General features: G+C 38.2%; 5 protein-coding genes across 23 annotated transcripts in view; 3 read left to right on the plus strand and 2 right to left on the minus strand.

The window, feature by feature from the left end:
• The window catches only part of CCDC88A (coiled-coil and HOOK domain protein 88A), a 109,833-nt gene extending 93,651 nt beyond the window's left edge, over window positions 1-16,182 (plus strand). Inside the window, exons 26-33 of one of the 6 annotated variants that reach the window (XM_039887113.1) lie at window positions 3,319-3,402; window positions 4,393-4,596; window positions 5,162-5,233; window positions 6,186-6,266; window positions 8,181-8,449; window positions 8,636-9,101; window positions 12,537-12,636; window positions 13,156-16,182. In XM_039887113.1, coding sequence (XP_039743047.1) covers window positions 3,319-3,402; window positions 4,393-4,596; window positions 5,162-5,233; window positions 6,186-6,266; window positions 8,181-8,449; window positions 8,636-9,101; window positions 12,537-12,601 — 1,241 coding nt within the window. In that variant the 3' untranslated portion in view covers window positions 12,602-12,636; window positions 13,156-16,182. Of the gene's footprint in view, window positions 1-3,318; window positions 3,403-4,392; window positions 4,597-5,161; window positions 5,234-6,185; window positions 6,267-8,180; window positions 8,450-8,635; window positions 10,589-12,536; window positions 12,637-13,155 lie in introns of those variants that run through there. The other 5 variants (XM_039887114.1, XM_039887112.1, XM_039887109.1 and 2 more) reach the window with 5 other exon arrangements.
• Window positions 16,183-17,946: 1,764 nt separating this feature from the next.
• On the minus strand, window positions 17,947-19,726 carry LOC120621636 (prolyl-tRNA synthetase associated domain-containing protein 1). 2 transcript variants are annotated; one of them, XM_039887146.1, is made up of 2 exons: window positions 19,560-19,726; window positions 17,947-18,463 (listed from the first exon to the last, which is right to left on the minus strand). In XM_039887146.1, the coding sequence occupies exons 1-2, from the start codon at window positions 19,641-19,643 to the stop codon at window positions 18,032-18,034; spliced, it is 516 nt and encodes a 171-aa protein (XP_039743080.1). In that variant the 5' UTR covers window positions 19,644-19,726; the 3' UTR covers window positions 17,947-18,031. The 2 variants fall into 2 exon arrangements, with proteins under 2 accessions (XP_039743080.1, XP_039743079.1); XM_039887145.1 differs by lacking the exon at window positions 19,560-19,726 and adding an exon at window positions 19,174-19,533.
• A 9,144-nt stretch (window positions 19,727-28,870) lies between these two features.
• On the plus strand, window positions 28,871-48,024 carry MTIF2 (mitochondrial translational initiation factor 2). 4 transcript variants are annotated; one of them, XM_039887123.1, is made up of 14 exons: window positions 28,871-29,202; window positions 31,007-31,232; window positions 31,603-31,714; window positions 35,320-35,491; window positions 35,951-36,111; window positions 37,003-37,179; window positions 38,933-39,072; window positions 40,966-41,090; window positions 42,236-42,440; window positions 42,805-43,057; window positions 43,715-43,855; window positions 45,278-45,442; window positions 47,096-47,236; window positions 47,803-48,024. In XM_039887123.1, the coding sequence occupies exons 2-14, from the start codon at window positions 31,014-31,016 to the stop codon at window positions 47,973-47,975; spliced, it is 2,184 nt and encodes a 727-aa protein (XP_039743057.1). In that variant the 5' UTR covers window positions 28,871-29,202; window positions 31,007-31,013; the 3' UTR covers window positions 47,976-48,024. The 4 variants fall into 4 exon arrangements, with proteins under 4 accessions (XP_039743057.1, XP_039743058.1, XP_039743054.1 ...); XM_039887124.1 differs by having other exon boundaries at window positions 29,196-29,386; XM_039887120.1 differs by lacking the exon at window positions 28,871-29,202 and adding an exon at window positions 29,209-29,403.
• An 855-nt stretch (window positions 48,025-48,879) lies between these two features.
• On the minus strand, window positions 48,880-51,233 carry RPS27A (ribosomal protein S27a). Its single transcript, XM_039887147.1, has 6 exons — window positions 51,117-51,233; window positions 50,952-51,016; window positions 50,419-50,473; window positions 49,928-50,013; window positions 49,427-49,558; window positions 48,880-49,067 (listed from the first exon to the last, which is right to left on the minus strand). Exons 2-6 carry the CDS (start codon window positions 50,997-50,999, stop codon window positions 48,918-48,920), a joined length of 471 nt encoding a protein of 156 aa, XP_039743081.1. The 5' UTR covers window positions 51,000-51,016; window positions 51,117-51,233; the 3' UTR covers window positions 48,880-48,917.
• Window positions 51,234-51,492: 259 nt separating this feature from the next.
• On the plus strand, window positions 51,493-108,802 carry CLHC1 (clathrin heavy chain linker domain containing 1). Of its 10 annotated transcripts, XR_005658222.1 has the most exons (13): window positions 51,503-51,582; window positions 56,010-56,252; window positions 61,734-61,921; window positions 64,587-64,720; window positions 66,253-66,454; window positions 66,569-66,681; window positions 67,060-67,144; window positions 68,544-68,650; window positions 71,467-71,641; window positions 74,508-74,710; window positions 76,962-77,132; window positions 80,385-80,571; window positions 108,702-108,802. XR_005658222.1 is itself a non-coding variant. In XM_039887128.1 (12 exons), exons 2-12 carry the CDS (start codon window positions 56,076-56,078, stop codon window positions 80,429-80,431), a joined length of 1,602 nt encoding a protein of 533 aa, XP_039743062.1. In that variant the 5' UTR covers window positions 51,503-51,582; window positions 56,010-56,075; the 3' UTR covers window positions 80,432-81,045. The 10 variants fall into 10 exon arrangements, 9 of the variants coding, with proteins under 9 accessions (XP_039743061.1, XP_039743062.1, XP_039743059.1 ...); XM_039887128.1 differs by lacking the exon at window positions 108,702-108,802 and having other exon boundaries at window positions 80,385-81,045; XM_039887125.1 differs by lacking the exons at window positions 80,385-80,571; window positions 108,702-108,802 and adding an exon at window positions 78,463-78,796.
• The last annotated feature ends 35,377 nt before the right edge of the window (window positions 108,803-144,179 follow it).

A 144,179-nucleotide genomic window follows, 5' to 3' on the forward strand; every position in this document is an offset into this window, starting at 1 on the left:
TCTGTTGATTTAGAATGCTTTCCAAAGATTTCTTTTAAATAATTCAACAGTCCTTTGGGATAATAGTCTAATGAATGCATTTATTTTTAACTCCATACAATTATAAAATTCATTGCATACTACAATAATCTATAAACACATTGATTTTCTATATTGTGTGTTTAGAGATATCCCATACACAGAGACACCATCATTTGCCCAGGGAGGTAAAACATTAAATAACATTAAATAAGAGCCAGAATACTACTGCTGCTCTCCAGTTCTTTGTATGGCAGGCGTTTTACCTTTGCATCATACTTAACAAGGTGATTGTGAGGAGCAAGTGAGAAATATTTATAAGAGCTTATTTTCATAATTACTTAGAAATATATTTTATATATAATGAGGTTTTACGCATATACTTTGATGATATCAAATTGGAGTAAAGTTACATTGTAGGGGAAGCAAAGAAAAATAGGTATGAATTTGAAGAGAATGTTTAGATTTGGAAATAATTGAAGGTTATGAAATTTATTGAGAGATTGCTTGATAAAGGATCAGTTAAAATGGAGAGATATAAGTTGTGCATAAACTTTGATTCAATTTTTTTAATTACAAATATAGATGTATTGCATCTTAATGTGCCCTATACAATTCATAATCTTTTAATTTCATTACTAATGTGCTTAGCTAAACAGCAAGAGTGAAGTAAAAGCCTAAATGTATTTTAAGTGAAAGATTAAAGAATCCAATGCTAGGCCTTTTGAAGATGTTTAGGAAGTTGACAACTATCAGTGTTCTTAAAAAATATGTAAACAGGCTTCTTTGAATGCTGTATCACCAGTCATTAAATTTAAAAAATAGATTTATATCTATAAATTTCTTATATATTTATATACTTATATGTTTATATTATATACATATATATGTATATAAATTTCACTGCTGTTCTTTTGAAGTAAATAGCAGGCAAAAACAGCTGCTACTTCCCCAAGGGGTAGACTATTCATACGGGTAACTCAAAACACTCAAAAAACTATAAACAGTGTTTTGACCTTGGGAGAATTATCTCTGAAAAGGCAGTATTTTCAGGTGTAGGATATTAGACATTGACTGTAGAGTAAATATATTTCAGAATGCAGCTTTAGCACCCTAACACCTAGAATCCATAAGCAGGCAACAAAAAAAGTGATATGCATACATATGTACATATTTATATGTACGTACACATTTAATGTGTCTGTGTCTGTGAAATGTGTGTGTGTGTGTGTGTGTGTGTGTGTGTGTGTGTGTGTGTAGTAGGCTCAAGAAAGTTGTTTAATTCTATATCCTCACATAAGATTATTGTTTAAAAAACATGGGTTTTTTCTTATCTAGTCTTGTCAGCCAAATCTACATGAAACCTCTGAGTATTACTGTAGGGAGATCATCAAGTTTTTCTTAAGAAGGTGCCAGATAATTTAAGAAGATGCTTTTGATTTAAAATACCTGACATTTTACTAAATCAGAATGGTAATGGGTATACTCAGTTTTTTTAATTAAAGGAAGATATTTCAATTCAGATAGGAGAGCATACATTAGAAAGGCATGACAGTCTTTTTTTGAGGTCATATTGTTTGTTTTAAATATAAATCCGTCATTCCTTCATACTCTTTGCTGAAACATCCAGAATAAGAATCCGAAAGAAATAATAGGCTCCTTTCCTGCAATTTTTCAGTTTTAGAATTTTAAAAATAAACACAAAACCAATGTTCCCTTAATTTCATTATAGTTTGGGAAAAGAACATTGTCGATCTAAAAATAGATTGCTGTAGAGGGATCACATTCCACTACTGGCAAATTTAAAACTCCTTTTATCCTGTCCCTTTTGGAAGAGTATCTGTTAGTAAAGCAGCCTTTGTTAAACAGTTGAAAACAGAAAAAGAAAGTATCTAAACAAGACAACATGTGCATGCTGCAACCACTCTGCTTTGTTTTAGCTAAGTGTCCATTTTTACATTGCTTTCAGTTCATTTCTTTTCAATCATTGAAAATAGCTGTGTTTTACCAAGCTAGAAAAGAAATAAGTCAAATTAAAAGCTTAAATGAATCGTGACTATTCCTAATAGCAATCAAGTAAGTTAAAAAGCTGAATTTCCGTTGCATTCTCATTAATGAATGATACTTGTCAGTTTGTCAAGAGTTTTATTTACAAAAGAATGATAGACCCTGAGAAATAGCATAGTTATTAAGGCTGTGTACAACATGTCTTTAAGTCTTTATGCAGGTTTCCCTAGCTCCTAAACTGTAGTTCCAAAAAGGTGTAACAATTTTTTGTATTTAAATCTTATTAAAATGTAGCTTATGTTAATGACTCTAGTGAATATTTTTTTTGTTTTTGTGCTAATGATTTCTACTATAGTTATAACCCTATTTCTCATTTACAAAACTTTTTGCAGTGCTAGCTTTGATTTTTTTCAATAACCTTGCCTAAAAAACCTTTCCAAATATCTAAAAATGTCATATGTAAATATTTTTTTGTCTATTTTGCTCCTTAGGGTGTCTCCTTATTTTTTAGCTGTATCACAATTTAGTGCTAGCATTTATTACTACTCTCAAAATACCCATTTATTTTTTCCCCAGCCTTTTGTAAAATGAAATTAATATAATTGCTCATTTCATCTTTTGACCTTGTTTGAAAGAATATATATTTCCATGGTGCCTCTAAATAATGCACCAGAATTCAGTTTAAGCCAAGAAGTAATTTCCTGCTTATTAAAGTTTAAAAAAATAATGAAAGTTTTAAAGGTTTCTTTAGATTGTTTTAAACATACCCTGGGCACCTTAGTTTCTGTTGATGTATATTATTAAAATACCCTTAATAGAATTTGCATTTTCATAAATTATTTTTTTCTATAAAGCCTTATAATTTAAAAAGTTAAGTGAAATAGAGGATTGAAAAGCCTTGTACATTTTCATCACTTGTACTCTGTGGCCCACCAGTAGCCCTAATTTTAAAGTTATGCATTTACAACTTAACTAGGAAAATTGTTTCTTCCATAAGTAATTCTAACCAGTTCTTACATTTATAGGAATTAGCCAGTCTAAACTTTCAAAATACATGTTCCTCATCATTGTCTTCAGTGCTTTTCCAAGTATTTTAAGTATCAGAGTGCTTATTTCATATTTCATTATCACTCAGCAGCACAAAAATAATAAATAGCTTTAGTATAGTGTACATAAGCTGAAACTCAGACATTCATTTCTGTCCTTAATTTCAACATTTAACTCCCATCTGTTCTTCTCCCTTTTTTCTTTCATTTTTCTGTTTCTGTTTTTTCTCATGCTCTGACATAAAAGTGGTTGCACTGAAAAGACTGCCCTTTTTGAGGAACAGACCGAAGGATAAAGACAAAACGAAGGCCTGCTACCGTCGTTCCATGTGTAAGACTTTATGACAGTTCAGCTTCTTTCAAATGACTACACTGGCTTCCATTACTAATTTTTCACTAACCTTTCTCTGGACTGTACCAGTTCTCTTATTTTGCAAAGTGCAGTCTTCTAATTCAAGGAGCTGGAAGAATTTTTTTTTCAAAACTGGCACCGAATTCGCATTATATGTATGTTCACTGATACATATACATGCATATGTTTAATCATACATGTAATAATATATTTGTAAATCTCCAGCGCTTTCCAAAGTTGGCAGAAAAACCCTTTAATTTTACATGCCATATAGATTTTTTTTCCCAAAGAAATTTACTTAAAGAAAATATAACAAAATCTTTAGCATTAGGATTTTATTTCCTTAATGAACCAGATTAAATAAATAAATAAAATGGCCTGTAACCCTTAAAAATGTTTGTCATTCTTTATATAATAATACTCTGGTTTTCCTTTTTTTAAGTAGAATGGGTAATTACATAATCACATTAAATGTCTATCACTTGGTTATCATCTCTTTCAGGTTTTTATTGAATGGTATGCTTACTTGATTCATAAAGTGAATATTTTCTTCAGTAACCTGCTCTGACCAAGGACTCTTTATCATTTTCAATAATGATGATGTATAAGAACTGCTCTTCATTTTACTTTTATTCATTCCATTTTTGTTTCCCCAAAACCACATTATGAAGGCTTTTAATTATATTGCATATCACTGCACAAACGCATGGCAGTTGTACAGAGTAAAATTCCTTTTTTCTATCTGTAAAGGGGTTGGAGGTGGGTTAAAAATATTTGCTGAAATTTATCAGCCTTTGGCCTACTCATTTCATTCAGCTGAATGCATGTCATAATTCCAGTGACCTTGTGGTTATAGTTTTTTTATTTCACTTGCATTAATCCATAGACAAAAACCAGATCATTTATAATACAGAAATAAGAGCAAATACATTAACCATGCTGATTCATTTGCTTTCATTTGCATCCCAGCCATGAATGACCTGGTGCAGTCCATGGTCCTAGCAGGAGGACAGTGGACAGGTAGTACTGAGAATTTGGAGGTTCCTGATGATATTTCAACGGGTAAAAGGAGAAAAGAATTGGGAGCTATGGCCTTCTCTACTACAGCCATCAACTTTTCAACTGTCAACTCTTCTACAGGCTTCAGATCCAAGCAGTTGGTTAATAATAAAGGTATAGGCCGTCTGCTATTTGCACTGTTGTGTAACTGTTGGCAACAGGAATTTTAATTTGACTTTCTCATGTGTACTTTTTTGACAGCAACAACCTGAAATAATTATCAAAACAATCCGGCTTTGATTTAAGGAAATTCTCAAATCATTTCAAAAATTTAAAACATAAAATAACAAATCTTTCCTAGGCCTTTCATAATAAACAGCTAATGAACTAACTGTAAAAAGTTAAGTGTGAGAAAAGGAGAGAGTGATAGCTTTTTTTAGAAACCTAAAAACATGACTTCAAGCCATATAGAAAACCATGTAAGAACAACCCAAACTCTTGCTTTGCAGGGTCACAGGGGAAATTGTTTCATTGCTTCTGGTGTTTTCCCTAAGCAAGTCAGCGCTCATCAGAGATATTCTATTTCTTACGCCTAGATCCAGATTCTGATTGAGTCTATGAAATCTGTTAAATCCAGGTGTATTATATGTGATTAAAAAAGAATTTCCATATTCTGTGTAAATAAAATTTTATTTTTTGTTAAAATATATTTCTATATCCATTTTGCTATTTTATGTAGATGCCACATCCTTTGAAGACATAAGTCCACAAGGTATTAGTGATGATTCTAGTACGGGATCAAGAGTTCATGGTAAGATATGAACTTTATTTAGAGAATACATATTACATACAGAATGAGAATGCTAAGACTCTTGCATTGAATCCCTGAATGTGGCATTGCCAGCAAGCATGTTTTATCTGACCTGCATCTCATAGCTAGCTACCTCTGCCATTTCTTCAAACCTAATAAAACTCCCTTTGTCTCTTTTTAAGGTTGCTGCTTCATCTAAATTGTCTCTGTTTTAGTCAAGGTCATTTATAAAGTATACCTGCACAATGCTTAAAAGTAATTTTTTTGCCATTTTGGTGTAAGTTTAAAGTTTTAAGAGTTATTTTTTATCATTGGTTTAGAAAGATACTTTGGTAAAGGGTGAACCTCTAAGAAACCACATTTTCTGCAGCGTTGACCATTTTAGGTTTTTAAATTTCTGTCTGAAAAATATACCGAAAAAATCTTACCAAACTAAATAATTAACAATAAATAGATAACATATTAAAGGAATTTCATGAGTAAGCAGGATTTTAAGAAGCAGGATAGGGCTGTGTTCACTGTGCAGTTGTGTCCCTTGTATGGCTAGGAATACAAGACATTAAATGTGCAGATAGATGCTCATAGTCCTCCTGTTCATGGCATCTCTGCAATGTGCAGGGTTCCTTGTCTGATTTGTTGTAAGTGACCTAATCACTAACTCTTTTTTTTTTGGCCTGTCACTCTATTCAACTAAAACAGTCCTCATTTCCATCTAGAAATTATACTCTAAATGTGCACTTAATCTTGTTTCAGATGTGTTGTATTCTGAAATGTCTTACTGAACTGTGGAAATGTCTTTGCTTCTAATCTATAAAATTCCACTGTCTTTGGGCATGCTCAGCCTGTGAAAATATGCATGATTGCTTCCTCAAATCATTCTGTGATCAGAACGTAAAGTTTAGTGTCACCAACTAGAAGTTTTATCGCACTGTCTCCTGATTTTTTCATTTAGCTTCAAGACCAGCCAGCCTTGATAGTGGCAGAACATCCACTAGCAATAGCAATAATAATGCTTCACTCCATGAAGTCAAAGGTACGCTGTAGGTAAATTTATTAATGTGCTCAATCCATTTCCAGATTTAAAAGGGAGATTGATCAAGTTTCTGGGGTAAAGTATGAAATCCAAATCGTCTGGAACATCATTCTTTTGAACATTTTATACTTTTCACATTGTAATACAAATGTATTTCAATGTATACAAATGTAAAAACAGGAGCAGTTATATTGGTTTCCATTTTTCATCTTCACAGATAAAATATTTTTATTACAATATTTATACTTCAAAAAATACCTGTAGGTCCTTATTTTACTTATGTTTTGTCTTGTCATTAAAATGGTTGTCCTTAATTTTCTCATGATGCATGTACATCGAATTCACATCATAAAAAGTGTTTTAGAAATACTTAATTTGTCCATGTAATAAGGGGAACTGTTTGAGAAGGCAATTGTGTGTGTGTGTAACAAGAGCCAAGTGGTTGCCTATAGCTCATAAAAGAATTATTTCAAGATTTTTCCCCTTAATTTTTTAATATGCATTCCAAGGTGAGGTTTTTATGTGATGTCTGGAACTCTTGACTAATACCTATTTCCTTAAAGGTATACTGCCTACTCAGGTCTGGAATTGTTTAATAGATTATAAAAATTAGTTAAAATAGTTATTCTCTACAGTCCAGAATTGTCAAATAATAATGAATGCAATTGTTCTATTGCTTTTTGTATTATAAAATTCTTTTGTCTCAGTTTTAGTTTTATTTTATCATTAATGCTATGACTTTGTTATTATGATAAAAAATCCAATTTCAAAGAGGGATTATTTTTTCATTTTTATAATCATGTTTATATATCTAGTACAAAAATGTAGTCTAAAAATGTAACAAAGTATTTCTTTTCTGATTTGAAAATTTAAGAAAATACTATTTTTATAAAATTGTTATATAACTTGAGCCAAATTCTTTCATGACCTACTTTACTCTCTCGGATTAAGAAACTATAGAAAGTTATATTTTCTATCTCAATACTATACCTGTATATACATGTGTAGTTTGCTGTTAATCAAAATGAATCAGTACTCAAGGAATAGCATAAACTTTAGAGAGTTTTTTTTCCTAGAACTAGTAATTTGCATCCTCTGCAGTTCCTCAACCTCAATTGAGTCTTAAGGCTTAGAGCCACCATACCAGCAATGGAAAGCAGGAACAGTCAGATGATTCAGACATTAAATAAAGAATAAAATACTGCATATTTTATTTTATTTTTTTACTAGAATTTTCTAAGTAATTATATCTTATCTCCTTGCTATTTAAGTTAAAAAAAAATTTTAAGGTTATTCATTAAGGATGAACAGAGAAACCGTCAAACAAGGAGTAAAGACTATCAAAAGGCAAAGAATTAGAATTTTTAGCACTTAGAACAGTTTCTGGTTTTAACATTCTGAAATAATTTAAAATTCATATAATCATGTTTACTAAATTGTGTGGTATTTTACAATTATAGTTGACCCTTGAACATATATGGAGAGGGTTGTGGGGTCAGCACCCCTAACTTCCATGTTGTTCAAAGGTCAACTTGTATTCAAACCTGAATTTTAAAAAATGTGTTATTATTTATTCATTTACTCACTCATTAAATGTATTAAGTACCTGCTTTGTATGTTTAGGCTCTGAGTATAGTGGTGAAAGCAAGTCTTTGACCTTGCAGAGCTTATAATTGTCAAATTGACCAAATAAGGAAACAGGCTTTGGTAGTCTGATAAGAAAGTCGATGGTAGACAAAATAAGCAAGCAGTTGTTAGACTGATGAAAGATAAACATAGTTTACTAAGCATTTCTAAATAAAGCTTGAAAGTCAGTTTAGCTCTTCATAAGAATCTAGTCAGCAAATGTTATTCCTATGTAGTTTTAATTTCATTTCTATTACTGAACTTTTAACACATCATCTACTCCAAAAGCAGGTGCAGTTACTATCCAAAGCAGGCCACAAAGCCATAGCAGTGGAGAATTTAGCCTGCTTCATGATCATGAGGCTTGGTCCAGCAGTGGTAGCAGTCCGATTCAATATTTGAAAAGACAGACCAGATCAAGTCCAATGCTCCAGCACAAAATGCCCGAAACACTAGAGAGTCGAGCACATCATAAGATCAAAACTGGTTCCCCTGGAAGTGAAGTTGTTACTCTACAACAGTTTTTGGAAGAAAGCAACAAACTTACCTCAATACAGGTCAGTAACCTTAATTTAGGTGGACATTACATGTTAAATTTCTGTGATTGAACTTTAGAGCTTTTTTTTTAAAGTTAAAAGTGTGTTTAGATACACTAGCAATTTTATATCACAGTTTAATATATCAGGAAAGTAAAAGCATGGCTGCTATTCATTAAACTGCTTTGATTTTTTTTCTTTTAACAGATAAAGTCCTCAAGTCAAGAGAATCTTTTAGATGAAGTAATGAAAAGTTTGTCTGTCTCTTCCGACTTTTTGGGAAAAAGCAAACCAGTTAGCTGTGGTCTGGCCAGGTCAGTAAGTGGAAAATCCCCAGGAGACTGCTATGATAGATGGACAACTAAGCCAGAACAATTTGTGAGACCTGGTCCTCGAAAGACTGAAGATACCTACTTCATTAGTTCTTCAGGAAAACCTATACCGGGAACTCAAGGAAAGATAAAATTAGTAAAAGAAACTTCTTTGTCACGACAATCAAAAGATAGTAATCCTTACGCCACTTTACCTCGTGCAAGCAGTGTGATCTCTACTGCTGAAGGAACTACTCGAAGGACAAGCATCCATGATTTTTTGACCAAGGACAGTAAACTACCTATGTCAGTTGATTCATCACCAGCTACTGCTGCTGATAGCAACATCACTGCAGCATCTAGTGAGTACCGTTTACACCAGTGGTCCTCTCATACACTTCACAACCCAATACATGCTGTAGGTTCTCATGCACGAAATGATTTAGCTACAGATATGCCTCAGTCTCCATATGCCCAGGCTAGAAACTCAACAACAGAAAGGTCACATTTTCTAAACCAAACTTTTGCTGCTATTAATATGTCTAATGATGCATTTGGAATATCAGCTAAAGATAGCATAGAGTCATTTACTGTGGCTCATCCATCTCAGCCATTTTTATCCCTGAATACAGAGTTAGTTAGTAACATAAGTGGGTTACCTCCTAGGCCAATCATCAGAGTAATTGATCAGGCTTCTGCCTCTTTGGATAAAGCTGAACAGAAAGATAATGGACAGTTTTCTGATAATCAGAACCCTAGTAAAAGTAACCCACAGTCTTCTGTAGATAACAGTGATCTTATTACTCCTGCATGCCTCTATCCTTATGACACAGAAGCTGCATTGTTGGTTTCTGAGGATAATCAAACTGTTTGGTATGAATATGGTTGTGTATGATCAAAACTGCACAATATAATACTGATGTTATTTGACATGCACTATACTTCTCTAATCTGATTTGAAGAGCTGCTTTTGAAAAGTATCATTTGTCTAGGTTCATATTTTTATTTTGAATTTGTGGCATAGTGTTTGGCTGTACATGATGGCTTGTGTATAAATGTGAATGTGTAACCACACTCAAAGCCTGCATGAAATATTAATTGCATTGTACATTTTCTGCATGACTTTAAAACCTTAACAATACATGTTCCTCTTTCACATTTCTTGTTGCCCGATAAGAGATTGTTACTTTTAGGAGCATGTTAAAATAGTTGCATGCTATAATTACCAAGAAAGCATTTCCAAGTCATATTTACTTCATTGCTTCCAAAAAAGAATGCTCATTTCTCTCCCTTTCTCCCTTTTACTTCCCTTCCCTCCCACCCACTCTTCTTCTCACTACTTTTTTTCCCAGAATGTGCACTTCATATTGCACATGTATAGGAAAATAAGTAAAAAATGTGATTTTTTTTTGCCATTTAATGTCTTCTGTTTTATTTTCAAAGAAATAGCTAATAACTCAATCCTTTATGCAGCAAATATTAAATACTGCTCATATTTATAAAATTATTCAGATTTAAAACGTCGTTAATACTTATAAATCTAGTGTAATTCTTAAAAAACCCCATCTATTTTTAATGTGACTTATACAGTGACTAGGAGCATTTGTAGTAATTCGATTTCTTCTTTGCACTTCATTTTCTTTCAAGATTACTTTTTTACTTAGAATCAGTTAACACAGTAGTTTTTCCAGGTTTTTTTAATATAGAGTCAAAAAATAAACTAATCATACTCAGTGTGTTGGAAATTTGCATTTTTTGTCCAAAAAAGGGTAGCAAGTTTACAAAGTGGTGATTGTTACTTCTATAATTCTGTAATTTATTATTAAATTATATATGTCCTTAAAACAATTTTCTAAAATGAGTACTTTTGTGCTAAAATAAAATTAGGATTTGTAACCATTTAAACAAACAGGTATGTGTTTAGTAGAATACATTTAACTCTAGTATCATAAACTTTAAAATTATCTTGCTGTGGTCAAGCACTTTTAAAGCAGAATCAGCTAAACTCGAATCTCTATCTCCCAGAATTAAACAAAAAGATAGTCTATTTTATTGTCATAGCCCTGATCCACTTACTTCCAGAGGAGTATAATTTCACTTTGTCTCTAGAATATTTTTACCATTTTGACTCAGCCTATATATTACTAATAATAACAACCTGGCATCTGGAAGGAATGCTTTGAAATGTAACTTTCTAAAGAGGGAGAAAATTATTATTTACTACATGTTGTTATATTAATTATTGTTATTAATTGGGTCAGAGAAAATCAATAGAGAATCTTTACCTAGTGAAATTTGCATCCTTTGTAAATTAAGCCATCCTTTTACTTACACGAGATCATTTCAGGGGGTAGGTCCATTCCATTTATATCTTTGACCATACTTCTCATAACCAGCTATTACTAAATATGGTGCTAGAGCAGGTAGACAAATGAGCATAATCAGAAATGTTCATATTTTTTAGTATCACCTAATATATTTTCTATGTGAATATATCAATCTATTTTATTGTCATTTGTTTCACAGTCAGTTCTAACATTTTAACTGTTTCTGTGTCCCTTTTTTTTTCATAACCTGGTAATAAAACTTAAAGATAAATATAGGTAATATTAGATGGAGGCTATATATGATGCAAATATAATAGTTATTATTATTTCTTTTCCACATCGAGTCAAATTTTATTTCACAATTCAACTTTTTAAAGATTATAAATCTGATACTTTAAATTTAAAATATTAAATTTATGCAGAATACATTGAAAAATCATGTGTGTTATATTAAAAACTATAATTATTTTAGAAAATTACACTTGCAGGAAAGAAGTATTTGCAACCCAAATGGCTATATTTATATTTGCAGCATGATTTCAAAATGCACATGCACACTGTGCATGCAAGATAGATATATATCATGTCCATGTGTCTTGATGATTGAGAATACAGACTAGACTTCCTCCAGAAACTATCACTAGGTGTGGAATCGTAAAACTCCCAAAACACTAGTTTCTTACCTATTTCTTCATAGCACGGAGAATCAAATGTTTAATGGCGGGAAGAACCTTAGAAATCATAAAGAGCCAGTGTTTCCAAACTTCAAAATATCAGCATAGTACTTTCTATAAGTGAAATCTTACAAAGATGCCCCCAATTTAAAAAAAAAAATTTAAGATAAAAGTGATGCAACACTGACTCAGTTGAGCAGCTGTACATTTTTCCTCTGAGACATCTTCATGAATATCCTATTGCTTCACAAAGGATTATTTGAAAAAGTGTGTGGAGATTCAGTACACTAATTTTAGATGAAACTGAATAGCTTTCATATTCTTGGCTTAGGTTTCTAGAAATTATACCCTTATTATTTGTGTGACATTGTAAACTTACACTGTTCAGCTCTGGGTCCTCTTTGACCAAAACAATTTTCACTCTAAAAAGCGTAAGTAGGTATGTTATTTGCCCATGAAATATGTCTCAAACCCAGGCTTTCTTAGTACATAATACAAGTATATCATTGTAGATATTTTTGCCAATGCTTATAAGATTCCTTTTTACCTTACCAACTGTAAGTGACCATTTAGTAAATAAACATAAGTAAACCTATCTGACACTAAGAAGGCATATTTATAGTATTTAAAATATAAAAATCAGTCTTTAAGTAATGAGATGTCTATCCAATTAAGAAATTTCCCAGAGTTAGATTCCTTCTCCTTGCCCTACTCAATGAGAACTTTTTTTCTTATCTTCATGAATTGCGTTATGTTTAACCTTGATTAAATAACATGAAATGCTTTTTTCCTGCAGATGTGGACAAAGTACAAGAAAACAGAAATACAAAAAGCAGGTCTAGGGAGCAACAAAGCTCCTAATTCTTTTACCCACTACATGACATGTGGGCCAAGTGGTGAGTTTCTTGCTTAAAATGTAAATGAGATTAGTCTCATTTATACAAACTAACTGTATTAAGTATAAGAACAAGTGCATATTGCATTAACAGATGTAAATATTGCTTGCTTATTAATTCACGGCTTCTGTCTTAACTAGTAAAGCAAGATTATTTGATTGCTGTAAGTTTTTGCTTGTGAGACAGGAAACAAACCTTTAAAAATTATTTTCCTTTTTTCCCTCAATTTAAATTTGATTTCAGTAGTAAAGAATGTTTTAGGACGTCCTTTTTTAGTTTGAAGTCTTTTTTTCTGTATTAGGAATATGACTTTCCCACAATGTTCTTGATAATTAAAGAGGACAAACTAAATGCCATTCCTATGAAAAGCCACTCAGATAACTTGTCTCTTTCTGTCACTCCTTCCTATAGAAATATCTTGTGCATGCTGTTCTTATAGTGGCTGCTTCTCTGTATTTTATATCTCTCATCTTCAATCTTATATTTTCTTTCTTCTTTCTGCCTTTTAACTAAATACAGAGAGAAAAGTGTCCTTCGGTTTCTCAATATGAAGCCTTTATTTCTGAAGTAACAAGACACCCAACTATAGAAATCATTTTTTAAAATCTTTAAGGAGACTTTATGCAACCCTGCGTGACTAGATCAGGCAAGAAATACAAACCTTCATTCCTTCCTTGAATCAAGGAGCACTACTGGAGTCAACTGCCAAAATTTTTAGAAGGTTTTAGGACTTACTATATATTGTACTGTTAAGATCTACTGAATAAAGGATGTTCTCTCACTAAAGACCAAGTGTTTTAAGGTTTCAAGAAGTACGCCAAGAACAGTCGTCTTCTGTCATTTGTTTATGAATTTATCCATGTTTGCTTAATGCTTCTGCTAAGTGTTAGCCGAAATCTAGCCATTTATATTTAGTGTGTAAATCTAAATTAAATGCTGTAGTATGTTGTGGAATGTACTATCTATCAAGATCCAGAAAACATTGTTTTGGCATGCCAGAGCCTTATTTGATTAGCAGACTGCATGTGTTGGTATTCTTTAATTTTAAGCCAGTTATTTTGATGCACTGCAAAAGAAATTCATTTTACTAGGTAAATCTGATAAATCCATAATGAGATAGGAATTATAAAAAGTTTACCGTAATATTAATCTTTCTATATTCTCCATTAAGCAGCACTAAGCATTCACACATGGATCCCAGTTAGAGTGTTTTTCTGAAACTTTTTTTTTTTTTTAGTAAAGTGGTTTTCCAGAAAATGGCATTCCCAAGATAAAGCTGTTGTATTTTAACTCATTCCCTTCTTTAGTATTGGGTTGTATATGTGTTTGTTTTTTTTTAACTTGAGAGCTGACTGTTGCTTAAGAAGTATTCTTACGGCAAAAATAATGTAAATAATTTACTGTGATCTGCATTTTTCCAGGAACTCACTTATTATTAAGGTTATCACTTATTAATAGGAATTTTTGTTTTTGTCCTTTATAATATTGCATTAAACTTGGTAACTATTATTGGTACTTTTGAAATATTTGTATGCATTTGTTACCTTAAACATTTGAAAGAAGCACAAAAAAGTAGACTTAGTTAACCCAGGGAAACATCAATTTTTTTGTAGTTCCAATTTTATATGTTTTATTTTCTTATATCAAAAAATGCATTGATACCTCTTAATGCAAATTCATTATTTAACATAAATATCAGAATAATATTAAAGATCTGAAATGAGAAAGGTACTTTTTTAATTTTAACAGTATACTTCTTAGGCTCTCCTTACCAGCTCTAAAAATCTTTTTGGAATAATTCCATATTCCACATTGTGTGGTTTATGAACTGTTTTATCACTAATGTAGCTCCCATGAGAAATGTGTCTCCTGCTCTCCCTCTTACATATATATACATATATTTTTTTCGTACACCAGTAGCATTGTTGTGTTCATAGTCTACTTTCAGAAAGACCATTAATGAAAAGACAATGTATCGTTGACCAGAAATTGAAATGGAAGTTAGCGAACTTGGATTTACTAACTTAATGCCACCATTAACTTAGGTTTGCCACCAAATTATGCTGTAAAGTTCTTTTAAACTCTTGGATGAAAGGTGCTATGTAATGTAAATACAAAGGATTCTTACTAAAGTACAAATGTTGCACAACAGACATATTTAAAACCTATTCTCTAGACTTTGAAAAATCTCTCCATCATGACTCCCTAGATTCAAGTATCAAATTGATAATGGGCATCATGGCAGTCTAGAGACACTTGCATGTAAAAAATGTAAATTCATTTTTAGGTGGATAAATGGAAAGTAAAAATAGAAATTATGTTTTAGCTAAAATATAGTGAGTAACTTAGATTTATATTAACTAGCTTCTAATTTGCACAACTAGGACACATCCCGGGACAATTACTGAAAGTTGAAATTTAATGAGTAGGAGGTGGCCCAGTGAAGGTGAATGATATCACAGCTTGACCTGTCCAGGACACTAATATCCTAAAATAGAGAACTTGCTAACTTAAATAGCATATTATTGCTTCTAGTAGAAAATGCTATAGGGCAGCCTATAAAGTACTGAATCTCAGTCAGCTGACCCTGTTAGAGATACAACCAAGGGAACATTTGAGACTGCAAAAATAGGAATATTCTCAATTATATTCATCACCTTCTTCATACCATTTCAAGAAAGGACCAGATAATAACCACATGAATATTTTGCTTGCTCCAAAAGATACCATCAGAAGCAAACTTAGTAGGAAGTCATTCTTTTCCTTTAGATAAACTATGTCTGCCAAACAAAATAGTATGGCCAACTAGAAACTAACTGGGGCCACTTTACTGATTGGGGTCTGACATGCTTTTAATTATATGTCTCTATTCTACATCTACACCTAAGCCCCCTAGAAAACGGAAGAATTCAATATACAGGGTAAGAGCTGCAGCCCAGAGCTCGAGTTAAGGGCTTCAGATCTGGCCATGTGGAAATGTTTGGTCCAAGTGTTTGAACTGGTGGTTACCAAAGAGTTCATGAAACAGGTTTGTATGTAGCACCTTTCATGCAACGCATAGTAAGAGCCTATTTAAATCACTGTGCATATTACAGAATTGCAGCCACCTCACAAATGAAATATTACAGCCTGTAACTTCTTAACAGTTTATGTCAGGAAGTGAAAAGGAAATTGTACCAAATCTGGAATTACAATAAGGAGTAATAATGTATGCTAAATGACTTTTGTATTTTAAGTTACTTATGAGAAAAATGGTGAATTTTTGTGCTTTTCTTTTCTGCTACACTTAGTCCTAAGATGTATTTTTTCTTTAAGCCTTGACTGAATAATACAAAAGGAGCCCATTTTATAATATAAACCTTGATGTACATGTTGAAATATCTGGACAATGAAAATGCCTTAAAAGGAATGCTTATGGATAAAGTTGCACTTACAACACCCTTTAACAAAACCTGATTTTAAATTGTCTTTGTTTTCTACTAAGGATTCTCTTTCAATGTTTGCCATTGTACTTATAACTGTTATTAAATACCAAATCAAATAATATAAAAGCTGTAACATTTCCTTTAAAAGAAATGCCACTGACGGATTTGGAGTTGAAGAGCAAAACGTTTATTACTTGGCAGCAGCAAACATCAGCCAGATAAGTCTAGTTTATAACAAGAGACACCATCATCTGATTTATCTTTTTAAAAGCATTCATTATTTTTTACTTTAGTTTTTTAACTTTATTTTTTAAAAAATTTGGTTGGTTTAACATTCACTTTTCAAACTGATATAAAAATAAAACAAAAGTGATTTTTTATAACAAGTGGTTAGTAATCATTTAAAAATTATAAAGTATAACTTAGCCAAATATTCTTTCCTTTCCCTTTGCCTGGAAAACCTATTTTCAGACATAACCCATAACCCTTTTGGATGATCTGTCCTCATCATTTTGTGATGAGTATTGGAAATTTTAGGAGAAAGAGAATTTAGCAGTTCTGTCACTCCTAAAATAGGTTTAAACATATTAATAGATTGTGCAAATCGGTATCGCTCATTTTCACTTACAGCCTAAGGAGGCAGAATGTTGGCGATGCCAACCAGCCTTGTGTTCTTGGGCAGGTCTGTCTGTCTGGGCCTTTTAATCCACCAAAAGTTGGGGAAGACCAGTTATCTAAGGTCCTCAGTGTCTGATTCTATTCATTAAACCTTATATGCAGAGCAACCTAAAACTTACTCTTTAGAGATATAGTACAGATTAGGTAAAACTAATATGGCAACTCAGAATAAGGTTATCATTTATGGAAAGTATTTCCATAAGATTTCTGCCATGAATAGACTTATAATTTCTAATCATATATATCAAGAAATGACAAGTTTTTACTTTTATTTTTGCCTTCTAGTAGCAAATCGATATAAACTAAGTATAGTACCTCTACTACATGGAAATTATTTTTTGAGTGATCAAATTTAGGAAAACATGAGAATTTTCATGACAAGACCTCTAGACTGTTTTTGTAGTCTACTCCAGACCATCAACTGATGAAGGGTTTTGTTTAATTGAGCTGAACAAAATGTCAATTTCCTATTTTTGAACTAGCTTCTATGTGTCAACTGACAGTACATAATCCTGGGATCTTATACTTTCCTTATGCCATAACTGAAAGGGGATGAGTAAATTTTAATATATCCTAGAAGAAACTTGTTTGTGTTCACATTTGAGTTAACAAAAACTGAAATCCTTCTTAATGGCCTGTGTATATTCTGCTATTGAGTTTTAAAATGTAATTTCATTAGTATAATGATTACAACTTTCCATCCCTACTCTTGTGTTTTTAGATTAATATTTTCTAAAGATATACTTTTTAAAAAGTTAATTTTTTTTCTGGAAAAAGAATTACTGGTTTAAAAACAAACACCCAGTAATGGAAGGTTTTAGCTCTTGTCCTTTGTTTTAATTATCTTGCTTAAGAATTCTTATTCCTTAATCCTCATTCTCCAATGACAACCACTATCAACAATATATTCTTATATTCCTTTTGATTTTTTCCCTACATGTACACTATTATATGCATAATTTTATATATGCTGTTTTACACTTGCTTTTTTTCAGATAAACACTAAAGAAAATGTAGAACAGTTAATCTTAGTTAACTAATCTTAGTTTTGATGTTAATTTATTCTTAATTTTTGAAGGCATTCCTGTAGTAAATCATGGGGGTAGGAGTGGGATATGAGCTAACACTACCTCAATACATCTTTTTAAAAATAGTCCCCTTAAAATGAAATATTCTTCCTAAAATGGTTTAGTCACCAAAACCAAGGTGCTAAATATTATCACTTTTAATGCTTTTTACACATTACAAATAAAAACAGCTTTCAGAAACATGTATTCTAAATATTGGCCCAATTAGTTTTTATCAAAATTTAGTATTATGGGATCATGTCCTGTCGTCTTCACAAATGTAACAAAGTCTTCAGGGCTCAATCCCATGGTTGCAGCATTGGTCATTGGATGAAAGTACACCTTTTCATGTCCACCTTCCAAAAAAGCAGAATCCAGTACAAATTTCACATCTCCATCATCACAGAAGAGTGCCAGGGGTGTGGCACAGCCTTGGCCAACTTTTAGTTTTTCTAGCATGGCTGTTTCATCAGCAAACCGCAGATTTCCACTCCCAACACCTAACTGCTTGGCAAGATCATTTAAATTAATTTGTCTATCATGAAGAACTGTCACCAACCAATAGCCCTTTTTCTTTTTGTCTTTAAGAAATAAGTTCTTACTATGGGCTCCTTTCAAATGTTGGATATGAGGCATCATTTCTTCAACTGTAAATACCTGTAAAATGTCATATGAGAAATTATATGCATGTATACAGTTATATGTATTTTTGCTTGCTGGGTGAAAACAGCAAGGTTAGGAAGTACTCAACACCCTGGATTTCACTGGTAGAGAGACCCATTACCAAATAATTATAAGCACTTACTATCTCAATTCCTCATATTAGGACCTCAAGTAATGTCTCTTGGGTCAATTCTCTATTCCAGTGTGCTGGCCAAGCCCTGACATTCCTAAAATGCTTTTTGTTTTTAAACTTTTGGTACTGAAAGTTCATAGCAGCCCAGACTCCTATTTCCTAAGCATTCTGTTACATCCAGACCAGGTGTCAACCTTCAATCCACAAATATATAACCACGGTGAGAGTGAGGGGGCAGGGAGTGAGACCCTAGACTAATAGAGAACATCAGAAAAGCTGGCAATATGCACAGATAAAGAAGGGGAGAGTATGTGGACTATAGGGAAGGAAGGTCAGAGAAAATAAGTTTTCGTGATAAATTGGCAAAGTTGAGTGAAACTGAATTTTAATGTATTTCTGTACCCTTTGAAAAATACCATATTTAGCTATTATCATTAGCTGTTACTCAAGCCTTGGGTAAAAACTATGTCCCTAACCACTGAAGTTACACATTGGTTCTTCTAAGTATTTGCAAATCTTCATATCTATACGCTAAATCATGTTTAAAAAAAAAAAAAAGCCAAACTCTAACCTTGGTGTCTCGCTGTATGCATGATGCCTGCCTGATAAATCGTAGGCACTTCAGAGACGGTTTACTGCTTGGTAACTTTACACATAAAGTGGACACACTGATCAACATCCCACACCAGTGTAAAGTGCTCAAGTTCTCAATATGTTGTACTAATCAACGTGGAATGTTACAAAATCACGCCAAGAGGAAAACAAGTTCTCTCGAAAGGCCTTTGATATTCCTGTCAGGTCTCTTTCAAACTCTAGAACCCGGGAAACGCCCTAGAACGGACATTTCTGCGGCATATTACTCCTGGGATAGGTGGTTTTGGCGGCCTCGCCCCTTAGACGGTGCAGCGGGGCCTACCCACTCCGAAGGGCCGGGCTGTCCCGGCAGGAACTCCTCACCTCCGGGTGCTCCACCACCTCCGTGCGGATGGCGAGCGCGCCGAGCCGCTGCTCGAGCGCCGCGCGCAACTCAGCGCCTGCCATGCTGCTGTCGTGGTCGGCGGGAGAGACTCTGGGAAAGGAAGTGCCCGGCTTCCCGGGAGGCCGAGGCGGAAGTGCCTGGAAAGACTAAGTCCGCCGCCGGAAGCCCAGTGTCGGCGCCTTGCCGAGGTGGGCGGTGCCATCTTCGCGCTCCTCTCCTTGCGGGTTCCTGAAAGTTGTCGGCGGAGACAGCCTTTCAAGTCTGAGTTCCTGTCTCACGGGAGGAAGGCCCCTTCATTCTCGTGTTTTTCTCCTAACCCTGCTTCTGCTTCGTGGGTCCAGTACATCTGCTCTTTAAGTAGAATCAGAGCCGGTAACCAGGTTCAGTTTAGGGAGCGTTGACCTTGTTGAGTGTCTGACCTCCAGTAGACACGAGAGATGAAGCGGGCAGAGACTCCTCACCTCGTTCTCTGGTCTTGGAACTACATTGCTCCCACTGTTTCGGTACTGGAAGCCACCTATAGGAGGTAGCCTTGTGAGTAACGTGTAGTTGAGACCATCTGGACATTAGGTAACCAAACCATATTAAGTCCTCTATATAAACTCTTAAGAATCTGGATGGAGATCTCATCTTGCAGCCAACCGAGACAAGCTGCCTAAGTAAGTTCCCTTGCTTATTAAACCCGTCACCTACCAATCTGGAGTGGCCTGCCTCTTAGGGTTACTGCTTGTACTCTGTGTAGGGGGACCAGTTCCTGATTTCACCAGGAAAACTCCCTGAGGTTGCAAACTCCCTATCCTTATAGGACTTACAACTTTTAATTTATAAATTATAATTTTACATTTTACCTTTTCCGAAAATTAGTTTTTGTTGTTATTGATCTGTGAATAATTAGCTGTGGCAACCAAAACAACTTTTTCAGAAGCCCTTTACCTACCTCTTGGTGGGCTGTTTTCCACTATTCTGCGAAACCTTCACTCCTTGAATGAGATCTGAACTTTCACGTTAGGGTTTCATTTAGACTAAGCCTCAAGTCTCAAATTAAACAGATATTCCTAGGGACATTTCACTATTTCATATAACATAAAACGTGTGTAGTAGATGACAAGTCATTTCTGGGGTGCAAATTGAAGGCCTGGAAAAGGAAGCCTCTTAAGACTCAGCAAAGTGAGTCCTCATCTGTATAACATCCTTGACAGAAAGTGTGAAATAGGAGAAAATCAGGTCGGACTTCACAATTTCACCCAGAGTTGGCCTTGGATAGCCCACAGTAGGGGACTCTCACCTAGTTTAGAGGAGGCAGAGTAGATCAAGGGAGGCCTCTCTGAGGAAGTGAAGCTTAAACTGAGATCTGAAAGATGAATAAGAATTAAGTGGACAAAGAGAGGAGAGAAGGGTGTCCCTGGTAGAGGAAATAACATGACACTGTGTGCAAGGATGCAAGGAAGCAAACCAAGGAAGCAGCATTGAAAGACAGTGTGATTGACCTGCAAAGAGCAAGAAGAGGGAGACATGGCTCCATTTCCCACACAGTAGAGCTGGAAACTAAAATTCTCACTTGCTAAAAATACATTTCTTGAAGGGATAATCTCTGGCTAATGGAACTGTGGGTATTTTTAATTTTTTCTTTATTTTTTCTGTATTCTAAAATATTAAAAATATTAAGCATATATAATTTTTATAATGGGGAAGGGAAATCAATAAGTTACTAAAAATAAATGTAAACCAAGTCTGAAAAAGATTAAAAGATGTTATTAATATAACAAATATAAGGTAATATAAACCAGGTCTTCGCAACCAAGATTACATGAGAATGTTTTCAACAAAGACTTCAAAAGAGAAGAAAATTAGATGTAGAAAAGTTATTAAGTGGGCAGGCTGAATTAAATTACCTCCAAATTGAAATATGAGATAGATGAATACATTCAGTTTTCTTGCCTGGGAAAATACTGGTTTCATATAACATAAAACGTGTGTAGTAGATGACAACTTGGTTAAGCAGAGAAGTAGCATTCGTTTTCTTTTGTTCACTTTAAACATCATTTAAAATTGCATGGTCATAAGGAAGGTTTACTTCGGGTAGGAATTGTTTCCAGACACTACTGTGATCCCCAGGCACAAGGTGGAGCAGCAATAACTGTACTTAAGGAAACCTTGCAAAGGGAGGCCAGGTCAGCAAGGCATGCTATGAGGTCCCTTCAAACCAGTCTTAACTTTGCTGACCTAGTGAACTCTACATAAATGAATGGAGCCTTACAGTCAATTTTATTACATGATCTATAGGCAGTTCTCACAGCAACCCAAGAAAACTATACAAAAGTACTATTTTTTCCTATTTTGCATATGAACGGGATATTTTCAAGTCTAGCATTTCAGAATAGTTTAATTGAATTAGACTTATGGAAACTAGTTTGGATTTTTTTTTTTTTTTTTTTTTTTTTACGGTAAAAAAGAAAAGTTTTATTAGAAGAGAAAGTACATTTCCAGACATGGAAGTGGGCCTGAGCAAGGGAAGCGTGACTCAAAAGGCCTAGTTTGGAATTTCTGTCCTAGTCTTACTGGCTAAAAAGAGAAATTTCATGTGATTTTAATGCATTAAATTACCTTGTAAGTGGAATGTATTTGTATAAATTTTAATAAAAATATAAGATTGAGACCAGAAATCACAGATTTTTTTCCTCTATCCTTGCTGATTTGATTTACCTATTTATAGCAAATGCCGATTTGAGTAAATATTAATAAATACATCTTTGAAATGTATTAGATGTAATGTAAGAACAAAAAGGGCCAATTCAGTCAGAAACAAACTCATATTTAGTATTTCTCCAAAATATAATGTAGCTTTCTTTTTTTTAGTATAAAAATATTGTTTAATGTTATTTAACAAGTTACATAAATTTATTTTTAAAATGTTTTAAAATCATACTTTTAAAAACATACATGTTTATTTAAAAAATCAGACCATGGAAAAATATACAAAAAGATTTAAGTCACAGGTCTTTACATATATTCATATCAAATATATTATGTGTATATATACTCTATATAATTATATAATGCTGTTTATTTCTAATTTTATCTGTTCAACACAATTACATAACATACAATATTTTTTGATCTCCTTTTTTCACCCGATAGGTATCTTTCTATGTCAGTAGAGATCTACATTGTTACTTATAATGGCTCTATAGTATTCCATGTATTTACCCAGCTCCTCATTTGGATATTTTCTAATGTCCAATGATTTACATTCTAAAAATTTCCAAATTTTCCATATTATTACAAATAAAGATGTGATAATTATCTTTTTCTATATCTGTATATCTTTGCATGATTATTTCATTTATTCCTTAGAGTAAATTTCCAGAGTGCAGTTACAGAGTATAGACATTTAAATTGATAGCTGTGGCCAGTTGCCCTCCAGAATGGTTTCATCAATTTATGGTATGAGAACATTCTCTTCTCCACATCTTAATTAGCAATTATTTGATTACCAGAGTCAAGGCTATTAAATAAGCAAACATGCTTTTGCATTGTGTTTTTAAGATTTAGGAAAAATACCAGTATCACTTACATTTACTAATGGTAGAATTATGTATCTATAGACATTAAATAGCAACTTAATAACTTCAAGATAAAATATAAGCTCCACTAGAATTAAGTAAAAGTGCAGGGGAATGCAGTCATTTTTGTTTACTGTATTCACTGATGGCTCCTGAGGGAAAGAAAGATGAGTTGAGGTATGCTCAGTTATTCTCAAATTTAGTAAATCAAACCCATCTCCTCAGAATCTGAATGAGTAAGGGGGCAGAAGAAAGGCCCAAAATGCATGAAATGAGCTCTTTTCACAGAAAAGCACTTCAAGAGTAGGGAGGAATTGTTCCCAATTTACAACCTTAATTAATCAAGTATTGTGAATGTTTTCCCAGTTGTAGCTTTTCTTTTAATTTTGTTTTTAATAACTTGACAGTATAGACATTTAAAATATTTATGTATATATTCTAATCCAGATTTGCAAAGTGTAGTCCCCAAACCAACATCATTGTCATCATCTCATACGTATGGCATTAGAAAATCTTGGCACAGGGCCAGCAATCTGTGCTTTAAATAGCCCTCCAGAGGATTCTGATGCCCACTTAAATTTGGGAACCACCGGGCTAATCTAAGTTTTTCCCCCCTATAGTTTCTGGTTTGGGAATTATGACTAGAAAGGTTTCCCCCACCCAAGTTTATAAGTGATATCATTTACATTATCTTCTATTTTTATTTATCATTTAAATATTTAATTCATTTGGAATTTCCCACCACAAGAATATAATCTCCATGAGGACAAGAGTCTTCATCTATTTTATTTCTCTGTTTTATCCTAAAACTGTGATTAGTACATGATGGGCTCTTACTATGTATTTATTAACTATTGAATTAACTAATTTTGGTATAAGATGAGATACATCCTTTATAAAGCTTTCTTTGAAGCAATAAATATCAGGAAACTACAGTTGGCCTTTCAGTTAGTCTGGGTGGTTTAAAATGCCAATTGGCAATTTAAATCATTTCTTCAATTAAAAATAAATATATAAATAAATAAAAACAAAAAAAAATTTTAAAAACAAAATGGCAATTGGCAATTCTAAGTAGAATAAACTTAATCAATGTGTGCTCACTGGTGGTGTATAACGGTTGTAATTCTTAGTGGCATTACATTTTTGGCACTGCTCCTAAAAGAGAAATTTAAATCTCAAAGGACTCTTAGTTGTGTTAAGAAAAATTATCTAAAATTTAGAAATAGGCAAAGATATTACCGTTTGTGCCTTCAGTGTGTCCTGCTGGGTTTTGTTTGGCAGACACTCTTGGGGATTATCTGATTCTCCAGGAATGTACACCTTTGATTAATTTGGTATTTATTTTCTTTTAGTATGCAGATAATGTACAACTCTGTAAAGGTAGGTCTTAATGTATAAAAAACTGGTATTAATATAAGTGAATTTTGCCCAGTAGCAGTGCAAATGATTTTCGTCTCATAGAAAAGATAACCCCAAAAGTTCTAGCTTTATTGTGCTCCAGGATATTAGTCAATTTTGTATATTTATTAGCAATCTTATTCAATCATTTATTCTTTTAGCCACTGTAAATACTTGCACTTCCTAGTTCTCTTCAAATGAGGCTTACCAACTTGCTGGTTACATCATTAATGAGTCAAATACATCTTTAGACATATACTCACTTTATATTTGTTTGAGTCATATTTTTTATTAAACTTTTCAAAAATAATACTCTGAGTTTAACCTTCCTCATTTTGTAATAAAGATATTGAACACCAGAAAGATTGTCTTATTCAAAGTCTTAATTAAACTAGTTAGTGGAAGAGATGGGACAAGAATTAGGAGTAAGGAATGTAGGATGGTGAAAGGGTACAAACTTGTTATAAGATGAATAAGGTCTGATGATCTCATATATAACATGATGACTCTAGTTGATAACACTGTATTATACAATTGAAATTTGCTAAGAAAATAGAATTTGAATGTTCTCACCAAAAAAAGCAAAAAAGGTAAGTATGTTAAGGTGATGAATGTGTTAATTATGGGGGAATCCTTTTACAACGTATATGTATGTCAGATCACACTGTACAGTAAATATCTTACAGGTTTGTCAATTATACTTTAATAAAGCTGGAAAAAGTGAAACTAAAGACTTTATAGCAAAAACGTTTTTAAGAGATGTAATTTTATAAAAAGAAATCAGTGAAGTATAATTTGATGAGGCTCAAGAGGAAGCCCACAGAAAAGCTTTGTGTAATGTGGATGTCAGTGGTAAAGAGATAACCACCTCATTGCTGAAGAAAATTCAGTGCAGACATCTTTAATGAGTATTGGTATGGCTTTTATTAGAGGTTCCTAGAGATTAATGTCATGTTTTCCACAAGTACTATACAAAGTCATTACTCATTGTTTTCCATAAAGATAATTGTTGCTTTAATAGCAGCTGCAGTACTAACAGAAACACAAAGATTTACCATATACCATGGAGTACAGATTGATACCAGATTTAAGCTAAAAAATATTAATATTCATGTGTTCAAAGGTAAAATCTCAAAGCTGGTTGAGATCTTAAAGATCTTTAATTCAACTTCTTCAAATATGGAAGTGGTTAAGAAACAGCCTTGGAATCAAACATGAATTTAGGTCCTTCTCACCAATCACTAAGGATATGGCCTGGGTAAGTTACTTAACTTCCTCAATGATATGCAATACCTTTGGTTTGTTAAAATTGTGCAAAAATAAGACATTCAGTCTTGCAGCATTGAATGAGATGACTATAAAGCATTAAGAACAATGTCTCATTCATAGCACATCGAATTAATGATGGCTATTATTATTATTATTAAGATTTAGTGATTTTCTCCAAAGCCACACATTTAAAATAAATTCACCTTACCAAAATGTGATCTCTAGATTACCAGTTTGTCACTGGGAGTGTTTGTCAAATCAAAGTCAAAGAAAACTGAATCATCAGTGGACCTCAAACCTGCTAATGTGCCAAAAACAACTGCTGTACAAAATATTAAATATAAGAATATTTATATGACTAGTATGTAATTGGCAGTGAAAATATAGTTATGATTCTAACTATTACAATTTTAGATTGTCGTGATTCAGGTTCTCAAGTCTTTTCTAAAGTTTTAAAATTCCTGGCATTATTTCTCTAGCAATTTATATTGCAAGGTTTTTTGCTTTATTTTGTGAAGGCAATATATGACAATTGAAACAAAACAAAACAGATTTAATCTTGTAGTTTCGAACTGCCTTAATGCAGCCTTGATCAGCTTCTCTTTGGAAGATACTTAGTTCTTGTGTCATTCTTTATGATTTCCTCTTCCTAGAACAAACCCAGTGAGGTGACTATAGCTCTTTCTAGAACTGTTGTGCAGGAGTGTACAGGGCAGCAATTCACTGCTTGCTCCTCTTGTAGAAGGCTTTTACCCCTAATTATCACCAAGAACTATAGTTGGTCTAGAGAATAAAGTGACCTAGCTCCTTACGGGAACTTTCAGCCAAGATTTTGAAACGCAAAAAAAAAAGTTAGTAGAGGGGGTAAGTTGAAAGGCGGAACTAACAAAAGATAAAGCCATTTGCCAGATAGGCTGCAATACAGCTGCTTTTCTGTTTTATTTATTTATTTTTACTCTTCTTTGGATTCAATTTTCCTCATGAAGTATGTTTTATGACCTATCATGTCAGAGGTCTGAGAAATGGCTTTCACCAAGAATATGACAGTATGAAATATTATTTTTGGTTAAGTTGTAAAAACAAAAAGCAGCATTTATAGTATGAATCTCATTTATGAAAAACTATGTGTACATGTATACATAGAGATAAATGGAATAATGTTCACCAAAATAATAAAATTGATTGTCTCTGGAGATGTGAGATTTAGGATTTGATTCACTTTTTAAAAAAATAAACTTTTAATTTTGGAATAAATTTAGATTACAGGAAAGTTGCAAAGATAGTGGAGAGTTCCTAAATGCCCTTCACCTAATTTCCTCTATTGGTAATGTGTTATATTAACTATAATACATTTGTGAAAATTAAGAAATTAACACTGGGGTGTACAATTAGCTAAACTACAGACTTCATTCAGATTTCACAGTGTTTTCACTAATGTGCTTTTCTGTTCCAGGATTCTATACAGGCATTTGATCATCCTTAGTTTCTTACAATCTGTGATAGTTTGTCTTTTCTTGCATTTCATGACCTTGACAGTTCTGAAGAGTTCTGCTCAGGTAGTTTGTAGAATGCTCTTCAATTTGGGCTTGCCTGATGTTTTCCCCATGATTAGAGCAGGTTTATAGGCTTTTGGGAAAGATGCTATATGAGAAAGAGTGTCCACATTACAACATTTCAGGGGTTACATGATACCAACATGACTTTGCTGATTACATTCACCTTGATTAGTTGGTTTAGGTGATATTTGCCAGCATTCTCCACTGTAAAGTTATTAATTCCCTGTTCCATACTCTATTCTTTGGAAGCAAATCACTAAGCCCAGCCCACACTCAAGGTGAGGGGAATTAAGCTTTACCTCCTAGTAGAAGCTACAAAGATATATTATATGGACTCCTGTAGTATGAATTTGTGCCTTCTCCCACTTCATTCATTCATTCACTCATTTATACCAGTATGTACACACAAATACTTATTTGATACTTTGGGTTATAATCCAATACTGTTATTTTGTTAGTTAAATGTTCTCATCTTTGGCCAGTGGGAACTCTTTCAGGTTAGCTCCTCTGTTTTTTAAATTACCCTCGTTCCTTTTTTTTTAAGCCCTTTTATTGCTTCAATTTTCTACATTAGCATGTATTATCATCATGATTAGAAAAGCATCAGTTATTTTCACTTTAATATTGTGGAAAGAAATATATGACCCCTTCTTTGATGTTCTACCAACCAATTTCTGCTTATTTCTCAACTGGCAAGGCAAGTAAGAGAGCAAAGAGCAATTTCTTGCAGAATTGCACTTCAGTGGGTGTGAATGGTAAGTAAAATTATAGGAATCGGGATGAATAACTCGTTTTTAAGTGTGTGGGTGTTAGGTTCATTAAAAAGATTTCTAGGACAGAGGTTTCTATTCAATCATTCAGTTAATAGTGAGTGCACACCTTTGTGGTAGGCACTGGGGAGACAAAAAAGAAGGCATGAGTTAGGTCAGACTAAGGGAAGGAAAAAAAGGTAAGTATGCTTTTGAGAAACTCTTCTATACTGTCATTAGCCTTGGGTAGTGTTAGACCTTGAGGGCTGAGATTAAACAATACTTAACACTCTTGAAAAGTGGAGGTGGTTGTAGTTAAGGGGATCGGCCAAAAGACCTGTCCAATCAAGGTGTGGAAATGCTCTGGGAGGAGGCTGTAATAAAAACAGCAAACCCTTATTATGAAGCAGGTGCTCTTATAAACTTTATCGCTGTTCTATGAAGTAGCTACTATCATTATCATATTGCAGAACTGAGGCACAGAGAGTTTACATAACGTCTCCAAGTCTACAGAACTAGGAATGCGCTGGGATTGGAACGCTGTGTGACTTTATTCTTCAAATGCTATCCACACGTGGCGACTTTTCAAAGAGAAAGCGCTCCTTACCAATACTAACTGGTTTTACCGCCACGTTCCCTTCTATTTTTCCCTTCTTGTTAGGTATGTGTTTTGCAAGAGCCAATCATTTCTTCATTTCCTCGTTTAACTTTCTTTCCCTCGAGGGTAGGCACCGAAGCCGCTCACAGCCGCAGAATTGCAGTAATTTACTTCTGAGAAAGGCAGAGATCAGCAGACGCTTCTGATCGCTTATCGACGCGCGACTAACCCCAGGAAGAGGCTACAGATTTAACCAGCGCCTCGAGGCCTGGCGCCCACCTGGTGAAGCTCAGATAACCCTCGTCGCAACTGAGACTGTTCCGAATTCCGACTTCTGAATTCCGGAAAGAACTGCTTCCGGCGGCGCCGGAAAACCCGCGGGGACCATTTCGGAGACGGACTGGGCGACCGTCAGTTCTCCCGTGTCGGGAAGGTGATCGCCAATCGGCCTCAGGATCCAGACCCTGCTGGCGTTATGTGGGAACTAAGTGAGTCAGGTCCATTAGCCGGGTGGTCCCGGGTGGCGTATATTGTTTGGTCTAAAGTGTCAGTGGCACACATCCTCAACATTGTGCTTTCGGAAGCTTTTCCATGATGCATTTATTCTCGGCCTTCGACAGCGGTATACGAACAGAAGCGGCCGGCTGGCATCCTCTCCCGGCGTCCAGGCAGGTGCGGCCCCCCGGCAGGTGCGGCGCTCAGGTCCCCACCTCCCCTGTGCCCAAAGGCTTTCTGGGCTCGGGTTCCAGGCGAAGCCACCCCAGATCCGTACTTTTTTTTTTTTTTTAAACAATGACTTCTTTTTTACCTTGCAAATAAGTTCCAAGGCTTCCAACTCATGTTCACAAGTTTCCACCAATGCAACTACGTATTTCCAACATCCTTTTTCAGATTTCATGAATTTCCTAGCGGCGAGAGAACACTGAATTGGGAGTCAGCCTGAGTTTTAGTCCTGAGTGTTATTAACTAGTGGTATGACTTTGGAGAAACTATTTTTGAGCTCGCTGGACTCTCATTTTCCTTTTCTGTAAAACGAGGGGCTTGGAATAAATAGCAAGTAAGGTTCTTTCCAGGTTTGACATTTGGATTAATGTCCCAATGTGTTTTTCTGATTCCTACCTCAATTACTTATCTGTGCTTTGGTTAATCTCCTGTAGAGCCTTTCCTCCCACTCCATTAATCTGTGTTCTTGTCAGATCTCGTTTTAGACTCATTAAAAAAGTTCCTAAGGAATCATGTGCTTCTTGAGCACTTTTTACTTCTCAGTCCAGGGACATTTACCTGAATAAGGTTTTTTAAAATACGCCATTCTTGAGGTGTTTACTGTGCCTGAGAATTATTAAAGACAGCAAACTTAAGGAAAGGACTCTGGCTTATTAAACTTTGCATCAGCAACCTCAAATGCACTGCCTGGAAGCTGGTGCTCAGATGTTTATGAGAAGAAAACATGTACTTTCATTATTTTAGTTGCTCTGTCCCTTAAAAACTGAAAAGCCAAGTTGTAGAAATACGGTCTTTAGAGCAGAATGGAAGACTCAAGGAGGAAAAGAAGTATACTACGGAGTTATGAACAATACCATTGAGTTTTATTGGTCTTCTCTCAGTAAACTTTTTCATTCCAAGAAAGATATTCAAAAGGCATTATGTAATAAACATTTATTGGGTGACTTTTTCCCCGCTCTAAAGTGTCTTTTTTGTGGAATGGGGAGTGAGAAGAGGAAAAAATGTTAAGGGTGAAAACAATTCCAAGGAAAGGGAATTTATGCAAAGGTTCAAAAATTAGATGATAAACCATTGGTGAGTCAAAATAACAAAAGCTTGTAGGAATGAGGGGACTATAATAGTGTAAAAGATAAAGTGAGAAGTTAACAGAGGGCGGATAATGAGTCCTTATATAGCATGTTTTGAAGTTGTACATTAAACTGGTGATTAATTGGGGGCCGTTGGCAGGTTTAGCAGAGAGCTGATGAGTTCAAATTCACGTTTTAGAAAAATCACTCTATTTGTGATTTGGTTAGTTGATGTTCCAAGAGTGAAAAAAAGTCCTTTATAAGTTTGTTGTTGTATTTCAGTTCTATCATAGTAGCAACATTAACAATAATAATATTTAATATCTAGAAAGTAGTATGGAATTTCAACTCTGACTAGACCGAGGTCTTTTAGGGCAGGAAGTCAGCCTTATTCATTTTTGTAACTCTAGCACAATGCTTTGCATGTAGTAGATACCCAACTAATATTTGCTAACTTGATTTCAATATTAACTAAAATATTATTTTAAAACTCTTTTTCTAGGATAAACATGAACCAGAAGATACTGAAAGTGGAGAACTTGCTACGATTTCACACTATTTGTAGGCAGCTGCACAGCCTGGGTCAAAGAAGAATATTAGCACAGTGGAAGCATGTGTTTTCATCTGCTTACCCAGTGTGGACGGCTCAGCTTTACGCTTGGCCCTGGCAAACAGACGTGCTCTTTGGTGCTGCTTTATCTCAGTATAGGCTTCTAGTAACAAAAAAGGTAGTTATAAATTTCTGTCAGTTATTGTATTTGATCTGAGATGGAAGTGTGTAGAGCCATGAGCAGAAATCCATTTTGAGTATTTGTCATTTATAGAATCTTTATTCCGTAATGCTACACTCCAGGCAATACATCTCTGTGAAGAAGTTTTAGTTGTTCAGTAATGCTGATGAATTTGATTACTTGAGAACTGGTGGTATATAACAGTGAATTAAGGATGTAGGAGTTTTAATTTTAGTCTAAGGTTTAACTACTTATGAGAGTGTTAACTGGTAGAACTAGGAGCCGTGATTATGGTAGATACTCCAGAATAAATCTAAATTGTCACTTAAAAGTTTTTTCTTCTTCATGCGTTCTGAATTTTTAACAGGAAGAAAGATCACGGAAATCTCAGTTGTCTTCAACAAAATCTAAAAAAGAGGTAGAGGTGTGGATTGGAATGACTGTTGAGGAGCTGGCCAGAGCAATGGAAAAAGACGTAGGTGAGCCATATAATTTTTTAAGGAAAAATATGAGAACATGGATTACCCGGTATTTTATTTGCAATAATATTAAGGCATTCAAAGATGAAAATTAGACTGGTGGTTTAAAAAGATGTTAAGTCATTCCCATATTTTTTGCTTTAAGTCACAAACTCTAATTCATTTCTTGGCTCTTTGCCAAATATAGTTCTCTAAGATTTTGCTTCTAATAAAAGTGGAAATGATTTTCTTATCTGAAACCATTGCTTCTAATAAAAGTGGAAATGATTTTCTTATCTGAAACCATTCTTTCTCAGAAATTTTGTGGGCTATTAGACGAAGTTCAAAGAATGTTTTTTGGACTGAGGGACCATATTTATATTCATTTACTTTCCCTTTGTTTTTCTATAATTTTCTGATTTCCTTTTTTTACTAATTTTGACAATATTTGTAATGCCAGCAAAAAAATATTCATAGTAATAACTACAGCTTTTAATACTATTTTTATTTATAAATGTATAGCATCATTATCATTTTTTTATTCCTTCATTGCATCACTGATGTATTTATTATCATTTTAGGATTGTTGGAACAAAATTTGAGTTTTCATCATAAACTGACATTAAAATTCAGTAAACCAGAAATAGCCAATGACTGTAGCAAAATGCAAGTGAAGCAGACTCTTGGGAAAAAGAAAGAATTAATAATAACTCATAATTATTGAGCTGTTATTATATACTAGTATTTTATATTTATTAACTCTGTAATTCTCACAGTGCACTAGAGGTACATATGATTATTATTGCCTTTTATAGGTTGAGAAACTGAGGCATAGAGAGGATAAATAATTGCCCAGGATTTTATGGCTATTATGTGGTAGAGCCAGGACTTAAACCCACGAAGTATAGTTCTAGAACCCATGCTCTTATTCACAGACCAAATTATCTCTCAAGAACTGTTATTTTATAAATTACAGCAGAACTAGAATTTTAATGTTTTCTGCTCAAAAGTGTTACTCTTTATGCATGTACATCCTCACAAAGTATAGAAAATTAGCATACTGTCCTGCATTTTCATAACTTTGCAGTTGCATTATATAATTATAACCAGAACAAATGGTCATTCAGAATTTTTCCAAGAAAAACTGTATCGATATGATTTTATATATGATATTATAATAGACTTGATTTGAAACTTTATTTTTGGCAATTGTCATACATATGAAACCAGAAATAATAGAATAATAAGCATAATGTATGCATAAACTAGTGACAACAATTATTAATATATCACTTAATCCATAAATACTTCTACATCTGTTGCTAAAAGATGATTTTAAACATTACCGCACACACACCCGTAATCATAATAATTCTTTTGTATCACCAAATGAATGAAATAATTAAAATATAAATTTAATTCCATAGATCAGTGCTCTAAACCTGAAACTGATTTGCTATGATTTAAATAAGTTATGTATTTAACGCTTATTTAATTTTATATTCATGTCTCTTTTGAGTTAAAGATAATTTTTATATGCTGAATATTTTTAACTACTATATTAGCAGTCTGAGTACATTGGGTCAATGAAAATAACTGGATGTAATATTTCTGGTTGAAATGCTTTGTGCACTTTTCTACATGTAAATATTTAAATCTTGGATAAAGATAAGATCATACATCAATACTATATGCACTTAATATAGAGGGAACAAGATTATCCCTATATATAAGCTATCTCTCAAAAGTTAAGCAAAACATTTTGGAAGACGAGTTGCTGGATTATTAGGGATTTTTAGCATTATTAGAAACAGAATTATACTAATTATAATTTTTATGTTTAGAAAGAGTTTTATTGTTCTCTTAGAATGTATTCATATAGAAAATTTGCATTGTGTCATTCTTAAAATGTGTTTTCTTGGGAAAGGATGTGGTGGGAGATACATAGGAAAGAGTTTCTTGCATTATTATGAAGTAATATCAGTGATGTGCTGGCTTTCATCAGTTTGTGAGCCAATCAATAAACTATAAGGAATTTTGTGAGCTGATTGTTAAACACAACTGTTCAAAAAAATTAAATCATAAACAAAAGTAATACTCATCAAAACTTTTCACTTCCTAATTATTTTACAGCATTTTACTATTATCTTGTTCTTGAGGTTATTTATGCCTATTTTGCCTGTATTTTGGAAATACTGTATAATAGTGTGCTACTGCACATCTCTTTTCATCTCTGCATTTAGTGATTTCATGGTGGTAGCTTGAAATCAACCACGGTACTTGCACCATGAAAATTGGGAAATTTCTTTTTTATTTTTGTCAAGCCTTGTGAGTAAACCAGCATTTACCAGCATACTACTGAACAGGATGTTCTTTTAGTGTAATGTTTTGCTTATTTGATGATGCCTTTATTTCATATATGTGTCTCAAATTGTATATCTATAGGGTGACAAAGTCTGGAAACTCAAAACTATTTATTTTAATATAACATCATTCACAGGGAAATATGACTGAAATGAAAACAAAGCACATTAAAATGAAACAATGCATAACAAGTAAACATTTTTCTTACATTTCAAGACTTTGCGGACACCTTAAATAGATACATAAATAAATTGAGTTTGTGTGTATGCTGAGATACTGTGTGTGTGCACACACACGCATACAGTCAATTTTGGGATTCTGTATTGGCAAATTCTCTAAAATTAATACCCATTGTGCTTTTGCAGTCACTCCCAGACGTGTGCAGAGCAGTAAAAATTTTGAGTCGCCCAATCACACAGTTCTAGCTGAGGTTCGAAGAGGCAATGCTGTCTTCTTGTTTCAACAAGTATCATTTTTGTGGTTTATTTAGTGCCAGGTGTTTTGCATTTTCATGCTTGTTATTGGTGGTTTTGCTGTTTAAAATAGCCCCTAAGCATAGTGCTGAAGTGCCATTTAGTATTACTAACTGCAGGAGGGCTGTAACATGCCTAACAGAGAAAATACATGTACAGTAAGCTTTGTTCAGGCATAAGTTATAGTGCTGTTGGCCGTGAGTTCAATGTTAATGAATCAACAGTATAGTATAGTAAATAAGGTGTCTTTAAACAGAAACATAAAACGACGTATGTATTGATCAGCTGATGACGTATGTATTGATCAGCTGATGAAAATGTGACCAGAGGCTAAAGGAACCTAATCCTGTATTTCCCCTCAGAGCAATAGTTCAGTATTTGCTAATTCAGCATTTATAGAAAATAACTATAGTGGATAACAAGAATCAACTGTATATATACATACATATTTGTTTATGCATGACATATGTTTTCAAAGTAGACTGATAAACTATTCAATACTAAATGTATACAACATGCAATTTAATGTTTTAGATGACTCAGATGGTTCATAAAAGTACATAAATATTCTAAATATTTATGACTGCAGAATTCAAATTTATATGTATCATATTTTCCAGATCATTTTCTTTTTAGATTCTTTATGATGTTAACATTAGAGTTAAAAGATAGCTTATATAGTTATTCCTCTCATTGAGTGTACTGTTTATATAGACATTTATTAAAAGAGGTTACTTCCTTGAATATTTAATTTCATGATCCTAAAAGGTTTTATCTTATTCCACCCAGATTGTATTTATGAAGCTTTAATGAATACTACTATGGACATAGATTCCCTAGAAGCAGACTCACATTTAGATGAAGTCTGGATCAAAGAAGTGATAAAGAAGGCAGGGATGAAGTTAAAATGGAGCAAATTAAAACAGGACAAAGTCAGAGAAAATAAAGATGCTGTGAGAAGGTAAAACATAACCATATCTACTGGGGGAAGGAGACCACAGTTTTATTCACACTTTTTAATGGAAAGATTTGCTTTAAATTTTCTTTTGCAATTAAAATGATGTGTGAATATAGGTCATACTTTTCTTCGAAGTGCTTAAAACATCAGAAAGTATATTCAGGTTATTGTAAAACTCTGAGGATTATTTTTCTTAGTTTTCCAAATATGTATATTGATAATGAATTTTAAAAATTTATTCAGTTCTGCTCATGATTTTGAAGACGCCAACTTTAGGTGGGCAGTGATGTATTTTGTCATACATCATTGTATGCATAGAAGAAGAAAATAGTTATGCCTAATCAAAGCTGAATGTTGGGTTTTATTGTTAACAGTAGTTCACAGAGATAATGCAAACCAATTCACCAGCTATAAAGTGTTTCTGATGTTGAAGAAATGAAATTCCTTTGCTATTAATTGTAGGCCCCATGCAGATCCAGCTTTATTAACCCCAAGGTCCCCAGTTGTTACTATAATGGGCCATGTTGATCATGGGAAAACGACATTACTTGACAAACTGCGAAAAACTCAAGTGGCAGCAACGGAAGCTGGAGGCATCACTCAACACATTGGTGCCTTTCTTGGTATGAACACAAATTACCTTACAGTGTGCTTGGCAACTCCACATATTTTCTTAAACCAGATGTCATAGTATGAAATATACAAATTCAAAGTAAAAGGGGGGGAAAAAAAACAAAGTGAAAGGGAAGGATAAAAGTTAAAGCCATTGGTTTGATGAAACGTAGAGCAGATGGTTAATAAAGGTTATTCTGTATATTCTATAAGAAGCAAATTATATTACCGTTTTATTCTAGCCCATTTTTAGTTTGATTTAATGAATTTAAATTCCTCAGTGCTAGGTTGTGATAATGTTGCTAATGATAATTAAATAACAGCTATCATGTACTGAGCACCTAGCATGTGCCCAGCACTGTCCTGAGCACCTTATATGCTTATATTCCATATTTTCAAAACAGAATCATGAGGTAGGTATTAATATTCCTACTTACAGATAAGGAGGATGAGGCTTGCTTAGGTTAAATTACTTGCTCAAGGTACACAGCTAGTAAGTGACAAAGCTGTTGGACTCAAATCCTGAGCTACTAACTGTATACTAAATTGTCTTTGTTGCTCAAGGCAGTTGTGCAGCTGATGTTTGCTCATGTAGAGATGGCTGCCAATATAACTATTGTTGTGTTTTTCTCCAGAATAGATATCAGTTGGTACATTTATGAAAGTAGTTATATTCTAGAAATATGAAGAGTTTTAGTTTGAACTTTTACATGAAAAGAAAACCCTGCAGGTCCCACTGGTATCACTTTCTGTTGTGAAATGATCTGTATTCTGATTAAGGTAAATGGAAGGAATAAAATTATTTTAAAGTATTTTTGTGTTTGATAATGTCACATATATTCCTTCATGTTAAAGAGGTCCGTATTTGAGTCCTTGCTGTTCTTGGATTTCTGTTTCCACAGTCTCTCTGCCTTCAGGGGAAAAGATAACCTTTCTTGATACTCCAGGACATGCTGCTTTCTCAGCAATGAGAGCCAGAGGTGCTCAGGTCACTGACATTGTCATATTGGTAGTAGCTGCAGATGATGGTGTGATGAAACAAACTGTAGAATCTATTCAGCATGCCAAAGATGCTCAAGGTACTGTGTGTCTGTGGTTGACTTACAAGAATCACTGTTTTGGGGCCATGTATGTTGTAGCTCATTTAATCTGCGTGGCAGTCCAAGGATTATTATACTTGTTTTACAGATGAGGCTCAAAAACAGTTGAATTGTTTTCCCACAGATATAACTACTAAGAAGAGTGTTGCAGGATTCATTTTGGGATTTGTGATCACTAATACAGTCCTTCCTCTACTGTCTACTTACTTGGCATAGTATGAGAATATGACAGTCTCAAATAACTTTTTAAAAAAATTTTTCTCATGGAAATTCTAAACAGATGTAAAAGTAAGAATAGAATAATGAACCTCCTTGTACCCATCACCTAAATTCATTAGAAATTTCAAAGTGATGATATTCTAAATCTGTTATTCCTTGTTCATTCATCTTCTGGACTTCTCTAAAGGGAAACTTTCCCCTCATCTACATTAAATAAATTCTTATTTGGTCAAAAGTATAAAATTGAAACTTTCGGAAAATTACTTAGCTATTTTCTCGCTTATTTTTTTTTTCATTACAAAATTGTAATATACACATACTCTGCACATTCGTTCTTATTCTGATGTGACTCTATACCCGCTGAGAAAATACTGTTGTCTTAAGAAAATGTACCCGATGGAGTACATCATATTCACCTAGGTTTGTTCGAAAAGAAAAAAAAAGGTTGAGAATCACCAATCTAGTCAAATTCTGTCATCTCACAACATGAAAACTAAGACCCAGAGAGTGTTAGGAACTCCCCTCATTACAGTTAATTGGTAGCATGAATCTGATCTTCAAGCTTCCAATGTCACTCTCTTTCTAATTCCTTAACATTGCTTTTATGGAATGGACTATATTCTTAATGATTCTAGGGTATATAACAAAAAGAAGAGAGTGAAAAACTTGCCAGGGATCCCATAACAAAGAACAAAGTAGTTGGTTGAGATAGGATAAATCCTTCACATTGTGCTTTCCATACTTGTTCTCTTGATTTCTGTTAAGTTCCAGCTCATCAATAGGGAATGTGCTTTTCGATAATAGTAGGTTGTGGATTGCATAACTCTTTTTGTGTCTGTTCCTTTGATACCTGAAAAAATTGCAGATTTGGTGAAACCCAACCAGAGAATTATCTCTTAGAATGTTGCATGATTTCTGTAATGAGAAGATATGTTTACTAATGACAAGTAGATTTTAAGGTTATTTAGTTCATTAAGTAAATATTTATTGAGGATATACTATGTGTCAGTCACTTAGCTAAATGTATGAATAAAGAATTTGCTATCAGTCCTAACAGTTTACAATAATAATACTTAATTTCAGCCCAGGGCAAGATGTTAGATTTTAACAATGTGTTAATACTTCCTGGGAAGAAGAGGCAAATCATCTAGTGGTATTAGAATTGAATTAGAATCGTCTTTTGACTTTTTTCTGGAGATTATCTCCAGTGTAGTTGCTGATCTTGCCTTCAAATTATAGGCCTTTCTTCACCCAAAATATTGTTTTGTTTTGTTTTTTTAAAATCCTCTTAGGTTTGTGGTCTTAATTCAGAATCTACTTATAATTAGTTTTGGTATCTCACACCTGGAATCCTTATACATAGAAAGCAGAGTGAGGTGGGTCTAACGTGGGTCTTTTTAGGTGTTTTGAGTCTATTCACTGAGTAAAGAAAAAGCCAGAAAAGATTGGTGTCTTCATTGTGAATACTTAGAATTGAAGGTGTCATCATTTACACTCTTCTTAACTCTTTCAGTGCCAATTGTCCTTGCCATAAACAAATGTGACAAAGCTGAGGCTGATCCTGAAAAAGTGAAAAAAGAACTGCTAGCTTATGATGTGGTGTGTGAGGATTATGGAGGCGACGTTCAAGCAGTGCATGTCTCTGCACTTACGGTAAATGCAGGTATCTCGTAGATGATGTGTTCAAATGGGAATGCACATAGTGCATTATACCTAAAGAACATTTTGACGTACATAATGTCTTTTGTTGTTTAAAAATTCTCTAGGTACTAGGCAAAAGCTGGTATCATTATTCTGGTTTGGTAGGTTAGAAATTAGGCTCAGAAAGGTCAGTCACCAATCCAGGGCTACATAGCTAGCTGATCAGTGGAGAATCAGGTCTAAAATTAATACTTTTCTTTTTATAAGATACTTAGAATGAGGAGAATAAATGGTGAATGATGTGAGGATAGGGTAATATTAGGCTAAAGACTGTTTTAAGCAGAAACGAAATCCAGCTGGTAATAAAAAGTGATTGTTTTTAGTGAAAAAACTATAGAACAGGTCCTAGGACATTTAAGAGAGATTTAAACAAATAACAATTTCACTAATACAAACATGAAACATTTGAATTCAGTTTGTAATGATTGACTCAATGTTTTAATTAATTAAATTTCTATAAGTCTTTAATGTTATTTAAATTTGCGTTTACATTACCAATTATTCTTTTCTGGTTGAAAAACACTAAGGAAGCTCAGTACCTGCTCTGTGATAGCATTTTCCAATTCTCTTTTTCTATACAGGTCACTGCTAAGCAACAATTTACTTTTTTGTCCATTCTCATATTCTGCAGTTTACTTGTAATACAGACTTTTTTCACCCTGATCATTCACTGAAGGGACGATACTATATTGGCCATCTTTCTCCAGTTCAGTCTCATTTTATCTTTACTTTTCCAAATACGTTATCTCCAACATACTTAGAAATTATGCCTCTATTAATAGTAAAACAATTCCTCTTTTTCTCTGAAACTCATAAAATGCCACCTTTGTTATATTTCTGTTATACCTTGATTGCTACTGCACTCTGAAAGCCAGATGGCAAGATTAAAACATTTGAAGACATGGCCACCTTTTCTGCCCAGATATCATCAAATGAGTAGATAGATGTAAAGCTACTTAGGCAAATTTGGAGGCATGGCAGAGATGATTCCTGGGGAATGGAGGGAATTGGGGGAGAGTGGCAGAGAAGTAAGATGAGGCCTTCTTTTCCAAGGTAGATATAGAAGACTATGTCATGCAAAGAAACAACCCCAGCTCTGCTTTTCAGAGCAGCATTTTATAAATTGGAATAAATTCTAGGATTAAATAGATGGGTAGCAAAATATTCATTCAGTTTTGTTTAAAGTTGTTTCTGTTGTTTTATAGTCTGTAAAAAATGTGAGGAATCTCTTAGCTGACATAGAGAATGGAAAAATCACTTGCCCATCTGTTCCAGTTCCATCACCAGTTGATCAAGCTGCATGATCTTGGAGCCCTAGAAAGCATAGTAAACAGATCATTAAAAGTGAAAGAATCATCTAATCTACTCTTTAATTTTACAGGTGAGGAAAGGAGATCTAGGGAGGTGAAGTGATTTTTCAGGGTTGCATAGCTGGGTAGTTAATGGATCAGATGAAAAAGTAGATGTAAACGCTTATTCACTTGGATAGAACTTCATTGTAAAGTAGAATTGTAAAGAAGGAAAACACAATTGTAGAGACAGATGGAGGGGGGAGTAAATGAATGAAGCATGTTTATGGAAGGATATTAACAAGCACCACTAGAGGCCATCCTTTAAAAAAAAAAAAATAGCCACTGTTTCTTGCAAGATCTTTCCCTGAATCAGATTTTCTTGCTCCTCCCTCCCTCTTCTCCCCACTTCTTTCCAATTGGATAAGTCATGCTTTTAATGCTTAAAAAGTATAACTGTCAAGGATTATTTGGCTTTCTGACCCTGGTACTTAACATTTACAGATAATATTTATTAATGTATATTAACAATGTTTTGTTGTTGTTGTTATTAAAGGGTGATAATCTGATGGCTTTGGCAGAGGCAACAGTTACTCTTGCGGAAATGTTAGAATTGAAAGCAGACCCCACTGGTCCAGTGGAAGGAACAGTAATAGAATCTTTCACAGACAAAGGAAGAGGGTAGGACTGTTACAATGCTTGCTTTTTAATAATTTTATTTCATTGTTTTGTGACTCGATTATATAACTGTATTTTGATTGAATGATATATTAGTCCATGAACCATATTTTGAAAGCATTTGTTTTGAAAACTATTATTACACTAGCACACAGAACACAAAAATGCAGTTAGCAGTAGACCATAGCAACTATCTGCATACATCTAATAGTTGTAGTTAGATGACTTAAGTAGTTCAATTTGTTTAATTTTTTCCCCTACTGACTTAACTGAATTGGTAAAGCCTCATAGACTGACATAAATTGGAATGAAATAGCAATTATTGCATTTTAGGGTTTCCAAATTTTTTGTATCCTTATCCATTAATATAATATATAGGAAAGTCTTTTGAATGATGTTCTCTTCTTTAATTCCTTCCCTGTCAGAAGAGGTCTCACTGCTTAACTAATTAGTTATAGAAAAAGGATTAGGATTCTGTCAGAGCACTCAACTATCTGCACCCCTTAGTACCATAACCTTACGAGAAATCTTTTTTTTAAAAAAAATGTCTTATTGTAGTAAAGACACGTTACATTAAATTTACCATCTTAATCACTTTTAAGTGTACTGTTCAGTAGTATTAAGTATATTAACAGTGCTGTGCAACAGATCGCTAGAATTTTTTCATCTTGTAAAACAAACTCTATACCCATGAAACACTAATTTCTCCTCTTTCCCCTTCAGCCCTTGAAAGTGTCTTTCCATTTTCTGTTTCTGTGATTTTGACTACTTTAGATACTTATATGAGTGGAAGCATACAGGATTTGTCCTTTTTGTTTGGCTTATTTCACTTAGCATAATGACCTTGAGGTTCATTTATGTTATAGCATGTGACAGGATTTCTTTTTTTTTTAAGGTTGTGTATATACTGCATTTTCTTTATCCATTCTTTTGTTGATGGGCATTTGGGTTGCTTCCACCTTTTAACAATTGTGAAATGTTTTCATAGTATGAAAAACTGCTTGAGAAGTTGAGAAGTAGCGGAATTAACCCTGTATGTACATAAGATATATTTTTAAATCTCATAAAGATATCTTTGCTCTATTTAAGAAAGTGCTATTACTTCTTGATTATAGCATTAAGACTATATACTTTTTTTTTCGTTTTAGTCCTGTTACTACAGCAATAATTCAAAGAGGAACTTTGAAAAAAGGCTCAGTTCTGGTTGCTGGAAAGAGTTGGGCAAAAGTACGCTCAATGTTTGATGAAAATGGAAAAACAATTAATGAGGCCAGTCCCAGTATGCCTGTGGGAATTATAGGCTGGAGAGACCTCCCTTCTGCAGGAGATGAAATTCTTGAAGTAGAATCTGAGGTATATCAAGCTTAATTCCTATTATTAGATATGATATAGTGATTTTAAATATCAATCTATAATATCATACCCAATAAGTATAATATGTTAACAAATCATTCTAGACTATAAGGGGCTATGAGAGGGCCAGTGGTGCCATTTTAGAATTTGGCTATAGAATTTTTTTAAATTTGAGATAGAATTTTTAAATTAAATAATTTTAATTATACAGAAAGCCCCCAAACCAAAGTTTTGAAACTTACAAAATTAATGGTTTCATATATGAGTTAAGCTAATTTCATAATGTGGGAAAAACACAAAGCTTTTAACTCAGCAGTTACTGGTTTCTATTTAGTTAAATAATTCCTTTTTTTTACCTGTAAAGCCAAGGGCACGTGAAGTTATTAACTGGAGGAAGTATGAGCAAGAACAGGAGAAAAATAAAGAGAATCTGAAAATAATAGAAGAAAAGCGAAAGGAGCACCAAGAAGCACATCGGAAAGCCCGTGAGAAGTATGGTACTTTGCACTGGAAGGAGAGATCGTTTATAAAGTACCAAGAAAAGAAGGAACAAAAACCCTTAAAGCTTAAAGAGAAAGCAGAAAGAGATTCACATGTACTTCCTGTAATTATTAAAGGTGACTTTTTAAAGATTTTACTTTATAACTCATTTTTGGAATATATGTATTTCTTTATTCTCATAATTAATTTGGGCCATTAAATTTAAGCCAAAATTATTTCAGTATTTTGGGGGAGACCTTTTTTATTGAGGTATAATTGACATATAACATTATATTAGCTTCAGGTATACAACATAATGATTCCATATTTGCATATATTGCAAAATGGTCACCACAATAAATCTAGTTAACATCCATCACCATACATAGTTAGAAAATTTTCTTCTTGTGATAAGAACTTTTAGGAACTATTTTCTTAGCAACTTTTAAATATGCAATACAATATTATTAACTATAGTCACCATGCTATACATTACCTCTTCATGACATTTTATAACTCGAAGTTTGTACCTTTTGACACCCTTCACCTTTTTGCCCACCCGCTCCTGGGGGAGATTTTCTTAATAAACATTTTTCTTCTCGATTCTGTTGTAAATGTACATTTGGTTCATACTTTATTAAATTAAGTAGACATTTATAATGCTAACCCTCAATAAAAGGTGATTTAGTGGTAAATGCCATTTTTCTTAGGGTTTTAGATAGATTATTGTCATTTTTGTATCTATTAATGTCTGACTCTTAACACCAATAATTTTAAACTTTTGCTGCATTTAGGTGATGTTGATGGTTCCGTTGAGGCCATTTTGAACATTATGGATACCTATGATGCTTCACATGAGTGTGAACTAGAATTAGTGCATTTTGGTGTGGGTGATATTAGTGAAAATGATGTTAACCTTGCTGAAACTTTTCATGGTAAGGATTCCATTTTCTATTTGTTTAACTGTGTTCCCTACTACATACTGTGAATAATTTTCTTCTGTCTTTTGTTGCTTGGCATTTATGTGACATCGACCCCATCAGCATCACCTTTCCTATTGCAGGCAAGTCTCAGCTACCAAATGAGGGTGGAGGCGATGTACATTATTTTAGCCATTGCTCCACTTGTTGTACTGCATCCTTGGGGAACTATTTCAAGCCCCAGTAGTGTTTCTTGATTTTTTTTTTCGAAGGTACCATTACTATCCTCTCTCTCCACTCCTCTCACTCAACCCAAGGTTGATTATCTATCTTTCATTTAGACTTTTGAATGCTCCTAACTGTAATCAGCCTATTCAGTACTTTCCTTCATTTTTTTTCTTTTGGCTACCTATTTTTGTTTGTTGATAATTTTACAAATCAAATATTGCTTAAATCAAACACTCCTTTTAGCTTTAAATTCCTACAAGGCAGGGGATGGTTTATTAGTCAAATTCATGATACACAAAAAGGGGACTCATGACTGTCTCTTTAACTAGGTCTAACCTAGCAAAGCACCAACACTTTTGAGTGATTAATGAATCATTTAGGAAGGAGGTACTTCATGACCTGACTTGATTAGAGCTAAGTGTTATCTCTACTATTGAAAAGGTATTTTCAGTAATGCTGGTTAATTCAAAGTATTTTTGGGCACTGACTAGCCTAGGATTGTACTGTGTAATATAGATAGTGTATTGAATGACTTCTTAATGATGACTTTCAAGGTCATTGTTTTTCTTTTGATTAAGCTGTTTGCATTAATTTTTTCCATTTGTTTAATACAAGAGTGTTTTGCTTTTTTCTCCCGCAAGATATTTGCCTTTAAATACATTATTTGTTCTTTGGTAAAATGGTCAGCTTCATGGAACTTCTTTCATTTCTGATATAGCTCTTGAACTTTACCAATTAAGTAACTATTTTTGAGCATCTTTTGGCCCCCGAATACCTAGAGGTAAACAACAGAAGTTGTAGACAATAAGATTAGAATTTAATATTGGAATTAAATGTTCATAAAATAATATAATAATATTTCAGCCCTAATCAATTTTTTCTTTCTGGTATGAAAAGCAAAGCTTTGTTTAGCATTGTGTCTTACACACTATGGGCTCTTAATATGTTTCTTAAATTAATGGATTTAAAAATCATAAAGAAATTTTCCTTATTAACAAGCCACAATAGAATTTATAAAATCCTTTTGCAATTTGAGAATTTACTAGTTTCCATGAGAAAAAATTATAGAATTTCTCATTTCCCCTACTTGCTTTTGTAGAAAAGTAATTTATGTAGAAAGAAATAATATAGATTTGAGTTTCTGCTTGAAAGACAGACTGTTTAATGCAGTATTTGTGCTCCTTTATTGATCGTATTTCTGCTTACCAGGTGTTATATATGGCTTCAATGTGAATGCAGGCAATGTTATCGAGCAGTCAGCTGTAAAAAAAGGAGTAAAAATTAAACTTCACAAAATCATTTACCGTCTTATTGAAGATTTGCAGGAGGAATTGAGCAGCAGATTGCCCTACACTGTGAAAGAACATATAATAGGTGAGTGCTCATTGCATGTTACTTTTAAATATTTATATCTTAGGTGCTATAAATAATACTTGGAAGCAAAGTTTAGAGGAAATGTATTTCACTGTCGAAATAAATTCACTGTTCCAGTACATATATTCTGTGTTCTAAAAAAAAATGACTATGTAAGAATTCAGTGTAAATTCATATGTATTATTAACACCTGCCCTCTGCAACACGTTATGCTTAGGCCCTAAGGATACAAAGCAAGTAAGGCATTAAGAACTTGCCCACAAGTTTAGACAGGAACAACTAATTGTAATATAAATTAGACTGGGGTGGGAGACGTAAAGGTCAACGTGTCTTGGAAGAAGCCATTGATTCTGTCTTGGAGCTGCAGAGAAATCCACCATGAAAAGGAAATTTACATTTAAATATTAAATATTTAAAAATATTCTTCCTAGCATATCCAGATTACAGGCTAAATTTACTTAAGATGACTGAATCATTTTGTTCTATTTCCTCCCCATATACATGCTTTTTTAACTTTTGATTTTGTTTTAAATTTCCAGAAAAATTAAAAGTGTAAGGAACTCCTTCCCATATACCCTTTACCCACTTCACCAATTGTTTACATTTTGCCCCATTTACTTTCCCCACCTTTTTTTCTGTAGCATTTGATAGTAAATTTGATACTGTATCTGTTTGCTAGTAAACACTTTACATTTCCTAAGCACAAGGATGTTCTTTTATAAAACCATCAGACAAATATTAAACTCGGGAATTTTAACATTAGTACTATTAAGCCACAGTCCAGATTCAAATTTTGTCCATTGTCCCAATAATGGACTTTATAGGTATATATTTTTCCTTCAGTCCAGGATCATGGATTACATTTAATTCTTCAGTCTATTTTGCCTTTGACAGTTTGAAGTGTATTGTCTGGTGACTTTGTAGAATGTACTTTAATTTGGATTTGTCTCTTTCCTCAGGATGAGATTCAGTATTTGCATTTTTGGTCTACAAAACAGATATTTTAGGCTTTTCTGACTTGCTTAACATGATCATACAGAAGTTTGTATGTTTTTATGCTAACAGCAATTTGTAAAACTATGTCATATGAGGATTTCTAGGAGTAAGCAAGCACCAAATAATACTAACCTTGGAAAGTTGGTACATTATAGTGAGTGGTACCATGTCATTATTGGAATTTGTTTTAATTTTTAGTCAGTGAAAAAACTAAGCTGAGTCACAGATTAAGTACTCCTAAGTGGATATAAATTACATGGTGAAATTAAAAATAAATCAGATAACAGATGATCTGTTCTAGAAAATATATTGAAGTACAGTTGAAAACTAGGTTTTCATGGAGCAGACAGGAATTACATTAATCTTATCAACTATTATCATCTTCTAGTGCATTTTATTCAGCCAAAATAAAATCATTCATCCTTTTGGTAAGCATGTGTTTTTGTGATTTTCTTTTCCAAGAATATCCAAGCATTTTTCTGTAGTTCTAATGTTGGTCAGGAAAATAAAGTTGATGGAGTCAAAGAAAAACCAGGACATCTTTCTATGCACAATTTGTATTTTTCTCACACCTTTAATTCTGCCTTGCATAATGTCAGAAATTATGTATTTCTCAGTCTTTTGTATTCTGTACTTAATATTATCTTCTTCCTAAAGGTGAGGCTTCTGTACTTGCTACCTTCTCCGTAACAGAAGGGAAGAAAAAAGTTCCTGTGGCTGGATGCAGAGTCCAAAAGGGACAGTTAGAAAAACAAAAAAAATTTAAATTAATCCGTAACAGACAAGTTATTTGGAAGGGTAAGCAACATCAAAATTTGTTTCTATTTCATACCCAGTCACCAAAATCTGACAATCTTGAGTAACCATTTGAAATCCATCTTTCACTCTTATAATCCTAGTTCAGGCCATTCCTTCTTGCTCATAACTGGTCTCCACTTGTTGGGTTCCTTCTTTACTAGTTCTGATGACTATACCAGGATCGTTAGTTCCCTAATCCAATTTTTTAAAATTCTAAAAATTCGCCCCAAACTACCTTTCTAGCCATGTCTCCTACACTTGATCTACATCGGTATACCTGCTTACTTCCATCCTTTAACTTGACATTTTGCCTGCAGTCTTTTATCCTGTTTCTCATTAAAGGCCTGAGTACAATCCCATCCTCTGCAATCTTGGTCCATCTTTAAAATGGGGCATTTAGTATTTTTCATTACAGATCTTTGTAACAAACTTCATTTTCCTTTGGTTTCCCTGGTATTTAATCCTGTCATTTAACAGTAGTAAGAATTTAATTTTTAACACCAGGCTACATAGCTGTTAGAAGATGCTTATTATTTGTTGAATATATGAATCTTATTTCTTTTAAGGCACACTGACCTCACTGAAGCATCATAAAGATGACATTTCAATTATCAAAACTGGAATGGATTGTGGCCTCAGTTTGGATGAAGAAAAGATAGAATTTAAAGTGGGAGATGAAATTGTTTGTTATGAAGAAAAGGAAGTTCTAACCAAGACCTCTTGGGATCCAGGATTTTAATATTATTAAGAATGTAAAAGATTAAATGTCTTGCTTCATTATAGAGCAACTAATAAAGTTTTGCTTTATTAAAGGTTCACCACTGCTGGTCAAAAACTACCCAAGTAGTTCATCCAAGCGTTAACATGCGTAACTGTTGAAACAGAAACTTATTTAAGGATGTCTCCAACCAGAAATCCTGATGTTAGTAATATGGTAAAATGGAATTATTGGCCTATCATTGACAGTGATCAGTTAGTAAACTTGAAAAGCATGTTTTAAGAGTATTAACTCAAGCAGTCCTCCCTGAATTGAGCTACATGGGCAAAATATGGAACCAACCAAATACTGCTTGAAACAGTTTTGTGTCAACAGTACTATTGAGCAAATACTCCTGAGTTCATGCTCAACACTGAGCACTAGTATATTCCTGCGCACTAAAGACAGCAAACACCCCAGGCAGGTCACCTAGGGCAACTTTAAGCTCAGCCTTTAAATTTCCTGTGTATGAAACAAATGTCATAGCCTCTTTTTAGGCAAGGTCACACCAATTCACACACATCACTTCCTCAGTGGAGGCGTGGGGTGGGCAATTCCCACTCCAGGGCTCATTTGGCAATGTCTGCATTGCCTACATTTTTGACTGTGGTAATGGTGGTGAGGTGCTACTAGCATCATGTGGGTAGAGACCAGGGATGCTGTTCATCATCGTATGATGCAAAGGACAGCCCCCAAACCACAGAATTATCTGGTCCAAGTGTCAATAGTGCTGAAGTTAAAAAACGGACAGAAACATGAACTGGTTTGTATTTAAACAGCTGATAGTAAATATGACAGAACTCTTCTGTCAAAGTATAGTTTATCAAAGAAAATGGTGTGATCAATTTGATGCTTAAAAAAACTCCACTAGAATAAAACTCAACGATTAAATGTAGTTCATGTACTTTATTAATTCATATAAAATTACTTGTCTTCCGGTTTATTGAAGCAATAGGTCAGACAACATTTGCCACAATAATGTCTGTCAAAGTGGCTGGCCATAAAAACTCCAGCACCACATTCATCTGAAGGGCACTCCCGACGAAGGCGACTGATTTTGCCATTCTCATCCACCTAAAAAGTACAAACATGTTAATTTTACAACATATTCCGAAGTCTAAGTGACTCAATTTTAATTTTTTAATCACACAGTAAAACTAGTTCTTAGTACTTATAAACCAAAGCACCCCCAATCCTCACCAGTAATCACAACAAAATTCAAAGTTCACTAAAGTCCAGCCTTGCTAGGATAGACAGAGCCAAGTCCTAAACCTAGATGTGACTTCAAAATCAAAACCCCAGTTTGGAACAAGGAGTTAAAAGTGAACCCCATTATATAAAGCTCAAATACTAAAGAGGGAAAAAACTTAAAAGAGTTTGAAGACAGGCGAATAAAATTTATTAATCTATAGGTAAAAACTTAATTGGCCTACCTTATAGTATTTCAGAACAGCCAGCTTAACCTTCTTTCTCTTATGCTTATTCTTCTTGGGAGTGGTGTAAGACTTCTTCTTCCTTTTCTTAGCACCACCACGAAGTCTCAACACAAGATGAAGAGTGGACTCCTTTTAATGAAAGAGCATGAAACAGGGTTTAAAAACTATTACATTAATGCTCATGCTCCACAACTAGCATCATGCTTCTTCTAATTGGGTGCAGTGGGAAGCACACAACACCACAGATGAGGGGTGCCTTAGAAGGAAAAAAAAGAGGCCTTTGATTCTTAATTACTTTACAGGGAGATTAAACACATTATACCATGGGATGCAATCTGCAAAATTCAATGCAAGAAACTATAATAGCGCTTCACAAATATTAGTGTACGAGTCACCTGGGAATCTACTATTACTCGAATAACACTTTCCCCACTTTTGTGTATTGGTCAAAATTTTTAACATTCATATTTAAAGGGCTGTTCTTTCCTCCAAACAGACCTTTTGAATGTTGTAGTCAGACAAAGTACGTCCATCTTCCAGTTGCTTGCCCGCAAAGATCAGTCTTTGCTGATCAGGAGGAATTCCTAATGCAAAAATAAAACAAACCGAACAAATTAAGTCACAGCAGAACAAGCATATCTGCTCAAGTTTTACAAATAATCCTGAATAGAATGGTACCAATATCTGTTAAAGAGTTCTTGTTCTTAACTGTAGGATAGGCATGATTTTAAATGTTTACTAATTTTATCATGTAGTTTAAACAATATTTAATACATATTGAAGGGGCATAGATAAAGCTCAAATTCACACATGTGAAATGCACTGCACCTTGGCTACATGCTCATAAACGTTTGTCTACCGTGTTATTCGAAAGGCAATTTCACTTTATCTGACCTCTTCCCATCCCACCAAAAGCAGGTATGTCTAGCGCCCAGAGGTAGGCTGGAGCCCTTGAGGTTAATATTTCCAGACTAGAAAACATTACTTGCCTTCCTTATCCTGGATCTTGGCCTTTACATTTTCTATTGTATCCGAGGGTTCAACCTGAGTTTTAAAATGCAAATATATAGGTAACGCAGTCACAAACTAGACGCTCAATATGAAGGTCACCACGAAACCGAGTCGGGTGAGGTGGCTGAAGCCTCAACAGAAGTGATCACACAGCCGGGGCCACCTCTCAGGACTGCCACGGGCAAGCACACTTCCCCAGCTCAGCCCGGGGAAGGCGGCGGCGGTGGCGGTGGCTGGAGCACACGTGCTCGCGCCCACCAGGCCCGGAGCACCTGGCCGGGGCGCGGGACCCCTGGTTTGATCGTCAAGCCGGCACCACTGGAGTTGAAAGGCCCAGACTTCAGGCATGGAAAACTAGCCCCTTGGCCCCTGCTCAGCAAACAACTCCCAATTCAGGGACAGCTTTCGGAGCCCAGACTCGGAAACATGTTCTTAAGCGAAAGTGCCAGTCTGGAAATCCACCTCAGGCCCACATTCGGGCCCTGGCTTCCTCAAACCACTTGGCCCATACCTCGAGAGTAATGGTCTTCCCCGTAAGGGTTTTCACGAAAATCTGCATCTTGGCGGCGGTTCCACCTGAGGTGGAGGGAAAGAAAGAGCGAGTTAGAGCTGGGGACACAAAAAGGGCGACAAATAAGTCTCTGGCCGGGGTAACAACCGAGAAGCACACACTCACCGCAGATGGCGGATCGGAAAGAAAGAGCGCCGCGCACGCCCAAAGGCTTCCCGGTGCCCCGCTGGAGGCCCCACCTCTTAGGAGACCACACCAAATGCCTGACTGCTGCCACAGCGGCTGTCTAAGCATGTGCCAGATTAGCTCGTGAACCTCATTTCTTCTCTCCTTACCCTGGGCTTATCTCTCACTTTAACCTCCAGAATTCTCTCGATGTAGAAGATTTGAACAACTTAAAAATATCTTTAAAAGGCTTTTCCCATACAGTGCACGTAGCTAAGAAGGTCTTTTCAAGGGGGTGGTGCCTCAGTGAGGAAAAGGAGAAAAATGGAAGTGTCTTCTGGGAATTGTAGTTTTCCTCTGCTCTCTCTGCGCTAGGACTACTTGTCCCAAGATGCAGTTCCACACCCTCAGGTTCCCTAGTTACTATCTCCAAGGCCTGGAGTTGGGGCTTGGAGAAAGGGATAAGGTGAGGAAGGGGGCCAGGCGAAGCGGAGTAATGGTTTGGGGAAAGGTGGAAACGAGTCGGAAATGACTAGGAGGAAAGGGTAAGAGGTTGGGGAAGGATAGAGGCTTGAAAGTATCATTTACCCACTTACGGAGGCGGTTAAGGGCGGACGATCAGCCATCTATCACCAGCTGTTCCCTGGACCTGAAAGAAGGGAATTCCTATGGCTAACTCCAGGCAAACTGAAAAATAAGTGGTATCTTCAAAAAGCCCGGTTCATCCTTTTCTCGCTCTGTAGCCCCTCCCCCTCCTTCACCCTACCCTCGGCCCCCCACTTCGCCAAAGTCTCTAGTCTAAGAAAGGTTCTGGGCCTGGTGTGTCACTCCTTAGTGTGAAACGTTTTTCATATGTTGAAAATCTTAAGAGTTTTCAAATTTTGAAATGAAGCCATACGAGAAAGAAACCTGTAGAATGTTTATTTAGTTGTCGAATTTCCAAATTTGGACTTTAGAAGTGGTCGTTAAGGTCTTAAGAGGAAGATTTTGGAGTGTGTGTAGGGTGCTCTCTTAAAAGGCGGTCCAATTAGAAGCGAGTTATGTCCTTACCTTAGCCTTTCTCCACTGTACAAGCCACAGAATACTTTCTAATGTACCCTTCTAATGTCATCTCTTTTTATCTCAATGCTTTCCCCTCAGCATCCCCATCACCAAATTCAGGACCTCCTAGTTTTCTCCTGGAAGGGTTCAGTATCTGACTTCTAACTTATATCTGGACTCTCTGCTTTTCTAACCCACCTTCATTTTTGCCTTCCAAAACATTCTGAAAAGTAAGAATGATGATGTCATTCCATTTTACCTCAGGATAAAAGTCCAAATTCCTTAGTATGATATTCAGCCTCTGCCTCCCCTACAGCCTAATCTGCCAAACCTGTTACTTGCTTTATACTGTAATAATATTGAACTAGTTAAAGTTCCTGACATATGTTCTCTCATGCTTTGGCACCTCTGAAGAATCCATTTTTCCCCCAGAACATGCTTTGTCCCCTATTCTGCCAACTAATCCCCTTTACAACAAAACTCCTTGAGAGAGATACCTGTCTCCAACTCTTCCCCTTCCATTGACTGAAACCACTCCTATCAGGCTTTGTTCCCACCATTCTAGTGAAATATTTCTTATGGTCACTTAATCATCTCCATGTTGCTAAGTTCAGTGGTCATTTGGTCATATTTGATCTGTCAGCAGCATTTGAAACAGTAGATCACTCTCTCTGAAGCACTTTTCTTCACCTGACTTCTAGGATACCCCTCTCACTTCTACCTCCCTGGACACTGTTTTACAGGCTCTTTCGTTGCTTCCTTTTGAACCAGCAGACTTCTAAACTTTGGGGTACCCCCAAGGTCCAGTCTTTGGACCTCTGCTTTGTTTATGTTTCCCAGGTCATTTTCATTCTCATAACTTTTAAATACCATTTTATCTGCAGATGACCTAGAAACTTATCTCTCACTCAGACCACTCACATGAACTCCAGCTTACATATCCTGCTGTCTACTCAATATCTCTAATAGGCAAGCCCCAAACTACTGATCTAATGAAATTTTTCTTCCCACCTCCATAAATTGCAATACCTATCTTTCTAATCTATAAGACCAAAAACTTTGTAGTCATCTTTTATTGCTTTCTCGTACGCACATCTAATCCCTCAGCACAGATTCTTTGCTTTATTTTAAATGTATATGCAGAACACCTCTCACCATCTCTACTGTTATTACCATGATTCAAGCCACCATTATCTTTTGACCAGATTATTGCCCAGATTATTGCAACAGGCTTCCTAACAGTTCTTCAGGTTTGACCTTTGTCTTCACAGAGTGGCAGAGTGATTCTTTAAAATATGAGTCAGCTGTCACCCTTCTGCCCACAGCCCTACAATGGCTTCCCATTTCAGAGTTAAGTCAACATTCCTATGAGTGAGGCAGTCACTCCAGCACTGGAGTGACTGGAGACCACAGTCCACTGCTTCTCTTGCCAAGTATGCCCAGAAAAAGGGCACCTTTTTCTAACCCTCACAAAGGTGCCCCATGGGCTATAGTAGTCTTGACTTCAAGGCCCTGTATCCTACATGATCTCTCGCCTCATCTCTTTCTTCTCTCCCTTTCTCATTCTCTTCTAGCTCTACTGGCCTTCTTCCTGTTCTTCAAACATACTGTCCTGCCTTGAGGCCTTTGGACTTGCTGCTCTCTCTATCTCAACCACTCTTCTCCCAGGAATCTACATGACCTTTTTTTTTTCTCAGATTTCTGCAGTGTCACGTTATCAGCAAGAGCTTTCCTCTTTCCTGACTTAATGCCTTATATAAAATAGCACACCTCACCTTCCTTATTCTTTAGCACTCATTTCTGTTTTACTTTTCCTCATACAGCTTACTGCCATCTGTCATACCATATTTTTACTGTGTATTGTTTCTCTCCTTGAATGTAACATCTGGGAGGTTTAAGACTTTGTTTTGTTTAGTGCTGTATCTCTGATGTCTAGTGGCAGATACGCAGAAGTTGCCCCAAAATACTTGTTGAATAAATATAGTACAACTTAAACATTTCCCTAGATGTTATCCATTCAGATGCTTTCCTTGATGTTTCCCAGCCCTGTCCCACAGACTAGTGGGATGCCTCTCTGGGCTTTTGTAGCCCTTTGTGCCCACCTCTGTCATACTGCCCTCTCTGCTCTATAGCAATAGCTCTTTTTAAGTATCCCTGAGTGTCTAGTATGAATGAATGAATGAATGAAAGGTGATCTTGAGTTGGTTTATGTAACTCAGTGGCATTTTGTAGATGCGGAGGAAGAATCCCTTGAACTGTATGATGGTTCGAGGGCAGGCCAGATAATTGTTCAGCGATTATTAGTAAGGAGATATTTTTTGGTATATACTCTGCTAGAAACTGTTATGCACTGGAATGCATATGAGTGGGGAAGGATAATGTGGAATAATATTTAGGTTCCCAGTTTTGTCAAACTTACAGCCTACTAGGAGAGACAGAACATAAACAGAAAGTCTATAACATGATAATGCCACGATAGAAGAAGTGCACAGTACCGTGAGATAACATAGCAGTGGCACTTGACCAAGTTTAATGGCTGAGACCTGAAAAACCAGTAAAAGCCAAGTAAATGACAGTGGTAGTACTTGTGTACTTTGAGGTGGAGGGAAGCAGTGAGGATGAGAGAGGGAATGCAGGCACAGGAGAGAATTATGCAGACCCTTGGGCAAAAGCAAGTTCATGGGAGTGGAGTGTGGTTATGAGGAGGACACGGGGCATGAAAAGGCTAAATTTGGTCACAGAGAGTCCCTGGTTCCTATAGGGCATTCATAGGCTATGTAAAGGAACTTGGGACTTATCCTAAGGGTAATAGGAAGCCACTGGTGTTCAGATGTGACCATCTGCTCCCAAATGATTACACCCATTTCTTTCTCCTTTGACTTTTGTCTTTTACTGTATGATATTACATTGTGTATTTATAGTCTGCCTCCCTTACCTGATTATAAACTCCAAGGAGCCAGGGACTTTATCTTATTTATTGCTGAATGATATCATTATAAAAATTAGAATGAAATATACATAACGTTACATAGTCATTATGTTACATTGGGTGATGGGATTCTGGATGATTTTTGATTTTTTGTAAATTTTTTTGTTTATGTTTTCCAAAATTTATACCATGATAATATAATTTATACCATGGGGGTTGGGGAGGAATTAAAATGTTTTGCTTTGCTAGACATTTTTAAGGAAGCCTTGGGTTCTGTTTGATGTTAATGCGAATTGATCTCAGGAACCAATTTCTGTACCCAACTCTAGTTGGGTAAAGATTCTTTACTAAGAGAGAGTGAAATATAGCTGCTTGAAAACTGTACTCAGGAAGGTACAGTTATCTTTGACATCATTGGTGGATGTCAACTGTCTTGACATCTTACTTTTCAATTAGTATATTCATAGTAAAGATAAGAATTATAATAAAATATTCTAAAAATAAATTTATAAAGTGTGTGTAGCTACTGTGTGCTGTATGACCGCGATGTGGCCAGGGAGGTATGCAGGTGGAGAAGTAGTCGACATTGTGTCATCAGGTTCTCCGACTAGTTTTCCCACATGAGCAAAGAAACAAAATGCTAAACCTTCTGTTAGAAAGTGTCGAGAATTGAGAAACCATTAATCATATGGTACGTAGGTCTGATTAGCAAGAAATGAGCTTTTTATTGACTGGTGTTTGTTATTTCTGTGCCAGAGGGATAGCACATGACAATAGAATAGATTTGACCTTTTAATTCATAGTTGAAATATTTATCTCAAGAGATCCATGGGACACTTTTTTTCTGAAATAAATGTACATTCGTTTTAGATCAATATTTGATTTTAAGCTTTAGATTAATTGATGGTCTTTTTTTCTTTCAGGCTTATCAAAGTTTTGATTTTGTTGCAAAAGCTAGTCAAGACCTAACTTTTCTCTGGTGAACAAATATGTCTGTTCAAGAAATAAATAAACATGCAGTTCTCCCTCCTATCATTAATAGAAGTGACAAGGAATTTTTGGAAAGTATGCAAAGATACATAATTACAGAAATTGAAAGAGTGGGCTGTAATGAGGAAGGACCTGCTGATGAATATTACATCATATACCGAAACGTTTTTGATAAGGTATCATAATGCTCTTAAAACAATGGAATTTTCATGGGTGTATCTTGACAACTAATATTCCTGTCTTAGTAGTAACACCACTGCTCATTTGACTACATTTATTAATTTTGAGAAGTTCATTTAGTTTGTTGGAAAGGAGCGAATGGGGAAAATGCAATCCTGGATTTACTACTAGACAGTTAATGAGTGTTTCAACTGTTTTAGCTTAAGTGCAGGCTGTCACTTTTTGAGCAACATGCAGCTGTGCTCTTTTGACCTTCCATCTGAAAGTATTATCTGATGATATGTTAGGAATTGGGCTGCAAGCAGAAAACTGGTAGTTCCTTGTTCTTTTGGGTTTGTGATATCATTAAAGTCTTGGTTTAGATTTGGCCTAGCATATTAAACTGAGGCCCTTTGTAGATTAGAGGTCTAGATAGGCTCGGTAAACAGGAGATTTGACTAGACTGAACATTGGAAATACGAAAATCAGATTAGAAAATGCTGTGGCTTTATATAACATTTGACTTTGCTTTTCAAGGTTTTAGAAATACCTATTTTTCCTAATGAACAATTGCAGTTTGTCCACCAATCCTAATTTTTTTTTTTAACCTTGCCTTTCTTTTACCCCCTTGCAAGATGCCTTGACAATTAAATAAGTGAAATCGGCATCCTTTCCTTGTTACCTAGAAGAAGTAATTACTTACCTTAAGACTTCTGTAAACTATTGGTCTCTGAGTAAAACAGCCACAGGCAAAATAGGAACTCAGTCATTTGTTTAATTATTAAACATTACACACTATGAGTCTTAATTGATCTCTAAATAAAAAACATAGTGCTTCTCCATAAGGAAAAGTGAGCAGAAAGTAGTGATATGTACCTACCAGTGGAATTAAGAAAATTGATGCATATTCATAAGAGCATAAAATAGAGAAACATAATCTTCTTTTTTAAGTCATCCAGAAAATTCCATAGAATGGTACATTGGCAGATTAACTTCATTTTATATATTGTTATGATCAGTGATACTGCTTTTGGTGTTTTAGTCATTAAAGACTATATTAGGTGAATGTTTAAAGGTCATATTTTAAATAGGTTTCATAAATATCAAGAATCATGCTATGACTACTTCTGTGAGATCAACAAAAGAAAGTTATAACTGTGACGTGCTTATCTTTGCAGGCCCAAATGCTAACACTTGTCAGAGTTTTCTTACCGGAAGAGCTGTTTGCTCTAAATTAGCATAATGATAGTGAAGTCATTTGGAGTTAGTGTTGGTAAGTTTAATATCTAGAGAAAAGACATGGGATTAAATAAAGATAATATCTATATCTATAGTCTTTTTCTCTTTACCCCCCAATATTTCCATTTGGACCGTCCGCACATTGTACAATTATAAATTGTACAGTTGTACATTGTGAAGAATCCTATTCTTCAGGGCTGAGAGGGGGTCTGAAAAAGAAATCTTTCGGAACTTAGCAGAAGCTTTTTTCCTAGCTTCTCACTAGATAATTTACCTTTCCATTTTCATGTTGTTCCAGCACATTTCATTGTTAATAAACTGTTAATGACTGCCCTCTCTAATATTCTTCCCTCTTGGAAGCATCTAGTTGGGCAGAAAATGAAAATATCAACTTACATCTCTGAGTACTTGAAACCAGAGGACAAATATCAAATTCTGTTTAAAGTCAAAGATAGAGTATTTGACCTGGAGAACCATGTCTGAATCAAAGTGAGGAGGATCTGAGACTTATAACCAGAGTTGAGGATAGGTTATAGAGCGAGCCAAGGATTTAGTAAGCAAAGAAGACCAGAGCTCGAAAGAGTGAACTTCTATAGAAGTGGGTGAATTATTGAGGCAACTGCACTCTTTTGTGTTTCTGGTAGCATTTTTATGAATAGTCTAGATTCACATAGAGGAGCTGAGGTGGAATGGATACCATTCTTCTCCCTCAGACTCCTGTACCTAGTAAGTATAGCTCTGGTTTTCATGGGTTTAATGGAAGCCCTAATACAGAAGTCTCAAACTTGAATGCCTACAGAGGCCAGATAGTTTCAAATAAAAGAGTTGGGTGGGGTGGCTATAAGAGACCGTGGAAAATAAAGAACGAATTCAATCTAAATCTCCAGCTGATTATTGCCATTAAGGAATAGTGCTCAGTTTTTCAGTTTTCAAGAGAAGCTGGAAATATGGTTTAGGGGTGAAATTCTTAAATTTTAAAATATTTTGTGGGTCAAGCAAAACTGTATTCTACCTGTGACCTGCCAGGCTATCTCCTTTATTTTAATGTATTATCTATGCGTTCTCAAAGGTTCCCATGAATGTTCTTCTGAAATCTATTTCTTCTAGCAGATCATGGTGTCACTATAAGTCTGTTTTCTATCCATTAATGTATCTGAGTTGTTTTGAATTGCAGCACATCTCAGAGGTCTGTGGGGTGGAGGATGGCTAGGAACAGTGGGGTGCTTAGTTTGAAAGGCCACAGATTAATGACTTCTATTTTATTAAAGTTTCCTAGATGGTAGTCCTCCTGATTTGGGTAGATAGGTAGTATGGTCACGTCAAAAATAACAGCCAGTATCTCCCACTCAGATATCCTCTTTTGGTACTTGCCATTGATCAATAATCTCCTTATACCATTCCCTTGATAGATCAGATGTCTTCCTGGATAATTTTTTCTAGGTATTGTTTAGCTAACAGAAAACCAGAGGGACACCAGAGACTAGAGATGTAGCAGTGATAGAAAGCATAACTGTAGCTTTCAGAGAAAATTATGAATTGATTACATCTTTTCCCTTTACACATTGAGCCCTTCTTTTTTTTCCATTGTGCAAGTATCCGACTTTATTTTTGTTTTATCAAATAAGAGAAAAGTCGTAGAAAAATTGCATTTGAGTTTCAGCTCTTTGTTACCAGTGTGTGGCTTTGAGTTCAAGTTGAAATTCCTCCATGCCACAGTGTTTTTGTTTGTAAAATTGGAATAGTTATGCCACACTTTGTGGTTTTGTGCATTCTTTTTGTTCTTCATTATATCTTCAGTAGCACAGAATAAGCCCCAAAAAGTGGTTTTTGAACAAATGAATAAAATTATGAATGAAACCTTCCTGGCACATCATAGGTACTAATATTAGTTTATCTTAATTTAACATTTTTCACATAGGATCTTTTGATTGCAAATATACTATTCCATTTAAAATTCACATACTCAATGATATATCCTTGCTAAATATGCTAAAGAATATACACACACACGGTCTTTTTTAAACAACTATATGTTACTAGAGATTTTTGTTTTAGTCAGTGTTTGATGGTGCCTGGCAAACTTCAGGCTAAAGTAGTATTGTCACCAAGGGATGCAGGGAGATAAAGGTGGTCCAACCCTGTGAAGAAGAGTATTTCGTCACTGAAATTGTTGAAGCATTATGATAATAAAACGTAGACCCACCTGGGTCACACTTATGATTGTTGTAATATTCTTTATGGGCAATACACCTTTGCATTGCCTGAACCTGGGACCTCCCATCCTTCACCCATCACCCAAGGCGCAGAAATAGCAAATCACAGTCCTCAGCCCAAATGCAGAGCCAATGACTACAAAGCATCATCCATCCTAGTGCTCGAGCATGAAAGAGAAGCCTCAGATAGGGTGGCTGTATGGTTCTATAAGCAATCCCTTAGAATGGTCCATAGCAGCATCCTGCAGGTTTTGTTCCCACCCCTCCACTCCCTGACCATATTTCCTACCACTCTCCCTCTCATTCGCTTTTTGCCGATCTTTAAACTTGTGAAGCATGCTCTTAACCCAGGGCCTTTGCCCCTGCTGTTCTCTCCTCTTGTAATCTTTCCTCACATTTCCATATGATTTTCTTCCTCCATTCAGGTCTCTGCTCAAATATCATATTCTCAGACCATGACATGCCATGACCCCAACCATCTCTAGCACTTCACCCTGCTATATCTTTTATTTATTTATTTAAAGATTTTTATTAAAATATCGCTAACGTACAATATTATAGTAGTTCAGGTGTATACCGTAGTTATTCAGCATCGATATACCTAAAGAAGTCCAGCAACACGATAAGTCCAGCAACCATCTGACACAGTACAATGCCATCACAATATTATTGACTATATTCCCTATGCTGTACATTACATCCCCATGACTTCCTTGTTTTATACCCGGAAATTTGAACCTCTTATTTCTCTTCACCTCCCCCCACCTTAAAATTTATTTTCAATTACAGTTACCATTCAATATTATTTTATATTAGTCTTAGGTGTACAGCATAGCCATTAGACATTTATATAATTTACAAAGCGATCCCCTGATTAGTCTAGTACCTACTTGTCACTATACATATTATTGACTATATTTGGAATGCTTTATTTTACATCCCTGTGACTATTGCATAACTACCAATTTGTACTTCTTAATCCTTCATTTTTTTCACTCCACCCCCCCAACCCTCTTCCATCTGGCAACCATCAGCTTGTTCCTAGCATCTATGAATTCGTTTTGTTTGTTCACTTATTTTGTTCTTTAGATTCCACTTATAACTGAGATCATATGGTATTTGTCTTTCTCTGACCTATTTCACTTAGCATAATACTTTCTAGGTCCATCCATGTTGTCACACACATTGATCCCTTCTGAAATCCTTGTGAAGAGAATTCGGAAACCCTAAATTATTTATAATTTTTTTGTTTTTTTTTGTTTTTAGCTTATTTAAAATGTTTCATAATGATTTTTTGCATGAGTAATGCACACACAAGATTAATTTTAAAAAGAAGAAAGAAAAAGAAGCAACAAAGAACAATATACAATGTAAAGTCACATCCTTCTCAAATCAGACCCTACTTCCCCTTTCCTTATCTGCTGGTACCCACTGTTTCTATTTTCTTACATCATCCTTCCAGAGATATTCTGTACTTAAACACCACTGGAAACCATGAATTTATAGTGATGAGGGGTTTTCTACAGTTTTACTTGGTATCTTGGGAGTAGAAACACAATTTGAGAATTGAGAGTATTGATCAGCCAGTAGGAGCTGATCGGTTAGAAAAACAGGGAAGTGAAGGGAATTCAGGATTTTAAGATCTGAATAAAGTCAGAGACTAGATTTGGAGCTAGTAAAGGACGATATGTAATTATATTTAAAAGATCCAGAATTGGGATAATGAGACCTGGTATTGGTTTAACTAACATTATGTTATATATGTGTTGATACCAAGTAGAACAAAAATGTTGTCTTTTTCTCTCATATTTAAGCTCACAGTATTGTAATAATTCACAAAGCACATATTCAGTAAATATTTATTGTCTTTATTACCCAGTCATATTTGGGCTTGCACTTAGCAAGCTCAAATTTCTAAAATTTTGGACTTCTAATTACTCATCTTGTTTAAAGGATAATCTATAACGTTATTTGAAAGTCTTTTGATCTATAGTCTTCTAGGAAAAAAAAAAATTCAGTACCATAGGCAGAAAAATCATATTTCAGGTAATAGAATATGTCACTGCATACAAATCCGTTCTTACTTCAATCAAAAAAGAATATGATACCTTTATTGAGACAATAAAGAAAGGCCAAAGAACAGCATTTCACCTTCATGGAAAACTTAAAGTTTTGGCAGCAGAGCCCACAGCACTGGTATATCACAGGAAGAGAATAATCCAACTCGAGGCAAAGTAAGTATATTCATAAGTAGCCTAAAAAGTGATCATTGTTACTTGGTTATATTAACTAGCTAGTGTAGCTATAACCAGTGGTTCTTAGTTTTTTGTTTTTTTTTAATTTCTACTCTATTTTAAAGCCATGTTTTCATGTTACCCTTCATACCAACTTGATATTATCTTAGAATAATTGGAGGCATATTGTAGTATCATAAAATAAGGGATATAGATAATTGCTCTGGGTAATTTCTTGCATGGAAGATTTGATAATACAATTTCATGATTGCCATCTGAATTAGGACACTTAATCCTGTAATGCACAAAGGTAAGTAATTTACTAGGAGAGAATAAAATGCTCACTCTTGTTGAGTAATCTCATATTTCTAGTGTTCCGTTTGGTAAATGATGGGCATCTTATTTTTATAGATAATTTCAAAGCAACTTGGAAAATTATGCAAAGTTTGATCTCCATTTCTGGTAATATGGCTGGCTAGATATTGGATCTTCATACTGGGGAAAAATGCTACTTAAAATGCTTTTTAAAAATCCTAAAGCAACAGGAAGCTGACAAGATAGTAAGATTATCAGAGCAAAATTGTAACAAGACAGAAGATAAGAGGAGCACTAAATCTTCTTTGGCCTTGAGAGCATTTATTAAAACTAGTGACCATAGCTTCAGTTTTTATGTTAGCTAGGGGGGGACAAAAGACAAGAGTCCAGGATCTGCCCAAGAGGTGTAGTCTACTAGGAAATCCTCTCCATATAAAGCTGGGACAATAAATGGCTACACCCTTGAAGAGTGAACCAAGGGTAAACTGTCCCACCCTTGGGGACTGCATGGAAAATTACCTTCTGCTCAGTAGACTGCTAGTGGGTATGGGGCTTATTCAGGGGGTAATGAAATGTTCTGGAACTAGAAATAGTAGTGGTCGCATAACTCTGAATCTATTAAAATTCACTGAATTACATACAAGGGTGAATTTTAAGGTATATGGACTATACCTTAATAAAGCTATTTAAAAAAAAGACGAGGGATAGAATGAAAAAGATTATGTTTAACCAGAACTCTAAAAAAATTGGGATTGGGACAATTCAAAGGGATAAGGGCTAAGAATTTTTTAAAACTGATGAAAGATAGCAATTCACAGATTTAAGAGGCCCAAAGAATCCTAAGCATTTTAGATAATACTCAGCTAGGTTTATTGTAGTGAAATTGTCAAAGAGACCATGAAAGTAGCTACAGAAAGGGGCAACAATCAGATACCTTCTCAACTGTGTTACAGCATATATTGGGACTTCATTTCTTTTTTTGGCTGAATAATATTTCATCATATTTATATACTATGTTTTGTTTACTTATCTGTTGAATACCTGGGTTGTTTTCACCTTTGGCTGTTGTGAATAATGCCACTATAAACATTCATGTACAAGTATCTGTTTGAGTACCTGCTTTTTCAGTTCTTTAGAAAGTCTGTTTACTTTTAACATGGCTTTCTTCCACAAGCGTAAGTTTATTTGAATGAAAACCAAAAGATATTTCTATAGTCCTTTCATAAACACTGAAAGCTCTTGTTCTGAGCCATTTGTAGTTACCAAGAACTCTATGTAATAATCAGATGAAGACAGCAGTTATCTACTGACAAACTTGTTTTTAATTTGCCAAAAACCCTGTGACATTTATATATCTAATTTTAATCTGTTATTTTCTCCCTGGGCCAACATTTCAGTAATAAGCTAGGAGGTAAACTTCAAATAATGCTTAAAAGAAGTTTATATATACTTCTTGGTCTAAAGATCCCTACCTATTTCTAGATACAATGTTTTATCTCAAAGAAGTGCTATCATTCCTCTAGCTCTAGGATCAAAATTACTATAGCAGGCTGAATAATGGGCCCCAAAGATAGCAGGTCGTAATCTTGGGAACCCAGAAATGTTACCTTATTTGGAAAAAGGGTCTTTGCAGATGTAAGTACATTAAAGATCTTTAGATAGGGAGATTATCCTGGGTTAAACAGGTGGGCTGTCACAGGTTTACTGACCTCAGTCACAAGTGTCTTTGTAAGAAAGAGGCAGAGGAAACGTTGACACAAGCAGAAGGGGAGAAGGCAATGCGACCATGGAGGCAGAGACTGAAGCGCTGCAGCCGCAGAAGGCCAGCAGCCTCCAGAAGCCAGAAGAAGCAGGGCTTCTAGAGGAAGCGTGGTCCTGACAGCACTGATTTTGGCCCAGGGATGCTGATTTTGCACTTCTGACTTCCAGAACTATGAGAGAATATATTTCTATTGTTTTAAGCCACCAAATTTGTGGTAACATGTAGCCACAGAAAACTGGTAGAATTATTAGAAAAATAATTTTTAAATTGCAAAAGTTAATTCTCAATTAAAGAGAATAGACACAGTACTTTGTGGCCACGTTATTATGTTTAACACTTAATAAATTTCCAGTAAGGTCAACGAATCATTGTATAAGATTTCATCGATGCTTTGAAAGAAAATTGTTCCTCACTTGTGAGGTTAGTAAACTCTTGGGGAGCACTGTTTTGTAAACTTCCACCTAAGACCGTAATGGTTCAAAATGATAATTAGCCAAAATAAAGTAATGATTTAACATGTTTTACTTTGAATTTTATGATTAAATAAGTTAGTTGAAAGAAACATAAGAGAGCTTTCTGTTTTTTCAGACTAAAGGTTATTGAAAATAATTCTTCAAAGATTCGAATGCAAATAGACAAAACGAAACAACTTAGAGCAGAGTATGAAACAAAAGAAATAAAATATTGTACTTTCTCCAAAGATCCTTCAAAACCTATTCCAGGTACTGTGTTTTGTTCAAAATATTTGAAAGAAATTGTTTTTCCAGTTATTACCTGTTACACAAACTAATAAATACGTGCTATGTGTCTATCTTCCAAGTGGAGCAAGACGTTAGCCAGACTTTACAAACAACTTTAGCCAGGGTTCTAGGTAGAAAAAGAGAATGAGAAAACCTTAGAAGGTTAAAAGAGTTACAGTCTGACTGGATTATATAAAGAATAAGAAGGTGGTTCTTAAAGCATGGTTCCTGTGTCAACATCAGCATTAACTAGAAACCTGTAGGAAATGCAAATTCTCTGGCCCCACTGTAGACTTACTGTCAGAAACTGCTGAGATGGGAGTGGGGTGGGGGTTAGGGGAGAACCCAGCAGTCAGTGTTTTAACAAGTTCTCCAGGTTATTCTGATGTACTCTAAAGTTTGAGAACCCATGGTATAACATGCAAAACAAAACAAAACACAAAACCTGTGGTATATTATTCTGGTGAATATTGTCGATTCATATTAATGTCAGCATTCATTGGTTCATCATCTTCAGCTAAGCCACATTTTAAGATATCGGAGCATATCTTGAAATTCAACCAGGATGTCAAGAGGTTTGTATGATGAATAAATAGAAGAATTATAAATATTCATCCTGAAGAAAAGAAAATCCTTGAGAACAGATAACTATTCAAAACTTTTATGGATTTCAACTAGTGTTTATCCAGAGGCAGAATCAATAGGTGGAAATTTTGGAAGTCAGATTTCGTTTCAATGGAAGAACCCTATATCTTGAAATAATGAGCTACTCCATACCAGAGGATTTCAACTGAGGTTGAAGCAGGTGGAGGCAGGGACTAGATTCCCTTTCAAATATAAAATTATGACTAGCAAACTATAAATAAGATACATATGAATAAATACAGAATAACTGAAAATTGATTAAATGATGAGAGAATTCAGGGTAAGGGAATGATTAAAATTGAGTAGGATTAATCCAGGGGGGTTTCTGGAAGAGAATTTTGAGGTATGCCTTTAAAGGCGACAATTAGCCTGAATGAGAAGGGAAGTCGCGCGCGCACGTGTGTGTGTGTGTGTGATGAATAATGAATAGAAGGGACAATTGGAGAGGGAGGGATGACTGAAGATATGGTTGGCATCTATAAGCTTTGCATTGCAGAGAACAGATTACTCTAGTAGATTAATGGAAGATTTGATTAGGGAGAAATTACTGGGCAGAAATCCTGAATTGTTAGACAGAAGCTCTTGGTGTTATTGAGTAGCAGCGATAGTTAAGGGATTGCAAGGCGTGGTGATCAGGCCCTTCCAATTTTCTTCCTTAGGATGCTAAGGTTTGGACGAGTCTTCATTAATAACATGTTTAAAACTGCTAGCCATTTAAAATTGTATGCTAATTCTGTTTATGTTCAGTAAACTACAAATTCATGCTACCATTTCGTAATTATTTCGTAATAGAACTCTCTGACCTATTGCTGTTTGAGCACAAGAGCACATACGGCTTGGCGTTTTTGATTTGTTCCTTTTTCCCATAGGCATGACTCTCCAAGATTCTGTCAGTTTAGATGCTCTCACTAAATACCTGAAACATCTTGAAGATAAATATGCAGAAATTAAACAAGTTATGTCAAAAAAATATGTACCAGCTCAGAGGATGGTGGATTTAGATGAGGAAATGATTGTGGTATTAAAACGGCGGGATGTAGCGGAAAATCTGAACAAAGAATTACAGTTTCAGTATGCACGTTGATTATATATTTTTAAAGTTTGAAGCTTTTATTTGTGTTTATTCTAAAATTTCACTATTTGATTTTAGGTTCAATATATTATTGATGTCTTTTATCTTTATAGTCATCAAAGACTGCAGATTATTTTATTTGCACTTACATCATGGGTAAAATCTGACATGAGCATCTCATTTCAAGACTTTGTGAAGCAAATTCAGAAAACTAAAGATTTACACGGTAGTTTATCTATATATTTAATTAACACAAATAATGGAAAACTTTACTTTTTTTCCTCAGGAAGCTAAAGAGCAGGGATTTTCCTAGGCCGAATTTAAAGAAAGCAAAAATGTACTTATTTCAGTTAGATCTCTGTTACCCTATAGGCTTCTTCCTTCAACAGCTGACAGATAATTGGTAGAGTAGACTTGGTGAGCCAATGAGATAATACTTGAAATTAAAGAAGAAAGGGTAGGAGTGGCCACTCAGTTTAGAGGAGGTTGGTGGTGTTAGAAACCATAGCATTAAATTGTTGGTATTAATCATCTATATGTTTATTATTTTTTATTGATTTATCACCTTAAATACCATCCAGTGGGTCTTTTTTTATGTTTACAGGTGACCAAGGCATTGTGGAAGAACTATGTGAATATGATCCAGGCAAGGCAAAAGAAGCTGAAATTTTGCTTTACCACATTGAAAGGCAAATATTTTAAAAGCTTTGATTTTTCTTGTTAAAATAATGTTGTATTTATTGAATATGTATTTAAATATTTATTTACATATTTAATATTTATTCATTAAACGTTTAGCATTTATTTAGCATCTTGAACTAGTCTCTCGCTTTTGTATCTAAAATTCTATACTAATAGGCAAATTAGAAAATAAGCTAGAATTAAAAAAATAGATTCTTTGCGTAGAAAGTACTAGATTGATAGTCTATGAAATATTTCAGAGGATAGAGGTAAATTGTAGTGTTGATTCATGTTTTATTTATATTTTTCTTGCATTCCCCAACCATCAACTTGATGTTACAAAATGTTTTTGACAATGTCTTCTTGAGTCAGATTATTCTAGCTAATTCAGTCTTTTTTTCTCATTATTCCCATCTAATGACATATTAAGAAGACATTTTCTGCCTAATTTTCATTAAATTATTATATATAATATATAATAGAGGCTTAAAAAGATTTAAGAATTTATTATTTAAGAGGTTAATTCATAGGCTATAAGGCCAATATGTAATGAACATATGTAATAGTCTTAGTCTTACATGTTAAACAGTTTTCAGCTGTTGATTTGCTTGTTGATATGGTACAAAGAAGAAATAAAGGTCGTTTTGGGGGGCACCAAAGCCTGTATTATTTCTTTACACTGCATGCTTCTCTATGTCTACCGGCTTTAGATATGAGAGAAAAACCCTTGTTGCAGTTAAAAGTTTTATTTGTTTTGCCTAATGTCACTTTGGTGTTTTGCTTCTCTGGGGTTCCACATTATTTGCAACACTGTAAATCCTATTTGCCATAGTTTTATTAATTGTGAGGTAAGGGGTGATTTAAAGACATTCTGCCTTAGGAAGAAGATTAGAGGCTTAAGTTATTTGAACTATTATCTTTTTTTTCTTGTGTTAGTCTCATATTTAATTGTGAGTTTGTTGCCTGGCAGAGCAACATAGGCTTCTGAATACCAAGGACACCTCTTGATCTTCGACTTGGCAGCCTTGGTGTCCAATTAATATTTTCCCTAGGCCAAGCCTCTAAGCAGATTGCCCTTCTTTCCTTCTTTAATATGGAGACTATATGAGAGAAAAAATCTGAGCTCATCATAAATTCACTTCAGGTTCTTTCCATTTTCTATGGCTTGTTATAAATACTACAGGAATAAAGTACAAGATCAGATTCTAAGAGTTTTATTATGAGGCTACAAACATGACAGATTATTAGGGAAAGAAGTGAAAGAACATTTTACAAAATGAATCTAGTTATAGTTTATTAGAATTGCTTTTCTATATTACTATGCCATTATGTTTAGTCTGTATCAGAAATGTCTAATCAGTTTTTTGTGTTCTATTTATAATGTATAATGAAATGCAATGGCTACAGGTTCAATGAATTAATCTCACTCGGTGAATATGAAAAGGCAGCTTGTTTTGCAGCAAATAGTCCTAGAAGAATTCTTCAGAACATTGGGACAGTGAATAAATTTAAGGGTAAGCATTTCTCTCTGAATCTTGTATATGTATGCAAATCATACTTTTCTGTTTGATAGAATGGAAAGAGCATTGAACTGGGAGACTAAAGATCTAGGCTCCAGACCTTTCTCTACCATTTACTCATTTTCTTTAGCTGTGACATTAAAGGGTTTAATTAGGTTTTCTAAATTAAATTATGAAATATTTCAATTATACAGAAAAGTAGGAGAAACATATAACAGCCATGTACTCATTATCAAGACTTAATGTTAGTATTTTGTCAAATTTGTTCTACTTCCTTTTAAAATCAGCTTTGTTGTCATAAGTTAACATACATACATATGTATGAATCATACATATTTAAAGTACACAATTTGATAAGTTTTGACTTATCAAAACTTTTGACCTAAAAGTTCCCTCATTCTACTCAATGGTTCCTCTCTCCCTTTAATCCTCACCCCACCTTTCTCCCTCCCACAGCTTCTTCCCAATCCCTAGGCAACTAGTCTGCTTTGCATTGTCTAGAATTTTATATAAATTGAATTATATAGCAGGTATTATTTTTTGACTAACTTCTTGCATTCAGCATAATTATTTTGAAATTCATCCATATTGTTGTATTTACCAATAGTTCGTTCTTTTTATTTATGAGTAGTAGTCCATTGTGTGAGTACAGGTCCCTTATCAGATAAATAATTTGCAGATATTTTCTCCTGGTCTGTGGCTTGTCTTTTCATTCTCTTAACAGTGTCTTTCTAAAGGTAGAAGTTTTAAATTTTGTTGAAGTCCAATATAAGAATGTTTTCTTTTTATGGATTGTGATGTTAGTATTGTACCTAAGAAATCTGTGCCTAATCTGCGGAGATTTTTCTCCTAATTTTTTTCCTAAGGATTTTATAGTTTTAGGTTTCCATTTAGGTGTGTGATCCAGTTTAAGTTAATTTTTATATATAGTGCAAGCACATGATCTAAACACCCCAATTAAAAGGCAAAAACGTTTGTCCATTCATCAGTTGATGGTCATTTGGACTGTTTACACTTTTTAGCTATTATGGATAATGTAGCTACAAATATTTGTGCACAAGTTTTTGTGTGGATATATGTTTTTATTCCTCTTGGTTAGATACTTGGGAATGGAATTGTGGGGTTATATGGTAACTGTATGTTAATACTTTGAGAAACTTCTAAGCTGTTTGTACTACTTTCCATTTCTACTGGCAATATAGATAGGTTCCAATTTTTCCATATTTTTACCAACACTTGTTAATCTATGTGAAGTGGTATCTCGTTGTGGTTTTGATTTGCATGTCCCTAATGACTAACAAGTTTGAGTACCTTGTCTATTGGTCATTTGTATATCTTCTTTGGAGAAATGTCTATTCTTTGCCCATTTAAAAATCATATTATTTGTGTTTTTATTAATGAGTTGCAAGAGTTCTTTCTATATTCCAGATAAACATGTCTTATCAGATAGATGATGGGCAAATATTTCCTTTCATTTTCTTGATGTTGTTTTTTGTGGTACAAAATTTTTAATTTTGATGACATTCAGTTTACCAATCTTTTCTTTTATGGCCACACTTTTGCTGTTATATCTAAGAAATCTTAGCCTAACTCAAGATCCTGTGTTTTCTCCTGAGAGTTTTACATATTTAGGTCTATGATCCACTTTGCGTTTATTTTTGTGTATGGTGCGAGGTGGAAGGGTCCATATTCATTCTTTTGCATGTGGGTATCCAGTTTTCCTACCACCACTCGTTGAGAAGAGTTTTCTTTACCCATTGAATTTTTTGGCCCTTTTGTCAGAAATCAATTAACCAGTATTTATTTCTGAACTCTTAATTCTATTCTGTTACTCTAGATGTCCACTCTATGCCAGTATCATACTATCTTGATTACTGTAGCTTTCTAGTAAGTTTTGAGATTGGAAATGTAAGTCCACCTTTCTTTTGATTAGTATAGTATATTTGGAAATACTTTTAATTTGTGTCTTTGTTTAAAGTTAGAGTCTTCTAGATTACATATATTTGGATCCTACTTTTTTAAACCATCTGACAGTTTTTGCCTTTTAATTGGAGTGTTTAGATCATTTACATTTAATGTGATTGTTGATGTGGTTGAGTTATATTTGTTCAATTTTCCTCAGCTGATACCTTTTTCTCTTTTTTTGCCTTCTTTTGGATTATTAGTTGAATGTTTCATGATTTCATTTTTCTTCTTTGTTGATTTTTGAGCTATAACTCTTTGTTGATTTATTTTGGTTGTTGCTTTAATGTTTATAGATTATATCTTTAAGTTATCACGTTCTACCCTCAAGTGATGTTATACCACTTGATGTATTGTATAAAAACAGTATAACTAAATTCTTATGTTGATAGCATATATCATTTCTGGTCTTCATTTTGCTTTGTGTAGATTTATATTTCTATCTGGTATTATCTTTCTGCTTGAAACACTACCTTTAACATTTTTTATAGTGCAGGTGTGCTGGTCTGCTGATGGTATATTCTTTCAGCTTTTTAAAGTTTCTTCTGGAGGCTCTAAGGAGGGGTTCATTCAATACTTCTCTCCTGTCTTCTAGGTCACTGTCAGCAATTTTTGGTATTCCTTGGCTTGTAGACACATCACCCCAGTCTCTGCCTTAGTTTTCACATAACTTGTAATATCTAGTCATTATCCAAAATATAAAATTTAATCCATAATAAGCATTAGTTAAAAATTACAAATATGTAATTTTAGATTAGAATTTTTTAGAAAATGTGAAGAGATGAAAATAATATGAAGCAAACTATTATTTTAAGCATTTGATTTAAAATTTTTTCTTCTCTTTGTAGCTGTTGGAAAAATTAGAGGAAAGCCTTTTCCCTTACTCTTATTTTTTGAGGCTATCTTTAGTACAAGTCATGCTCATAGACGTCCTATTGATGCAATACTAACCCTGGAAGGAATCAAATGCGGATTATCTGAAAAACGTTTAGATTTAGTTATCAATTGGGTCACCCAGGAAAGGTAAGCAAAATTAAACTTTTAACTTAATTTTGATATTTGGTTAATGAAGTTGTTTTCAAAATTTAATAGTTTTCTTATCAATACATTATATGAGCATTTATTTCAGGTCCCTATTGCAATTTATCTGTCAGAAAGTATTTACTAAGCATTCACGGAGTAATGGGCCTAGTTACAATTGGTCAAGAGTTGACTTATGGCAGTTCACCAGGTGATTCATGATCACCTAATGGCGGAGGAAAGTTGATCAATAAGGATAGAAAAGGATTGATCAGTATCATGCTGCTCAGAGGGATAAGGCAGAAACTTGGTTCTAGACAGTCTGTGGGTACATGTAAAGGTTAAACCTAGGAGAAAACTTATAAGCAGGAGAAACACAGACCAAGGTAGCATTTAGGAGAGTATACAAACCAGAAAGGACAGACAGGAGATAGCTTTGGAGTTGGGTCTCAGCATAGACTGGCATGTTTATACCAGGGCTCTCTTAGGTTGGGTTCCCTGGAACCAAAGCCTGAGACAGGAATTTGGATGCACATGATTGATAGAGGGAGACTTTCTGAAGAAAAACCTATGAGGGAATAAATGAAGCAGAATAGGGGAGGGGAAAGAGCCAAGCAAAGGTGTGACCTCAGGCAAGTTCTGTTCTTGGCCTTATTTATAGAGGAATGGTTCTGGAGCATAAACCACACCACAGAGCTGTTCTCGCTTGAGGACAGGGGCCAGATTTCTATACCTATTGGTTGCTCAAGGGCTCTGGGGTGCCTGGAGGAGGTGGGAGTGTATAACTCTTGGGTATGGTGGCTCCCACTAACCATGGGCAATAAGGGAGAGACCTGTGAGCCACTGACAGCCAATACCCAGAGCAACTAAGGAAGGTAATACTGGCAAAGTAAGCAGGATTTGGGCAGGATGGCAAAACGGCATCTACCTTAGCCATTCATTTACACAACACAGATCTATTTGCTTCTCACATTAAGTTCACTTTTTCCAGGCACAACTTCTCCAGGATTCTGTCGTCATAATTCTGGGGAAAACTTATGAGAGGAGAGTTAATGGGATGAACTATAGCCCTTATCCTTACAACTGGTCCTAGGGCTGTAGTTTGTTTTTTACATTATTGATATAACTTACATATAATAACCTATACATATTTAAAGTATACAATTTGATGAGTTTTTTTTAATCACATTATGGAGATATAATTGATATAATGAACCACACAAATTTAAAGTGTACAATTTGACAAGTTGTTTCATGTATACACTCATGAAGTCATCACAGTATCTCTTTATAATACTTTCTTCTTCCGTTCACCCCTTTATTCCACCTTCTTTCCCATCTCCAGCTAACCACTGATCTGCAAGAGTCTTCTTAGAGTTGAAATTAGGGGTGGGGAGAGCCAAGAAGAGTGCTTTAGGAAAGCACAGAGGGTATGAGGAGGTGATTAGGGGAGGAAGAATGGGAGAGATTCCCAGGCTCATTTTCCAGACTGTTTTTCTTTCTCTTTTTTCCTTCAGGGCCAATTTCATTCTTTTGGGGCTCGACTCTCCTCCTTCTTTTGGTTAATTTTTCTTTTTAATCGTATTCCAGTTTCCTGATCATCCTTCTGGGAAATAACAAGCCGAGGCAGAGCAACCTCTGTCCTCAACTCTGGCCTTTTTTCAGGTGGAACAGCATCATGACAGTGACCACTTAAAAAAATACAATAATAGTATTAATACAAGAAATAAATACTAAAATACCAGTATTATCATGTTGGTTCAGTAATAGAGTCCCAAGAAAGACCAAAATAATTACTCGTTCAGCCTCAGGAAAATGTGGCTGTAGCTCTCAAAACCTGTATTTTAGTATCAAAATGTAGAAGTCAGGGAATTGCTTACTAAATAATTAATTTATACTCAGAAGCTGCTTTCTGATTTTGGATCTACCCTCTCTGCTGCCCACCTCAACAAACACAAAGGATTTTCTTTACTGAATTTTCAGTAAGGAGACATTTTGTAGGGGTTTTCAGGGTTTCATGTTATTGTTATTGGCATTTTGTTATTTGTATACAGGTTCTGCTATTATGTGATTCCTATTATTCTGTAGCTATTAATTAAAAATGTAACTAAAGCACAATTTCCATACAACCAGTAATTAGAAGTGATAATCATATCCAAATGTTTTTTGGCTTATGCTGATGGTTTCTAGGTTACTGTGATAGTATAGATGGTTCACTGCAATTGTGTTTGAAGATGGTGTGTTAAATATGATGACAAGTGAAATCTATTCAATTGAGCCATCTCAAAAGAACTACTTCTTTAACATCTCCTAATAGACACAGTTATGTCCTTTTTTTCCCTGTTGCTTCTTACATACTGTAACAATTTAAAAAATAACACTGGTGTCGCTTTCTCTGTTTCCCTTTTAGTACACATGCTTGCAAGATCTATCACTAATTTTGAGCCAAAATTTGTTTTCACTACCTTTAACTAACATTTAATAAGCTTTTTACACTCTACAAGATTTAGAATCTAGATAACTGCTGAAAACCATTGAGACTCTCTATAAGAAAATTTTTGTTTTTCTTATAATTTGGAATCCTGCCAGTCTTTTCAGGAGAATTTTAATGTTGTTTGTAGATTTTTAAAAAAAACTTGAGCTCAGTTTCACTAAAATGTCTTCCCCTAATGGATACGTGCTGATCATTTTTGTTCTTGTTGTTAAATTTTTGTTATGTTTAATTTCTCCTATATCAATTGCCTGTTAACTTGGAATTCTTACAGACCATAGAAAATCCAGTTCCACTGTCCTGAATTTTCAAATATTTCATTCTCATCTTCTCATCGAGAACTCTCTAATGTGCACCTTATTGATCTACTTGCTCTAGGCTCACATTTTCTGAGGAGGCTGGGGATGCGATTTGTGATTATGGGGAGCAAAATCTTTATATCAAGGCCAAGTGCCTGGCTTTAGCTCAGATTATCTACAGTGAATGTAACCTGCACAAGAAGGCTCTTCTTTGCATGTGTAAACAGGGTCAAATTCACAAGGCCATGGAATACATACAACAATTCAAGGAGTTTACTTACTGTAAGTGAAAATGTACTTGTATACATTCAAATTCTGGACTTTAATTGTAAGATCACCCATGATAGTAGGCAATATTTTGGCTTTACATTAATTATAAGGTCTGTTTTACGTAAACTGATAAGTAGATTTCTTTTGTAATTCCTTTGTAAAATGGTTAAGCTGAAACTGCTTGATTTTCATGCTCTTCATTCAAATACATTATGTATTTCCTCAATACACAAACATTTAGCAAACTGGATGTTCCTGAAGTATACAATTTTAAAGATAAATTTTACAGATATGCTGGACCATGCTACTTAAAGGACTTTAAAAAACAACTTATTTGTTATGTATAATGTTCCAAACTATGATATAAGCATTAGAAATGAAGAATTAGTGAAATAAAGTTTATTTCAAAATTTTGAAACACCGAGGTTGGAACTGGGCAGTGATCTGAGAGAACTGTGGACCTTTTGGGGTGACCTTTGTTGAATGAGCTGATCTCGTACTATGAATCTAGTTGAGCGGTAATCTCCCCATACCCCAGCCCTATGTCAGTCTCGATTTGCAGGCTGCGTACCCCAGTTCTAAGAAGCTGCAAAATGAAACAAAACAGCGCACTTTTACGTCACATTTTTTTCCCCAGGAAAAATGATCTTTTATGGCTGTTGAATCTGATCATTTTCAAACAATAAATTGACTTTTACTTAGAATCTTTTTTTAAGTTACTAATTTTTTTGATTCATCATATAACAGCATGCCTGGTACTATTACTGTAATAATAGCTAATAGTTTGGCTTTTACATGCATTATCTCACTTAATCCTTATGTTAACTCAATGAAGCAGTTTTTATTATTATCCCTGTTTTATGAAAAATATGTTTCCACAGAGAGGCTAAGGCATGGAGAAGTAAGTAATTTACCTACCTACACATAACAGAATCTGGCATAGTAGGTACTACTCAATATTTATTGACTGAATTATATATTTTATTATTAGTATCTAAGTAAACAGCTTCAGTTTCTGTATTGATTGTTTTTCCATAAGTAATAATTATTTTAGTCAGGGTTTAAACATAGAATTTAGGTTTTAATTACTCTTGGAACATGATTGATTCATTATCATGTTATTCTATTCCTCTAGCAGTGCATTACACTCTAAAATAAACATATATTGTAATAATTAAAAAGTAATACACTTTTATATAATTAGAACCTTGATATTTATCCACAGATGAACAGTTCTACTTTATACCATGAATATAATTGGAAAACAGGCTTCTCTAAGCCTATTTTCTCACTTGTAATGTAAGAATAATAATATCTCACTTATACTGAATATTAAATGCAATGATTTAATATATGTAAGTTCCCAGTACAGTAAATATTCATTTAATAAACACTAGATTACTTCATATTGCCTTTCAGAGTGCAAATTATGTTTATGGTAGTTCTTGAAAGGCTCTCAGAAATTATTCTGAAAATTACCTGTGTTGTGGCACAAGAAGAACATTTTTACTTTAAAACATTTAGGAAGTTAATACAAAATTTATAATTTTAAGAATATAAATCATGATTGTAGCTTTAGCTTACCTCAGTAGTTAACTAGTAGATTAAACTATATGAAATTGCTTTTTTTTTGGAGTCAAAAATGGTCAAATGTAGGCAACTTCATATGACTCAAACTCTAACTACTCGAACTAGCTAATGGCTTCTTAAAATCTTCATTTCTGTTTCTAAATACTTGATATTTTTAGGAAAAAAATTACCAAGGCACCTTTTCTGTGCAAAGCACAAAAAGAAAAATACTGTACTCACTAGAAGTTGGTCCAAATAAGGTACAGACAAACATAACATAGTATTAGATGGAACCTTAGAAATTGGAGATACTAATTCTAAAACTTTTAAGATGCAAAAACTGAGATCCAAAGGATTAGGTGGCTAACAGAACTCTGATTAGAATTCAGGCTTCCTGATTGACAGTCTCATCCTTTTTATTATACTACATTTCTTTCATTACAGTTCGTTGATAAATTTTTCTTCTGGTACTTTTTATTATAGGCAGTTTTCTTTGTGTGTGTGTGTTTTTTTCCTATGCTGAGCATGATTTTTTTGTTTGTTTGCTTGGGGATAGTACCGTTGAGTTCATTGAGAGCTTTGGAAGGATTGGGAAAAGAAGTGTTGATTGGCAGGTATATATACATTATTAGCTGGCTTCAGTTTTTAGTATTATATTAGGGTGTTGAGACATAGTTTTCATTTTTGCTTTCAGATGACCTGATGGAACTAATAAAGTTATGTCCCGACCCTGAATTAATTCAGTGTCTCACTAAAGAATGGAATGGGAAACCACCATTTTTATCTTTTGGTCTTACTATAATTCATCTATTCTCTGTAGATATGAAAAAAGTTGGCATTAAGGTACTTCAAGAAATAAATAAAGGTAAGTAGAGTAAAATGCTATAGAAGAAATAGTAGTGGGTTATTTAGGGAAAGGTTCGAGATTATTATGTTTGAGTTAATTCAGTCTTCTAAGAGTTTCTTTTCAACTTTAGGAGTTTATAAATGTAAAGACTACAATGTAAACTATAGTCTATTGGCAATAGTATATATTTTTTGAGGGAATTAGAATGAAGAGAGAATCTTTAGGAAGTTTGAGGGGAATATCATAATAATTATAATAGCTAACACTATAAAAACTTTATATATATTAACATATGTATATATTTAGTAATTTTATATGTATTTAAAATGTTTAGACATAAACTTTAAATTTTGTTTTTGTAACATATTTATATGTTACATATGGGATTTATTCTGAACCTACTCTCTAGTGGGATGAAAAATAACTAATTAGATTTCACATTTTTTTTCTTTCCCTAATATAGGAACTCGAACAGACAACTTGATTTTAAATTATTATATGGGATCAAAGAAAAAATAATAAATTAAAACATATTTGGGAAGATAATTTTGAAATTATCATTAGTAGATATGTACTAAAATATTTGATAGAAAAATAATGGTAATAGTAGAAATAAAATAATATTTTAAAATGACATTCTCTTTCATTAAGTATTGTAAGTAATGCAAATAATAGATAAGATATTACTTCCATAAATAGGTATCTCCCAAAGAGGGTCACTATAATTGATTTTCAAAAGTAAATAACATCATTAGTTTTCTTTAATAAACAAAATCTTTCTTTTATTTTCTTTAGAAAAATATTTGTTATAGAATTATTTAAGAGGTCTCTTTCTAGAGACAAGATGGAGGATTTGCCAAAGAGTTTTTTAAACCATTGGGTCAGCACTACCAAGGAGTTTATAAAAGTGTTTTAAGAGTCGTGAAAATAGATCTATAAGCTCTCAGTTTTTTGATAGTTTCTAGTGGTACTGTACAAACTCTGTGAATAAGGCTGAACCCACATTCTTCACTTTCTGAGCTCCCTTGTAGCCCTCAATATCTGCTAACCTTGTCAAGGAGGAGATGAGTGGAGGGGTGGAGAATGTGAGAAATGGTAGAGGGTTGAATTGAGGTCAGAAAAGTTTAATGAAAAGGAGGAAGAGGAGGAGGAGGAGGAGGAGGAATTACAATTACCATGAGCTCGACTAAACACTCCACCTTAAACATGTAGGACTCAGGTATGGGAATCAGCTTTAACAGTAACTAAGTTGAAATGATATCCCTTTCTATTTCTGAAGAATTGCTAAGTGTGAATTATCAAGTAAGAATAAGTGCCATACTTTAACATTGTATTTTTTTTTCCTTAGATGCAATTGAACATCTTATGATAAATGATCCATTTTGCTCCCTAGAAAAGTGGCAAGAAGTGGCAAATATATGTTTACAGAATGGCTTTGTCCGATTATCTAATGATATTATGTCCATTCTTCGATCTCAGGCAGGAGTTACAGAAATTTCCGAAGAAGATGATACAGTCAACTTAATGCAACATGTTTTTTGGTAGTTCTCATTTTAACCAGTTGAGGGAGCTTGTACAGCATTTTATGTATGCTGCTTGGGCAAACTGATTTGGAATAACTAGTAAATAAATTTAGAGTGTGACGCTCTCAGAAATAAATCATGCTTCTTTTGTTATGATGACATTTAGATTTGTTTTTGAAACATTTATACCGATGTCTTTTTTCCCCCATATGGTCATTTCTTGTACTGAATCTTGATAAAATCCAAGAATATAACTTAGTATAAAACTCAGTTTAGGCATTTTATCTAAGGGCGTAAGCTAATGTCTAGATAGCAAGATTAGCTTGTGATCCATTTGATAGCAAGAACTGAGGAAAATGTGAATAGTGTCCTATCTGTTAGACTGATTCCCCAAATATCATGCTACAAACCTGACTTTTAACAAAAAAGGCAGGAGATCATTTTAAGGTTGGACTCACTGGTGAAAACATAAGAGTATGGTAATTTCTACTGCTGATTTAAAGATGTGCCCCATAGTTAATAGCAAACATTGGGCTTCTATTGTAAAAGTTGGGAATCTTAGCATGTTCTTACCTAGAGAGAAGACCAGCTAAATTTTGCATGGAAGTAGACCAGGGATGCCTGTAGGCACAAAAAATATGTCATAAGTGGATAATTTCAAGTATCTGAATAAGTATTTAATTAAAAATGTAAGAGTTCTGTGTCATAGACAAGTGTGATATTCAAAATATTTAATGATCAGTATGGCATGGGCACTGATCAAACAGAACAGATGCCCAACTAATCAGAACAGCTTTCAGCCCTGATGCCACACCAACTAAATGTCAGCTTTGACAATGAAACATGGTAAAATGAGTTGCCGTTAGAATAAGAGTAAACAGCATACATTTTCCTCTGCTAAATTTAAATTGAATGTATATTTTTTATTTGGAATCAGAGAGCCTTATATTCAAGTTCTGGTCCTACATTTTACTCTTTGTATTATATGGGCAGTAATACCTCCCCTAAAGGTTTGTTGTGAGGAGTAGTGATATGTATATGTAATGTACATATATAACATAACGGAGGAACTTAGTAAAAGATAACTGTTATTTTTATATAAGTCCCCAAAACACATATTACTCTACTTGATTTATACTCACTAAATCCCACGTAGCTATACATTTGTATTTGATATAGTGACGTACATACCTTATTGCCTATATTAAGCTATCTGTCTACACTAATAAGCGTACTTGGCTTACCTTAAAAATCCAGAAGAGTACTGGCCAAATTCTTAATTTTTCCATATATTGCTAAACACAGTAGTGGATAATTATAATTCAATTTTCTAAAATGTAGTATTTTTAAAAGTAATACATGTGTATGATTTAAAAAGCGATATAATAAGTAATAATAAGACTTATAATACGTAATAATATTTTGATGTCTGCTCTTCACATTAGCTGTGATTTTTGAGAAAAGATCAAGGAGGGGAAAGAGGATATTTCTGCAGCATTGATTCTTTATGTATAACAGTGACTTAAAACCTTTTTTTTCTTTAAAACTTGTAGGATTGATACAAAGCTATTATATGTCTGTTGACATAATTTAGGGGAAAAAAATGTGTCCATGAAAGCCAGGAGGAAAAAGTAGACACATAAATCCGGAAAATGCTTGAAATAGCAGCTGTTGTTATTGTTACTGTTAATTTTGCTTTGGCTTTAAAATGCTTTTCTTCCACTCATTATTATTCCTTCTCTGTTAGTATTACCTTTGGCAGTTTTCCCAAGGAAAGTGAAACTTGTCAAGTGACTATAAATTAAGATGCCTGGTGGTGGAGTTGGGAGAAAGAGCAAGCATGTAAAGTCAAGTGGAGGAAGGAGAAAGTCGAGATGTGAGCTACCTAGGGCTTGGGAGTGGTGAGAACCTCCCTATAAGCTGCGCTGAAAGAGGTAAAACATGAGTTTCATGGCACAGGAGCCCACGTGGTCGACCAGCTCTTCCACCATCCAGCTTTGTGCCCTCTTCTTCATGCATATGTTTTGATGAGATAAGTCCTCTTGTCATTTACAATTAAAAAATTCAGTAATTCTGCAAGAACACATATGATTTCCCAGTGCTTTTTGGCCTTCTGCCTAGATTTTAAAACCAAGATTCTACATCAGCATTAACAATACATACTGAATTCTTGTTTTGTGTATGGTCTCTCCTATTAAGATTACAACTTCAGTGTGAAGACACAGCGTATTTTTTTAAATAACTAACAATAATTGTTTAGTCCAATCTAATATCCTGTCCGTATTCAAATTTCACCGATTGCTTAAAAATGCCTTTTTATAGTTGAGTTGTTCTAATTAGGATCTAAACAAGGTTCATGTGTTCCATTTGGTGCTTGTGTCTCTGGATCGAGCGCGTACCCTTCCCCCACCCCCCTTTTTTTCCCCTATTGACTGGATTAGCTTTGTCATTACTGGGAATGTTCCACAACCTGAATTTGTCTGATTTCTTCCTTACGATCTTATTTAACTTGTTCTTCTATTTCCCATAGTTTCTATAAATGGAATTTAGCTCTAAAGACTTGACTAAATTTAAGTTCAACCATGTTGTCTAGGATACTTCATAGGTGATGCTGAGTTCTTCACATTCCATCATATTATGATGCACTAAATGTTTAGTTATCTGATCTCATTGTTTTTTGAGATAAAGCCCCAAATCCTATGATGGCCTAAAAAACTCTGAGTAATCAGAATTCCAGCTGCCTCTTCAGACTTGTGTCCTACCATACTCCTCACTTTCTTTGAGCTAGACACTTGCCTTCTGTCTGTTTCTCTTATAAAGGGCTTTAAAATATGCTACTTCTTCTACCTGGAAGGCTCATCCCTTTCTTTTTACCTAATAATTTCTTTTACTTTAGATTTTAACTTAGTTACAACTTCCTCAAGGAAACCTTTCATGACTTCTTTAATGATGCCAGTTTTCCCATTTGCAATAATAAAGTCTGTCCTTTCTTGCCATTATGATTGTAGTCAGGGACAATACTTTATTTTTTATTTATTTTTTATTTTTTAAGTTAGTTTCAAGTATACAGTACATTGGTTAGACATTTACATAATTTATAAGACGATTTCCCTAACCGCTCCTTCTCTCCTCTGGTTTTCCACCTAGCCAATATATTACTGCTAACTGCATTCCCTGTTCCGTGCTTCCCATCTAAGGATAATACTTTTTATGGAGGGCAAGGACAGTACCTTTTGAGAGTATGGGAAATGGGGGAGAGTTACTGTATCAGTTTTCTTGGGCTGTTGAAACGAAGTACCAGAAACTGAGTGGCTTAAACAACAGAAATTTATTGTCTCACAGTTCTCGAGGCTAGAAGTTTGAGATGGAGGTGTTGGCAGGGCTGGTTACTTCGGAGGACTGTAAGGGAAGATCTGTTCCAGGCCTTGGTCTCTCTATCTTCTCTATGTTTCTTAATGTCACCTTCCCTCTATACATGTGTTTGTCGAAATTACCTCTCAGAAGCACCAATCATACTGGATTAGGGCCCACCCTAATGACCGAATTTTAACTTGAATACCTCTGTAAAGACCCTATCTCCAAAGAAGGTCACATTTTGAGGTTCTAGGGGTTAGGGCTGCAACATGTGCATTTTGGGAGGACACGATTCAACTCATAGCAGTTGCCATTATATTACCAAAATCAAAGGCTACCGTATTTTCTCATTCAGAATGCCCAGTTTACTGATGCCCTAGTAAGAGAAAGCAGGATTCTTTAGCTTGAAAGATAGAGCTATTATGTGTATTGCCGGTTCAGAATAGAGGCCATTTGATTTTTCATGCAGAGGAATTTGGAAAGTAGCAGAGATATAATTTGTGCGTAGAAAGAGAAGATATATGCTCTGTAAGTAACTTTGAGATCTTTATTTTTCACACTAAAGAATGAACTTATCAGTATCCTTCCCCAACCGTATTGCCATAAGGATGGTAAAGAAGCCGTATTACACTTTTTAAAAAGGGACTACTTATATACATTTTGAAGATTTTCCTAAATGGATCCTTGTTTCTATTCAGTCAGCTCTTTAGTGGAAGTTCTGTTGTGGCTCTGGGGGGCTGCCATTTTCATGTTGCATTATCAAACTGCCTGCAAGAAGAATCACTACTAAGTGTTCTCAGTCCTCCACTGAGTGCAAGCTCCATCTGTGTTGACAGTTAAGGCCACTGAGGAGGCTTCTGTTGTATTCTTTAATCTCGTTTTCTTGGGTCAGATCATACAATACTGTTATAAATATGGCCAGCTTTAGTTGGATATATGCTTAATTTAACATGAGTGCGTGTCACTCTCGAACTCTTTGAATGTACACAGATTGAGATGTCTAATAACAAATCCCCATTCGTTCCCTCTTAGAACTCTTTTTCTCACCACACGCGAGCTCACACAATTTCAAAGCACAGAATCAATATGAGGATGAACATTTTAAAAGCAGCCACCACCAATGCCGTATCAAAGATCTCTGCCAAGCTGCTTAAATATCTAGAAATTTATGGGCTGACTATCATGGGTTTTGAGATGCAGGCCTTGACCAACCCAAAGAGCAAGCAGTCTGAGTATAAAGTCTGCATGCTCTTTTTCCAGCTTCTCTGGGATGAGCACTTACATTGACAAGTCCCTGAACACGACATTCAGAAACAGGTTTGTGCTGATACTAGGATCAATAATGAAGGTGGGAAAATGATTGGCAGAGAGACCCCAGTGGTTAGAGTTAAAATGGAAGCAAATAAAGTATAAAGACTTCTCTTTGTTAGGGTTCACTGGAATATGGTTTGATTTGACCCAGCAGATGGCGGTAGAGATACCAGCAAGACCTTCACCTCTGCTTCAGCGAACTGAATTGTTTTTATGGGTAAGAAGTGAGGCTGCTCCTATTCTTGCTAGTCATAAATACAGCACTATTGGCAAGCTTGGATAATTTGAAGACCATTCTTTTTTCCTAGTTTTTAAAATTGTGGTAAAACAGACATAAAATATAACATCTTAGTTATTTTTAAGTGTACGGTTTAGTGATATTAAATACATTCATAATGTGCTCTTATTACCAGCATCCATCACCATAACTTTTTATTTTGTAAAATTAGACTCTATACCCGTCAAAAAATAACTCCCCTTTCTCCCCTCTCCCCAGTCCCTGGCAACCGCCATGCTACTTTCTGTCTTTATAATTTTGACTAAGTACCTCATTTAAATGGACATAAGTATTTGACTTCATGCCTGGCTGGTTGTGGTGGGCACAACATAGTGCCCTTTCCTTCCTTTTCTTGGTCTTTGGCTGAAATACCATCTGAGACTGAAAGTGTTTGTCTCATAGATCTGCAATCAGTTCTTTTTCAGGGACAGTTTCTGTTTTTTTTTTTTTTTTCTTAGAACGGGCCATACTTTCCTATTTCTTTATATGTCTTGTGATTTTTTTTTTTAAACTGGACATTTGAATCTAATAATGAGGTAACTCTGGAAATCAGATTCCCCTCTTTCCCTAGGGTTTGCTGTTTTTTGTTTGTTTTGTTTTTTATTATTGTAGGCTGTCTCTGTGCTGGCTGAGGTGTAAACAAGGTCTTCTTGGCTTTTTTTCTGAGCCTGCACCTTTCCCTGGGTGTGTACAATGACTTTCTAATTTCCCTTGTATGTGGGGTTGTTTTTTTGAATGTCTTACTCTTTCATATCTGGCTCCCAAGAAAAGGAAAAAGAGAAAAATGAAAGGAGGGGGAAAAGAGTACTGGCCCTTTAAATCCCCTGGAAGTCACTACAGCTGAAAGGGGGAAAGGCTTGTAAAAATGGAGAGATGTGCATCAGCAGTGGCCAACTGCCTCTTGGTTGTCATCTCTGAGATCAAGAGCAGCAATCAGTGATCACAGCACAGATCCCCTATATTTGGAAGGCAGGGTCCTTTTTGCCCACCCTGGCTCCTGCAAGCTATGTGCAGGCTGCTGCTCCAGGAATAGGTGCATGGCTGTCTGCTATGGGGCTGGGAGCATGGGACGGGTGGCTGTCACTATACGAAGAGCTAAAATTGACTGAAATTAATTGCAGTTTACTGTCCAACCTTTCCCCTGGAAGTTGCAAGCCTTTGGTAGGCTCCAGAATTCCAAAATAGTTACGTCAGACAGATTCTGCCAGTTCAGTTGTTTTCTAGGTGGGAAGACAGAGTCCTGGTGCTTCCAGTTGCATCTTCTCAGAATCCTCCTTGGGGACCATTCTTGGGGATTCGTATTCTTAGGAAGACAGCCCTTTAAAGAAATAAAGTTACTCTACATTAAAATGTTTTAAAATTCTAGCACATTTTCTCTTTTTGAGCTTTTCAGTTGAAGCAGGGATGAGGGAGGGGTGAGTTGGGGCCTGGGGATGAGGGCTTTGTTTTCTAGACATAGGGTTTCTTTTCAAGACATTTCAAAGGCCATATTGTAATAGGCTCCTGCCCATTATGCAGCGGTCCCACACTGTCGTATGCTTGAGCAGGCCCTTGTGGCTTGGCTGGCTTTTCTGTTTGTGCTATTCCAGGTTTGTACAGCACAAGCTGGCCACAAAGTTGCTGCTTATGCCATGATTTCACTTTGAAAAATGTTGGCCTGCCCAGTCTGTTTTTCCGAAAAGTAAGAAATGTATACCCCAAAATATCCCAGGCTGGTCAATTTACTGTCTGATTGTGCAGAGTCTGTTTTCTCAAAATCATTGAGGTGATTTCAAAACCAGTTGAAGAGGGTACCTGGTTATTCTGCTTACACAGTATTCAATCCTTGATATAAAGTGGGGAAATGAGATTATTACAAAGTGGAATGCAAGAAACATCTCTCCGTACCTCTAAACAAGATCCAGATCGAGGAAGTAATTCTGAGAATTTCTTGATATTTTATGACTCGGCTTGCCTGCTCGCAGATCTCCACAAACACATCGCTTTTGAAGAGGGCTCATGAGCTAAGGTCAGGCTTGCTTTCACCTCACAGTTGGGGTTTCACTTGTCTTTGTTCCTCTGTTTCCATCAAAAACAAGACAGTGAGTTTTGCCATTCAAGCAGCTTGTAATTTCTCCAGGCCTGTTAAGTGTCAAGAGGAGAACAAACAATGCCTGAATCTTCTGCAGAGGTGAATACATTTAGGAAGACGTGGAATTATTTGTAAGTCAGGGTTTCTCAATCTCAGCGTTATCGACATTTCGATTCTTTGTTGTGTGAGGCCCTCCCTCTGCACTGTAGGATGTTCAGGGTGTTTAGTGGCATTCTGGCCTCTATCCACTAGATGCCAGTAGCAGTCCCTGTTCCCTCCCCAACTAGTAATGACTAGCAGAAAGGTCTCCAGGCCTTGCCAAAGGGTTGAAAACCACTGGGGTAGGTTTTCCTAATGAGTATAAAAACTCTACCAATCCACAAGCAAACATAATAATTACTGAGTGGCTCTTCCGCAAAAAAAGATCAAAGATAGCAAAATAAGTGAACGTACCTCCTTTATTTCTTTCTCCTACATAAATCTTTGTTTACCATGCAGATCCAGAAAGCATCCTGAGGTAAGTTCCGGGAAACAAAATAGGGCTTACCTTACTTTCAGTTCAAAGCTGAGAAATCTGAATATTTCAAGATTCTTGGTAAGGAAGAAGTAACTAATGTGCTCAGATTTGTCTCTTAGGCAGAAGCACATAACCCCCAAACATGAGCTGCCTGCCTCTGGCCAAGTTCTGCAGAGTCACCCTCTCTCAGCTGTTCTCTGGGCGCACAGCGGCCTTCTCTGTCCCTAGGAACCATGGAGCCTCTCGTTTAATGTTTCCTCTTCTCACCTCTCGATCCCTTTCTACCTCTTCAATTAGAAGTCCTGTTAAGGTTTCCAGGCTGTGATAATACATGCTTTGAAGAGTGGAAACCAAGGCCAGTGCCCTTGCTGTCTCATAGAGGCGATTTGTTATTGTACTGGCGTGCCATTTGCCACACAGGATGATAAAGTTGGCTCTAAGATGTAAGAAATTCGCCTAGGTTGACCAACACTCAAACCAACGTTTGAAAGAGGTTCTTTTGTGGCCTTTCTGAAAGCCACGGAGATGGCGATGAGATGGAAAGCATGCCTTTTTGCAGAAAAACTAGTCAGTTATTCACCTTGAAGAAAACTTTGAAGATGCATCATAAAGAGTTCCTAAATACAGACGCTTATAAATATTTTTTAACTTTGCCTAAGATAACAAAAAGAAATTAATACAGGGTGTGTGCAATTTATATTCATTGCAGAGGAACATTCTGATAGTTAAGGTTTGTCAACTTTACAAGGAGTGCCAGTACCAAAGGTAGTTTTAGAATCTTGTTTAAAGGTCTTTAAGAATTGCTTGAACTTGTTTCTGGCAGGCTGGCTCAGGTAGCGTGTGGTCCTGCAAAGGAAGCAATAGCTTTTTCAGCCTCACTACTCAGCACACAAGTTGTGGTTGGCAGTAAGGTGACAACCTGTCACCTAGACAGAGTTTAACTTCTTGCTTCTTTCACAAATGTGAGTTACTTGACCAGATTCAACAAATGAAGATTTTCTCCATCTTTCAGAGGGACTCTGTGTATTTACTCAGATAAGCAGTGTTGACATTTGTGTTCCTTCAAATGACTCTCTGATGGAGATTTGTGTGCAGGGAGAGCTCTTGGTGTCAGCATGGTGGAGGGGAGGGGAAGAGAGCAGGATTGGGCAAGAGAAGTTAAACTCTGAAGCAATTCCAACGAAGAATTCAGTTGACCACATCTGAAGCTGGGATGGACCCTCTGAAGGGTCCCCAGCAGGGGCAGAGGGCCAGGTCCTTATACTCCTGTGGATGAGTCACTTGGTGGGGGCTGCCCCCTAAAGAAGGCATGACCTTGGGCAAGGCATCTTCCTTTAGCCCAGGTACTCCCCCAAAGAGGCTGACAGCTGAGGGTCTTCCAGCAGCATTCCCACCATGTGAGGCAATACACCCTTCTTTCTGGAAAGGGGATATGGGATGGGGTGCATCGCTGTCCACCACAAGCAGCTTTCCCTGTCTTCTACTCACATCTGAGACGTGCCTTTACCCTTTACTCGTTTATACCAGAAGCATTTTTCCTCTTTCAGGAACATATTTCCTATACCCTCATTCCCATTCGGCCCTTGGCATCCTGGTACATGGAGTAAATGCAGAGTCAGAGATTCTGTTTGTTCTGAAATGTATTCTTTTCTTCTTTCCTCCTTCTCCCTCTTCCTCACTTCCCTCCCTCAGCTCTCATCAGGCAAATTCACCTGCTTCCAATTTGAGCTGCATGACAGCCAGCCTAGATGGCAAGCTAAATGTCAGCCGATTTCTTCCTCTCTGGAGTTTTTCCATTATTCCCTTAGTGGCCACATACTCCCCCTCTGCTCTCTGCCAATACCTTGTGCATGAATTCTCAGGGCAGTAGTGCAGCCGACAGAACGCTGGACTGGAGCCTGGGTTAGCTCAGCCATTACTTGTGGGACTTTGATCAAGGTCTGTTTTCTCGATTAGCTCTCTAAAGTGAGGAGAGGTCATTGGACTTTGTGATCCCCAGTATCTCTTCTAACTCCAACATTCAATGACTTTGATTTGAAGGATTTATACAAAAGGAAATGGGAACAAAAAGTGATGCCAGATTCCCTATTTAGTCTTTGCTTGCTATCTCATCTCACCCACTTAGAATACTGGAGCCCCCTTTCCCAAATAAACGCAAGATGCAGGATTAGCTGAAGTGTTTGGAAAGGGACTGAAGGTTTAGAAACCCCAGGACATTGTGGAAACCAGTGTGAATTTAAATCAGAAAGTTCTTAGCAGCCCATCTTGCAGCTGCACTTAGCCTCTGTTGGGGAGGCTCTCCTGTGCTGTAGGTGAAGGTGAAGGTGAATCAGAACTTGTGTTGAGCTGTATTTGAAATGCTCAGAGAAGTTCACTGCAGCAAGAGAGGTTTCCTGCTGGTTTCATTCTGCTGGCCTCCCTCCCCATTTCTTAATCTAAATGGATTTAGCGATCACTGTTGGTATTTTCTGTAGCAGCTGTCTTTTGTTTGTTCTTGGCATGAGACTGGGCCAGGGTAAATGTTGGCCCTTGAAAGGAACTCAGGCTCAGGGAGACCTGGTAAAGACCCTTCAAACTGTCCTTTTTTTCCCAGGCTGGTTGTCTTATCAGGTAATGACAGGCTGTGATAAATAAGTTGCATAGAGTAAATATAGCACAAAGAGTGGAAGCAGGAAAGTAGAGACTCGTGGAAAATTGAACCCAGCTGTTTAGAGCGCAGAGCTGAGCTTATTTGTATAGTAACTCAGGTGTGGTTACTTATTTGTGAAGCACATTTCTTCTGAGGTGTGGAAAATAGGCTAGCTGTGAACCGGATCCCTGCCCTAGAATGCTCGTGGAAGCAGGACCCAGTGGGACCCCCATCCCCCAGGTACTCCTGTTAATTCTCTGAGCTTTTTCTTGTCTTCTCTTCTTGCTTCCCTGTGAGGTCCTGGAGGGCAGGGGCAGTGTTTGGTCACCCCTGTTTCCCTGTGACCAGCATCCTACTTAGCACATGACAGGCCTTCAGTGAATAAATGTGCAATGAGCGGCACTTGGCAGTGAAGCTTGCAGCTACCTGGCAGTTGGAGGGAGGTAAATACAAAAGAGGAGAGGCCTTGAATTCCCAAACTAGATACCCATTCTGAAGCAAAGGAGGAAGTGAAGTTAGAGTCTGGGGGATAGAAAGAACACCATTTGAAGAAGGGGTCACTGGACCTACTGTGGGAGAAAATCTCAAACAAACTTGACCTTCCAAGTGAATGGTGTGACTCCTCCAGAAGAAAAATAAAACAAAACCCAAACAACCTCCCCCCACCAAACAAACAAACAAACAAAACACACACACACACACACAAACACAAAAAAACAAAAAGCAAACAAACCAAAAATAATGCCCCCATCTACCTCTGACAGCCATTTCTCCAGACACTTAGTGTGCCCTAGTTACACAGCAGAAAGAACAAAGAAGTGATTTAAGCATCTTGAAATTGAAATAGCTATTGCCAAACACCAAAGGATCAGCAGAATCATTAGATTCCAGAAAATGCAGAACCTCTGAGGCCTCTGTATTCTTCCACCCTGATGTCAGATTGCTGGCAGCCCACACTGAGCTGCTTTGTAAGAATGTGCAGCTAGGCCACTGCCTCTAGGAAGATGAAGAGAGGAGGGAAGGTCAAGCTCGCCTTGCTTGGCATTTGGAAGTTCTGCATTGAAGAAAGGTTGACCAGCGCTGGAAGTTTCTCAGCTTCCAGTGATGGATGAGCACAAGGCGGGGCCTTTCAGCTGATTAGATACAGATGTGTGTGTTTCTGAGCTTATCAGTTAGGAGCCTGACAAGAAGACAGAATGTATCCCAGGTGGTTCAAATAAAAAGACTTAAGTAACAAAGAGATGCAGGCAGGATTAAGGGAACAAATGTGGAATGTTGAGGTTTTTCTTGCTTGGTGCCTCCCGTTGGCCAAACCGGAAGCCAGCAGCAAAGGTGCCCTGATTGGTGCCTTCCTCAGAGGGTTAGTCTCTGGACCTGAGAACACAAGGAGGTGAGTCAAATGGAGAATAATAAGCACCCTAACAACTAACCTGATTATCATATACCACATATATTTTTAAATATAGCTTCTTATGTGTTACCTCATTTAATCCTTGAAATTACTCTAAAGCAGGCTGAGCCAGGGGCTCTTCACAATACCAGAGGTGATGGCCATAGCGCACACTCACGCCTGATGGCACGGTCAGGCTGGTAAGCCGAGAAGATGGGAGGTGTGCTGAAACCCACTGCCACGAGCTTGAGGCCAAGGGCGTTCTTAACACCAGCTATAAGGGAAGTCACTGGAACAGTAACTGTGGCATGTAATCTGCTTTCTTCAGCCTTTGTAGTTTCCCCATGTGTGTGCTTTTTATCACTAGTAGAAAGGTGTCTTCTCGTCAACAGGCAGTCTCAAGGGAGGGAATCCTGTGGGATGCTGTGGGCAGTGATTATGCTAAGCAGGCTGGTTCCCTGTGCTATCATTGAGGGAGGAAGGAAAGCAGAAAGGCCAGCAGCCAGACAGTCCTGAGGAGTGGGTGTGGCTCAGGATGGGGGTGCACTTGACCTATGCTCTGTGTCTCTAGCTCCTACGAGGTATGACTCTCCACCTGGTTGTTCAGCTTCCCTATCCGAGGGGTGTGGTGGGAGCTGTGCTCCCTGGCTCATGTGCAAGTTGCCGTGAGTGACCTTCCAGCCACTCAGGGCAGCAGGCAGCAGACACTGACATTGGGTCTACCACGTTGTAAGCTAATCTAGGCAAGGGCAGCTATTTGATCTGTAGGGCAAGGTCTTATCACCAAATAAATATTTTATCATTCGGGGAACCAGTGAGCAGAGGCATGGACAGGGCTTCAGTGTATGCCTGAGTCCACTGCTCCCTCTCAGATGTCCAATTCCCAGGGAAGGGGGAGGAGGAGGGCCTGTGACTGAGCCATCAGAGGATGTGGGAGAGGGGTTCCTCTCACATGACTTCCACTGATGTGCTGAGTCAATCGGCTAGATCACCTCTCTGTACTTCAGTTTTCTCTGCTACAAAATGGAAATGATTTCCCAGCCCAGCTCTAGTACCCTTCCTTGTTGCAAGGGTCAAATTCAGTAACACATGAAAGTATTTTGGAAGGCAGAAAATGATATACCAAATGTTCCAATTATTAATAACAGTCGTGTTTTTTTAGAAAATGTGCCTCAAGAGGCCTACTGCATACTTGAGCTGCTTTTATTAGTTCATTCGTTAAGTTAGCAGATATTTATTAAGCACCTGCCATGTACCAGGGGTTTATTTTCTGCCTTATGGGTTTACGGGGTTCTTTGTATATTCTCCATTCACCAGTCCTGCCCTTTAGAGGTTTTATTTTAACCTTTGTTCTCTAGGGTTGACGGGGAGTATAAAAGGCAGTCAGATGCTTGTTGGAATTGACGAGGAATAACTGGCTGGAATGAGATTTGCCCCAACTCATTACCTCTGGGCTTACTGACGTTCTGCCTTTTTGCCTAAGAAGTTGCAGACTGTGTCTGGGTAGGGAGCTGCGTGACCCTGCAGGGCGCCGTGGCACCCTCACCTGCGAGTTCATATCAGGTTGCACCTTAATTTCATCAGCTGTGGGCTCAGCAGAAAAGAAGCTCCCATTTTGCGATCTGGAAAAAGGGGGAAGAGAGGCAGGTGTGAGGGCTGCAGCTCAGGCAGAGTGCTATCAGCAGGGCTGCATGCAGCAGAGAGAACAACTCACATCCAGTGGAACCTCTGCTTCCCCGTGGCTGGGGAGGGCAGGTCCCAGCATGGAGAAAGGCACAAATGCCTGCTGTGAGTTGTCAAATACTGGGACGTCCTCTCAGAACGTTAGCCTCAGAGCAAGAAGCACAGGAGCAGTGGGGCTCCCACGTTGGGGGAGAGGACAGTCAGGATCCCTGGCCTGTCCTGAAGGCCAGCCCTGCTGAGCTGGTCCTAGATAAACCACACGCTGTCCCCAAGTCCTGGATCCATCGCTTCAGTGTGTAATATTTTCTTTTTTCCTTCTTTTAGTTAATGAGTCAGCTCTCCTACAGCATTCATTTTCTAGTGGGACATATTGGTGGGCACCAGCCCTGGTCAGAAGAAAACTCTGCAAAAGTAAATAAGCACAAAATGGTGTCCTTGCTGAAATAGGAAAAGATGTGGGACAAGGGCTTGGGAATTTGGTGTTCCTTGGTACTTCTAAAATAGTCCCCTAAGGCAGCGGTCCCCAACCTTTTTGGCACCAGGGACCGGGGCTCCTATGAGAATCTAATGCCTGACGATCTGAGATGGAGCTGAGGCGGTGATGCTAGTGCTGGGGAGCAGCTGCAAATACAGACGAAGTTTTGCTTTCTCCCTAGCCGCTCACCTCCTGCTGTGCGGACCGGTTCCTAACAGGCCATGGACTGGTACTGGTCTGCAGCCCTGATGCAAAGATCCCAGGGAAGAGAGTGCTGGTAGGACAGCAGACAGAAGCCCTTGCATTTAGCCACCCCACCACCTCCAGTTACCAGTGGAATCAGCAGAGTCTTAAATAGTTGGTAGTAGGCAGCGTCTGCCAGGGATTTCTGCTTCCGCATCTCACCTTCTATTTCTTATTACCCCCCAAACAAACATCTTTAAGCAAGTCTAGCCTCCTTATTTGCCTCATCGACCTGCAGGCAGGCCCAGAGGCTGAGTAGGAGCCCTGTCCAGTGGTGAAGGTGATGAGAACATAACAGTCTTCTCCTTGTCACTATCATTAGTTAAGAGAGGCCATAATGATGATGGTTGACAGCCCCTCAGGGATTTTATCTTATTTTAGCTTCTCTTTGCAGAGGTGCTTCAGGACTTTATAAAATCTCCACCTCTGAGCGCTGGTGATTTGTCTTTCATTGTTTCTCAGACCCAGGATACTATTTTGGTTTAGAAAGTTCACTTATTTGTGCTGCAGCGGGTGGTGGCTGCCAGATTCTTGGAGGAGAGGATCTACTGGTTGGCTATTTTCACAGGCACTGCATTGGTTCAGTATTGATTTTTAGATTGCTCCCTGCAATCAGACTGCATTATGCTGAACTGGCCCAGGGCCTGTGCAGAGATTTTAACTTGAAATGGTTCCTTCTCTGGAAGCTGCTGGCTCTGTCTCCTTTGGCTGCCCCACCAAGTGTGCTGGGGCCCCCAGCTTGTCACCGACAGCCTTCTTACTACTGAGTTTGAAAAAGTCTGAGAAGAGAGAGTGTCAACACATAATTTGCAGGCATGGCACTTTGGCTTCAGCTGGTGAGGTTGCTACAGTCTTGGAATGAATGGTGGGAGGGGCCCAGCCAAGGAAAGTTCTTAAAGATAACACGTTCGCATCAGAAATCTGCAGAGTAAGACTTTGAAAACACTCCACGAGAAGACATATACTCTATTTGGAAATAAAAATAAGGGTTAGTAGCCAAATTTTCCTTAGCAAAATTAGCACCTCATGCATGCTATTAGGAGCATTAGATGGAAACTAAGATGATTAAGTTAAAGGGGTCACACCTGGAGGCTATCTTGCCTCCCACCACACTGTCCCAAAATGCTGTGTGAATCTCCTCATGAGGGAACTTGTACCCTCCCCTCCCCGTGCGATTTGTGCTGGCACTCTTGAGAAACTTGGATTTGTAAAAGTCTTGGAAGAGTGTTGCGTATGTAGTCAATGCTACGTAAGTGCTTGAGAAATAAAATATATGGCAGAATTGAAGGCCAGAAATGGGACTGAAGGAGCTACAGATAGGAATCTGCAGCTGGGGTAGAGAGAAATATATTTAGATTTAGGGAAGGTTGTAATTGATGACTCAGAACAAGGTCAATGAGGGGCTGAGGCTGCAGGAGAATTCAGAATTCCTGCCAGGAGGAAGGGAATCATCAAATGCCTTTTAGTCGAGTGCCCACTCTGTATTAGGTGCTTTGCATACATTCTCTTATTTAATCACCGCGGTATCCTATGACATAGGTGTTGCTGTTTTTTAAAGATGAAGAAATTGCCCAGAGTCACACAGCAACTGCAGGAGCCACATCTTAGGAGAAATAGGAGTAGAGGATGGATTTGGGCCTGTTCTCCTCTAGAGGCTTTGTTGGGAGGAGGGGCAGCATACCCTCAGACATCCTCCCCACCCCCATGTGCTCAGGGCCACGTGTGGAAAGCAGCGTCTCAGCCCCAGAGAGGGGGAAGGGAAGCCAGACCACAGTGGCCTGGCTCTAGCATGAGCTCAGAGGGGTTGAGTCACCCCCTCCCTGAAGCCCTCAAGCCTCCATGGTGGGGACACGAGTTCTCTACAGCTGCCCTAACTTCTCACTCTTCCTTTCTCTAGGGACTTTTTGGCCTGAGGCCCAGACTCTGCTGATAGAGAACTGACAGATTTCCTAAAATAGGAAGCTGTGTCACCCACCCATTATCTCCCTTTGGCTGAGCTAGGTGGGGCCTCCTTAGTAGAAATCTCTCTTTATAGACTTGTTTTACTAAGAGGCTTTGGCATAAAAGAGTATGGTTGAACGAATGCCTTTGGTTCGAGGGCCAGTTTACAGACATCAAAAGTCTGTTGAGCCCTGCGGGGTTAACTGGAGAAACAGGGCAGGTTGGGGGTTAGACAGAAGTCTTTGCTCTCACTTCCTGTTTAAAAGAGATGAAAGAAGCCCTTGAGACCTCATTGACTACCCAGCTGAGTTCCTTTCCTTCCTGCAGAGGCCCAAGACCCGAGGGACAGTGCAGAGAGCTGTAAGCTTGGCATAAGAACAGCCAAATTCAAGTTCTGGTTATGTTATTCTGATTAGAAGACCTAGAACAAATCTTTTTAGAACTTGGTTTTTCGTCTATGTAATGGATATAACAGTCTATGTCCTGCCTACCCATAGGGTTGTAGTTCAGGTCGACGGGGTTGGGGAGCAGATTGGAAGGGGGGCCTCTGTGTCCATCAAGCACTAGGTCACCACCGTCAGTCCACTCCAGCTACTAAGAGACAAGCTTTTGTTCGCTCAGAGATAACAGCATGTCCTGGAACAGGAAAGGCGAGCCTTGGTCCACCTGTCCACTCAGAGCTGCTTCTCTGTAGCTGTGACTAGATCAGCCTCTCTGGTCCTGCCTCTCTTCCACATCGATTATAAAAATAACCACATACTGCCTCTGTTTCGCTGTTTGGATTTTGCTTGGCTACTTCAATTCCCCTGTCACGTGGGTTTTTTTTTTTTTTTTCTCTCCTGCACTCAGTTGATCTGAAATCAAATTTCACCCAATGGAGCAGAATTTCTCATTCTTTTGTTTATGAGGAGTGTAGGTTTTGTTTTTTAATCTCGTTTTGTTTTTACGGCTCAGGCTTCCCCTGGTATACTTACTTAGCTTTCCAACAATTTATATGATTAGGTAGAGGGGCCATTGAACAGTGTGATAGTAACTTTCCTTTCCCTGAGTGTGATTCTGCCTTGAAAAATAGTAAGGGAGAAGGTAAGACAGACCTAATTCCAAGACCAAGTCATGCTTATCCATACTTGGCAAGACTCAGAGGGGACCATCAACATGGACCTGGTGTTAGGCTGGCCCTTCCCCTTTGCTGATGGTCATGTGACGACTCATGAGGGCACAGTTTCCCCCACCCCTACAGGCAGAGGCCTTGGGAATGCTTTTTGGAGGGGACTCTTCTCTCCTCTTGGCATGGTTGGCTTTGGGTCTTTTGGGTGGGAGCGGAGGAGGAGTTAACTATAGGAAACTAGGACGGCTGAACCCACGGTGGGGTCCCAGCCACCCTCACCTAGCTGGAAGCAGAGTCTCATCCAGAGGCCCTGTGAACAGTACTGTGACACCCTATGTGTCCTCCTTGGGGGCTGGAACCAGTGCCCATTCCTCAGTGGTAGATATAAATAAAGAGCAGATAAAATCGTGGTGCTGGAGGAACTCAAGACCTAAGGTTAAAGCACTCCCAAAGCATGAGGATGGCAGTTTACCTGGGCTCGTTTTGGCCTTCTAAACTGGCAGAGGGGAGTGGACTAACAATCCGCTTGTCTCCCTTTCCTCCTTTTTTCTTTCTTTCCTCCTTTCCAATGGAAAACCTGCTGTTTGCATAACACTGTGCTAGGTTCTGGGTAGGGATGGTTGTGTTGTAATAAGGGATTCGAGAGTTCCTATGTGAGAGTGTCAGTGCGAGTGGTGGGAACACTACCTTAAGGACCCGAGCTATCCCGCCTCAAAGGCCAGGACTCGGACTTTCTGTATCAGCATTAGGGCAAATGAGCCTTGTCCAAGGGCATCATTCTAGACGGACTGCATTCTAACCTCAACTTCTGCACCTGTTCTGCTTTGCTCCTGCCTTTGAGTCTAAGTCATTCACATAGCTGCCACCCCCCGTGAGGGTGTCTTTCATTTGTTAACCCCCGACATCGCCCCTGAGGCAAAGCTTTGGTACTGGATCTTCATTCGCACCTTGGTCAGATTACTGGTTTTGGTTCCAGCAGGTTGCTTTAGCCCAGATGGAGCATATAGGACTTCAGATTACTTGAGGAGGCAGGAGCTAGACACAAACTAATTGTTAAAACCACAGCACATTAATTGCCAAGAGAACAGTGTTCTGTAAGATCTCAGATAGCTCAATTTGGGCCTGAGGGACAGTCAATATTTGCATAAATGGAAAGGAGCAGGGAGTGCATTCTTGTCAGTCGGCAAGGCTTCAGCAAGGGCTCAGAGATGGAAGCGTGCCTGAGGAGTTCAGGGAGCAACGAATAGATGGGTTTGCTAAAAATATTTACCGAGCACTTCCCACGTGCATGGCACATGGAAGCTCCAAAGAAAACGTAACCAGTGATCTTTGTCTCCAAGGATTCTGTAAGGCTCTGACTCTGAAAGGCCGCCACCAGAACAGCAAGGCCAGAAGGAAGTCCAAGGAATAAAGCTGGAATAAGAATTGAGAGTGCAGGAAAGTGTCAGCTCTTCCAGCAGAGATACAGATGACTAAAAATGTGTGCTCAGGACATAATCTTAGTAAAGCTGCAGATTACATTTAAAGCAAACATTTACAAAGAGGATTGGTATGAGGAATGCGCAGGGAGGGAGAGGGAGCGGTTATGCGTTGCAGAGCTTCTGAATTGCTGCAGTAGAATTAGCCAGCAAAAGAGGAGAGAAATTGGGGCCAAGCACAAATGTGTTTATAGCAATCTCTGCAGCCAGGGGCTGATGCTCCTGACATTTACGTTGCTGTTGTTTTGCTGACTGGGGCAGCTTAGTCTTACAGGTTCAGGGAGACTTTTAGAACTCTTCGGCTTTTTGAACTTGTCACAAGCGATTGCTTTGGTTTCCTCTCCCTGAGTAGAGAGGAATGCCTGTGGACCCTGAAATAGAATAACAGTTGGTGGAGCTCTGTGGGGAAAAAGTACTAATGAAATAGATGATTCTGGTCCTTGAAGTTGCTCTTCTGAGCATGTCCGAGCATAGCTATAGTCTAATGGTTTCTCTAAAGAAACTCAATTGGAATTTGCATTTATAAAAGCTTGTATATCATTCCTTAAGGGACAATGAAAAAGTAGCAAGACATGAAATAAGAGCATAGGAGTGCTGATAAAATGAATATTCATTTATTCATCCAAAAGATATTTTTGTCCCTATTATGTTCAAGACACTCTGCTAGGCACAAAACCAGGTGCCTGTTTTTTAAAGCCTCACTTGTACTATCCTCCTAAGTGGACAAGATCAGGACACTATCCAACTAAATGAACAAGGACTTCCAGGCTCTAATCCTTCCAGTGGAAACATGAACTGTCCACCTAATAGGAAGGACGTGGAGAGAAGGGAATTCTCCAGGAGTCTCTGGTAGCCATTTGGCCACAGGCTTCAGCTTCATCCCCCTAGGACTTTGTGAGGCTACCAAGTGTCAGAAGAAAAGGCGAGGTGTATGCAGGAGCCATTAGACCAAGAATGCTGGCAGAGTAAACTAATGAGGTGGGAAACAAAATCCAGCATGGAGTCCTGCAAACTGGTGGAAACCGGTTCGCCTCTGATGAAGCAGATTCCTTTTACACAACAAGCAAGACACTCTGCCTGTTCTCACCTCAGGCTCTGCAAACCTAGTCTGGATCAGCCTCCTGGGTAGGAAGCTGTGTACCAAAGACTAGGCAGTGGGGTACAAGGACCAGGATCTGAGGGATGGGCAGATGCCTGGAGCGGACATGCTTTCCTGTAGGACAACGTGGGCTGTTGGTCGAGTCCAGAAGGCTGTTGGGAAGAAGGCGTGCTGTTGGGTTCCGTCTGTTTGTGCTCCTGCTCACTCCTTTGATACACAACCAAGTGAGGAGAGGTTGACATAGGGTTGTGTCAGAGCATGTGCTGTGGGTGACAGCTCTGGCTTCTGCAGGTCATCTTTCTGGTTGCCAAAAACATAGGGATCTCCATTGTAGGACTCATTTTTTTTTTTTAATTGAGATTTCTACCTATATTAATCATTTGATAGAATGGTTTGAGTCCAGAAAGAGTAGAAAGAGTAGAGACTGTAAAGCCGCTGGGTTTATTTTAGGGTGGTGTCTCTGACTCACTCAGAGAATGGGTGATCTTTTGTACCTCAGTTTCTCCTACCCATGAAAACAGGATAAAACTTGCCTACTGCTGATCACAAGCCTGTGGGAAACTTACTATAAGGGAATACAGAATGTTTACATATTCTTACTACCGTTGAGGGAGGCAAGATTTTGGCTTGGTGAACATTTTCTGTGGGGGAGCTACGTGGTAGTTTGAGAAATCTTTCTTTACAAGTGAAGCCCATTTCATTGTGCCAATATCGATCTCTTTTCTTTCTACTTCCTTTTTAATCATTCCTGCCTAGTAATGAACATTACTATTACTTACTAATAAATGATAACTTATTAGTAGCTAATAATAATAGTTATTGTTTATTGAGCAACTCCTACTGCCACTCTGCTAGATATTATATTATCTTGACATTTTAAAACAGATATGAAAGCTAGGTATTATTGGTCGCCCCTTATACTTATGGAAATAGGTTCAGAGAGCTTCGTGGGAAGGGGATAGACAACCCTGCCAATAAGGGGTAGGTAGAGTCAGGATTGTGACTCAGCCACCCTGCTCCAAAGCCATACCCTTTCCACTTGACCCACCAGCTCCTGGCCACTCTTCTCAGATTTCTGAAGGCAAATGAGTGGACCCTGCCCAGAGAAGGCAGCTCCTAGCAGAAAAGGGGACTGCAGAGTGCTTGGTGCTGAGCGTGGTGCTGGCAGTGCCAACACTCAACCCAGGGATGTGTGCTTAAGCTGGCTGTTTTGGACACAACATACCTTTCTTTCCTAGGCCGTTGGCTGAGATGCCATCTGAGACCGAACCCACTCTTTTTTCTATGGAAGACTGCATATTTCTGGTTCTCAGCTCTGCGGAGGACAACAAAGCTCAGAAAAGGAAAAAATTTGTTTGTGGCAGACTCATCACACACCCAGGTCCCTCTCCCTTCTTGCACTGTGGGGATGCAGCAAATCCCCTCATCCCCACCTGACCACTTCTTCAGAGGAATAAATGCAGGCGTCTCAAGGGGCACTGGCGATTGGGCCTCTGTCTGGTTGCTTCCAGAAAGCCCAGTTTCCTGGCAACAGCGCTTATCTGGGAGCTGTTAAATTTACCGTGGTTCATTTTATTGCATGCACACTTTGCCTTTTAGCATGCTTTCACACAACGGGTGTGGTGGGTGAGGAGTTGAAACCTGTCTTAATGGTGCACTGAAGCTGGCTTCAGTAAAGTTATTACTTGCTCACTGAGAGCAGCTTTCAAAACAGTATCTATGGCTCTCAGCATAGCCAGGCTTGCATTGTCATACATCTGCTCCATTTGGAAATGTAAGCATTTGGCTCTGGCAAATGGTGCCCTGACACATCGTTCTGGTGTTCGATGTCCTCTAAATGTCATTGCCTAGCGATCAGTATTGATTTTGGTAGCTCTTTCAGAGGCTGGGCTGTCAGCAACTCCTTTGGGAAGATCATAGCCTTTGATACCTGGAGCATAGCTGCTGGTTTCATTGATACATTGCCAGAAACAGCCTATCACTAGCTTTTCAGAGGAGTTTTGTATACAATGTCTAGAATACTTGTGAAATTTCTGTACTATGTAATCACCGTCAATATTGTATATGTGATACTGTTTTTTCTTTTTCTCATTTGTGGTAATCACCACCTTGATAGTTGTTTAGGTAAGCACGCACAATAAAGTTTAGAACCAGTTCGTATATAGAGTAACATTCTTTTTTTTCCAACCTTCTAGCCTTCTCAGGGAACGATGTATTTTAAATAGCATATTTTTTTCTAGTATTTAAAATTTACCTCTGAAGTAAAAAAAACTTAAAGATTTAAAACTTTTGTCGTATAATCTTGGTTTCTTGAATACTACATATTAAATATTTTTATTTTAATGACTTGGGGCAGTCAATCCCAGAATTGCACAATCTTGCTGTAACTCAATGGTACTCTCCCAAGGCAGCTCAGATACGTGGGGTGGCCCTTTGTCTCCCAGACAGGTATACTATTGTGTGCTTTTATGCCCCTGGACCTTTAGCATTCTCCACTTTCATTGCTCCCTGCTGCCACACGTGCGGTTACTTCTAAGCCACAGCCTGGTTTCTCATACAGTAGGAGAAATGACTTGGAAATAGTTTTTCTTTCCTGCAGAAGTGCAGCCCATGGATTGCTCAGAGGTCCTCTTCGTTTATTCCAGAATTTACAGCTTTGCTGTAGATAGGGGGTGGGGCAGGAGGAAGACGGAGTCTCCAGTTCTCCAGGGTGTTACTGGAATCGACACTGTGCAGAGCAGCCACTTGGAAAAACATTTCAGCCTGTATGAGGACCTTACAGCTTAGAGATTCACCGTATGTGTGATAAGGCTAGTGTCTTTTATTTCTTGGCCTGCCTTCGACAGAAGCCACTGCTCTGATCTCTATTTTACCAAGTGGTCGATGGTTAGTGGAGCAACCTAAGCTTTCTCCCTCTAGTCTCTAGTGGGTAATGTGACCTCTTTTGCTTAACGTACCACCCCTTGGATGGGCAAGAGATATCAACATCACACCATAGCAAATTAGCGGCCCCCCAACTTCTGAGCACTCCTGAGGATCCTCTGGTAAGCCTCATCACAAATGTAATTTCTTCTTTCTTCCTATCTTCTCCACTAGACTGTGAGCTCCAAGAATATGGGGACTGTGTTTCTTCTCCCTGTAGCCCACGCCTGCTACAAAATGTCTGACACATCGGCGGCACTCGGGGGCTAGGTACAGGGTTAAGGGCCCTTCACTGACTCTTGCATGAACAGCCCCACAAGAATATTTAGTGGATAGAGATATTCTTCAGACAAGGTATTTGAGCTTGAAGAAAGGTTTTTAGGGTGGCAGATTTTGTGCTCTCTCCTGCAAGGCCATTTGCAAGGCCTGTGCCACATTTCTGGTTTTTGGATCTGTGATGTCAGTCCTTTCAACAATTGGCAGCCCTGTCCATGCTCACCACTCTTCAGGCAGTGTGGTGACTAGAGACCCATTGTGGGACTTTGCACTTGGCCAAGAACAAGTTTAGACTCTAGGTAAGGAGGCAACAGCAACCCTGAAGTATTTCTGAGTGTTGTGGGATTCAGAAAGAACAGAAAAATAAAACGAAGCCATGCATTTAGCTTTAATCACTAATACTTTAATGTGATAGCTTTCTCTTACATTAACCAGGCCAATAGGATAGGATTTAAGACTAATTTGCTCCCATCCCTACCACTGGTAAAAGGCTTCCCCTGTATTTCCTCCTTCTGCTCAGCCCTAAAGCACATGCCCACCTCAGCCAGGGCAACATCTTGGTTAATGGTTGGCCTAGAAGAAGTCCGTGGTAACTTTGCTGTGCGGGCCCTGTCAGGATTTGCTAGACAAGGCAGATCTTCCCTGTATTTTTCTAATTGTCATTTCTGTGATGGAAGTGAAACTTATTTCAGAATAAATCTCATAACCTGCCCTTCTCTCTCTACCACGTAGGTGGTCAGGAGTGGAGGGAGCAAAGCTACGAAATATTCCTGGTGCAGCAAGTGGGGTTTTTGCTGACTAACACAGTAAATGTCTTCAGCAAAACTGACACTAAGAAAATGTACTTTTTTGTTAACAACTCCATTCTAGATCTTTATAAATGGCATGTTTTTGTGTCAATTTAAAAAACTCGATGTTTCACAGTTCTCTGGGGAGACGTGTGTTGGATAAGCACTGTCTTACAGCATCGAGTGCTCTCTGAAGCCTGCCGTCAGAGGGACTTCGCATGAGAGCTCCCAGCCACCCGTTCAGCCTCCCGGCACTCCCCTGCACCCTCTCCACGCTCTGGTCACACAGAAGATGCCTTTCTTTTCCATGCCTTCCTTCCTTTACACAGATGGCTTCTCTGCATGGAATGCTCTCCCCTTTCTTACCCCATATCTGTCTGCCCAATTCTTTTTTTTCCTCTTCGAAAATTAAAAAAAAATAAATAAATTAAATTGTAGTTGACATACAATACTATATTGGTTTCAGGTGTCCACATAGTGATTCAACATTTATAAACCATACAAAGTGATCTGATTGCCATAGTCAGTCTGGTAATCCTGTTTGCCTAAAAGCTTTGCCTGCCTTAAATGCCGGTTGGTATGTTTCTGATGAGGGGTGTTTTCCAGTTTTGGAAGCGAAGATGGCTATCCTCAGTGATTCACAGGCCCACTCATCACTCTAATAGAACCCTAGGAATTCTGGAGGGTTTTTTCAGGTGACAGTTGGTGAGCATCCTCTAATTAACATCTGGGTTAACTAACATCTTCACACTGTTTTCCTTCTGGGTGCCTCCAAAGGCTAGTGTTGTGACAGAAAAGAGGATGATTCAGTCTAGACCTGATGGGAAGACAGGATATAAAATTCAAAAGCACTACTAAGTGCGATGAAAAATAATGACAACCTATATCTAAATGGCACGAGCCTTGATAATTATCTGCTGCAGTATCTAGACTCCCAAGCTGAATGCGTCCTTAGAATGTGAAACTTATTCTGAAAATTTAAACACTGAAAATGCTGGTGGGCTCATAAAAAGTGCATACTGCTAGTGCATGATGTTCTGAGCAATGTGTTCACTTCTGCTAGTTCCATGTGCCAAAATGGCCACCTGCATCGTAAAAACTGCAAACAAATTTTAACTAATAGTCCTGAACTCTCAGCTAGTCTCCGTAGGACAGTGATCAAAATGGTGTCTACCGATGTGACCTATACTCTTTGCGGTGTCACTCATTAGGTCTGTAGCCATTTGCAGTTGGAACCAGGCAATCTCTTACTGTACAAATGGATGATAATGACTAACGTGACTTGTAGGGCTACTGTGAAGATTAATTAGATCACAGGTCCCCCTGTAAATGGCAAAGTTTAGTGTAAATATTAATATTGTTATTTTGATCACCCATTCCCTGCTGCCTACTCCAAAGCCAGGGACTTTGCAGTTTCACTTGACAAACTGAAACATCGTTCTTCTTAAAGTTATGTTGTAAATACTTGGTTTGTCCTGGATTATGACTGTAGGTGCCTGGGCTTGGTTGAAGACAGGTACTTGCTTTTAGGGAGATGTTGTGATTAGAATGTAGAAGGAGTTGGAAAGAGCAAATAGGTTCAAAGCACTGAGTTTTCCCACTGCGGTCTTCAGGCTGGTCTCTTTATTCACAGAATTGTGGGCTCATTGAATTGGAGGGGACCATACAGGTGAGTTAATCTAACTTTTCACACTTCAGAAATCCATGCCACAGCCCTCCTTACAGATGTCATCTGGCTCTTGCTTGGACATCTTTAGGGTTGGGCGGGCTTGTCATCTCAACAGCTCATTTCATCATTAGATATTTCTAGTTGGAACATCATTAGATATTTCTAGTTGGAGCCAAAGTCTACTTTCATTTACTTCCAATTGTTGGTCTTCATTCTCAACTCTGGCAGAACACGCTGAAGGCTGCTCTTCTTGATATGGCAGGGCTTCCTGAAGAAATAATGCACAGCTAGCATCCTCTCCCAGGTCTTCCCTTCTCTGACCTGACCATCTGCTGGTCTCATAACTGTCCTTAGTTGATGTGGTTTCCAGAACCACCTCACAATCCCGGTTCCCTCCTTTGGATGAGGAGCATGAGTGTTTATAATGTAATTACTGGGGTAATAATAAATTGTCAGGGAGCAGCTAGGTCTTTGATGTTCTTAATAAGGTAAATATTGCTTTCAATGGTGCTCCCCTTCTCCGCACCCTTAACTGCACCACACAACTACAAGAATTCAAAAAGGAGCCGAACAGTAACTCACCCCCAAGGATCCGAGTCTCCAGGGAACCAACAGTGACAGTGGTCTACGGGAGCAGCCTGAGACGGTCGGTTGTGCAGAGTGAATTCACTTGGTATAGTTCCTACTGATCATCTCTTTATCCAAAGTTATGGAATTCTTCCCAGAGATTCTGTAGAAATGTTCGAGTGGCCGACAGTGTGGGAAGTTGAATGCAGTGATAAAGTGCACAGGCTGGCAGATCTAAAAATCAGACATGGCTCTGCCACTTCAGCAATTTGCATCACTTAGTCTGTGTTCTCGTGTGTAAAATGAGGATGATCATTCCTACCTCCCAAAGTTGAGGTGAGGGCTAAGCGCAGTGATATTTCCAAAACAGCCTGGCTCACAGTAGGTACTTTTGAGTACTCTCCAATGTCTGCTGTGTGTATGTAGCACATGGATTCTTTGTTGGGGTTTCGGCCCTCCTCCCTCCAAAGCAGTCCACGGAAAAGTGGAAAAGCGTTTGAGGCATTCTGGTGTGGTGATAAGAGTGCCCAGGAATCTAAAGCAAGGTGTGACAAAATTCTTTTTGTAAAGGGCCAGATGTAATTACTTTAAATTTACATTTAAATAGCCACATGTGTCTGGTGACTAACTTATTATTGAACACATAAGCTTGGACCAGGTGAATTAGAATTGAGACAGAGCTAAACCCAGTCTGTGGATTTAGAAGCAGACTAATAGGTAGTAGGGAAATGTTTTAAGTTTTCTAGTAGGAGAATAAATTTCAAGAACAGAGATAGGGAGAATACCAGGATGACCAGCAGCTGACACCCTTGCACAGGGAAATCAGGAATTTCAGCTTTGTAGGTCATGTAGTCTCTGTCACAGCTACTCAGCTCTGCTATTACAGTGCAAAAGCAGCAGCCAAAGACGGCACGTAAACAAATGAGTATGGCTGCGTTATAATGAAGCTTGCTTTACAGAAGCAAGCAGAGCGCTGGATTTGACCCACAGGCCATAGTTTAAGGCCCTGGTCTTAAATCATTTTTCCTTCCTTCCTTGCTTCCTTCCTTTCTATCCTCCTTTCTTTTATTGTGGTGAGAACACTTAACATGAAATCTACTCTCTTAACAAATTTTGAAGTGTTTTGAAGTATTGTTAACTATTATCACAATGTTGTACAGCAGATCTCTAGAATTTATTCATCTGGCATAACTGAAATTTTAAACCTGTCGAAAAGCAACTCCCTGTTTCCACTTCTCTCAGCCCCTGACAACCACCATTCTACTCATTGCTTCTATGAGTTTGACTGTTTTAAATTCTTCGTATAAGCAGAATCACCCAATATTTGTCTGTGTCTGGTTTGTTTCACTTAGCATAACATCCTCAAGGTTTATCCATATTGTCACATATAGCAAGATTTCCTTCTTTTTTAAGGCTGAATAATTTTCCAGCATCTATATGTACCACTTCTTTATTCATCCACTGATGGACATTTAGGTTGTTTCCGCAGCTAGGCTTTGTGAATAATGCTGCAGGGAGTATGGGAGTACAGATGTCTGTCTCTTTGAGGTCTTGATTTCAATGTTTTTGGATAAATACTCAGAAGTAGGTTTGCTAGATGATCTGACAGTTCTGTTATCATTTTTTTTTTTTTTTTGAGGAAACTCCATACTGTTTTCCATAGTGGCTGCACCAATGTAGATTTCCACCAACAATGGGAAAGTAAACTTCCACCAGCATCCTTGCCAACATTTGCTCTTTCGCTTGTTTGGTCATAGCCATCCTAACAAATATGAGAGGATTAGTGTCTTGTTTTCCGAAGTCAGCCCTGGGGACCTGCTTCCGTTGCACTCTCTTTTCAAGAGCATCTCTCTTCTACCCTGAGGGCTTTAGGATCCTTTCTGGGTTCATGGAGAATGCAGCCCCCAAACCTGTCTAAACATTTGCTTCAAATATTTATAGCTCTTCGAGGGGTAAGAGCACCTCCATTCCACTATCCGAGAGAGAGAGACAGAGAGAGAGAGGACACACCTTTCAGAGGAGACCCACTGGAGAGTTCATTACCACGGGGGGCAAAGTTCCTATATCCTGTGTTGCCATTTACATCAGCTGTTGGTATGCAAAGTGCCCTGTGCCTCCCTGACACCCCACACACTTGCTTCATAGCATTTAGTTCAACTAGTTATTTATGTGATGGTCAGTTTAATGTCTCCTTTCCTCGCTCTCCATGAAGGTAAGAGCACATTTGCAGCGCTGTCCACGGCCGCACCCCTAGCACCTAGCAGAGTGGCCGACACAAAGTTCACACTCAACAAATACCTGTTAAAGTTCAGCCCGTTAACTTATCTACAAAACTTTTGCAGACCACATTTGCCAGCCTCCTCTTCCTAGCACTAGGGAAGAGTTTGACTTTCAACTGATAATAGACCCTAGGCTTGAAAAACAAGATGTGTAGTACAGATGTGGCCTTGACTGAAGGCCTGCAATTTCAGGTCTCAGCCATTTTCTTGGTAACTTCATTTCTGTTTATTTACACAATTGGCAGGGATTTCTTGGAGAGAGGTGACATTAATAATGTAAGGAACTGTTCCTTTGAAACTTGGGAATGGTGATTCTTTCAATATTTTCTTCCTTGTAGAAAGGAACTTTTAGAATTTTTGTACCTGCTATGCCTTTTTCTGATCCTTAGATTGGATTTTGTTAACTAAGTTGTGAAGGGCTTTTCCTTTTGTAAACATTAACCAAAGCAGCAGAAAGTTTAATGCTGAATCCTGTGTTCACAAACCAGTTGTGGAAGTGCAGTCACTTAAGCTGTCCCAGAGTGAACAGAGTTGGCTGACCTCCACAGGCAGGAGGGCAAAGTACTGGACAGACAGGCTGTTGGGAGCGTTTCCAGGGCTTGGCCCAGGCTGCTCCCACCCCCAGGAAGGTAAAAAGCTCTGGGTTGGCCACAGGTTACCCAGCAGGCAGAAGTGAGGTAGGAAGAAGAGCATGTGTGAATGGAAAGAGAGATTGATGATGTAGCTCTTTCCCTGTGACTTTGTCATTCTGGCCACCTCATGTTCTCAGTGGCTCTCAGTGCAGGGCAGATCCCAAGCTAGTGCCCCTTCTTCCCTACTACAGCTATACGGAAGGCCCAATTTAGTATCCCCTGGCCTTTGTTGCCATATTTGGCTGAATAGCTGTAGTCCTTGCCTTATCCTATGGATTCTTATAGGTTTGAATAGAGGTTCGGTGTGGTTTCCTCATTTTCTCCCTTCCCGTTTTTTTGGGTGCTGTAGTGGGGTGAATAGTTGTCCCCCCAAAAGATAAGCCCAAGTCCTAACCCCTGGAAACTGTGAGGGTAACCTTATTTAGAAAAAAGATCTTTGTAGCTAGCTGTAAGAGTCTTGAGATGAGTCAGGGTGGGTCCTAGATCCAATGGCAGGTGTCTTTATGAGAGGACACACAGACACAAAGGAAAAAGCTAGGTGAAGTCCGAGACAGGAATTAGAGTGATATAGATGCAAACCAAGGCATGCCGAAGATTGCACCTGGTGGAGGCAAGGAATGGATTCTCCTTCGGAGCCTCCAGAAGGCATCAATTTTGCCGACACCTTGATTTTGAACTTCTGGCCCTCCACAAGTATGAGAGAATAAATTTCTGTTGTCTTAAGTCACCCAGTTTGGGGTAATTTGCTATGGCAGCCCTAGGAAACTAGTGCAGTGGTGATGTGAATGTTGTTTGGGGGAAGTCTTTTGAGACCTGAGCAAGTTAACCCCACATTATTATCTTTCCAAGACCGTCGTCTAGGCTGATGCAGCCAGGGCTTGGAAGTATTGAGGAAAACAGTGCTGGGTCATGTGCTGTTAACTACTAGCCCTGGGGATTTTCCTCCCCTAAAGCCAGGGGCTGTTCATGGCAGATAACATCTCCCTTATCCTTATCGGCTGGGAAAATGAGAGGTTAACCATGCAGCTTGGTGACCACCTGGCTGACTGTGGGTGGGCGGAAGAGCAGCTTAGTCATGGGACTTTCATATGTCTCTTCTCTCTCCACTCCTGCTTTGCTTCTTAGCATATAAGCTAGAAAAGAACAGAGCCCCTGTCCACAGCAGATGCCCCCAGTTAGCGGATGAGATCGGGTGTGTTCAGGGCGGTATGGCTGTAGACAGATGCCCCCAGTTAGACTACAGAGGTGGTCCATTTTCTAAATGATGACATCTTCCCTAAAGGACAGAGTGGAGCAACATTCAACATTAGAGAAAAGAAATCACTCCACTATTTTTTGTTTTTTCCCTCTCCCAGGCACCAGCCCTTCCTCCTGACATCAGAGCAGTATGGCTGGAAGCGTAAAGGGGGTGAAGCAAAGAGCTGAGTAACAGGCACGTGCACGTGAGACACTCTGGGAAACCATTTAGGGGCCAAGGTAAGGATGGCTCACCGTGGCTTGTTTGGCTTCCATCAGTGAAAAATATTGGGTTGGATGTTCATTTTGGTGTTGATGTGCAAGAATCTTCACTTGTCCTATTGACTGAAAAAAAAAAAAACCAAAAACCCACAATTGTCTCATTTAACAATAAAGAGAGAGATTTTTTGCAGTTTCTAAATGGCCCAGTGCTATAGCTTCAATTAAGACATTTCTGTTAAGACATGTATGCGTGCCATTTATAGTTGCTTTCATGTCCTTCGTTTCATATGAGTCTCCCAATAGCCCAGGAGAGCAAGTCTTTTTGTCGCATTTTAAAATGAGAAAACAGTTTTGTGAGGCTAAGAGGATATGGATGGACGGCGGGGAAATACAGGGAATTCCAGGCTTGGGGAGAAGTGCGGGTTGGGGAATGAATGTGAAGGAATCTGGAACAGTGAAGAACTCGTGGCTGGAGAGCCCTATCATTTGAAGAGGTTCCTGGAGTGGCTGATCAGGAATGTTAACCAAATGGGAAGAAAATGAGGGAAGCCTGTGATGTGTAAGCAGCTGGTCCCTCCTGGAGTCTGAACGTTCAGTAAGAGATGGATTTTGATGAAACCGTGTCTCTTCACCCCAATGACTGCCCACTGTAATGATGCTTCATGATAATCCAATTAATGAACTGTCCTCTACAGTCAAAACTGGAAGCTGCTATGGTAGCGAGTGCTGAATCATGGGCCCGGCTGTTAAATGGGGTCCCCCTATCCAAGGCAGTGTTTGGGGGAACTTGGCTCTCTCAGGCAGCAGGAGGCCTGGACTGGTGGATGTGACCGTTGGGTTGTTACCCGGCTGTGGTGAGCTCTGAGAGGAGGAAGTTGGCACTTCCAGAATCCCCGGCGGGAGACCAGTCCTCAGCAGGTCTGACACATCACATTTGCTTTTCGATGTGCACACATAAAATGAATCTCCCCAACGACCCTCTCCCCAGAGCCTCATCAGTTAGAACTGCTTTTGTCATTCGCCTTCTTTTGTTGACCAGCTTGGAAATTAGTTAGAAGGGAGAAGAAAGGGAGGTTGTCTTTGTGGGTCGTGGCCCTGGAGAGCTGGCTGCTAATGAAGGAGCAGTGAATGGTACAATTGTGCTGCTGTTGATATAGTTTTTATTTTAATTTGCATCCGTACCAGGCTCGGATCCTAAGAGTCATTCGACCATGTTTGGAGCTTTTATCTGCTCTCATAGAGCCAGACCTGCCAGCTTATCATTTGCCTCAAGGAAATTAATGTGGGTCCCCCCTCCCTTCACTTTTATCATGTGCTATTGAATTGTTTATACATCATGGAGAGAAAGAAAGGCTCTACAGAACTGCAGAAGAAGGTTTCTTTCCTCATGTCCAGGGATCATCTGAGACGTAGTCTTCCCTGTTAAAAGGCTTCTAGAGCCAAGGACTCAGGGAGCAAGGCCTGGATTGAGGGGAGGGGATGGAGGGTGAGGGATAGGGTCCTGGCGTCAAAGAGCAGAACTGAATCTCTTAAAGTAAGGGGAGAAATTGTACTCCACTTCCCCTTGGATGTATATTCCTCACTCTTCTATTACTTTTTCTGAACCTAGCAGCCAAATGTGACTCAAGAACCAACCCAGCTCACTATTCCCTTTTTAAATAAATTGTAACTCCTGTACGTGGCATTTAAGACTCCACTTAACTAAGTGCCTTTTAGTTCCTGCTGCTGGCTAACGAGCAATTTCAGTTCCAGCACGTCAGCTTCCTGGGCCTGTGGTTCTCCTCACTGTGAGCTTATCTCCGCTCCAGGCTACTGCTCAGGCCATGACCCCAGCTGGAATGCCCCTCCTGCCTGTCCAGTTCACCTTGCCTTCGGGTCTCAGGCAAGCCCTCGTTTATGGAGCCTTCCCTGGGCACTCCTCACACAGTTAAGGTCCTGGCTACTCAAAATGGGTCCCAGACCAGCAGCAGTGCCTCCTCGCAGGACATGCGAGAGATGCAGAAGCTTGCGCCCCTTCCCAGAACTACTGAATGAGAACCTGCATTTGAACAAGACCCCTGTGTGTTTGTGTGCACAGTAAAGTTTGGGAAGCTCTGTTCCAGACACCTATGACTTTTTTCAGCTGGTCCTCCCCACCTAGTGATCGAGTTATCCTCAGTTGTCTTCATGTGCGTGCATCTTCTCTCTCCAGTATGAGTATTAACACCTAAAGACAAGGACGGGGGACTTAGGTTGACACATGGTATCTACCAGCTCTAGGATAACACTGAGCAAACAGCTCTTCACATCTACACTTGGAATGGTGTATAAGCTGCCTGGAGAGCCCCCTTCTGTGATTCTGAAAGTCTTGGGCCCTCTGGGGCTGTGGGTCAGAGAAGGGCTCTGGAGAGTCCAGATTATAACCTGGAACTTTGTGTGGGTTCCCATCCCAGCTCCCTGTCCTCTTCCTCTGTTTAAGCTTGGAAAGGAACATTCTCTTTGCACGTTTATATGCTTTAAGAAAACACTTTCTAATGTCCCTTCACATCTAGAAGCAAACTCCACTGTGTGCAGGAGGTCAGCTCAGGTAGGAAGTGGGGCTGCCCTAAGCTAAGGAGGCCACCCGAGAGCTACGAGAGCTATGAGGGGTGCACATCAGCCTCTGGCAGCCTGGGAGAGCCCTGAGCGAAGCAGTCTTGGACCTCACACAGCTCTCATTCAAGTGCGGAGTGTGCCCTCCCATCCCCTCAGCTCCTGACAAGAAGTGGTCAGAAGGGGTGGGAGGAATGGGATGTGCTGGTGGCAGGACAAACAGGGCCTTTGCCAGACTTATGGTTGTGGGGTCCTCTTGGGGGTTGCCCAGTAAAGGCTGCCTTAAGGATAATGAGAGCTATTTATGGTTCTGCCACTGACCAGCTCAGAGACCCTGATTAATTTACCCTTCTCAGGGTCTCAGAGTCCCCATCCGTAAAATGAAAAAAATGACAACCTTGAAGGTCCCTTTTAGCCTCATGAGGAACAGTGATTCTAACTGCATTAAATTGAGTACTAGTGCTGGGCAGCGTCCAGCAGAAGTAGGAGGTTACAAGAAACATACACAACACATTCCTTGTCTGTATTAATGAAAAGTGAATTTATAGCTCACTGTATCGATCAACACTTTCATAAGTTTTGTTTTTTTTTTTTACTTTTGCAAGTAAAAATGGCAGAGAAAGAAAAATCTTAAAAAAAAATGTGTGTGAAACTAACCCTTAAAGTGATCATTATATTCTTAATTTTTTATTTAACTTTGAAACACACACAAAGGTAGAAAGCACAGTGTAATGAATTCCTGTATCTCCATCACCGGCTTCAACAATTAACATAATGCCATTCTGATTTCATCTGTTCTTCCTGCCTCCACTTTGTTTTTTTGGTGGTTTTTAAAACAAATTCCTGATGTCAGATCATGCCACTCATAAATACTTGAGTAGGTATCTCTAACAGATAAGGACTTTTAACAAAATAATACCATTATCACACCTGACACATGTAATAAATAATGTGTTCAACTTTCCTGATCGACTTTAAAAATATCTTTTTACCATTGGTTTGTTTGAATCAGTAGAAGAATATCTGGAGCTTTAAAAAGTCTTTTAAAAAATACTTTAAAAAAATATCCTGGTTGTGGCCTGTCAGCATGCTGCCTGAAGGTCATTTCCTAGGCCTGCCTCATTCTGTGCAGGGCTCACTGGCTTGTGAGCAGTCGGAGGATTTGGAGCCAGAGGCCACACGGGTCTTCCCGGGAGAGGCCAGCACAGAAACTCTGAAGCCACAAGAAACCGAGGAGGGGGCACTGGTGTCTGGGGTACTCTAGTTTCCTAAGGAAATGCTTTGGAAATTCAGGCATCACTGGGCTTTTACTCCATGAAAGCAGTGTGGATGTGCCCTTCACTTCTGGTTTCTGCACTGGCTTCTCAGCTGCCCCTTGTGCAGGAATACAGCTCCAAGTACTTTTGCAGTCAAACTGTAGGAGGAAGCAGCTGGGTCATCTAGAGCCCAGGATTGCTAAAACTGTCCTTAGGGACTAGCAGAGGCCATTGGGGGCCAGGTGGCAGGGCCAGGTGGCGGGGCCAGGTGGAGCTCATACATTTGGACGCAAGAAGCCTACTGTTCTGTGGCCCTTTGAGGGGAAGGTTGTGGTAGAATGGAGTGTGGTGGGTCGTGTGAGTTGGGTACGTGGGGGAGAGGAGGTCTAGTAGTTGGCAAGGTTAAAACCTGCAGGACTGAAGGACATCCCTGGTCAATCTATGTACAATCCTGCATGTACATGGCATATGCATTTATAATTTCTATCTCTGTTATTCCCATAAAAGATCAAGGTGGCTTGCACTGAAGTTAAGAGGTATATCTGTTACTAGAACAGGCTAATGACTTGGCGCATAAGGCTGTCCTTTGCATACACTCACCAGTCTTTTATCTATAATGAGCCTTTATTAAAGAATATGCAAATTTAATGCATACTTTCTATTTTAAGCCATATAATGCCTCAAATTAGAGTAAAGATCACAATAAATGTAAACACCAAGTACAAGTTTAAAAAGTGTGCTACTGCTTAGCTATTATAAGCTTTGTTATCTAAACACTTTTCTTTTTAAATAATTTACTGTGAACTATTTCAAAATGCAAAAGTTATTATATTATTCTTTCTACCTTTTGTAGGAACAATAAGATGATGAATACTGTAGTACCCATTACCCAGCTGAAGAATTTGTTTACTCTCAGTATAAACTGAAGCCTCTTAAATGGCCCTCATCCATTCCTTCTTCCCCAATAGGTGTTTATCTCTCTCTTACATGTCTTTATACTTATTTATATTAAACATAATATATAGTAATATTAAATGATAATAAATATTAGTACATATATATAGCAACTATTTGCATGTTTTGAAACTTGCTAAAAATACCTTCATACACTATACAGGGAAGTAAACACTTAATTTTCTTTATACAGTGAAGACAAATAAGGGGCCTAGGACTTTTGTGTGGCTTCTGGACATCTCTGTTCTAACATACTATGCAGAAGAATGCATTAATTACCTTCCTAATACCTCCCACCATGGCTCTTGTTTGTCTCCGTTCTGATTGACCTATTCTAGTCTTTGCAAAAATATATCCCTTCTTAGTGGCTCTGGAACCAGCCAGACTTGGACTGAAACCTTTCTGTGTCACAGCTCTGTGACCTCAGGCAAATTACTTGACCTCTCTGAGGCTCAATTTTCTCATTTGTAAAATAAATAATGTTAGTCCTTGTAAAACAGATAGCATTAGTACTCACCTCAGAGTTGTGAAGTTTAAAGAAGACAGTGCATGTTAGGGGCTTAGCTCTGGACCTGCTGGACAGTAGGAATTCCACAAATCAAGATTTCTGGAGGACTATGTCCTTCTGCCTTATTCCTCTATTTTAGCAATCTGATAGCTTTGAAGGAATTGGGTCCTTTCAAACTATCCCCTTCTCTCCCTCCCCTCCAATGATCTAGAACTGCCAAATAAAAGCATAAGGTCTAAACAAGTCTGAACAGTTCTCTTCTATTCTGAGTCTGTGGGGGAAAGAGTATTTCCTTTTTAAAGAGGAATGGCATAAGAATAAACATTTCTATGCCAATAACTGTGGATCCTTTCTGGCCTCAGGTTTTAAGGATGATGAAAGCCCCTGACTCTCAACAGAACACAGACTTTGTGCACAGGAGCCTGAACCAAACGGGCTGACTGGACCAGCAGGGGAGAGAGCTACTGGGCTTAATTCCGGAAAGCTGAGATGTTATCAGCAGCACACATGCCGGTTCCTCTTCTCTTTACTCTTTACTTTTTAAGCAATGGACCTGATTTACTGTGAATTACGTTCTTTCTAGATATGTAAGCTGAAACGAGATAATTACCCAGGCATTTAAACTCAAAACATTGCTCCCTATTTCTGGTCAAAGCATTTTCCCCTCAATAATTTAGATTTTTTTCCTTTAAACCATGCTTCATGAGTTCTAAAAGAGGGAGTTGACACAGGTAGGCCTGGTATGCAAAGCCCTGCCCTGGACATCCAGTTCCATGCTTCCATTGTTGGCTGATTTTCAGGACATACCAGAAAAACTTTGTTTCTCTTTCTGTAAAATGGAGATAGACTCGTGTACGATTCCTCATTTCTTCTGCCTTCAGAGATGAGTGCATTATTAGCTGTAGGTTCCTCTGGGCTTGGTGAACTTCCCTGATTCCCCTTCAGGGCTGAGGCTGCCACCCACGGCTGCCACTCACAGCTGAGTTTCTCCCATGACTGGCACTCAGCTGAAATGTGTCACTTTGGCCAAAGTTACGCTCTCTTCCAAGAGAGAGCCCACATCCAAGAATCAGTCTGTCCATGCGGAGGTGCGAAGGCCCAGCCCCCTGTCCTCCTCTTGGGACAACTCCAAAGGGCCCTCTCAGTTCCAGAGCGCCTTTGGGGACCTGCTGAGGTTTCTGTTGTGACTGCCCAACTTCTTCCTCTATTCAACCCTGTCTTCATGCCCCCAAAGGTCTTTTTCCTGAGGGCTCTCCCCAGTAAACCTCTTGCACGCAAATCTCAGTCTCTTTCCCGGGGAAGCTGACCTGAGACACAGTGGAGAATAAACCAATACCTATCAATTCTTGGAGTTTATTAGAGGTAGGAATCCTGGCATGGCACATAACTGACACATTACTTCCCAAGTTTTATCTATAGAAATTATAAATTAAGGATACAAAAACAGAGGGGAGACTGGCCTTCTTCAAACAAATAAGCACAGCGGAATCAAATCAGGAAAGGGTGGGAAGACACACGAAGGGGCTTTTAGGAAAGGTTTAGTCTAGAGGGAGGGAGTGTCAGAAAGTCAGGAAACATACATCTGGAAAAAGCAAACCACACTGCCATCTGGGTGGGGCCAACACTGGGCAGATGCTGGTTCTTCCTCTCTACCCTGTCCCCACTTTCCAGACCCATCTCCAGACTCGTGCCTCCTACAGGGGAGGCAGACATAATGGGTTTTATAGGTCAGTCTTTGAGCAGCACCGAGCCTATGGCAGTTCCTTTTTCCTTTTCCTTTTAAAATTACATCTGCAATGTATGAATATATTCTTCTTGTAAAAACATCAACAGAACAGTCATAGCCCAAACCCCTGCACTGCTGTGTCCCCAAACCCACTTCCCTATTCAGAGAGAACTATTATTGTCCATTTAGGATGTATTTTTCTAGATGTGCTTCTATCCATTTACACATACATATCTGAATGTGTAGAAATGTGTGGTTTTGTGGGTATACACATTTAAGATATAAATAGATTACACTATGCATATTGTTAAGCAATTCACTTTTTCACTCCATATGTCTTGAAAATCTTTCCATGTCAGTGCTCAGCGTACCACTTCTTCTTTCTAACTGCTGCAGAATGTCCCTACTATGACCGTCCCATGCCTTATAAAGCCCCGCCTTTTCTAGAGGACATTTAGGTTGTTTCCAGTGTTATGCTTTTATGAACAGTGTCATAATTAACATTTTTGTATGGCTTCCTCATTCATAAGTGGGAATGTTTCTCCAGGTTAGCTGTTGGAAATAAAATGCCGGGTCAAAGAACATACACGTTTTAAAATTTGATGCAACCTAATTGCCCTCCCAACCCTGGATATTTTTTTTCTCTTTTTTTCCAGTTTATTGAGATATAATTGATATATAACATTCTGTAAGTTTAAGGCATACAATATGATGATTTGATGTACATATATATTAACACAGTAAGGTTAGTTAACACATCCATCACCTTACATAATTACTATTTTGTTGTTACGGTATGAACACTTAAGATCTACTCTCTTAGCAGCTTTCAAACATACAATACAGTATTGTTAACTACAGTCACCATGTCGTACATTAGATCCCCAGAACTTAACTTTCTTATAACTGGATATTTGGACCCTTTGACCAACATCTTCCCATTTCCTCCTCCCCCAGCCCCTGGCAACCACCAGTCTATTCTGTTTCTATGAGTTCAGCTTTTTTAGATTTCCTATATAAGTGGAATCTTACAGAATTTTTCTTCTCTTTTTGATGATAGCCACTTTAACAGGTATGAGGTGATACCTCATTTGGTTTTGATTTGCATTTCTCTGATGATAAGTGATGTTGAGCACCTTTTCATGTACTTGTTAGCCATTTGTATGCGGTCTTTGGAAGGTTTCCTTTTTTATTCCTGAATGGCAGGAATTGTTTCTATACTGAATATTAATCCTTTGCCTGTTATACATACTGCAGATATTTCAAAATGTCATTTCTTTTTACTTTGAGATATCTCTGATTGCTCCAAATTTTGGATTATGCTGCCCAGGTTTTTAGTCTTTTTTTTTTCCTTTGTGGCTTCCGTGTTTTTGTACCTTAAGTAGGTCTTTCTGACCCCTGTGGTTATACGCGTGTAAAAACCTTTTATTGAAGTTACAGTGAATTGGCACTGTCTTGAAGGCCAGAATCTGCTTGGCCATAGACACTTAGGAAAGAAGCCCATGTAGGGTGGTTATGATCTGGAGACCCACAGCTCCTTCACAATTTTCTAGTCTTAGGAGGACAAGGAACAGAAGCATGGCTCGTGGATAGTCTCCACGGCCATAAAACAAGTCTAGACAGAGTGCTGCCCACTTCACCCCAGAAGGCTGCAGACAGTGTGAGGCTGCCTTGAAGACCGAGTTTTGGAGAGCTCCATCCCCTCCTGCCCAAAGTTTTTGGCATGCTCAGCAGTCCCAGAATAATGCAGGTGTGCATAGCAAGAGAGATACTTTTAGGATGTGCTGCCAAGTAGTAGCAAAAGCAGTCACAGAGTTGTAAACGCCTATCATCACGAGGGCTCGCTGAAGTATCTGCGTTTGTAATGCACCATGCTAGGTAGTGTGCAAAAAAGAGTGATGACTGCCCCTCCACAGAGGTGCATTAGGACAAAATCAGACAGATCCGTCATTGAGTCCTAGCTCTGCCCTTTCGAAGCTATGGAACTGCAGATAAACTGGTGATCTTCTGAAGGCCTTGATCCCTCCTCTAGAAAATGGGCATTATCCTGGCTTGTGAGGAAGTGCGTGCTGTGAGGCTTGACGAGTTTGTGAATGGGAAAGCGGGTTGTAAGTGCCCTAAGAACTATAGTATTGTTGGGGAACACATGGAGAAGAAGACATGGTCTCTGTCCTCAAGGAGCTTGTGATATGCATGAACAGAAACAGGAAACAACACAGGACAGGACAGGAAATGTCAGGTTGTCAAGTTGTATGGAAGAAAGTGGAGAAGGGTCCAGTGTTCGGGTAGTCTGAGTGCAATCCAATTTGTGGTTGTGATTTTATGAAAGTTGCCAAATGTCTTTTGTGTGAAATGCAGTGAACCAATCCTTGTGAACGGAATCTGTTTGTCCCACTTTGTTTTGAAGGACGGTGGAGCATCACCCGGGCAGCTTCTGTCCCCAGACTCCTCACTCTAAGGGAGACTTCCTTTTCCTTTGATTTAACCTTAAATACCTGCAGGGCTTTTATCCATTGCCAAGGCTCTGACAACCATCATGAAGTGATCCTGTGAGAGCGTATGAATATCTGACTAGTAATCACCAAATAGGATTCCGAGGGAAAGACTGAGAAACTGGCTGCTGGGGTCTTAATAACAAAAATATAATGTGTCCTATGCTGAGTCCTCTCAGTGGGAATTCAGTTTTGCTCTATGCTGCATCCCCAAAGAAGTACAAATGATCATGAGAGAAGGAAAAGACACTGAGGAAGGAGAGAGGGGTTGGGATGATGCTCTCGGGTGCAGCTCGCTGCAGTCGGTGTATGGGGCTGGCAGTTCTACTGTGGTCGACAGACAAGAGGCCTGTGACTGGTCTGTGTGTTATTTTGCCTTTGCTCAGCTGTAGCCCAGTGCAGTGAGGACACAGGGTCTCCAGTCCATCTCTGAATGGGCCACTTTACTCTCCAAGATCAGCTGCCTAATAGATAGATCCCTGGCCTTCTTTACAAAGGGCAGCGGTTGCTCGGTCACCTCTGGACAGCAGTTCAAGGTAGAGCTGTTTGCAGGGCCTAGTGCAAAATGGAAATGTGAGGCCCTTGCTTAAAAAGCAGGAAAGAAAAGTGCTACTAAAGATACTAAAGTATAAAATTTTTTCTTTTAAAAGTCTTGTTACTTATAAACATAATAAGCATAATAGTATTACATGAATAATGGTGTAAACTTCCAAATGCAAAAAAATAATGTTTTTGGTGTCATAGCATATATAATACAATAAACAATAATTTTTTTTATTAATGTAATATCTTGATCATAACATTTTTATGGTTTGCTTTTTTGCAAATTCATTTATTAGGTCATCAAAAATTATACTTTTAGCAACTTACAGTTTTTCAATTGATATAATTGAAAGTGACATTAGTCACTCTTGGCAAACGCAAGATCTCAAATAATTTTGATAATTGTTAATTTTGGGAAGGATCTTCCTGCTGGTACAACTGTTACTGGAAATGTTAGGTATATTTTAGGTTGGGACAACAGTAGGGTAAATTTTTGGTAAATTATTTCAAAATAGAAATTTTAGTACATCTAGAGTTGATGATCAGCTTTATGTAAGTCTGAATTTAATTTTAAATATAAATTTATACAATGACATTTTAATGTTTCTTCTGGCATTTTCTGTAACTTAGAGAGGTCAGACAAGAAATCGAAAGCAGTTTGTGACGTGTATATAATTAAAAATGTTTATTTATACATTTATTGCTTTATCTTCTTTTATAAGAAAAATTAAGTTTTAAATTATCTTTCTTATTAATAATTGGCTTATCTGAAGCTTCACATGAAAATGTTCTTCCTGTTGAATGAAATGATCTTTAAATTTACTCTCTATTTCTAGGCCTGTGGTTATATACTTTGCAGTGCCGTGACAGTTTTCAAAGCTAGAGATTCTGAACTTTTTAAAGAATCCTAATAACTCTCCGATCGGTTTTATTGCAATGTCCATGGGCACGTGTTATTGTGTAGTCGTTTGCTGACGCAGTTTACTGCTTGAGCACGCACCGGCAGTTCCTGTCCAGTGCTCAGACTTATTATTTGTACAGATGCCGTAGGGATGAGCTCTGGAGACGGGTGGGCACACTGGCCTCCCGTCGCCGTCCTGGTGCTGCTTCCGTGAGGAGACTCTCACTCTTCTGGGGTTGTGGCTCCTGCATCATCAGTTCCTCTGCTGCAGCCACCACCCCTGCCACTAATCTGAGCTGATATCTGGGCCTGGCTGTCCCTTCTGCTTGCTGCCTGCTGTGCCCACAGGTCTGATCGCGTGTGTATATGCAGTGTTGCCTGCATATTTCCTCTGCTCACACATACGCTTTGTAGTCTCATCAGACTTTGCTTACAAAACACAAATTCCAAGATAAAATTATTAAGAATTTCAGGATAGTGGCCACAGAGCATTAAACCAAATTTGAGAACAGGGCCTTGTGTGACTGTACAGGTTGCACACCATGGTGTCTGCTCTGATTCAGGTCATGTGTGCAAACCTCGGTGTGGAAGCAGTGCCGTCTTTGTAGGGAAAGCCAGAAAGTACTCTAAGTCAGGGGACCCATAAAAACCAGGACCATGTTCTGAAAATGGAAACCCAGCATATCCCAAGTTGTAAAATAGGGGCACCATACTGATAAACAGCTTGAAAGACTTATTTTCGCAGGGTGGAGAGGAAACCATTTCTAAGTAACTCAAGTTATTTGCTCCCCACAACGCTGCCCCAAGATCTGGTGGCCGAGGCCTAGTGAGAGGTCAGCTGAGCCCCGGAGGTGACCGTTGCCTGGTTCTGAGGTAGCAGATTTCCCACTGATGCCTAACTATCATCACAGCCCTCATCCTCCCAGCCGTGGAGAAGAATGTTCGCTGGACAAAGAAACAGGAGACAGGAAAGCAGACCTGGCCTTATATCCTGGCAAGATGACTGGTACTTGTTTTGATCCTAGTACAAATGCTTTCTTCAGTGCGGCATGCAAGTTCTCTGAAGATGGAAGTAGGATTTCTCTCTTCATTCAGGATTCCAAAAATAAGACATGTTCAGTAGTTAAGCTGGTGCCTTGGAAAGATTTTATAACTTTATTCTCATTACAAAATCAACTGCAATTTTTAGAGATAGATGTTGACTTAGAAAATACAGATAAGTGAAAATAAGAAATCCCACCTAGTAGAAATAACCACTGTTAAGATTTTGACATAAGCTCTAGCAATCTTTTTGTTTTTCTGTATGTATTTCAGAAAAAAAAGTTAACTACAGGAAAGTACAGGGAATAATGTGACAAACACACATGTGCCCCATATCCTAAATGAATATTTTGACATTTTGTCTTACTTGCCTCAGATTATTTTATATGAAAGAAATAAAATATTACTGATAAAGTTCACGTCCCTCTGCTGCCCCACTTGACTCCTGGCTTCTTGTATTTCCTCTATTAAAACTGTCATCCCATAACCACCAGTCTAACTGCAGGTGAGTTCTCGCAGACTGTCAGCTCTGTGAGAACGGATATGGGGATTGTCTCCTTTACTGCTCTCTGCCTAGTGTCATGTACAGTATCTGCCAGAGAAGATGAACAATAGGTATGTGGTGAATGAGTGAAAAAATGTCTTAGGACGTGGAGCGGTTGTGTGGGATTTGCAGCTGGTTCTGCGTTCCTGTGCTTAGTCTGTTGGGGAAGGTGTCGTGCATTGCACTTTTGTACTGGGAGTGTTTGGTCGGGTGGCCCCATGGGAATTTTCCCAGCTGTCCTGGTGGCCTCCTGGGTTTCCTTGTTGATTGAGTCATCCCTGAGTGGAGACCCTTGGGACTCCTGCAGTTGGATGCAATGTCTGGACCAGCCGCTGCCTGGAGCTACATGGGTGTGATCTGGAGACCAAGCTTGTCTTAATCTCTGGGCAAGGCCGCTGACAATAAACAAGCTTCTCTCCCAGCAGCTGTTGACAGTTGCCTCCCACACAGCCCTCCGAGCCTTGCCCCGAGATGGCATGACTCCCTCCCAGTTGCTCTAATAATAACAACACTATATTCTTAGCCAGAGCTCAAGGGCTTCACCAAGACAGATATTTTTCATTTGCCTTAGAATGGGAGTCAGAGGCGCATAAGAACACACACACACACACACACACACACGCACAAAAACTCATTGGACATTTATTTAACCATCTTTATTTGTTCAGGTTCAAGCGTTCTAATTTTCCCTGCTCATCTTCTGGCTGTTGAGCAATGGAAACGGGGCAAGCAAATTGGAGGAACAGTGAGGTGTCAGGTCCAGGCATGGAAGGCCCTTCAGGATGCATGGGCAGGTGGGGGCCGCCAGGCTGGCCTGGGCTCTAGCTTCTCTGGGGCTGTCAGGGCCCCAGTGCAGTTTCTTACTGTGTGTTCACACACTGCTGAACCGGGGATTGGGGAAGGTCTGCTGGGAAAGGAAGCCTCAGAGAGCTGAAGTAAGAGGAACAGGAAGCATTGCTTTCCATCTAAGAATCTTCTGTTTCTCTCTGCTTTGGCCCCTGCTCTGCAGAGATGCAGCTGTGCTGCTCTGCTCTCCTCAGGTGCTGCGAAGCCTTGGCACCCAGCGTGGGTGTGGGAACCGTCCATCACCTCACCTCCCAGGGCCACTGCCAGTCCAGGCCACATGCAGCTTCCACTGAGGCCTGAGCTTGCACCGTACAGCCGCCGGTACTGTTTTTTCCAGCTCAGGAGAAGCAAATGGAGAGACACTATCAGAATCCCATCCACCTCCTCCCTTCTCTGAGGCTGGTGAGTGGCTGAGAGAAGGAGAAACGTCAAGCCGACTAGTCAAATGGCCCGATTCCTATGCCCCAGCATAATTGTGGGTCAGCCACACATTCCGTCTTATTTTCTCAACAGCCTTGCCACATGCGGAGGGCGGAAGCAGCTGTCGAAACCACATGTCCTGGATCTTAGTGGGACTCCAACCTGCCCAGGAGCAAGGCTACCCTGGGAGATCCCTGGAGTAGTATTTACTTCTCTTCCTACTTTTTTTTTTTTTTCTCCTTGTAATACTTCCATACTTTTCACGATGGCTGAATGAGATTTCGATTTGTCCTGGTCACTCTGCCCAGAGAATACAGGGTTGTACTATAGGACTGCCTGAGGGTCTACAAAGAAAAGAGCCCTATAAACCCAAGGCATTATTATATTTACTTCTACTTTAAGGCTTTTATACTTACATCCTGTAAGGCTGTGTCCCTTAGCTGAAGGATGAAGCCAGCCAGCCATCATACGTGAACTCTCTGTTCTTAAATAGACTCAAGACTTTGCTCAAACTTTTCACATAGATTCATTTAAAATTGTAGCTTGTCTGCCACTTTAAGAAATTCATCATATCCATCATCAGCCTATTGATTGTATTACTATTACTCATGGAGACACAGACGAAAGCCCCCAGTATAGAAACCAAAGCTTTATGTTGGATAGTTGCAGAAACCTTGACTGAAATTCACTAATAATAAATTTTGGGGAATAAGTAGGTCAGGGTGCTTTTAGGGAACCAAAAAACTCCACAAGGATCTCTGCAGATGTAATAATTGGGAGGCCCGTCAGCCTCCTGCCTCCGTCCCCCTTCCCTTATATTTCTTTTCCATGCTGCTGTCTGTGACAGCTCGGGAAGGAGCCCCAGGCACCTCTCCTCTGCATCCTTCCCTGTGACATCTCCTTTCTGCCTTCTCCCCACATACAACAGCCTCACTAGCACCTCAGCTTCTAATTTTAGCTTCTGTTTTGCATTTTGTATAGCAGACAAGGAAAGAAATATAATGCAGAATTCAGACCGGAGAGAAGTCAGGCTGTTTGCTCCCTGATAAACTGACAGGGACTCATATCCGGTGGCTGAAGGCCGATAGTCAGGGAATGGCAGGATGGTCGTGCCTCATGTGCACTGGAGAACAGTCTCTTTTCAGGATCCCACGAGCTAGAACCTTTCTGGCCTTTTCCCTTTGTACAACTTCAGAAACCCCTGAACTTTCTCCTGGCTTTGTAGAAATTCACATTGGCACAGATAATGGATGTATTTGGGGGGCAAAGAGGATTATTTCACATAAGAATACTGATTAGATTCAATAATCAGTTAAGACTAGAAGCTGGATAGATCCGCATTATCAAACGGGCAGAGGAATATATCCTGCACCCTCTATCATGTGGACTGTCTCCTTCAGTGTCCTTTAAAAGGATGGGCCAAAACTTTGGAAGCAGACTAGATGTTCTAGTCTTCTAGTGCTCCTCAAAGTGTGGTAGCATCAGCATCATCTGGGAGCTCGTTAGAAATTCAGAATCTTGGGCCCAGACTCTGTACCTAATCAATCTCAACTTGGGAAATGAGTCCCAGAAATCCATGCTTTTAACACTTCTCTAGGTAACTCTTATTCATGCTAAAGTTTAAAAATCACTGAAGTAGATGATCTCTCAAGCTCTCCCCATCCAACTAAAAGTTACTTAGTTTCTGTAACTTTTTCTATGTCTTCTCTGACGTGGTAGCTACAGTCTTTCTTGGTGAAACAAGACAAACCAAGTTTTGTAATTGTGAAATATAACACACAGAAAAAATGCCTAAAATGTATAAGGGGAACCCTGTAAAATGAAGTGAATTATAAGTGATTTCTACCCAGGTCAAAGAATAGGACCTTGCTAGCACCCTAGAAGCCCCGTTCCCAGTGGAATTCCAACACCCTTCCCTCCCCCCTCCCCCAAAGGTAACCACTCTCCTGCCTTCTGCGGTAATTTCTTTCTTTCTTTCCTTTATATTGTTACCATCTAAAAATGCATCCCTAAATAGCCCAGGGTAGTCTTGCCTGTTTTTGACCTTTATCTAAATAGAATCACAGAATACATACTCCTTGGTGTCCAATTTCATTTGCTCAACATTTTGTCTGCAGGTTTTCATTAAGTTTTCAACACAGAAGTCCTTGCCCTTTGTAGAGCCACCATGCCTTTTCGTTGTTTGACTCTACGCCTAAGAAAAGTACAGATTGTCCTTTAAAATTACAGCAAATTAAAACTAATTTGGTTAGTGCGATGTTCATGGTGCCTCTTGAGCCAGTCGATTCCCCAGGATGTTGCTGGATGAGGACTGCGAGTTACTGCTCCAGTGCTCCAGATGTGTCTTCTCTGTGCCGGGAATGGTCAGAAGGCCCTTCAGGAGGTGATGACTCGCCAAAAGGAATGGTCAGAGCTGTGAGCTCTCAGAGTCCTCAAAACCCAACATTCAGTCAGTGCATGGCATTGGATCAGGTATGGAATGACTCGGCTGTTTCAAGGCACCACATGTCTATGTTCGTGTTAGTTTTGGCCAGGTTTTCTGATCCATCACACAAGCAACAACTGTGCATAAGGCACATGCTAGAAAGTGTAGAAGAGATGGGACATCTGAGGCACAGTTACTTCCCGTCTCTCCCTCTAGACTCTGCTCCCCACTGAGGTAAAGAGCATGGCCTTTTGAGTCAGACCAACCTGGATTCTGGTTCTGGCTCTGATACTTGACCTTAAGCTCATGTCCACCTAAGAAATGGAGATTATAATGATAGAACATACCTCATGGGGCTATTTTGATGAATGATTAAGAAATGCTTGAAAAATGCTTAGCATAGCATCTAGCTAATAATAATTCCAGCTAATAGTGAATACTTTCAAAGTGGCAGGTTCTGCAATTCTATGTGTTTAGTTCTATTGTTACTCTCAATTTCAGATGTGGCAGCTTAGGCACAGAGAGGCTAAGAAACTTGCCCTGGATCCCATGGCTAGTATGTGGTGGAGGCAATCTAACACTAGAGACTTTGCTCTTAACTGCTGTGTGTGGCTCAATACCTGTTAGCTATTTTTACCATCATTTGATTCTAGGTTTTGGTATTCTTGATGCGTTTCTCCTATCATCTGTTTCAAACCTTTCAGATGGCTTCTATCACAGCCAGGCTTTTATCAGCTGCCTGCCCTGGATCAGCCTGATGAGACAAGTGAGACTGGACTTGGAAATTGAGGATGATGCCATCTCATCATACGATCCTCTTTTTGGGTTGTGCCTCAGAACAGAAGCTGGTGATGACAATGGCAGCCATGTTAGATGCAGACCAGAGGGTCTTAGCTGTCACTTTAGAAAGCACTAGCTTGCCCCAAAGCCTCATGCCTCTATGACTTGGGATGCTGCAGAAGCAAGCAGTCGAAATGGTTCAAGGGTTGGAAACTGTTCCTGAAAGGATAGCTTAAATGGGCTGGCAGTAATTTGGTAGTGGCGTATTAGTGACTCTAACTTGGAACAAGATATGAAAATGGACAGTTTCCTCTGCCTGCATGGGGTAAGAGCAGAATCAATGAAAGGCTATAAGGATGCACTTGTTCTATCAAGCTCATATTGATAGAGATGAGCTTGCTATAACATTTTTATTCTATTGATGACAAAGACTTAGTGCCCTGGAATAGAACATTGAGAGGCTGTTGGGAACGCTGTGCTTTCTTGGGCAGTAGCACTGGCAGCTTGAGACAGGAAGGTGGACCTCCTCCCTTCTTTCCCCACAATTTTGTGGTAAGGATATTATATCTTTATTCTCACATTTCTAAAGGTTTTTCACAGTATGATAGGCAGAATCATGGCCCCCCAAGACATCCACAGCCCAATACCTGGAACCTGTTCGTAAAGTTCTAAGAGAAGAGCGAGGCAGGGGAGTCAGTTTCAGAGAAATGCGATGTATGGAAGACTCAATCAGCCATCGCTGGCTTTGAAGATGAAGGAAGGGAGGACCATAAGTTAAGGGATGCCAGCACCTCTAGAGGTTGGAAAAGGCAAGGAAATGGATTGTCTTCTGTAGCTTCCAGAAAGAAATGCAGGTCTGCCGACACCTTGATTTTAGTCCAGTGAGCTCCATGTCAGACTTCTGAACTACAGAACTGTTAGATAATAAGTTTATGTCATTTAAAGTCACGTAAGTATCTAGTAATTTGTTAAAGAAGCCATAGGAAACTAATAACACACAGTTTAACCCATATGGCAAGAATATAATTTGGTAAATCAAATAGAATGAGGGAGGAATGTTTTATTTTCTCTCCCTGGATTCCACATCCCAAGTTCATGAGACTCGTAAGCCCAGATGTATGTGCTAGTATGGCATGAATGGTGGTAATAGCAAAATACCTCTATTTCATAAGCCATCTCTAATGCTACCTGACAGCTTATGTCCCCTCTGGTGACCCCTGGTTGACAGAGGGATATAAATGGGGACCACTACTCTTCATGCTATCACCACCCCTGAGCCTCTGCAGCCAGAGAAGCTTCAAGGGCAGCCTGAGTGGGCATGCTAACTTTCTGTGGTTCTCTGGAGTTAGCTTAATCAATCATGGCATCAGTCATTACCTGAGCTTTGGAGTCTCCTTGTCTCCCACAAGCTCCAGCTTCTGCTTAGAAAAATGAGTTTTCTTCCTGTGCTGAGTCAGTCACCTCTCAGACTGCTAAGTGGGGCTGCAGGAGAGGGAGGCAGAACAAACCAGTGTCATCATGTGCAAAAGATGCATCAAGTCCCAGAACAAAGAAGTGACATCACAAACCTGTCTTATTATAGATTAATGTCAAGACAGATAATTCCAAATTGCTGACTGGAAAAAATAATTATAGCTATATTTTTTAATAAATTATATATTCAGGATTTTAAAAGAAAAACAAAACTTTCAACAAGTATAAAGAAAATCAAAATTTAAATAAAAAAAGGTTTCTCAAAGCAAGTTTTTGAGGCCATTTCAGAGGCCAATATGCTAAGCATAGAAGAGTTTCTTTCACAACCTAGCTTAGTTGCTCAGGGCCCTGGGTCAGAAGTCATTGATTTTCTGTTTTAGGCCAGGGAGGGGTGACTAAGAACATTTCCAAGGGCAGAGACATTCGTACATTTGATACCAGACTCTTAGGCTAGAGGCTCCTTCTGATCCTGGACTTTTCACCCACAGTTCTGAATCCATTCAGACTGGAGGTCACCTCTCCTTCACCTTCCTACAAGGGTAGTAGGTGCTCTTGCAGCTCTCAGGTAGGGTGCAGGGCAGTATAAGTGATGAAACTAGGTTGCTGAGCCAGGTTACTGATGTTGGGGCCCACGGGTCACACAGGTTGGGGTGAGAAGTCACCTGCTGAAGGGAGATCCACAATTTTGTCCAACCGCAACTTCTCCCCTCAGAGCAGCTGCCACCACCACCCAGTCTCTTTTTCCTGCTGGAGACATACTGACAGACGCTTCCCAGGGGAGGGCTGAGCAGGCAGGGATGCTAAAGAGCAGGAAGGTGGCCACAGCCTCGCTCAAGATCCTAGTTTCCTGTCCATGAGTATCGATGAGGCTTGAGTTCAGGTCCACACTGGCCTGAGTGTGCCCCGACTACAGGAACCACAACACTGGGACCCAAGTCCCAAGGGAACCGAGTCTATAGGTGAGCAAGGCTGCCACCAGCAAGAAAGAGAATAGGGAGCCTTGGCCCAAGCCACTTCCCCTCCATCCAGAAGAAGAGGGGGGTCTCTTGGTGGTAAGCCTTTTTGTTTATCTAGGGACAGCACAGGACAGCTTTTTCTCATTATCATGTCACCGTCTTCCTCCTCCTCATGACAGCCCTGGGCTTTCAGCGGGGGTCCTGCAACCACAGGGCAGCCAGGCCCCACCCTCTGTGGACCACCCACTGAGCTCCTGGCTGCCCACCTTGTTCTGACCACAAGTTTTCATTCTACAGTTTGTTCTCCAGAAACCAATTTCCCCATCTTTGTGCCAGACTCTTGCCGATTCCCCTTTTTGCTTTTAACTGTTTTATTTCTCCACAAACTCCAGTTGAGGGTTTGCAGAAGAAATCGGAAGTCAGAGTCTTGAGCAGGTCTGATGAATTCTCTAGCAGGAGAGAATTTTGATTCTACCATTAGACGAGAGTTGGGGATTACTTGTTATTATCCTCACCACTTCAACCCCTATTTACCCAGTCATAGAAGTGCAGTCCTATCCCTGAACCTCCAGAGTTGATTCATTGGAAATCTGTTCTAATAAGACAGCAAACCTGGGCCCGGAGCCAGGGGCAGCATGGGTGCAGGGAACTGCAGGGTCAGGCTCCGGAAGAGCCTCTGAGGGCTGCTGCAGACACAGCTGAGGCAGCCTGGCTCCAAGTTCACTGGAGGAGCAGTGCCTGGGGAGATGCTACCCTATTAAAAGCTCTGAGGTCAACTTGGTGCTTCCTCTTTCTTCCCCTGGCCATGCTTAGATTTAGAACCGTACCAGTGTGGGCAATGCAGCTTTTCTAAAGTCAGTAGTATTGAAGTCGTTGGGGGCCTGGGCTCCCAACCCCCGAGCCTGGGCTCAAATCCTGCTTAATCACCACTTGACTTCAGCCTCTGTGCCCCTTGGTTCCCTCATCTGTAAAATGAAGATTTTGCTGTCTACCTTCCATGATTGCTATGGTGGAGGGTGAGGAGTGGGCAGGGGCAAATGAGGCAACCTATGTCAAGTGTTTAGCAAATAATATGCGTTCAGTCAGTAGTACCTTTACTGTAGTATTATTTGTCATCATCACTGTCATCATCATCCTTAAGCTCGATATCATAAGCTGGGAAGGTGGGTCTGGTATGGTCCTAAGCAAGCTCACCCACAGGGGAGCCTCTCTGAGCTGGCCTCCGGGCTCTTTACAAGAATAAGGCATACTCTTCCTTGTTTTCAGTAGCCCTTAATCGGTACAGCCCCAGAGTTCACTTCCTTTTGATTGTCATCACTGGAGCAGGGTCCCCAGAGGCCCGTTGCAATCAGCTGCTTCTGGTAGTGAAAGCTCACAAAGCCAGACTTCAGCACGCTGAGTCATGCTGCAGGCCACTCTGCAGTCCGGCAGGGCCTGTCACCAAGACAAAAGGCAGGCAGCAGTCAGGCAGGAGGCGGTAGGACAAGTGGCCTTGGTGTACTGTATACTGTTCAAGGGGATTTTAGTGAATGTCTCTGTTTAATGTGTCTGATTAAAGGAAGGGTTGGTGGGTGTTAATACTTATTAAACATTTATCACCCCCTGGCCCCTACAATTGGGCTTTGATTTGGTTGAGCCCCACCCAAACTACCCAGTGGGGACTCCCTCCTCTCAAAAGGTCAAGACACACCCCTGAGTGGGTCCTTGTGGAGAGTCTCTGACATCCAGCAGACAGTCAGAGGAAAGCCACTATTGTGATCCTGGATGGGGGAACAATCCTCCCCTCCCCTCCCCCTACCCTGCACACATATTCAAGGTGGGGTTATGGGAGCAAGAATGCAAAGCATTTATTTCTGCCTAAGGTTGAGTGAGGTGTCACAAAGGAAGGGACTTGCAATAAGTACTATGCCGTGAGATCTGTTTTCCATAGTTGCTATGGATATTTAGTTACTTCTGTTAATCCCAGTATCTATTTGGGCCTAGGATATGAGAATGCCTCTAAAAATGCTTCATCATTGTCTCTGTACTTGCTCCCTATTTTAAAATCTTGTAAGAGTGAGTTTAAAGTGGTTTCTTTCATGCAAGTATTCCAATGTTCTCTCAGAAATTATTGAAAAATAAAAAGCAGCTTTGCAACTAACAAAATTTCCAAAGATAGCTAGCAAATGAGTAAAAAAAAAATTATTATTTTTTTATTATCTGTACTTTTCCTGAGTAGAGGTTGGCTTTTAATTTTATTTCTGGAATGAACATTTAGCATTTATTTAAAGAATAACACAAATAATAATAATAAAAATGATCCAGATGGACATGTTTATCTTAAGATAGATTGACGTTGATCTGCATTATTGGTAAGTAATCAGGACATGCTGTTTAGGAACATTAATTTTCTTCACCAGCAAGAATTTTTTGAGCCTTTATTGGCTCTGATATTTTCTTCGCCGGCAAGAATTTTTTGAGCCTTTATTGGCTCTGATATGTCACAAGGTATTTCTGATTGTACTACTTCTTTTGATATTATTTTACTTTGGGTAATATCTGTCAGAAGAAAATGGGAGGTTAGAAGAGATTCTGCGACGTCATCTGGCCTATCCCCCTGCTTCATTTATAGCCATAACTGTACTTCCTATACACGGGAGTGACCCTCAGAAATTGAGATTCCAGAATTTTTTTGACAATTTGTTCCACTACTTAACATTCCTTTTTTACCTGAAGCTTTCCCGTACTGCTTATGAGTGTAAGCAGAATGCCTCCCTCTTTAATGAAAGGCAAACAGTTGCTCCTCCAGGTCTAAGATTTTATTTGGGTCCTTCTGTAGTTCCCTCTTTCCTTGACTGAGTGATTCTCATTTTCAAATATTTAGAGGGCATTTACTCTCTGCCTGGAGATCCTGTGTACTGCAGAGCCCCCAGGCCATCACATGCTCTGAGTTATTAGTTAGCCATGGAGCTGACACAATAACTCCCTCTCGCTCCAGAGCATACCAGCAAAATATTAATCCTGCTCGAGTTCTTCTTCTAGAAAGTGTTTTAGCAGAATGGTTGATGAGTAGCCGATGAATATTCGTAATAAATATTTTCAGAGGGAAGAAATTCCAGCAACAACATTCTTATCAGAGCTGAGTTATCCCTTTTCTATGCGAGGCCCACCTAGCTATATTACACTGCATCTGCTGGTCCTTCTATAACATAGGAGAGATGTGAGAAATTTGCTTTGGTAAGCACAGTTAATATCAGAAATATCAGTGGAGTAAAAGCTGTGTTTGAGTCACCCCGAGCCATTATTATTAGTGCTGACATTTCCCTAACTTTGCATCTGTTATTCAAGGGCTCAAGCAGGGCCTTTCTCCCATGCAGGCATCCACTTGTTGGACTTGGCATTATGGCTTATGATTTTGGATGTTTACTGCATTTTTTAAAGCACTCTGTGTGTGTGTGTGTGCGTGCGCGTGTGTGCGTGCGCGCGCATTCGTATATTTTATTTCAAGATTATAGAAGTTTATAATTTATCAGTCTTCTAAGAATTGTTGTTGAAACACTTCTTAAATGGATGTATTTAAAAATAATAGTTCAATTTGTAGATTTAAAACAATGCCACCTCTCATAATTCAAAATGGTACTTGGAGCAGTAGTCAGCTGAGCCTGCTATCACTGGAAAATACTATGGACTTGAAAAACCTCTGGCCTTGACCTTCTCTTTGCTATTTTATTAGGACAGAGCTCCTGAAACTGTTCTCTGAGGAATATAGCTGTTGAAAGTTCCTGTAGATCCTCTAATCTTACTATTTTCTGGGATTTCAGTCAAAGAAGTTAATTCCATTATTCCTTTGGGGGGCTCAGAGTAACAAGAGAGGAGAGGTTAGTAACGATAGAGACAGGCCTAGTGGTTTTTTTATTTCCAAATCCAGCATGGTCAACTTTTATCAGCATCCCTTCCCCAATCCCTTTGCTGGAGCCACTCTTCCCCTCAAAATATAATAAAAACACCACCACCACCACCCACCAACCTACCCTCCTATGGCTACCAAAAAACACTTCCCCCTAATAAATCCCCAGTTCTCACTCTCTCTCACAGACATGTGTGCACACGTGCGTATACACACGGAATTCCAGGCCCATTCTCCACCCTGGAGCCCCCTCCACCCTGGCAGGAAATAGGCATTCAAATTACCAAGTCCTGTATAACTTAGAATTTAGAGAATATAACTGAAATAGGCCAATATTTAAAAATATTTAATCACACTTCCTTAAAGATATATGTGTATACATATAGATACAGATATAGATATGTCTATATCTCTATATAATTGAATTATATCTATCTCTATCTCTATCTATATTTATATAACTGAATTTGACATGATAGCATAAGTAGGATTCATAGTTAAAAGTCCAGTCTAGAAGGTATAGGAGGCCATGATGAGGTTGTTCTGAATCTAGTCTGCATTTATTTAGGTGCACCACATACAGCCTTTTCTGAGTCACTTGGAAGTATCTCACAGTCTGTTTTTGGTAATTATAATTGGTCAAGGCTGAAAAATCCTGTCTCGGGACCCATGTTTGTCCAGGAAGTGACACAGACATTCCTGATGCTCATGGATAAGAGGACTCTGGATGCCCAGAGTGCCCTTTATCTGCCCAGAGCCTGCCTGACATCTCTGCTCACTTTTGTATCTGCTCTGCCTGGAGTGCGTGACCTCATTCTATAAATACCAGACTGGTTTAAATAAGAGCTGCCTTGGACTGGTGGCCACCACAAACTTCCCAGATGTGCAGGGTAGGCAGACCCATCCTGGCTGGGAGGTTTGATCTGCCCTCCCTCAGCGAGAAGAAACAGGCAGGTGTGGGGGTGGGGCCCAGAGCTGCCATCACTTGCCTTTTCTTTCCACAAATGTGTGAGGCCCTGGTCGAGGGCTTGGAGGGATACAAAGATGAATAACACTCAGTCCCAGCTCTCAAGGAGCTTACAGTGTGGTACAATAGACACATAATTATAATACGAGAAAGAAAGAAGAACCATGGGGGAAGAAGAAGAGAGAGCTCTCTCCCAAGTAGGGGGTCCTGAAAGGCTTTGTGGAGGACATGCGTTTGAGCTGAGATTAAGATTAGGCAGGATTTGAACAGAGGAATATAGGTGAGTTATTTAGAAAAATATTACTTTGGATCCCTAGCTTATACACCAAACTAAATTCCAATCTCAACAGTTTAGCATATAAAAAAAATACAACTCCCAAAATAGAAAATATAATTGAATGTTTATGTGATTTTGAAATGGGGACATTCCTTTTAGGCATAAAGAAAGAAATAAAATGTAAAAGAAGACTGCTTTTGACTATAATAAGATGAACTATCATAAACACCCTATACAAAATAAAAGAGCAAAGGAGAATAGGGAAATATTCATTCCTTATAATAGCAAATAGAGGGTTAATATGAATATAAAGAGCTCACATAAAATAAATTAGAAAAATAAATATCCTAATAGAAAAATGGGCTAAAAACAAGAAGTGGCTTATGAAGATAAAAAAGTTTCACACGAGTAGTAATCAAAGAAATGTAAATGAAAACAAGAGATGCTATTTCTTACCTATTAATCAAAGCGAAGTTTAATTTTTGTTTTTATTTTTCAGTGTTTATTCCCCAATATCTGGCAAGAAAAATAAGGAGGAATGGACAGCTCTTTCATTCAGAGCTGCCTTTAAAACTCATTGTTTCTTTAAATATTCTATAAACTTGGTTTAAAAATATGCTTAATGAAAGTAACTTCTTGGATTAATAAAGAGGCTTACATTTGTTTTTTAAAAAGTAACACTGTTACATTCTGTTTCACAATTCTCTTAGATTCCTTCCTCTATTTTCTTCGCCTCAATTCTAGAACTAAAGAAACATAGCAGATTCTGACCATCAGGCGCTGACCTAGAACAGAGGCTAGCCACCTATGGCCATGGGTCAAGTCGGCCTACAGCCAGATTTTTGTAAGATCTGACAGCTAAGAGTAAATTTTACATTTTTAATGATTGAAAAACATCAAAAGAAGAATAAAATTTCATGACATGTGAAAATTATATAGCATTTAAGGTTGGGTATCCATAAATAACATTTTATTGGAATACAGCCACGCTCAGTTGTTTATGTATAGATTGTGGCTGCGTCTGTGCTTTGCAGCAGAGCTGAGTCATTTCAGAGGTTGGGGAGGAAAACATTTTACTTGACCTTCTTAGTGTCCTTGGTTGAGCATGAAAATTGAACTGACAAAGACATATTAACAGGAGAAAAGCATACAAATGTTATTGAATTCGTACATGTACATGGGGGCCTTCACAAGAGAATGAAGACCCAAAGCAACAAGAAAATTTATATAATCTTTAGGCAAAGAAACAAAACATTTGTGAAGCATTGACAAGACAAAGAGGTTGGGTATAAGGGTAATAAATGGAGAAAGACTGGGAAGAAAAGAGTTAGTTTAGCAGGGTTTGTTGTATACAGCCTTCTTGACCCCAAATTCCCTGCCAGGAGCTAAGAATGTCTGCTTTCCTTCTGACGCAGAGAGGGCACCTTTCACATGAGAGTTTTATAACCTGTTTCAGGGAAGAAGGACAAGTATGAGAAGGTCTGAGTGACCTTTCTACTCCTGTCATTTAAAAAAATTCCTTCAGTTTATGATATTTAATATGCCAAGGTTCCATAGTTTGGGGCAGCTTATCCTGAACCCCATCACAACAGAGACTACGTGGCTCGTTAAGCCCAAAACCTTTACTGTCGGGTCCTTTACAGCAAAAGTTTGCTGACCCCTGGCCTAGAAAAATCGTAGATATGGTTTCTTCAAGGAATTCCAATTCTACAAATACAAATCCTTTTTCACTTGACATTTTGATCCTTCTCTTTTCCTCTAATTCATCATCTGTTCCAAAGCAAGCACTAAAATATGTGGCATGATTTGGACTGGAGGTTATAAAATAAGAACATCTCATCTTTAAGGAATTTGATATTAATGATTTTTAAGAATTGACTTGTTAACTTTATAATTCAAAATCAGATGAGACTTTTTTTACGTCTTTAGAATTCAAATGTCATACCTGAAACTGAAATATCAGTAGGAAAGAAAATTAGCTTTCTTATCTATTTATGTTCTTTTCATTTTATATTGGATATAGAAGTGTCAAAATATATGATAATATATCCTACAGTATGGGATAATTTTGTGAAATTTGAATATGCTGATGAATATATATTTTAAATTACTTAGCCCTTATCAAAGGAAAAATTCACTTTAGCAATAAGAATTTGACAAGAAATATAATTAATTTTTTTGCATATTGTTATTTATTTGTAATAATTCTTCTAGTTAATCGTTGATATGTTCCAGGATATACATAGGGTTGGTTCATACCATAAGATGATGACAGGAACTGGATTTATGTTTTTCACCACTGTATGGCTAGTACTTACACACCTAGCACATTGCCTAGCACGTGTAATTTTTTTTTTCCAGATTCGCAGGCATTAAAAAAAAACTTTAAGCACAGAATTAAAATATCAAACAATAATAATAATACTATGTAACTCAAGGGTTGAAATATTAATTTAGATGTTCTACATTCTTTTGTTTTTTTTTTTGTTTCAGGTGTAGCATGGTTGATTAGACACGTTTTATATATGTTTATATAGTGATCTCCTCAATTCAGCTAACTCACCTGGCACTTCTTCTCACACACACACACACACACACACACACACACACATATGTTGTGCAATATTTGTGGCTGTATTCTCTATACTGTATTTTACATCCCCATGATTATTTTGTACTTCTTAATCCCTTCACTTTTTTCACTCAGCCCCTCAACCCCCCTCCCATTTGGCAACCATCAGTTTGTTCTCTGTATCTAGGAGTCTGTTTCTGTATTGTTTGTGCATTAATTTTGTTCTTTAGATTCCATGTATAAGTGAGATCGTATGATATTTGTCTTTCCCTGTCTGACTTGTTTCACTTAGCATAATACCTTCTATGTCCATCCATGTTGTTGCAAATGATAAGATTTTATTTTATGGCTGAGTAATATTCCATTGTATATATGTACCACGACTTCTTTATCTAATTGTCTGTTGGTGGACACTTAGATTGCTTCCATATCTTGGCTATTGTAAATAGCGCTGCAGTGAACATAGCAGTGCATATATCTTTTCGAATTAGTGTTTTGGTTTTCTTTGGATAGATACCCAGAAGTGGAATTGCTGGGTCATATGACAGTTCTATTTTTAATTTTTTGAGGAACCTCCAAACTGTTTTCCATAGTGGCTGTACCAATTTGCAATTCCACCAACAGTGTACAAGTGTTCCCTTTTCTCTACATCCTCACCAACATGTTGTTTGTTGATTTATCAGTGATAGCCATTTTGACAGGTGTGAGGTGATATTTCATTGTGGTTTTACTTTGCTTTTCTCTGATGATTAGTGACATTGAGCATCTTTTCATATTTCTATTGGCCATCCATATGTCCTCTTTAGAGAAATGTCTATTCAGGTCCTCTGCTCATTTTTTAATTAGATTTTTTTTTTTGGTGTTGAATTATATGAGTTCTTTATAAATTTTGAATATTAACCCTTTATCAGATGTATCATCACCCATTCAGTAGGCTGTCTTTTCATTTTGTTGATGGTTTCCTTTGCTGTAGCATATACTATTAATGGAAATATATGTTTAATGAATAAATATAATTTGTTCATTGTCCTAAAGATATCAAGATTTTAAATTCTATTTGGTTTCATATATGTATAAAAACATATACTAAATCATTTTGTACATTTTGGATTCAATGAAGGCTAAGTACACTGTTTTTTTAATATTCAGTATTATATTAATAATAACTTCCATTTTCCCAGAGGCTTGCTAATGTTATACTACTCAACTGAGAAACTACCATGAGAAATCTCTCTAATATTATAATTGATATCTTTTCACTGTTCTGAACAAGTTATAACAACATCAGTTTTCAAACAATATGTATTTATTCTGATTGAAAGAGTAATACTTATTCATAAGAAATTCAGAGGTTATAGAAATATATAGAAAAGTTGATTATAATTTCACCCCTGGAGATAATTCCTAGTAACAGTTTTGGCTATCTTTTTTCAGATTTTTTTCTATACATATGTCAACGTATATAATAATTGTTTTACCAAAATATATTGTACCGTACAAACTCTTTTGAAATTTGTTTTCTCTCAAAAACTGGTTTCCATGTCAATATCTAAAGAGCCACTTCATTATTTTTACTGGCTGAATATTTTCCATTTTATGAATCTGCCATCATTTATCCACAGCCACCTCCTTGTTGGCAAACATTTGAATTGCAATTATTATTTTTAAAGTGCTTTAAGTGCCACATCATCTTAATGACAAACAGCTACTTAAAAAAGAAAATCCTAAGATTGCTACACACACACATACACATACACACACACAGAGAAAATAGAGTAGAACAATCTTGCTAAGTGAAATAAGTCAGACAAAAAGTTGAGAACCATATGATTTCACTTACATATGGAATATAAAACTGAAAGCAACAAACAGACAAGACAAACAAACAGAAACTCATAGACACAGACAAAAGTTTAGTGGTTACCAGAGGGAAAGGGGGAAGTGGGGGGTCGATAAGGGCAAAGGAGGTCAAATATATGGTGACAGAAGGAGATTTAACTTTGGGTGGTGAACACGCAGTGTAATATACGTAAAACATACTATTAAATTGTGCACTTGAAACCTATATAATTTTATTAACCAATGTCATCCCAATAAATTGAACAAAAATAAATAACTGGAATGAATAAATAAAATGATTAAAATGATAGTTTTATGTTATGTGTATTTACTACAATTAAAAAACATATTGGCGATTTAATAGATTAAAAATGTATTAAATGGATGGATCAACAATGATCATCAAATAAAAGAGTTAGTTTAAAACAAAAATCGTTTAAGCATGCTAGACAAGTGTGCATCCTGGGAATTTCTGTCCAGAGCCTTGTAGACAACTTGGCATAGCTGATGCAATGACAGTGCAATTATATGTCAGTGATACAAGTATGTAAAATTGTAAACAAAAAGCTTTGTTTTAAAGAACACATGGCATTAGCACTGTAGAGACTTTTCACGTTGGGGCTTTGTAAAGTCTTTCAAGTTTAGAGACAGACCTGGAGGATCTAATTTACCAACAATGAAACAACTCCCTGGGCTGTTGTTCCCCTTTCTCTGAACCATTCATCAGTGGTGGCAGCCCTGAAATCTAACTCCTCAAACCTGAAGAAAAACTTGCAAATGGATGAATGGATCAAGATTTGATAATTTGGATAAGCTTCCAGACAGGACCAGTGCTAGGATTTATGGGATCTGGGACATGTCTTCCCCCTCTACAGGTTTGATTAGAAAGGGAACCGGAGGTTCTCTTTGGGAATACCACCCTTAATAGCTCCCTGTGCTCAAGTAGGAGACCAGGCAAACGTAGCTTGGCAAAGACCCCAGTGCGAGGTACGACCTTAACTCCCTGGTTGGGCCTCTCCTAGCCAGGCTCCTGCCAATTTACCCCTTTCCAGACGAGTATAAAAAGCAGGAAGTACACTTGGTGCTTGGGGACCTTATGAATGCCATTAGCTTTGTTGAATTTGGATTCCTTTATAGGAAATGTTCTAAGATGTGTGTGTTACATCATTTAGAGCTGAATATTAGTTGGACAAATGTTGCAGATGGAACTTTACAAACATGTAAAAAAGTGAATCTGTGTGGCCCTCTCTGAGAAAACACCAAATGGTAGATGATGCCAGTGCTGCTTCAGGTTCCAGAGGTCCCAGGAGCCCCAGGGGCCCTGCAATTAGAGGCCAGGCAGCAGTGACAGCCAGGGCGGGGGTCAGGCTGGAGCCAAGGATGAGGCGCCAGGGCTCCCAGAGGCAAGGCCAAGGACAAAGAGTAGATCTCTGTCACTGACCTGCGCTACCAAGGACATGAAGATCAAGTCCCTGGAAGAGATATATCTCTTCTCCCTGCCCATCAAGGAATCTGAGATCATTGATTTTTTTCCTAGAGGCCTCCCTCAAGGATGAGGTTCTGAAGATTATGCCTGTGCAAAAGCAGACCCCTTCTAACCAGTAGGCCCAGTTCAAGACGTTTGTCTCCATCAGGGGTTACAATGGACATGTTGGTCTGGGTAGTAAGTGCTCCAAGGGGGTAGCCATTGCCATCAATGGGACCATCATCCTGGCTAAGTTCTCCATCATTCCAGTGTCATGAGGCTACTGGGGGAACAAGATCAGCAAGCCCCACACTGTCCCTTGCATTAATTTGGACTTAAAATTCTAGTGTTAAAATTGTAAATGAATCTACTCAAACAATAGCTACCAAACTATTATAAATTATTGCTGATGATCTCTCTTGACATAGTACTATCTGATTTTTTCTTCCTATTTTTAGACCAGTGTTCCCTCAGGTTTTATTTTAACAATAGCTACTCGAATTTATCTTTTGTGTACCATTGCATAGCACAAAAATCTGTGTTTTTAACAAGGGCCCTGATTACTGTCATCAGGGAAGTTTGAGAAATACTATTTGAACACACATCCCTGCTACATTTCCTTATAAGACCTCCATATAGCAATATTTTCAAAACCTAGTTTAAAGGTGATTTCCTGTAAGAAACATAGTTTATTTTACAAACCAAGATATAGAAATATTTATGTGTGCAGTAACAGAAACAAAATGTTCACAGAACTGTTTTTTTTTCTCCTCTATTCTATTTCTATAAAACAATGATAGGGACTCAAAAATTGATTTCCAGACACACAGCTTGAAAACACTGTCCTATGGGTTAAAGTCTAACTTTCTTTGCTTGTTTTGTCGCAATCTAGCTCTTATTCATGTTTTGCAAATACTTCCATATTAAATCGCTTAATGACCATGGTTTACTCAGTGCACGATGTACCCTCTGCCTAGACCTTCTCTTGGCCACTTGGTGAACTTTTTTCTTTCTTCAAATCTTTGCTCAAATATTACTTCCCTTGTGTAATCTCCCCTAAGTAGTGGAGCTACTGTGAAGGGATTTGGCCTAGATGTTCCCTTTGCAATTTGTACACATCCCGATTAATACTTAGCACCTGCCTCACAACCCTGCACGATCTCTTTACAATGGTTGTCGCTCTAACTACACCATGCTCATTGAGTGTAGGAAACCCTTTCTCAGCAGTTTTTGGATTCCAGGGCCTAGAAAGATGACTCACAGAATAGAAGCTTGATAAACAGTAAGCTATGTAGCATGCACCAAGGAATGAGCAAGGATGTGATCGAAAGGATGCTGGTTCAGTACCCAGAGCTCAGGGGAGCACATGAAGTAGGTCAGGTAGCTTGTGGTCAGGTTGAGAAAAAAGGCTAAGTGCAATGCTGGAAAACTTGGACTTTATCTTTCAACTAAAACATAGGGTTTGTTTCTAAGGGTGATAATTTGACCAGAGAAAGTATATGACCAGAGCTTTGTTATAGAAAGACAGCTTTGATAGTGTGGTGCAGGATGCTGAGAAGCGACTGGGAGCTCAGACTTGAAGCCATAGGAATAATGATGAAGAGTGGAGTCTGGGAGAGATCCCTGGGACCTATATAGTAGGTAAGGTTGCCAGGGATGAGAGAGAGTAAGAAATCAAAAATGTCTTAGAACCTCAGCCGAAGGATCAAGGTCAACATGAATAGTGATATAGTGTGATAAATATGGCACTTTACCTCTGTGGTCTTTCTTCCAATAACCCATAACTTCAGTCTAAACATGAGAAAACATCAGAGAAATCCTGAGAGGCATTTCTACAAAATACCTGGCCAGTACTCCCCAAAACTGTCAAGGTCATCAAAAACAAGGAATGTCTAAGAAACTGTTACAGCAAGAGGAGCCTAAGGAGACAAGACTAAATGTAATGTGGTACCCTAAATGGGATCCGGAACAGAAAAAAGAACAATTGAAATCTGAATAAAGTATTGACTTTATTTCATAATAATGTGTCAACACTAATTTGTTAATTGTAACAAATATACACCACTGATCTAATAAAATTGACTTGGAGGTGAGTGATGCTGTGATTAACATCATGATTTTGTATGGATGTTAAATGTTATAAGATTACAGATGATGATGATGTAGGAAATATAGAGGAGGACCTGTGTGGAGTAGGTCATTTGGAAACCATTGTTGTTTCATTGGTATTCAAAATCTGAAGCTCATATGAATTCTTGCTATATATCTCTTACTTCCATTTAAGGATATTAACACTTGAGTCTACTTTATTCTTTGCCTGTGGGCACTCAGAGGTAACAATCAGGTCTTGCACAGGCACCTTGGTTCCTTGTGCCTGGAACTTATCCCACCAGGTTATCTCCCAATTGGCTCTTCCTTATCATTCACCTCAAATACTTCCTCCCCAGAAAGCTTCCTTTGCCTATTATCGAAAGTAGTCCCTCCCCAGTCACTCTGCATTGCATTGGCCTGTCTGTTTTCTTCACTGTTCTTATCATTATATAAAATTTACTTGTTTGTTTACTTGTTTATTGTCTGTGACTGATCTCCTGACTGGAATCAAAGTCCCACCATGAAAGGCAGACCCTCATCTGCTTTATTACTGCTCTCTCCACTGCCCTGGAAATTACCTTGAGATGCTCAGGAAATATTTGCTAAATGAATTCATGTAAAGTACTGTCTTAGTCAGCTCAGGTTGCCATAACAAAATATCATAAACTGAGTGTTTTAAACAACAGACATATATTTCTCAGAGTTCTGAAGTCTGGGAAGTCGATTAGGTTCCTGGTGAAAGCTTTCTTCTTGGCTTGCAGATGGCTTTCTTCTTACTGTGTCCTCGCATGGCAGAGAGAGAGAAAGAGTATAGCTTCATCCATTATGGCTGCATCTCCTCTTCCATTCAGATACATTAATGTAGGATATTAATGATTGCAAGAAAATCGAGTCTTTTATGGTTATTTCCATGTCTTTCTCATATTCTTTTATTTTTTATTTTTTTAGAATAAAAGCAAGAAAAGAATTTAAATAATTCTTTCTCCAATTCTTTTTCTCCTTAGACAAAGCAAACATGCAGACAACAGAAGCAGATCTAAATGAAATGCATTTTTTCCTTGGCAAATCTTAAAGGGGCCATCAGGCTGCCTTCCTCTGGCTGGAATCAGGGGAGGGAAGAACTGGTCATATTTACCCTTTTGTCCTTTTCCCTTACCAATTTTTCTTTCCCTTCTTCCTTCCTTTGTCTTTGACTCTCTTATAATTCCCCTGATCTGGTGGAAGGAGAACTGTGATGGGCTTGCTCACTCCAGATCTCAGGGGAGATGCAGGAAAGGACATGGAGCTCGCTCTGGGAGAAACATCACCTCTAAACTGAACTGGAGATCACTTAGGGCTTATGGGAGCAAGGACTTCCCTCAACCCCAATAAACACCTTTCTGGTATAACAGGAGAATGAACACTCTTGGGACCCAGGGAGGTGACTGCTTAATTTGTTCAAGATGTATGTATGTATATATATATTTTCAAGGTATATATTCAAGATATGTATATACACACACAAACATTTACATATGCTTTTAGACATTTAGAGTTCAGTGGTATTTCAATTGTATTTTCGAACACTTCAATCACAGAATCCATTGAACTAGATATTTATAGGTATTTACTAAGAATACAAATTCTGTATTATATAAAAAATGAACATATGTGAAATTTATCCACTACAAGAGCTGTTCTTGCAATTTGCAGGCTCATGAACTTGCATCATAGGCTATTGGAACACAAGCATGTTCAACCAACCAGAACGAGACAAGGCCCTCACAATCTGCTGTACACACACACACACACACACAGACAGTTATTTATTTTCATCATCTGGACTCAGTAAACAATGGTGAATTAATTAAGTGAAAAAGTGAATCATTTTAGTCATTAATTGTAATTAGTGACTAAAAGTCAAACAAAAATATTTTACCCTTTGGGATAAGGTCTGAAGAGAAAAGAAAATGGCAAGAGCAGAAAATTTTAATAAGATTATGAAAAGGGACAAAACTGGATGCTTGGAAAGAATGAAACTTTCTTCTTGTGTGAATTTTCCTAGGGTCTTTGCCAGCTCTGGTGAGGCCACTGCTTTTCCCAGGGGAACCTCCGGGGCATCTATGTGCACATTGTACATACGGTCCGTTTTGCCTGGCTTAGGGGAAACGGTTAAATGACAAAACTCCAATGAATGAGGCTTTTACCAGATGCCACAGTTTGGCGGGGAGAGGGCTTCGGTAAAGAGAAAGCAGGGAGCAGGTGAAACTCAGATGCATTCATTCCACAAATTTTTATCGAACATTATTCTGTGCCAGATACTGTTCTAAGGATTGGAGATAAAAATCTCTCTCTTCATGAACTTACATTCTAATGGGAAGGGAAAATGAAAAATATGTAATCAAACAACAAATAAGTGTTATTAGGAAATAAAACAAGGTAAAGGGTAGAGTGTGATGAGGGGCCAGAAGTTAGGAGATTGTAGCCGCATTTTAGGCAGAAGAATAGCAAGTACAAAGGCTCTGATGCTCTGTGTGTGTATGTGCACAGGTGCGTGTGTGTTTATGTGTAAAGGGGCCAGTGTGCATGACACCCCATGAATAGAGGAAGAATGGAAGGAAATTAGGTCAGAGAGGTGAGCAGGGCCAGGTCATGTGGGGCCCAAATGGCCACTGGGAGGAGTCTGAATTGCAGTGGGAAGCCATGATGATTTTAAAGACTGGAATGATGTGCTCTGATTTGGACACACACACCCCCTCATCTGGCTGCAACTGCTATGTGGAAAAAAGGCCTTTGGGGACCAGAGCAGAGGCAGGATGACTAGTTAGGAGGTTCTTGCACTAGTTCATTTGAGGAAGAGTGG

The sequence above is a fragment of the Pteropus medius genome, unplaced genomic scaffold, assembly GCF_902729225.1.
Source record: "Pteropus medius unplaced genomic scaffold, Ma_sr-lr_union100, whole genome shotgun sequence".
In the NCBI taxonomy this organism is placed as follows: domain Eukaryota; kingdom Metazoa; phylum Chordata; class Mammalia; order Chiroptera; family Pteropodidae; genus Pteropus; species Pteropus medius.

Coding starts and splice junctions, on each gene's coding strand:
- RPS27A (XM_039887147.1), bottom strand. CDS start 50,999: ATGCAGATTTTCGTGAAAACCCTTACGGGGAAGACCATTACTCTCGAG. Junction 50,474..50,951: donor GGAAGACCATTACTCTCGAG/GTATGGGCCAAG, acceptor TTTAAAACTCAG/GTTGAACCCTCGGATACAAT. Junction 49,068..49,426: donor CTGTTCTGAAATACTATAAG/GTAGGCCAATTA, acceptor TGTACTTTTTAG/GTGGATGAGAATGGCAAAAT.
- MTIF2 (XM_039887120.1), top strand. CDS start 29,306: ATGATGCATTTATTCTCGGCCTTCGACAGCGGTATACGAACAGAAGCG. Junction 29,404..31,006: donor CAGGTGCGGCCCCCCGGCAG/GTGCGGCGCTCA, acceptor CTCTTTTTCTAG/GATAAACATGAACCAGAAGA. Junction 43,058..43,714: donor ACTTCCTGTAATTATTAAAG/GTGACTTTTTAA, acceptor TGCTGCATTTAG/GTGATGTTGATGGTTCCGTT.
- LOC120621636 (XM_039887145.1), bottom strand. CDS start 19,281: ATGTTGATCAGTGTGTCCACTTTATGTGTAAAGTTACCAAGCAGTAAA. Junction 18,464..19,173: donor GCATACAGCGAGACACCAAG/GTTAGAGTTTGG, acceptor GACATTTTACAG/GTATTTACAGTTGAAGAAAT.
- CLHC1 (XM_039887125.1), top strand. CDS start 56,076: ATGTCTGTTCAAGAAATAAATAAACATGCAGTTCTCCCTCCTATCATT. Junction 68,651..71,466: donor GACAGTGAATAAATTTAAGG/GTAAGCATTTCT, acceptor TTCTCTTTGTAG/CTGTTGGAAAAATTAGAGGA. Junction 71,642..74,507: donor AATTGGGTCACCCAGGAAAG/GTAAGCAAAATT, acceptor TACTTGCTCTAG/GCTCACATTTTCTGAGGAGG.